Here is a 132,179-nt window from a genome sequence, read left to right as displayed (position 1 = left end):
AAATCCCTTTCAAATCTCTTTTCTCTGACAACTATTGATGAGGAATAAATGTCCCTTGCTCCCAAATGCAGATGGATTTGAAGCAACGATTTCAAGATGAAACAATCTGTCTCCTGTTTCCAGTAAGTTTGCCTCGATCCATTAAACAGCACTTTTCAGATGGCTTTATTGGTTTTTCTTTTATGGCTTTCAGTGTGACTCACACTGATTGTCCCTTTTAAAGCCTTCCAATCAAATGGTGCCTCGGGGGTGGGGGCAACGCCGTTCTCCGAGGGAAAAGGGGAAAACAGCGCTGCTGGATGGAGCAGATGGAAATCCAGGATGCACAGGGTGCCCCACGCTGGGCTCTGCTTTAATCAGTGCTCACCCGGCAGCCACAGATCAAATAACCCGGCAAACATTGCACAAATATTGCAGCCGGTTCATATAAACACCCCGAGAAGGACAGGGGCAGCGGGAATGGCTCAGCTGGGACATTTCCATGGGTTCCAAGAAGTTGGGAATGGTTCCCCTCGCTGGGCTCAGCAGGGATGAAGGATGAGCCCAGGGGCAACGGTGCTGCAGGGTCACAATCTGGGTTTTGCTGGGCTCTGAGAGGAGCAGAAGTGGCTGTTTTCCCGTTTCCCCCTGGTTTTCCCATTTCCCCCTGGTTTCCCTTTTTTCCCCATCACTGTCACAGCTTATAGTCATTGCCACTCTCACTTCCAGCTGTGTCTGGGATTGCTGGTGGGAGGAGGAAGAAGGAGCATCCCTGAGTTCTGGCGCTATCTAGGAGCTTAAATTATGGGGGTTTTTTTCCATCTCATTTCCAGATGTGAGCCACAGCACCCACCAGACTTTTTGCCCACATGGCAGAGCCCAGCTGGGCAGTGCAGGAGCCAGGCACAGCCTGGGCAGCTCAGAGTGTCCCAGCCCCAGCAGCAGGGACACATTTTGCTGCCTGGCACCACCCCAGGGCTCTCCTGGGGAGCAGCATCTCTGCTGCCACATCACCCCAGCTGCTGAGCCAGCAAAGGCCCAGCACTGCTGCCCTGACCTCTGCTAGCCGGAGTCTGGCACATTCACAACCCAAAATTTTTCCCTCCCTGGACTCCCAATCCAATGCTCTTCCTGCAACCAACTCCACTCCACAAGTATTCCTGAGTTCAAGTCCAGTGATATTTAACAGCTTGCTACTCCAGATAGCCTGGCCCTCATCCAGGAGCATTTCACCTTAATTCCACCTCCCAGACCCAAGAATGCAAAGAATTTCCCCCTGGCTCTGTCCAGCTCATTCCAGGAGCCCTGAGCAGGGTGAGCTGTTCTTACCAGAACTGTTAAATATCATTTTTTTCCCTCGAATCCCTCAGCAGCAATGGCACAACCCCATTCTGTGTCTCACATGAGAAGGATCTCTGATCTCTCCTTCATGGAGAAGCAGCTGGAGGAAGTTCAGTGCTTGTGGTTTTCATGTCTGAAGTCACTAAAGGGAGTTTGGAAAGGCAGGGAGGGGTGAGGGGCTCAAAAAAAATCTCTGTTAGCTCAGTTGTAGAAGTTTGGAGCCTTCACAGAAGGAACTGAAGGGAGGGATTTGCAGGATATGATAAAGCACACACAAAGGAGCAGGGTTGGATTTCAGCTTGTCCTCTGGAAATTCATTTGGCCTTTGGGTAACGTTCCAAATTCCCAAGCCCCATGTGCCCTGTGCCCTTCCCTGTCCCTGCAGCCCTCAGAGCTTCCTTGGCTCTGTGGCAGGGATGTGCTGAGTCCATCCTGGTATCTGGGCATTTATGGATGGGAACGAAACCACGGGAAAAATAATGGGATTGGCACCGTCCTGCCAAAGGGAACTGCAAATTATTCCATCAGCACAGCCCTGAAACCCTCAGTGGTGCCTTGCAGGATCCCAGGGCAGGATCCCTGTCCACATGCCAGCTCTGAGACACCCTTGGGGTGAGGGTGATCCCAGACACCTCAACAGGGACAGGGAATGGGAATAACCCACTGCTGGCTGCAGCTGGCACCCAGCACCACAGATAAACCCCAGCAGTGTCTGCGAGGGCAGGCTGAGCCAAAAAAAACCAACCTGGACATTCAGGGAAGACTTAAGAGGAGAAAATCCAAGAACTGTGTCCACAAGCCTTTAAGTTTAGGGAAAACAGGCGCCACAAGACATGAAGCTGATGACATTTTGCTGCATCCCAGGAGAATCAGATGTTCCTGCACCCAGATCCTGCCTTGAGCCTCACACAGATGATTTTAGGAGCAGAGCAAACCTGTCAGCCACACACCCAGCCAGGGCAGTGGTTAACTTGGAAGGATGTTCATGTCTGGCTCAGCTTTTCCCAGAGGAACACTCATTTTTATTGCATTTCCTTGCTACTGAGATTTTTCTGGCCTTTGTGCAGCAATGGCAGTGCCCGTGCAGAGCTTGTCCTTGGCAGGGCAAGGTTTGCTCAAAGCCACCCAAACCAAGCCATGGGAATCCCTGTGGGAGCAGAAATGCCATTCCCAGTGTTTGTCAGCACAGGGATCCCCCAAAACTGCAGGTTTGCATCACCCTCGTGCAAACCTGCCTGCATGTCCACCTCCAGCTTTCCCCTGGATTGCCTGGCAGGGATCCCTGGCTCCTGCAGGGTTTGGACTCATCCTGCTCCAGCACCAAGCAGGGTTTTCCTGCTGCAAGCACATTTCAGGAGGATTTGAACTGCAGTTATCCAAGTCAGAACACAAATTTCATTTTTACAACCTGACCTTCACCTGCTCATGGCTCAGAGAGGATCAAGGTGATTTTTGCTCCAACTCCAAAAAGCAGCATTTTCTGATAAACAGCTCCATATTCCCCATCTCTGCCTGATCCCTCTGGCTCCTAGATGGGACAGCCATGAACTGACCTTGCCACATATCTGGAGAAATAATTCTGGGGGCAGGGACATCTCCATGCTGCCCTCACCACAGGCATTTTAGGCATCACACGGATTTATTTCACAGGAAGACTTTTCCCCCCAGCTGCAGGAGCCCCTGGAGGTGCAGATCTTTGGGATTTTCCAGCTGCTAGGAAGTCCAATAAATACAGAAGGAGCTGTTTTTCCAGCCATAGGCATCTCCCCAGTCCTTGGCTTGCAGACAGCTGCTGATGTGGCACGAGGACGTGTGCGGGAGGAGAGCTCATCTCCGGCACGGGGACATCCCAGAATAACCCATTGCCTAATTCCTTCCCCTTCTTTAGGTTTTCCTGAAATAATAAAAAAAAAACCTAAAAAAACCCAAATCAATATAGAGACTGGCTAAGCTGGAATTTTTATAGTCTCTACTGAAGGCTTTGGGTGATGTATGATGCTGTCAGTTGACCCTTAAGAAAAGAGATTTCTTATTTCTTATTTTTTGTTTCTTATTTCTTGTCCCATGAGGTTTAAATGGCTGAAAATTCCCTGTTGTTGGCCAGATTAAAGCCTGAGTTTGTATAGCTTTAGCACACTGGCCTCCTAATGAGATAAATATCTACCAGCTCATTAATAAAGAGATCAAAAGAAATGATCTCATCTGCACCTGGAAAATGGCACAAGGCAGTGAAAGCAGCTCACAAACTCTGAAAAAATAAAATAAAAAACCCCATTGCCAATGACACAGGATCAAAACTCTGAAGGAATTTCATTAATGCTGCTGATGGGATGGTGCAGCCCTTCTCTGTGAGGTTCTTAGGAGGGGAGTTCAAATTCCCACAGTTAAAGACGAGACAAGGCAGAAATAAAATCCCATCCCCATCGTGGCTCTTCTTTATAAAAATAATAAAAAAAAATCTGCCCCAGCCTGTGGTGGTGCCCACCCAGCCCCCCTCACTCCCCTCCTCAACAGGACAGCAAGGAAAATGAAGATCAGGGGTCAAGAGAAACTCAGGAGCCACCCAGAGCCACCAAAACTGGCTGGAGGAGGAGCAGGCACAACCCCTCCACCACCTGCCCCACAATTAAAACTCAAAAATTTTCCCAAAACTCCAAAATTGTCCCAAAAGCATCTTTTGGAGCCTCATCCAGGACACAGCTCCTGCAGGGGCTGAGAAAATGTGACTGTGGGATCAACCCTCATGAATGCATTTGGGGAACCCTGCCAGTGCCTGCATCTCATTTTTTGCCTCAACTCCAGCCAGCTTTAATGCAACATCAGCTTGGAAGCTGTAAAACATCAGACAAACAATGTAAACCAATGCAAGCAGCAAGATTTAACAGGAAACAGGCTGTGCTCTTCCTTTGCTGGATGGGAGAGCAGCTGGCTGGGGCAGGGATGATCCCATCCAGAACTCCTCACACCCATTTGCTGATTTGAAAGGAGAAAAAAGGGGGCTGAAGGCTGATTTCATGAGGGGGTTGCTGTAAATCATCTATTGTGGCTTCAAATGGGACAAAAGGCAGAAAAGTCATAAAAAGAGACAGATAAAATGTTATTAAACTTAAAAAAAATAAGAGTAGCAGGAGGAATGGGATGCCTGGAGATGTTGGGATTTCCTGCTTTTGGCAGGATTGGCAGTGGCATCGGAAGGAATAAATGTCTGTGCCCTGGAGCTGGAAATAACTGCACTTAACACCTCTTTGGGGGATTTGAAGGCTGGCAGAAAGCTCCAGGAGGAATCTTCTCCTGCCAGCCGTGGCCAATGCTGAGTTCACCAATGGCACCCGGATCCCGTGAGGCTCCGAACAACATCAGGGATAGAGCCAAAACCTGCTGGGAAGGCTGGGAGCCAAGGGATGAGTGTGCAGGGCAGGCCCTGAGATGGCCATTGGGGTCAGCCCAGCTGATCTAATCCCTAAATGCACTAAAATCCATTCCCACCCCTTTCCTCACCTCCCTGCTCCTCCTGCAAGGCCCCACAGCGGCGCCTGCTCCAGGGTTACCCGTCAGGGTAACGCTGCTGAACCCTCACTGCTCCCAAAAATCAGCCCCACCTGGGCTTCCACTGCCATGGATCCCACCTCCTCCCATGCTCCTGGAAGAGCATCCCAATTCCCCCCCAAAATCTGACCCAAACCCACAGCACTGCTGGATTTCACTGCTGGAGGCTCCACCAGGTGATTTCAGGCAGATCCTGTCCTTCCCACCACATCCACTGACCCCACAGATGCTGGAGAAGGGCTCAGCCTGATTTTCAGCAGCTCAGGAGGATCTCTGCACACACCTTGGGATTTTGGGGATCTCTTCCCACCAGCTCCTTTTCTATGGAGCCCACTCAAATCCTGGAAGAGCATCCCAAAGTCCAACCCAACTCACAGCACTGGAGGATTTCATCTTTTGAGGCTCCACCAGGTGATTCCAGGCAGATCCTGCCCTTCTCACCACACCACAGCTGCTGGAGAAGGGCTCAGCCTGATTTCCAGCAGCTCAGGAGGATCTCTGCCCAAGCAAAGGCAGCTCAGGAGCTTTGGGATTTTGGGGATCTCTTCCCACCAGTTGCTTTTCCATGGATCCCACTCAACTCCTGGAAAAGCATCCCAATCTCCCCCCAAAATCCAACCCAACTCACAGCACTTGTCCTTCCCACCACATCCACTGACCCCACAGATGCTGGGAGAGGGTTCATCAGCCTCATTTCCAGCAGCTCAGAAGGATCTCTGCCCAAGCAAAGGCAGCTCAAGACATGCTTTGGGATTTTGGGGATCTCCTCCCACCAGCTGCTCCTTCCATGGATCCCACCCAACTCCTGGAAGAGCATCCAAATCTCCCCCAAAAGCTGACCTCAACTCACAGCACTGGAGGATTTCATCTTTTGAGGCTCCACCAGGTGATTCCAGGCAGATCCAGCCCTTCCCACTGACCCCACAGCTGCTGGGAGAGGGCTCAGCCTGATTTGCAGCAGCTCAGGAGGATCTTTGCCCAAGCAAAGGCAGCTCAGGACATGCTTTGGGATTTTGGGGATCTCTTCCCACCAGCTGCTTTTCCTTCCCCACCCGCTTTTATAGGAGCCTGCTGGCTCCCATTGGCTCGGGACACCCTTTTTATAGCAACCACTCTGCCCCATTTCAATTGCATTCAATAATTCCTCAGCTCATTGTCCTGCAGAGATTAGTTGCACATAAGCATATTTGAATGATTAACTCCTGGGCTCTGCTGAGGCCCCAGCAGAAAATGCTGAATCCAAAGACTCCCTCTGACTCTCTCTGCCTCACCACTGCTCCCAAAATATTGTGGTTTTCCTTGGAGCCTTTGCTCCTGGCCTGCTCCAACCAGCTCAGCTGGCATTGGAGAGAAGATTTTGGCTCCAGAGCAGCGGAAAAGCAGGGAGAAAAGGTCGGGAAAAACTCAAAACCCAAAGAGGAAGAGCAGCATTTGGAGAGTCAGTCACAGTTTAGGGTGAAAACCTGCACATCCCATCTCATCCCACTAAACCTGGAGGCTTCCAAGGGTGACAACCCCAGCTGAACAGGGATGGGAACCCATGGGAACCCTCCAGTAGCTTTTGGGAGCACGAGGAGGATTTAGGGCCATTTCCAGTGGTTTGAGCTGCTTTTCCCTGTGGCTTCAACTGCTGAGTCTCACCTGAGGTGGTGACACAGGACAGGGGGTCCTGTCCCTCTTGGAGCAGCCCATGGGAATGAGAAAGAGACAACTTCCTGCTGAGCCCATGCCTGGAGGCAGGATGCTGAAGAGGGAAAGGGACAATGTTTATATTGGCCTGGATTAGCCCACTTCCATCCCCCAGTCCCCTCACCCAGTGTGGTAGCAGCAGCTTTTGGGGGGTTTTCTGGGTGATGAACAGCAAACCTGCAGGAAGAGCTGCATCCCATCAGGATTTGTGTGGGTGTTTCCAGTCCTCCCTCCCTCCTGGCTGCTGCACCCCGGAGTCAGGGCTTTGTGTCAGGAAATCCAGGAACCACACAAAAGGGAAAATGCAGATGATTTTGGAGAGTATTAAAAAACCAGCAGATGATAGAGGGGATTGAGATTTAACACTGCAGCTGTTGAGGCTGGAAGAGCTCCAGAGCTGCTTGGGCTCAGCCAAGCCACAGGAAGGTGAGTCCTGTCCCACTTTCCCCACAGGTTAAGGGACACCAGTGCACCAAGACGGGGACTGGGATGATGCCTGCAGAGTCCAAGGTGCCTGCTGTGCACATTTCTCCAAATCTCACCTGCCTTTTGTCCACCCCAGACATTTCAGAGCTCAGCCTGTGTTGCTCATCCCTGTCCTGTCCTAGGGCAGTCAGAAAACTGAAAACATCAAATTAATAAAAAAAATCCAGCAATTTTTTAGAACCCTCTCAACCCTGTACAAGAGCAGATACTTGACCCACAGCTGCCAATAAAAGCCCTCAGCTTCCTCTCCCTCCTTCACAGGCAAAAGACTTGGGAGATCCTTTTACACCTGGCAAAAATCTCTCTAGTCCACATTTAGAGCCTTCAGCACATCCCCAGGGGTAAAATTCCACTCTGGTTATGGGTAGCAATAAAAGAAAAAAATAGGAAAAGCCTGATACTGGCCAGGCTGAAGTGCACGAAGCCTTTCCTGACTCCTCTCTGCCAAAACCCAAAGTGTGTCACAAGTTTAGGTCCCAGCTGAGGCTGCTGCTTCCCAAGCCTGTGGAGCACAGGGAAGTGGAGGGCAGGCAATTTCTGGGATGCAGAACGTGCTGTCTGCACATTGCCCTGGCACAGCTGCCACCCCAGGGCAGGCAGAAGCAATAAAAAATTTCATCAGAGAAAATGCAGCACAGAAAAATATCTCTGTGTGTGTGCATGTGTGTGTTTCAAAAGCAGGATCCAGAATAATCCCAGTTTGAACTGGAGGGGCCCAGCACAGCCAGGGTGCACCTGGGAAGGGAATGGTTCTGGACTGGGCCAAATTTAAGGCAGTGGAGAGGCACTGTGGAGTAATTTTGCCCAAATGAAGAAAAATTCAAGAGAAAACTGTGGTTAAGATCACCCTGAAAGTCCACTCATCCCTCACACCAGAGCAGCCTCTTCTGGAACAGCCTCAGCTGCCCACAAACCCCAATTCCAGCCCCAAGGAAGTGCTGACACCAAATCCTGCTGCAAGCACTGCCAGCCTGCTCCCTTCCCTCTGTCCACATCCCAGAAATGAAGGATTTGCACTGTGCCAGCCAGGCTCCCACCTGCCAAGGGACCAGGGGAAGGGAGACAGGGAGCAAATCCCAGATTTCTGCATGCCAGCCCTCAATGAGAGCAGCCTGAAGGAGCTGAAACCCTGAATCCATGGCTGGAGGAAGAGAAAGCACTGACAGAAAGGGGGGAGCTCAGGAGATCACAGAGTCCAATCCCCAGCTCCAGCAGGGTCAAGCAAATCCTCCCCCTCCAACCATCAACCGGGAAAAACACAAATTTCCAACGGGGTGGAGAGCAAAGTGTGAATTCATCAGGTGTGAGCCATTTCAGTGCTGTTTGAAGTCAATCTGCTTCCAAAAAAAAACCCCCAAAGCTCCAGATTCTGTGGGTTTGCTTTTCCTGCCTCAGGCTGCTCACCTTTAGCTAATGAACACTCACACAAACCAAATGGATTTTGCTCCCTGCTTGTCCCATTCTGCACTCAGTGGTGGGGACGTGTTGGAACCCTGGCTGCTGAGGATTTCAGACTTTGTGTGCTGACAGGCACTGACCCCCGAGAGAACACTGCCTTTCACCTGAGGCTGTGGAGAAAGCTTCCAAAATTGAATGACAGAACTGGGATTCTAAGTGTGTAGTCTGAATAGAAGTGACTATATCACATGGTAGAAAACTTAAAAGTTTTAGAATATAATAACATATTAAAAATATAAAAATATATAATAAAAGATACATTTTAAAGTAGTATGTAAAAAGCTTGATAAGACAGAAGTTTTAGGGCAGCCTGGTCCTTCTTCACCTTCTTGAGTTTAGGTTGTATTGTGTAATTAGATAAAAACGTCTGCATTGCAGGCCATGAGTAATTAGTTACTAAGTTAAAAGTAAAAATAATTTAAGTATCATTTCTTAATTAGGCAGTTTATCCTTAAAAAAACCTTGTAAACAGAAAGATACAGCTCTATTTTTAGTTTGTTAGAATGAAGTACTGTAGAATTCACAGTCTACAAGACTATAATATAGATAAGAACTAATAAACATCTAAGTCCAAACAAGAAATACAATCTCACACATTTAATCCTGACCTTAAAAAAAAAAAAAAAAACCTTAAAAAAAACTTAAAAAAAACCCAAAAACAAACAAAAAACACCCACAGGCACAGCCTCACACACAGCCCTGAGCTCCACCAAAGCTGCTCAGCTCAGCAGGAAGGATTTCCTGGATCTTCCTCAAAATTCCCTGTGCACATCTGGTTCCAGCAGATCCATTCCCCTTGCCCAGCACCAGGGCACAGCCAGGCAGGAGCAGCAGCTCCTTCTCCTTCCATAAAACGAAGCTTCTTCTAATGAAACTACTCCAGCAGGGACTGCCAAAGAATCCTCAAGAAATCTGAATTGATGAGAAGAGAAAGCCCAGGTGTTTTGAAGTATCAGATCAGGAATTCTGGCAGCTCATTCCCCTTTCTCAGCACAGGAGCAGCCCTGAGCAGAGCCAAAAACCCACACAACAGGGAAAAAAAGTGAGGGAGAGATAAGAAATGAGAAAAATAAAAGTAATATCCACTTCTTAAATATTCAGGAAATGCTCCGTTTCTTCTCAGAACACACATTTACCTTTCTTGCACACCCAGAGCCACTCAGTGCCACTTTCTCTGTTCCAAGAATTAGGAGGGTCCATCTCCTGTGGTGAGGAATGGTTAATTAAGAGGATAATTAAGGGAATAAAAAGAAATATGGGATACTGGCAGATCTTCTGTGTGATATTCAGGACACTGGGAAATGGTGTCACATCAGCAAGGTGGTATCTGCATAAATCATTTCTGATCTGGGGGTTCTGACACAGAAAAGATCAAACAACACAACTCAAACCTGTCCTCAGAGTAAATCCTCACCCGAATTTACAGGCAGCAGGTTTAACTCATTTCTTGATGTCATGCACATGCCACAAGCCCAGAGCCTTTCAAATGTTGCTCAGCATTGGATTTTTAGGGGAATTATTGTTTACAAGCCATTGATGGATTTACAGAGGGCTAACAGCTGTTAACATCTGGAACTGATACTGATAGAAAGGTTCACTCCAGCAGCAAGTGAGGAGTTCCTGCATCCTGTACAGCACCCCCAGAACCACACAGCTGCTGGCAAAAATCCAGCCCAGCAACAAATCAATTCCCAGGATGGAACACCCAACTTCAGGGATCTGGTGAGTTGTTCTTGTTGGCTGAAGATATTTTACAGTCTGCTTCCAGCTGCTTTTGATATGTTCAGAACAAATCTCAATAATTTCATTTTAGGAAAGGGCAGATCAAAATGTAAACACTTGCAGCCCAAGGCTGCAGGTTGTCAAACAACATCAGGGGCTGCTGTGAATAAAAATGTTGATTTTAATATTAATTGAGTGTCTTTCCATGCTATGATCCACTTATCTCTTGTTTTCTTTCCCTTTTGGAGAGAAAAATATACATTGATGCATCACAAACCCATCAAGGATTTTCCCCCTTCAACACTAAACAAATCCAGTCTAAATGTACCTTTAGTCTCCAGCCTTGGAAGGCATTTAATGCATGATAAATTAAGAGGCAACAAATACATTTTCCCAATAACTTTCTTTCCTCTCCAAACATCAAAGAAGCTTAAATACCATGGAAACAAATATGACAAATCCCCCAGACACTGGAATTTATCAGTCCCTTTCATACACTGCACAACTGAAGCTCAGAAAGCACAAATTCCCTGCATAAAAACACAGAATAAACCCATGACAGAGTTGAGGGGAAAAAAAAAAAGTCAGATATTGTGATTTGATCTCGTCTGTAAGTCACAAAACTCCCAGGATGTACTTAAAATTTTATTTCTATTTCCAGTACATCTTAATAATTATAAACGAATGGTCTGCAGCCACAACTTAAACCAGTGGCTGGCTTTGTGTGGATTTCATACACAAATGATTTATTATAATCACAAAGGCTTTCAACATTAAATACTTGATCCTGAAATCCTTCATCAGACAAAAAAGCTCAGGAAATTCTGCTTTATCCAGGCCTGACTCTCATTTTTCCAAGCCAGATCAAGAGCTCAGTGTTGCCTCATTTATTCCTCCATCACAGGAGTGCCTTGTCTGTGTAAATATTGCAATAAATGTTCAGAGGGCACAGAGACACCTCAGTATTCTGCTGTTTGGGCACTCACAGCTTTGATTTCACAGCTTCACCCCCTCCAGCTCCCTGGTTTCAGTGCAATTTGCTGAATCTGGATCTCTTTCATTTATTTCCATGATGCCAAGATTTGGGAGTGCCTGGCCAGACCCCAAGGAGCTCCTATACATCCCTGGCCATGTCTTGCTCTGCAAACAGCCCCAAAATTGGCTTTTCACTGCTCTGGAAGCCACTTGGGCAACTGCAAAGCTTCTGAAAGAATTCTCATTGCAGCACTGCTGTGCTGATTCCATGGGGAATGGAAAAATCCCAGAAGATGCTGAGCCCCAGCACTCCTCAGGCTGCTCCACTGCAAACCCTGGCACTGCCAGCCCCGTTTATGACAAAACACCCAAACAATAGTGTCCTTTTCCCTCCTTCCTTATGAACAATTGGTTCCCTCATCACCTCCAAATCATAAAAATGTGAATGTATTTTACAGTTATGTCCAGTACAGGATTGAACTGGTAGGAAACCCAGACTAACAGCAGCTGGTTCTCTTCTGGAAGTGCTGCCTGCTATGCCTGGTCACCTTTGTCTTCTGTTGCCATTGCTGAGTCCCTCTGCTGTTCCTCTGGATCCCCTGGCAGGATGTTGGTGACTGTCTGCAGGAGGGACTCGATCTGCTCTTCTGTCAGCCTCTCCTCGCTTTCTTCCACCATCTGCAGGTCAAAAAAAAACCCCATTGGCATCATCAAATCCACACTTCCTCCCTCAGGGAGAAGGACTCAGCTCAGCAGGGAAGACTTTGTCAAGACACAGCCTGAGCTCATCACAAAAGCATTTTACAAAGCAGAACTCTTGGAATATTTTGAGGGAAAAAAAAAAAAAGAACTCCATTGTTCACCACAACAATTGGCACTGTGTAATGAGATCCTGCTTTCCTTACAGCAAGGAAAACACCACCCTGGGAACAGCCAGGCTTATCCTAAAGCCTCTGTCAATCTCCACATCCTTGTCCTGAGCCAGGCTTTTCCTTTAGCCCAGATGCAGCCCCACCTTCCTGACCTTTTTCCCAAGTTTCTGTGTTTTCATGGAATATCCTGACAGGGATTCCCTGGACCTTGGCATCTCATCCAGTATCTGCAGGAAATAATCAGCCTATAAAAGAAACCACCTCATCCTACAGCAGCTGTACTCCACTGGAATTTGCTTGGACTGGGAGACTCCTGGATATAAAGACATTTAAAAGCTCTGAGCAACATCAAAAACACTGTCATGACTCAACTCCATGAGTCCATGAGATTAATTAGGGACCTACTCCCACTGTGGAGCTGTGGCAGCTTTTATATCACTGCTACCAGTAAAACAACTGCCCTAATTTATAGGCAGCTGTTAAAAGGAAAAAACAGCTTGTCAGAGGACTGGAAAAGCAAGTAAGAAGTCTTCAAACACAAATGAAACCCATTAGGATTGTGGGGTTTGAGTTTTCTTCTTTTTACAGCACGGCCTTGAAAATGGCCTTTGAAGAGGAGTGATTTATAGTAATGATGGTTGCAAGTCAATGCAGGTTTAATCAGCTCTAGCTGTAAACTGCCAGCTCTTCAGCTGCCTTCTGAAAAGCAGAGTGGGGCTTCAACTCATTTTTGTTTTTCTTCAGAGCCCTCTTTGCACAATCTGATCATCTTTCATCAGAATCATCCACAGATCTGCACACACACAGAGAATTCACTCCTCAGCAAAAGGCAGACACTGAGATTCCATTTGTTAATGACTTACTGGGGACTATCCCCATCAAAGGATGAAAATCCCTGTGGAGTGGCTTTCCAAGCTCAACAACTACTGTAGGACACTGGCTTGAACAGCAGCCCTGGCTCTGTTTCCCAGCAGCTGCTCCTCTGCACAGCCTGTGCTCACACACACTCAAATCCTCCTGCCCTGGCTGGGAGAGCTCCTGGCAGCTGATTCCTGCCAGCAATTCCCACAGGGAATCATCTCAGCACACCTTGGGGCATAGGCACCACACCTGGAAATGTGCAAGTGGAAGATGTCCTGGAACTAAATGCTCTTTCAGGTCTCTCCCAGCCCAAATTATTCTGGGATGGTGATTCCATGATCCAGTCTGCTCCACCCACTCCTTGGTGCCAGTGCTGCTGACAAATCACTCCTCTCAACATGACCTTTGTTGTTAAATCTCACAGAGGATTATCAGCCTGCCTTTCAGACTGGATTATGGGGTTTTTCATTAGTGTTACACTCAATTTTCAAGGTGGGGTGGATGCTGGAGGAGCAGGAGCTGCACAAAGAACCAGCCCTGGATCACTCCAGGTAGGATGACTGAACCAACGTCTCCCAGATTTGTTACCATCCCTTAGAAAAACAGCACTTGGCCTTGTTTAGATTTGATTTATTGCATGACATAAAGTCCAACCCTCTTCCCATTTTATCTATATCTGTATCTCCTCTCCCTTTTTTCCCCTCCACTTTCTCCTTTGGGTGCTTGCTCTGATGAAATCAAAACTTAAACAAAAACCAGGGATTTCTGCTCAGCTCTTACCAACTCCTGATTTTAAGGCAGAACATGTGAATTCTATTCCCTGTTTTCCTCCCTGCTCCCCAGTGACTCCAGATGAGTAATGGAGTCTGTGTATCCCATCTCCCAGTATGAACAACCCCACTGATGTCATTTTTACTGGCACAGCACGAGGCTGACAGACTGCAGGGACAGACACAGCAGCTCTGGGGGTTGCTCTGGCAGCCCCAGAAATCCCAGCTGAGCACGAAGCTGATGAAAGAAAATCATCTCTGGTGTTTCAGATGCTCTGGTGCTCTAAGTGATGTCTCACTAAAATGTTGTGCAAAGCAATTTTAGAGATGCCAGACCCTGCACTGAAGAGGGGGTGGAGCTCCCAAATTCCCTTCTGCTGACAGATCCAGAGGGAAGTGGGAATTCCTTCAACTGCTGCAGCAAAATTCACCTCTTGGTGCCTCTCCAGCAGCTCCCAGGAATCACCAACACACACAAATCAACATTTAGCAGGATGGACAGACAGCTTCTTAGTCAAGTTGATGCTTCAGCCTTATTTTGTTGTGATATTATTTGAGATTTCAAAGGATCAAAAGCACAAACTGTGAAAATCAATTTTTTTCACTCAGGAAGTGAAAAAAACCAGCCTGAGATGATTTATAGAAACATAAGCAGTGAGGAAGCAGCAAAGCAACAAGCCAAAAGGAAAAATTCAAAAATTAAGCACAGACAGCACGCAGATAAAGAGGCAAATGAAACTGCCCTAAAAGAAAACAGATCTCAGGGGGAACAGGAGGTCACTCATTCTACATTCAGCAGATGTTCTCACAGCCTTCTGATTTACAGCTGCAAGACAAAATACCTTTGATGCTGAGAGCACTAAAAAATATGGTGCTGAGAAGAGAAATGAGATGTAAGAAGCAGCCTAAGAGGCAAAAAACTCCAGCTAGATTCAGGGATCTCCTTTTCCAGCAGCAATTTTACCAATGCTGGGAGAAAATCTTCAGCCAAAAGCCCAGCACTGGCTGAAATGCTCAAGAGCCAGACTGAGCCCATAAGCAGCCAGGAATGTAAAGTTTATAGCAAAGAAAACAAAAATGCAAATGTTTGAAGGGAGGGGATGAGCTCAGATGTTGATGTTGGCAGTGCCACCCAGCCCTAATGGGAACAGTTTCCCCTCTCAGAGGATGCCATGTGAAAACTTTGGGGTATTTCTGACCAAAGTTGGGTATTTCTGGCCAGTGCTGCTGGCCTCAATATCTGGACATTTGGGTGAGGAGTAGAAGTGGGGAGTGTGACAGAAATGTTGTTTCTGTATTAAAAGCCCCCTGATATCATAAATATTTCTCACTGCTGCTTTTCAGCATTCAAGGCTGTGATGCCCCAAAATAACTCCAGGGGTTTAGGAAAATTTGCTGCAGCACATCCATGTCATTCATAACCACACCCAGTGTGTGTTACCTGTGAAATGTGATTATTCACTCAGCTCAGAACTCACTAATAATTTCTGTCTTACCCAAATTAGAGCAGTTTGTTACTCAATTTCCATTGCAATATATTCATAAAGTCAGCAGTGCTCCCATTTCGTTTCCACAATGCTCTACAGCTAATCAAAGAGGAAAACTTTATAAATTAATTGGCATCAAATTCTCCCAGCTCAAACTAAAAGTAGCACGTTCCTCCTGCAGCTCAAATTTAATTCTCAGAAATTCACAGCCAGCCCATGAAGATAATCCCAGGGATTAAAGTGTTTATTCATAAATTAAGGTGTAAATCTATGGTCACACAGCCACAGACAAATGGAAGCACAAAATCACTCAGGACTGTGTAAATTCCTTTTTTTTTAACTCAGTGAAACAAGGACAAACATCCTTAATTCAAACCATACCTATCTTTTGTGCTTACCCAAATAAAAGCAGAATTTAGGATGCTTCATCCTCCTCCCTGTGCTGCTTTCAGTGCTAATGTTTACTTGGTTTAGTCTCCTGAGACATAACAATAAATCAAGAATGAAGAATAAATAAAGCCACACTAATGGACTCCTAAAAATCCTGAAAGAATCGAGAAATTCTCTCAGCATTTGTTCAACAAACCTCAGCATCAAAGAACAACCTGTGGGTTAAAGGCTATTGTTTATTGGAATAATAAGCTAAGAATTAGATTTTAAAATAATCAGTAAAGTACAGTAATAAAGGAAATAGGAACTCTGATCATTTCCAAAGCAATCAAGCACATAATTTAACTCCAGTGGGGGAGGGAAATGTTTGATGAGAAAATCACAGTTATTTCCTCCTTTGAGCAGTGATTTGAAACCGCTCGGCACCACATCAATAGGAAAAAAACACATTAAAAAAAGAAATAAAGTAAAAGACTGAATGATTGAATTAATGTCCCTCAGAGATAATTAACTAAAGGCAAAATACACTGCTGAAGAAAACAAACTGTTTAAACCCCCTTAAGATCTTTCATTTTTCAAAATATTTGTCATTATTATTTTTCAGTATAAAAGACAATGCGCCAGCCTGGTTATGCACATAAACACGAAATTCTCCAAGGTAGAAATACATTTTTAAAAAGCACAAAAATTAAAATCTGCTTTTCTACTCAGAGAGAAAAACATGGAGCAATTTGTTCTTTAAAAAAGATGATTCTTCATCTCCACCACTCTCATGGTGAGCTGAACATCCCTGACTTTTTTATTTCCTCCTTTTGGGAATCACTGAGCCAGGACCAACATATGTTAAAGATTAAAACAGGAGGTCAAGATAGCTGCAATGTGTACAGTGTTTTACTCTGTGGGGTAAGAATTTGAATTTCATGCTCCTTTTGTTGCTGGAAAATAAATCCTGGCACAGAAGCTGGAAAAGGCAAAGATGGACAATGGCAGCAATTTATGCACTAAGGTTTACAAAAGATCACAACAGAAATTTGCTTTTAGCTGCAAAATAATTTTATCAAAATGGATTTATTGTTTGCATACAGCTAAAAATCAGGAATTTTGTAGAGGGAGAGTAAAATACTAAAAAGCTGGAAAGGCAAAAAGCAGCAATAATGATAATGATAAATATCCTGTCCCATGAGCCTGCCAGGTAAATCAGACCCCATTCCATGGTCAGGCTGCACTGACTAAAAGTCTGAGACATTAAAACTGAGCAAGTGAGAGCCAGCTTGGAGCAGGCTGGCATTTTGTTTAAAGCTTTCTGAAGAATAAGATTGATGTGCCCCCATTCCAGGAGCTGCTCAGAAGCTCTCCCCAGCATTTATTTCTGATTCAGGAGCAAGTTCAGTGAGGGGAGAATCAAGGCTCTTGATTCAGGATCAAGGCTCTCAATCTAAAATCAAATTTTAGGACCAGAATTCACCTCTCAGCAGGTTGTATCTCATCCAGCACTGCAGGGAATGGGTTTTCCTGCAGGAACCTGTGCATGGGTGACCTCTGTGTGATTTTATACCCAGAAAAGGCAGATTTTGTGTGTTCAGTGACTGCTGCAGCCTCTGTCCTCATCTAAACCAGGATCCAAGCCAGCAACTGAACAGCAACATCATCTCCTTGCTTCTCCCAGCTCTGGGTGTCAGGAACACCAAGCTGCAGCTCCCCAGCAGCCCCTGAGCTGCAAAGGCTTTGATGGAGACACTTGCAACGTGCTGCAGCTCTGGGGAGCACAGGGTTAACAAGGCAGGACACTCACACCCTGCAGGGCTGGTCTGGGGAAGGAAATGGGCCCTGGCAGGGCAGGGGAACCACAGTGGAACAGCAGCAACTGCTCCCCAAAACTTCCAGGGGGATGCAAACCCAGGCTAAGCCCCAGTGCACAGACATGAAACTCCTCACAAGCTGCTTCTGACCACTGGAGAAGGCTTTGGATCAATGAAGAACTGACAACTCAAATCCTCTGGCTGTGTTCTCTGCGTTTCAACACGTTTTATTTAACTTTGACATATCTAAATTAACTTGGAGTATCTAAAATATGGAATATCTAAAACAACTCTACAGAAAGCTGACTTCTAATAGAAAGGCCCAAAATTCTTATTTTCTTCAAACATGACACAGGAGAAGACTATTTTCAATATTTTACATATTATATGTTAATAATATATTTTTTGTATTATATATTATTTTATATGATATTTAGATATTATATATTATTTATTTAAATTTACTTTAGATATTTATTTATAAAATATAGTTATATATTTATTATATATATTTATATATTATACATTATTTATAATATTATATATTATACATACTATATTACATAATATACATATGTATTTATTTATACAATATTTAGTTTGTTGTTTATATAAAATAAACATAACTTAATATTTATATTTTGTATTATGTATAATTTATTAATTATAGTTATGTGTTTGTATATTTATTTATACATTTATTTTATATTTATAATTCTATCTAAATATATATTTATATTTTATTTTTAATATAATATTTTATGGGTAGGCAGGGTATCAATGAAGCAGGTGGGAGAGGAGAGAAGAGACAAACAAAGCCATGCAGTTACCTGAGAGCCCCAAAAGATGACTGCATTTAAAGAAAGGAAGAAAAGCCTGCAGATAGCAATAAAATAAATAAGGTGTGAGACAGGCCCCAAATTTTGGTTTCTGATGGACTTAAAGCTCCTGCTGGACACTGATCTCAGGCCCAGAACTCAGCATTAATTCCTCAGCTGGAATCATTCTTCTGAGAAGCCTTCAACATTTTCATCCTGGTGACAGAAGAAAAATGGTCCTACTGGTCCCTCTTTAATCCTTCCCCTTTTTCTGCAGCAAAATATGATCCTGCTCCCCCTCAGCTTGGTTCCAGGGGAAGATTGCAAACAGATGTTCTTAATGCAAGAGATCTTTATTGAAATAATATCCTGATTGTAACAATCTCTTTATTACCACAGGGGTTTGTACCCCTGAGGAGATGTTTGAGAGAACAGAAGCATCTATTTCTATTTAGTGACAATCCCTCTTTAACAGCTGAATTATTCTTAAGACTGACAATGGCTACTTTCCATCAGAAAGTTTATACCCATTTCTCATCCTGCATTACTGCTCATTTATTTTTAAAATTTTGGATTTTAGTGTGAAAAAAAAAAAAATTAAACATGCCATTAAAACAACCAGGGAAGATGTAAAAAAATAAAGTATTCCATCAGAGAGCTGCACAGCAAAAATATTCCTATTTGGAATACTTTCATAGATCACCTTTAATGACTGCATTGGGTATTTTAAATGTGCCACTAAAACAAACAGAGGTGGAGAATCTGTCTGAGAGGGCTCTGGCAGGAAGCTGAGTGGATTTGAAGCCGTGGATGTAAAATGTGCATAAAATAAAGGGATACATTCAATCAGTGGCCCATGAGAAAGCAATTATTCAATTGATCTCCAAGGTTAAAGCTGCTTCCAGTTAAACTTTGAACAGGCCCAGGCATTGTTACTCACCAGCTGGATCTCCACTGCACTCACAGGCCTGTGGTTCAGCAGCTGCAGCTTTTCTGCCCTGGTAAAAGCAGAGTGGAAAAAAATCCACATTACTGGGTGGTTTGAGGATCCCCTCAATGGCTGCAGTGATGCAAACACATTCCTGATAACCCAGAGAAGAAGTGTCACTGCCAGGAATCATCCTGGCTGGGTTTGCAGTGTGGCTGAAGGGTCACAATTTGGGTATTTTAATGATTTGGGGACTTTCCAGTGTTCAGCCATGCTGCTGTTGGCCCAAGGTGGCAAGCAGGGACCCTCAGATCATTACTGTGCAGGTATTAATTAACTGATGCTTTGTTAAAGCTCTGCAGAAATGTTAAACAACTCACCAGACATCCAAAACTTCTGCCAAGAACACACAACCACAAGAACAATTTTCATACCTAAGGAGTTACTCCCCCATCAAATGGCAGCAAATTTCTTTATTTAAACTTAAAGCAGTCTATTCTTTTAGCTCATTGCAAATACAAAGTTCCAGCAGGAAACTACAGTTTGGAAAACTAAATCTTGGCATTTATTACCTTCTCCAAGGTTTACATTTCTAAAAAGCACAAAACTAAAATCTGTTTTTCCATTCAGAGAGAAAAATGTGGAGCAATTTGTTCCTTAAAAAAGATGATGCTTCATATATTCAGCATTAAGTAAAGCTGAACCATTGTCATGGTGAGCTGAACATCCTGCATTTTTTATTATAGGGCATCTTTAAAGCACATTTAAATGGATCCTGGAGGGTTTAACGCATATTTAAACTATTTCTTGGAGGGTTAAAACATATTTAATCTGGTTCTTGACGGTTTTCCCCTGGGGGATTTTAGAAAGGAAACCTCACAGCTTTTAAGAGAACACAGATCACTCCACGTTTACAACCAACAATTTCTGTGTGTCTGGAGATACCTCAGAGATATAATTTCATTTCAAAAGGCCTCTGTCACTGGCTACTGGATGATCCAGCTAAAATGTCCATTTTCACCATCACTTTCAGCTTCAGAAGCTTGTAAATTTTAAATTTTCAATGCAGCATTTGTGAGATATTAACAATCCCTATCAGAAAGCTCCAGGAAAACCTTCTTTTTATTTATCATCAGTTTGCTTTGCTTTTGGAGAGCCAAAATATGTTTTCACTGGTGATGGGAAGCAGGGAATCCACCTCCTTTGTTTTCCATGTTATCACTCAAACATATTTGGTGTTTCTAACAGGAGGCTGTGGAGAGCATGGCTGGATTTTGCTCTGAACTCAGAGCACTTTACAGGCAGAAAGATGAGGTGTTTATAACTGCTGCCATCTACAACAGTCATAAAAACCAGGAATAAAACCCCAATAATGACAGGAGATGAGCACTCAAATCCTTTACATGGAAAGAAGGTGATTTAGGGAATCAATCAGAGATAACACTCACTTGTGTAAAAGCAAAGCTAAAGGCAGCACTGCCATGCAGAGCTGGGAAAAGTATATCAAATAATACCTTTATTCTATAAAAATGTGGCCAATTCAGCTGGATTTTTGAAAGATTTTTCCTCCAGAGCTGGGAATTCTCTGCTTTGGTGCCTGATGGAGGCAGAGCTGGTGCTTTCAGTGCTCTCTGCTTTGCTTCCTGGCTAAGCAAATATTGGTGCCTCAGTTTCCAGAGCTCTCTAAGAGCTCCTGTGAGGATCCTCCTTGTAAAAACCTCCCTCCTCCTCCTCCAGCCCTACTTACAGGGACAGACTGTGATGAATTCATATTTTACCCAAGTTTCTCTCACATGATACTTCAGAGCCTTCTCCAACAACTCTTTCTTCTCTTTTGCAGCAAGAAACATTCCAATCCTCCAGCTCCACCACACAAAGCACATTATCTGACTTTTATTCACTCATCTTCTTTTCAAAGTAATATCCTTGAAATATAAACTCCAGAGCCTAAGAAAGAGGATCAAATGGCAAAAGCCATTTTATGCCTGAGCTGAAGAATTCAAAACTGATTTACTCAGAGTTATTTTCAAGCAGGTAGAGCTGTGTTTATCACAGGAAAATTACTGGCACAGCAGCAAGCAGAAATAAATTAACACCAATTACACATCATGACTAAAACAATCAATTAGTGCTACTGCTGATGTTTTCTGAAGAAATAGAGGGCACAACAAAAAAAGGTCACCTCTTCAAGGGTTTTTGCTTATAAGCCATGAACAGCACTCCAACTCATTAGGGATAGACAGAAATTTTACAATCAGGCCAAACAGATCCTAAAAGCATCATTTCAGGGTATTTGCAGTTTTTATAAATGTGTACAGAAGAATGAGAGAGAACTTGCAGTGATTAACACATTCAGATGTGTAATCTGAAGGGTTTCATGGCTGGTTTTGATCAGCAAAGATCCCTACTGGAAAATTATGCAAAACAACACAAAGGAACAAGCAGCAGGGTGCAAAAAAAAAAAAAAAAAAAACCAAAAAAAAAAAAAAAAACCAAAAAAAAAAAACAAAAACCACAAACCCAAAAAAACCAAAAAAACAAAAACAAAAAAAAAACCAAACAAAAAACCAAAAAAACCCCAAAAGCTGTATAAATGCCATATTTCATCTAGAACTGCTTGTGCAGCATAAGCACTAATTAACACCCCGACATAACGATCTTTAGACATGGTAATATGTAATTATGAGGGAAGCAATGAAACAAACACTCCCAAAATGTCTCTAAATTGTATTTAGTAGGGAACTGGATTGCTCAGCCCTCAGCAGCAGCAGAAGGCAGAGGTTTGAGTTGGAGCTCAGTACCCACTGCACCTTTTCAACACTGATCCCAAAAATTGACTGCTGGGACCAGGCTCTGGGTCTGATCCCAAAAACTGACTGCTAGGGTCAGGCTCTCTGTGTACCTGGAATTTCCTGACAGCACACACACAAATTAAAACGTGAATAACCACAATTTCATCAGAGATTAGATTTAAGTAAGGCAACCACCATGTGTTAGGATCAGCCCTGACTGCAGCGTTTGGCTTGGGCACAGACCTAAGCCTGAATTTAGTTCATGCTCCATTAAATCTAAAAAGTAAAGTTAATTTTTCCATCTCCCATGAATTCATCTTTACACTTCCTACAGCACTCATGGCACGCTGGTGCTTGTTAAATAAAAAGAGCTGTCTCATTCATTCAAACAGAAGGTGAAGAACATTTTCAGCTTCACTGCCCCCAAAATTCAGCATCTGCATTTTCCCTGCTCTGCCTGGATTTTAGTACCAGTTTGGAACACGAAAGCTGCTCACTCAAGAGGAGAATCCATACAAAAGATGAGTGACAGAAAAAGCAATTTTCTAACATAAAAGCAAGATCCCACTAATCAGAGTTAATGGGCCGTGCTGCAGAGCTGTGCAGGACCTGCCTGCTGAGAAATCCCAACATGGCAATTCCTGCTGTGGGGCTGAGCCTCAGCCCACATCCTGCAGCCAGGAGCAGCTTTTCCAGGATGGAAAAATGCTCTGGAGTGGGTCTGGAGACACACACAAAGCTCAGGCTGCAGGGGACAAAAGCCTGTGCAGTTATGGGGAGGAAAAGGGGTCTGAGGTCTGTGTGAGGGGAGAGTGCTGGAGGAGGTGAAGATGCTGAGTTCCAACCTAAAAATCCTAAAAAACCATTTATACAGGACAAAAACCACCTCTGAGTCATGTTCAAGATCACAGACAGAACAGACAGCACATTCCTACATTGGTGCATCCATTCTAAAAAATAATACAAATACTTGCATGCTCTTGTGGAAATGATGACAAAATGCATCATTTTCTGTCAGCACTAAGCAAACTTTTGCAGTTTGTATTTTAACCAAAATCTCCCCCTTTTTTAATCTGCTGAACTCCCAGAGTGTTTTTCCAGCAAGAGGTCTGGGTAAGGAGAGAAGAGTGCCAAGATCCAGCACAGAGAGCTAAAAAAACACTTCAAACATCTGTGCCTCAGCAGAAGCAAATTTATCCTCGGAAATGGATGTTTGAGGGTTACTAAGAAAACCATGAAGTAACAGCTGGACACACAACCAGGGGTTTGATTCCTGCTGGAAATATAAATCCCATGGTCCTGAATCAGCCATGGCAACTTTTAATGCCCGAGTCCTGAGCACGGGGTCTGGCTAAGGGAGGATTTCCCCAAAATGGGAAATCACAACCCCAGTGGGTGCTGTGATTGTCCACGAGGATTCCCACTGGAAAAGCTGAGAATAATCTTCTTAAAGTCTCTTAAATGATGCTCTTGTTCAATGAGCATGATGCTGACTTGCTGTTGAATATTCATTTTGTAAGCTCTGGAGGAGACAAAAATTACAAAGCAAATCCCTCAACCTTTAATATTGCAGAGGTTTGTATCTGTTGTAGGTTTTGGCAGTCATGAAGGAAAATATTTTCTAAAAGTACTGAAGATTTTCAGCTCAACACTTCTTCGACTGTGTTGATTTAAAGACAAAAAGGGCAATGTTCCTGACCAGTTGTTTTTTTTAATTATAATAACATGCAATGATTGGAAATTTGGTTATCCCAGAATTAGATGCAAGATAGGCTATCAGTGGCAGGAAGAAGCACAAGTGAAGCCAGTTTTCATTGAACCATAATTACAGAGTTCCAGCTTAATAAATGTTCTTTTCATACAATGCAATTCACTATACCTTAAAAATATGAAGCCATTCCAGCACTAAGACTGGAAAACGAGCTGCTAGTGGCAAACTCTATTTCCAAGTACAACATGGCTCACTGAACTGGAGCTTCAGCCAAAGCCTGAGGCCTCAACAAGGTAATAATAAAATTCATTATGTGGGTTCAGTTTCAGTTTTTAAAAAAACTCAGTTCTACAGTTTGAATTTTACCAAAGTAATGATTAAAAACTATGGGAAAAACTGTTTTACCACACCTTAACTATATCAGTGAAATATCTGGCTTTGAATTTGCCCCATTCAGCAAGGCAGCTTTCTGAAATGACTCTGGAATATTTGTTTGCAGACATTGGTGTTTATTTTTAAAATCTGCCTTTTAGGAAGCGATTTTTTGTGTCTGTAACACTAATGAGATAAACCCATCACAAAATGGATGCTAGTCTCTTAACCTGGTCTTTTGAATAGCAAAAATCAGTGATAACAGAAGGATTTGAGGTGATTTTCCAGGAACTGCAGAATTTGCCAGAATTATGTTACCAGTTCTCTCACTGAAGCAGAGACATCACATGCAGCCTGACATCCTGCAGGGCTGTGGAAGGAAAAATAAGAATTCCCTTGATTCAAAGCTCTGCTGTGCCTCAGTTGCTGCTGTTTCCCTGGCTGCTCTCTCTTCCCAGCTGGGGATTCTCCATCCACGAGCACAGCCTAGTGCTGAGGGCAGCAATCACAGCCTGAGCAGGGAATGGCACAGCCCAAGGCAGGGCTGCAAATCCTGGTCTCCAAAGTCCTGGTATTAGCAAATAGGCTGAGCCTAATTAATAGCATGAACACGCTGCTTAATTGCTTCCCTCTGATTAGAGGTGGAGTCATGACAGGAATGTAAAGGGCAGGGAAGCAGTCTGGGGCGATGGGGTGTTGCTGACCCTTTAACCAGACTGAATTGTCTGAGGACAGACCCCAATTAACACAAATTAATCTCATCAGCCACTGCAGAGAGCTGTTAGCAGCACAGACAGTGTCTGAGCAGCTCAGAGAGCACATTTTGGGGTGCCTTACCCAGAAAGGAAGCAGCAAAGAGAGTCTGGAGCTCATTACTCTTGGTGGGAAGAAAGGTCGTTACAGGGATCACCCAAACAAGGTCCTGGAAGAGCAAACACTGCAGGTCTTTCCTCTCCAAGGGAAGGAAGCTCTCTGGCACACAGCTGGAATGAAATCCCTAAACACCACCTCCATCCCACAGAATGGAAACCATCAAAGCCTTTTTATTTAACAAGAGAAGCAGTGTTGAAATGACCTTGGTTAGGAACCAAAGGGTATTTCCAAATTGCCTTGGAGGTATCACTGCTTTAAGTGGTTTAACATAAAGTGCCCTAAAGAGTAATTGCACCCCTTGTGCTCTCTGTGGTTTGGGGTGAAGGGGCTGCCAGGTGGACCCTGACAATGGAAAAGATCAGAAAAAAAGAAGCGCCAGGATCACACAAAACAATTCTGGGTTTTATTCTGCAAAGGACGTGGCACAGTTGGGAAGTTCTTTACCAGATAAAAGTTGTACAGGATGCTCACAAAAAAAATCTGAATTCTCACAGAGTAAATCTGTCACCTACACCACTGTCTGGCTCTTCACTCTCATCTTGCTGCCACCATTCACAAGAAATTATTTAGGAATAATTCCCTTGCTTCAGGAAAAGGACACACAGGATGATACCCAACCCCAAAGGCACCTTGGAGCATCCATAAAAAATTGAACACTCCAAAAGCTCATTTAAAGTTTGTAACTATTCCAACCTTTCCAGCTCACTGACCAAGCAGCTGTGGGAAGGTGAATATTTCGGTAGATCTTCTACAAAAGTGCTCAGCACTGTGGGAGACAGAAAATCTGTAGCTGGAAGTTTCGCTTTTATAACTTAAATTGTTTAGTGTTTCACCCTTGGAGATCCTATCCAGGGGAGCAGTTGCAGTGAAGGTACCTAAAGTAGTAACACTAAGAGTTAACTCTCAGGTCCTGGTCAAATTCTACCTGAAAGAAGTTTAGAAATGAGCTTTAAATAAAAATAAACACTTTGATTTTTAATGGGAGTTTTACACCAACATCATTTTGTTTGTTTTACTCTGCTGGTTCTTCCTAAACTGCTGCCCTGCATTGACAACAAAGCTTATTTCTCTTTAAAAAGAGCTGGTTTGCATTACCAGAAGGGAATGATGCTCACTACTACTCAAGAAATATTTGCTGCCAATTTTAAGACCTCTCAGTGCCATATTACCACCTCTTTATACCTCTGGTATTTTTATTGCAGAGTATTTTCTCCATGCTTCAGTACCTCCAGAAAATAATTAGGATACATCAATGACTATCCTGCTGGATAAAATGAGCTACAGGAGGGTTAAACACTGATTTACTGACCTGGCAAAGAAAGCACTGCAAGCACAATTCCAAGCCAGAATTCCCAAGGAGCAGCATCCCTTTGTGCAGAGCTGCTGCAGTGCTGGATGTGCCTGTCTGTAGAGAGGGGGCAGTGAAACTCTAACAAAAAGCTGCCAATCTGCTTTCCCTGCTCTGGACAGCCTAAAAACCTGCCCTGCAGCACTCCAGGGCTCTCACTGTGCAGTCTGTGGCACAGCCAAATGAATGAAAAGCCTCTTTCCCAGAGGATGAACTCCTTGGGAGTCCTCCCAGCAGGGAATAAAAACACATTTAGAAGCAGCTAAATATTGATTTTTTTCTGCTTTAGAAGTCAGAAGTGATCAGAGCTATCCAAACAAGTGGCCAGCTGATTCCATTTCTATTTACATCAGGCTTCACTCCCACTCTGCAGAGCTCCAAGAGGATTATGTGGCTCAAGAACAGGCACTCACAGAGGGGAAAAAAGCCCTTGGAGTCTTGGAACTGCAAAGGAAATCTTTTCTTTTTCAAGCAGAACTTACCAAAATAACAACTGCATGTTCAGCTTCACAGGAAACTGCTGTGGGAGGAGGGAGGTTGGTTGATACAATATTTAAATGACTGAAATGTAGATCTCAGAGATCCTGGACAAAAAGTACATAAAGAGAAGATGGAAATACTCAGCCACGAGTGAAGGAAAAGATGTCTGGCTCAGCACTTAAATAATGGCAGAAAATACTTAAAATCCATTAATCAGATCATCACACTGTCCACAGGGATCAGTTTTTCAGCAGTAATTGAGTTTTTACTCCTGTTCAAATGCACAATTTCACTTACTTGGTTAATTTATGGTCTTTCATTGCTACCAGGAACTCCCTGACAGTCTCAGGACTCTGGTACCTGCAGGGTGTTTTTGAAATGTACTTCAGTGTCTGCAAGGGACAGAAAGAAAAGATGTATTATTTAATACATATTTAACACTTGTTTAATAACATATTTAATTACTTATTAGTTAATTAATATTTAATTACTTAATACTTGTCTTACTATTTGTGTATGGAACAAGTACTCTGAAAAGTCTTGAGAAAAACTGGAAAATCAATTCAGGTTTGGAAATCAACTTATCTGAGTTGTTCAAAGCACAAAATTGCAAATTGAAGAATACAGGAAAGGACTGAGTTTCAGCTCTGCTTGCTAAAAAAACACTCTTGCTGTTTGTGAGGTATTTGCTACCCTGTTTGTTTTTTGTCTTTCAAAAGCACAAAGGAAAGTTGAATTAATCCTTCAACCCAAGTTTTCATGTGCTTTGTGCCAGGAATATTCCCACTGCCAGCCCAGAAATCCCTGTTTAAGATCTCTAATCTATCCTTGTTTTTATCCTTCACCTGCATTTTTGGCAATTTAAAGTTTATAGAAGCAGATTATGTGGCTTGTTATGAAATCTACAAGGATATTTTGCTATTAAAAATTAATTGAGACAATTAAACTTTGATCAATTTTTTCCATGTAACACCTACTAACCTTAATTTTGACAGTACATGTTCCATTTATTTGCTTTATTTACAATAACAACATTGAGCAGGTGGATAATGGAATTACATTACACAAAGTAATCTTAACTGAGTAAATAACCTCACCAAAATTCCAGTTCACAGATGACTTTTCACTGGAAATGACTTAAAATCTTCCTAAATATTTATTGTTGCTTGAATCAAACCCCAAAATAAAGAGTTGGAAATAATTATAAGGTTTTTTTTCCTTTCTTTAAGTCCTGACATTTCCAGATAAAATGAAGCTGTTATTCACCAGTGATTGAAATGAAATTATTGTATTGTCATGTAATTATTTCACAAGGCTAATTTCTCTTCCAGGTTCATCTTTTTTTGACAATTTCAAATCAATGAAAAAGCCAAAAGTACAGAAAAACACAGCTCCTTTCTTGGAGTCTGTAGGGAGCTTGTGAAGAAATCCAAAGACAATCCTATAGAATCAAATTATGCTTTTCTTTCAGTCAAACATAGAAAACACATCCAGAATTGACACCAGCTACACCCCCAAGTACCCTATAGGTATTTAACATATAGAATAACAAAGCAATTCAAGATTTCAGGTGCATCCTGATAAAATTCACTTACAGGATCTTCCTCAGCTGTTTCCCAGAGGTGCAGGAAGAGACTGTCAGTCTCCATGAAGATTTAATTCCCATTTTTGGTAAGCCCCTACTTTGTTGAATGCAAGGCTTAGGAATTACAGCCTCTGTACCTTTTTCAAACAAAGCCAGAACTAAAACAAAACCAAAGCCTAGGCCAGATCTTATCCAGATGAGTCGTGTCAGGGCTCAACAGAATTACTCATGCAAGCAAAGGCAAAGTACTTTCAGCTGCCTGTCAGTCATGGTGCTGCTCATGCAATTCTCCAGCACACACACAATGGGTCTCACTGCAAGGCTCTGGGAAGTTGCTAATTTATTTTAAATGTTGGTATTTGTATTATAAGATTTTAGAATTCCTTCCCAGCAAGGGATGAAATGTTTATTCCCCAGCTGGCATCCAAGTGATGTTATCTGAATGTGGGGTTTAGCTGTTCTTTGGATCAAAAATCAATTTAGATTATCTGTTTTGACTGGGAATTATTGACTTAATTCTGTTAATAAAAAAATACATGTAATCTGTGCCTCAGCTTTGAAATCATAATCTTAATTATCACATTAGGTAATATCACAAATTCATCAGATGATAGCGAGCTCTGCTCTGTGTCTTAAAAGGATGGAATTTTTAGAATTTAAAAAATCCTAACAAACCTTAACAGTTGAAAACCAGGTTTGAAATGTTGAAGTTCTTTTATAGATTTTAAGAACAGCAGCTGCCTAACTTTGCCCTGACAACACCCTTACCACCACAGAAAAGTGGCAGATAAAACATTTTATTATGGTTTGAATTAGGGGAACTTTGATACCAAATTATTAATACACAACCCCAAAGGTGTGAATTTTTGCAGCTTGAGCTAAATGGTAAATGGATTTTCGCAGTGCTGCTCACCTCATACATGATTGTGTTCAGATTCTGCTGCCCAGAGCTTTGCTTGGTTTTGCCACTCTCTTTACGCTGCTGCTTAAGATCAGTAAGTAACTGGTACACCTAAAGATAAAAAATAAAGTCATTTAGAGCATCTGAGAGCATTTTACCTAAAAATATTACAGCAGGAAATCATAAATTAACAGGAAATTACTATCAGCCAAACAACAAAAAATGTGTGGTTGTTCTGGTGGATGGACCAACAACTGGAATGAGAAATGTTTTGGCCCCAGAGTGATGAATAAGGATGTAAATTGTTTTTTAAAAGCTATGACTATTTTTAACAAATTAATGGAACTTTTTCAGATGTTTTGCTTCAGGCTTTGCAGTACATCCAGAGTCCATACCCAGAGCAAAGCAACAGAGCACTTCTCACTGTTCATCCCCTCATTTTTACCTGGCTTCACTCAAGATCCAGCATGGAGAATTTATAAACTGACAAGTCCAGAGAAATAAGAAACCAAACATTTCCAGACAGTGAGAAATAGAATATCATCAGCTACAAACCCTCAATTTCTTCACACCTCTATGGAAAAGGAGCACCTGCAATGCTGAAATCAAACTCAGGCTGTGAACTTGGATAGCAAACACAAAAGGACAACAAAAGCTCACAGGAATGTGCAGGGATGGAACTTTGTGTGCAAAGCATCACCTGGATCTACGGGGAGAGGAGCAAATGGAAAGGGATCAGTAGTTGGAGGGAATCAGTACTTTTAAAAATCATATTTGCCTTGTTTTCCACATGATTTCAACAGCCAGGCACTGAACACGGGTTTGGGTGATAGGGTATCATCTGTTTCTCAGAGGAAATTTAGGAGAGTTCTTTCCAGATGCCTCATTAACACTCATCAGGTGCCTGCTCTGCTGTTTGCAGACAGATGCAGCTCAGGATAAAACACTTCAACACTCATTTCAGAACAGAATGAAATAGCTGCAATAGAAAGCAGCTTCAGCAATACAGCAACACAGATGACACCATTTGGGTTATTAAAACTGTTCCAAAAATTAAATTAATCAGCAAAGCAAAATATTTCCATTAGCTGGCTTAAATTAAACCAACAAGGACATGACATTTCTTTCTATCCCCCTAATATGAGAAAAATACCCACTTCAGAAAAATCTCAAGATCAAACAAACACTACAGTACCCATTACTAGCAAAACCATTCCCAAATCTTCTTTAAAAATAAGATTTCTTTTTCTTGAAAACAAACCATATTCCAAGGAAGAGTCAATTCCCTGCAGGTTTTGCTGATTGCTACTGCCAGATTTCAGCTTCCAAAGGACTGATGACAGCTTGAAATTACTGCTTTAAAAGCAGAATGAAGGCAAACTTACCTCAAAGTTACTCAACAATGCAGCATTTGCATCTTTTCTAAAAGGAAAAATAAAAAAAAATAATTATGTTCCAAATGAAATTGTTTGAAGCTTTTCTTTGCCCACAGACACTAAAAGAACTTAAAAAAAAAAAAAAAAGCTCCAAGACATCTTATTTTGGTGATTCTACAGTTGCCATCACTGGACAGTATTTACCATGCTGTCAGTAAAATTAGGTCATAAATATTGAGTATATTTTGCACAGTTTGCCCCAAAAATCATAACACACTTGTACAACACACTCCTTTCACTCAGTCACCCTATTTTACTCACTCACCCAATTTCACACACTCAAACCACATTGCTTTGCTTCTTCCTTAGAAAAAATGCCTTGGATTTTATTCAAATAAAGAATGATGGGGAAAAAGAATTCAGATTACAAGCACTATTTTCATTATCAGTCAAGAGCACCCTGAGTATTTTAGTACCAAGGACACGTGTGTGTGCATAGACACAAAGAGAGCTTTAATTTTTTGTGTTGTACTGAGTGAAAAAAACACCAGTTTATTATTGCATTTCCTCTTTATTTATTCTTCCCATCTTTATGTGCCTGTTCCCATATTAGAAGGGCAAGGCTGAATTTCCCATTTTCCACTTCCTCAGTCCCCATTAAGCAAGAATCCTTATCCAAGGCTGGCAAAGGCAAGCACATCGTGCCTTTATTCCTCCTGGATATTGTAAATTTCTATATTTAAAGTAAAAAGAGGGAGAAAAACTACCCCAGAACATCCTCTATTCTTTGAACAACACATTCTGCTGAGCAGTCAGTAGCCACAACAACAGAAAGTTTCCATACAAAAGGAAAAAAAGGCCTTTCTCAGGTCTGTGCAGGCAGCTTAGGAAAAAGCAAAATAAAACCAACAAAAAAGGTACAATGTGTTGTTAAGCACCGAGAATGGCCTGAATAGAACTGTCACGTTCATCACTTTCAAATGGTAAATGCATCCACAAACTTCCACAGGTTCTAGCATTGTTTTTAAATGAAAAGGACCTCCTGAAATACGCTGAGATGAACTTCAACTTCCATTTCGCTGACCCGAGTGAAACTTCAGCAAGTGAGCTCAGGCACGCATTAGGTTTTCATTCATGTTTTACAAACCATATATAGCTTTTGTTGGGAGGTAAATGCAAGTCTTCAGAATGTTTGCATTCAGCCGGGCCCTACAGAAATCCCCGCGGATCAAAGACATTCTATAGGGAGAATTACGTATGGAATTCCTCGGCTGAGAGAGGATGAAATAAATACATGGCCACGCAAATGAGGCTGTGGAATCAAAGATTAAGAATGAAATTATTTAAGACAACTGCTTTTCCTTTTTCATTCCAATCTGCTTTGCCACTCAGAAATTCATTTTTTCTTTTTTCACTTCAACGGCTCCGAAATGCCAAAATTATAAATTGATCAGCATTTGCAATAGAAATGAAATTTCCTTCTGTCCTGACTCGCAGCTCCCAATTTTACAGTCAGGAAACAAAGAAATCTGAGTAATGGATTCTAATGTCTATTTTTAAGCAGTCAGCTCAACACTTTGCTTAATTTTTATGTGATTAAGACTTAAGCAGAAAGGTGAAAATTTTCATGGTAACAGCAAAAATATAAACACTTTTTAGAGTCTTTAAAGAGCTCGTATTTGCCCAAATTTTAGCCTAAACCAAAATACTCTTGAGTAGGGCTGAATATATCAAAAAATACCTTGGTAAAGGGCATCACATCTTTACAAAAATCACTGACATCCATATTTTAAGTCTGCTGTTTCACATGTGTTGTATATTTAAACCACACTGTTTTCTGAGAGTTCTTTTCTCTAATAACAGATAATTCTGGTAAGAAATACAGAATAATTCTGGTAAGAAAAATCCACAGTAAGAACTTAGAGAATTGCAAAGCTTCCCTTCCAAATCAGGCAGGAGGCAAAAGAAGATTAATAAAAACTCAGTGGATGTGTAAGAAGCATCACAGATTTTTTTATAAATGGTAAAAGCATTTTTCTTAGTGTACAACAGCCAGAACAGATCATTTCTCTGCCGGCTGCTACTCACATTAAGACTGCACTTCACTGTACTTCAGCAGATGTTTCATATTTTTTATCAAATTTTGATTTTCATGTTCACAGTAGAGAAGATTTCATGATAATAAAGCATCCCTGGACTACAGGGCTGCAGAAGCTCAGTGATTTTGGGAGACACATCCCATTAATGCCCCCACCCATTAGAGAAATTAAAATTAAATGAAAACTAGAAATTTAACCAGCTCCACAGAACTCGTGAGATTTTAAGTGTCAAAACAGGTCAAATCCTATTGCTTTGTACCTGAAACACACAGTAAGAAGGCCTGAAAGAGCCACCAGCCAAAATTCTGACTCTCTTATTGTGCTTGCAGTGGCTGGCACAAACCCCGCAGGTTTTATCCTTCTCCAGCATTTCCAGCTCCTACACAAAGCTCATGGGAATAATGAAAAAATCTCATTTTGCCTCTTGCAGGGCAGAGGGAGGAGACAGGAGGCGAAAAGAGCGAGCCAGGCTGAGCCACACCACCTTTCACCCCAACAGCTTGTCCAGCAGGAGTTTTAATAAAATAAACCCCTCTGACATTGAGCAGAACACCTGAACTTATTGCTGGGAGCTGTACCCTCACATCCCTCACGTGTGAAAAATGCATATTTTATGATTGGCTTTCTGCAAATGAATATTATATGTGTAATGTTAGAAAGTTATGCTGTATTAATTCTCTTAAGTAGTGTGCTAAATGTAGTTTTAGCTTACAACATAATGTTAAAATAGAAACTCTGTGATATAGGATTTGTTACAATCTCAAGCAGGAAGATCAGATAATCAATAAACTCATCACACAGAGATGTCAGCGAAGGGGGCCCATAAAAAGTTACAGCCTCCTTATCAGAAAAGACAAAAATTCTTCCACCTTCTCTCCATCTTTGTGGAACCAACAGGATTAAGGAGAAGAAGTTGACAAAACCAAAAAGTTTTAATTTACGAAGAATTTATGTATCTCATGTATGAGATATATGAATATGCATCAGGCTGTTGCTTTTAAGGTTATTCCTTTCTTCACAAGGGATGCTTTTCATGACTTAGCGTCCAAGAGCATCTGGACGTCTGTAATTCTTTGCTTTTTATTGCCTTGTAATTGTCCTAACTCTAAATTTTATTACTCTAATTATATTACTATTTTTATAACCATTTTATTATTATTAAACTTTCAAAATTTTAAAAACCAAGTGATTGGTGTTTTTCACATCACAGATTCACAGTACCCTCACACCCCTCACGGATTTGAAATGTAAATTTTAAGGAATTTAGAGATTTTAGAGGAGCTAAGATTTTAGTTAGAGATAAGCCTTACTAGAGTTAATTAAATAGATTAGTAGAAGTTAAAGAGTTAGTAGTTAATAATTGATTGCTTGTCAGCACAATGTTTAGTTAGCTGGTTTATAATGAAGAATATAAATTGACAAATAGCTTTTAGGAACATAAGACAATTGCGGCCCACTCTGTTCTGAAACCAATTGAAGACAAGGAATGGGAGTTCCACCAAGAGTTAATTTGTCATATTTGCATTGAAAAGGTAGAAAGGTCAGAACGAGGAAGATGAAGACTTCATTTACTTCCTCGTTTTGGGACCCCTCCCCATGGAAGGGACACCGACCCATTTCAAGGAACAAACCAAGCATGCTGAATGGCTTTTGAAATTATTAGCATAGGAAGTGAGGAATGGGATGTACCAAAATGATTAATATGGATTTGTATTTTGGGTATTCAATACGGATAAAAGGGCGCTGTAATCACTTGGAAGCTGCGGTGTGTATCTGGGAGCAATCCCGCACACAATAAACACACACTGTCTAACTTTAAACTGTTAGAGAGTGTTTGTCCATCACAGCTGGACATCGGTACTAGATCAATATCCAGATTTTTTAATAAATCATACAGATGTGCCCACACACACCCCACTCCCATGGAGATGCAGCCGCACGGAGATTTTTCCCCACACAAACCCCACTGAGGTGCCCCGCAGCCCCGCTGTCCTCCCCTCACACCCTTCCTTACAGCTCCATTTGTCCTCCCCCGTGCCCCCCTCAGGCCGGTCCTTACACCTCCATTTGTCCTCCCCCGTGCCCCCCTCAGGCCGGTCCTTACACCTCCATTTGTCCTCCCCCGTGCCCCCCTCAGGCCGGTCCTTACACCTCCATTTGTCCTCCCCCGTGCCCCCCTCAGGCCGGTCCTTACACCTCCATCTCGTCCTCCCGGCGCGGCCTCCCCGAGGATCCTCCCGCTCCCCCGGGGCAGCCGCAGCCCGGCGGGGCACGGCGGGGGAGCAGCCGGCCGAGGCCCCGTGGAGCTGAAGGAGGATTTGGCGGCCGACACGGAAGCGGAAGGAGAAATAAGGAACTTAAAAGAAATAAATAAATAAAACAAGAAAAACCGGAAAATATCAGCTGCATTGGCCGGGAATCGAACCCGGGCCTCCCGCGTGGCAGGCGAGAATTCTACCACTGAACCACCAATGCCGGCGATGAGAGACGACTTTTTATCACGGCCTTTGTGCATACATCAGTCAGAAAATTGTCATTTGTCTCCGAAATTACTCAAATTGGCAATTAGCCGCTGTTAACTGTGACCAAGGCAAAACAGTAACGCGAAAATATTTTTAATCAAATCTTTAGCCATGTGCTGCAGGGCTGAAGTGTTTTTGCAATACTCCTGTTGTTTTTCGATGCATCCATCCAATTTATCAGCACCGTTCCTTCCCCAGCTGTCACCGTGACTCTTTCCCGTCTAAACCATGTGCTGTTAAATTTTCCAAGAGCTCTTTTCATCCTCAGTAAAACCATCTTCATTTCAATGAGTGCAAACAGCTAAAAATCCTGATGGAAACCGCAAGGAAAATTACCTGGCCAGGGAAATAGAATTCCTTAATTTTGATATTATCTCTCAGGGAAAATTTTATATCCAGATGCAGCACCTCTAACTCCCTAAGGAGTGTCATACAGATGTATTTGCTTGCTTGCAGCTGGGATTTAAGGGACTTTTAGGGATTTAGGGAACTGAATGAGTCAACCTTGTGCCTGCAACCTCTGCCTTGCAATTCCAGCACAAAACCCACCAGCCACTGTTTTCTCCACGACTAAACCAGACAAAATTAAGGCTTTTCCTCTCCTTGGGGTATTGCAAATCCTAAACTAATTCAGAGTAACACGAGCAAACTGTGGTGCTTTAGGAACAGTCTGCAGTGCCAGGACAGCTGGAAAGGAGCAGCTCCCAGTTTTCCAGGAATTTCCATCACCAAATATAAAAGTGCTGGACAAAATTTAAAAGCCAACTGCAAAGGCTTTTCAGCCCTTTTAATTTGAAAACGCCTAAAAAAAAGTTTTGGTGGGCATGTGCGCCCCACCACACACGGATAGAAATTTATTTATATTTCAAAATAACTTATTGTGGAGTCCTGTGGAATAAAAAAAGAGCCAGGAGAGAAGTCTGAGAGCTGCTGTGTGATTCAGAGCACAGGATGTGATGGATGATGCCCTTTTTCATGTCAGGATTAACTGGCCTTGTAAGTTGGCCAAAACTGGCACAGTAAAAATTCTGTGGCTGCTCTGCCATGTCCCAAACCCTCCACGTGCAGCTGCCTGAAAGAAGGGAAAAGATGGCAGGTTTCATGTGAAAATACTGTATTTCCAGACAATCAAATTTCAGGGTTTCATTCCAGAAATCTGTCAATCCTTGTCTGCCTCTCACCACCCTCTGCAGCTAAAGGTTCAGAACCTTCAGCACAATTATCTTAAGTGTCCTTTACATCTCTTTACATCTCTCCCCCAGCAGCAAATTATTGTATTTATTTCCACCTTTTCCTCAAAATTTCACTTTCCTGACATGTTTTTTTCTACATTTGCCTCAAAATTTCACTTTCCTGACATTTTTCCTACCTTTTTGTCAAAATTTCACTTCCCTGACTCATTTTTCCACCTTTTCCTCAAAATTTTGCTTTCCTCACATATTTTTTCCTCCCTTTTCCCAAAATTTCATTTTCCTAACATGTTTTTCCCACCCTTTCCACAAAATTTCCCTTTCCTGACACATTTTTCTGCATTTCCCCAAGAAATTCACTTTCCTGACATGTTTTTTCCTCCCTTTCCCCAAAATTTCACTTTTCTGACATGTTTTTTCCACGCTTTCACCAAAATTTCGCTTTCCTGACACATTTTTTCCACCTTTTCCTCAAAATTTTCCTTTCCTGACATGTTTTTCCACCCTTTTCCTCAAATTTTTGCTTTCCTGACATGTTTTTTCCTCCCTTTCCCCAAAATTTCACTTTCCTGACATGTTTTTCCCATCCATTCCACAAAATTTCACTTTCCTGACACGTTTTTTCCACCTTTTCCTCAAAATTTTGCTTTCCTGACATGTTTTTTCCACCCCTCCCCCAAAATTTTGATTTCCTGACACATTTCTTTCCACCCCTTCCCCAAAATTTCACTTTCCTGACACATTTTTCCAATCAGTGCTGCATTTTACAACCCACCTGGGGATGAGGGAGCACGACACCTCTTCCAACAGCATTTTTTTTTCCCTAATAGAGACTTCCTAAACATTTCCCAGCGGAGACAGGAAGCCTGGCAGGCTGTAAATACAAATATGGCTCAGCTCCATCATGAAAGGGAATATCAAGAGAGAACCAGCGGGGCAGGGGGTGAGGTGAGAAGGTCACTTTGGTTTTAATTGCTGCTCTTTAGGTGTTAGACAGTGATGCTACACCATCCATAGGGAATGCAGACATGGGTTTTTTTCCCAAATGTGCTTAGCATGTCAACATTTTAACATTGTGATTGTTACCAGCAAGGCTTGGGCAGAGAGGGGCCTCAGTATTAACTGTTGAAAGCAGGGGGCCCAGGACTTGCTATTGCCAGCAGATCTGCAGGGTATTTGTGTTCTTTGTCATGAAAGATGTTTACTGCGTTCAGCATTTTGCTCAGCACCCTACGGTTTCTATTTTTTTCTTTTTTTTTCCACCTTTTTTTTTTTTTTCCTTTTTTCATTGAAAAATGAGTTAAAAACAAAGGTAGGGTTTTTTTGAACAAAAATATGTCAGCAGGGCTCCGTGTCAGGTGAGCTGACAGTGCGTTTGCATGGCACGTTCAGCCCATGGAGCTGTTTTCTTTCTCCAAAGCAAAAGACAGCTGAAAAAAATAATGTTTTTAAAAGAAGGTGCACTGTAGCTGTTTCAGCTATCCTTTTCCTTCACAGTCCTGTTGTGAAAAGTGGATTTCCAGAGTCACCAAAGCTCCTTTGGAGCTGCACTCCTTCAGCATTGCACTCTTTCAGCAAAAAAAGTGAAATAGTAGAGAGAGACTGATGGACTATAGAAGTACAAATAAAGTTCAGATATTTGAGAACATCCAAATATATTTAATTAAACTTCTCTGTTCTGCAGAATTGGCAATTTACCCTCCAGTACTTATTTTCACCTTGAAAAGGGTGAAGCTGGGAATATTGAGGTAGGAATGATTTGCCATGCCCTGTGCCAGAAAGGAAAATAAGAGAGAGACTTTTCCTTCAGAACCTCCCCAGTATTAACTGTGGGATGGGGATTTTGAGGTTAATCTTTCTGTTTCAAATAAATCACTGAGAGGCAGTGATGGGAAGTGGAGAGACATCCAAAACAGAGCAAATGGAGAAGACAGTAATGAGAATACAATTCAGTTTGCATTAGAAAGTATATTTTGCATTGCTATTTTACTGTTTTCCCTTCAACAAAGTTCAACTCTCCAACTCTAAGCATCCTTAAGAAATCCTATTTCTTCAATGTTCATTTTTAAGTTGAGGAATTCTGCTTTTATTTTGTTTTAATTCCACACTCATTATGAATATATTAATCTACATCCTACATTGCTTGTTATACAGAAAACATAATTATTGCCTGTTTGATCTAACAATAAAGAGAGAATTCATCATTTCCTAGATACACACTGGGGCAGGAGCTGTGCAGAGCACTCCAAACCAACTAATCCCTGGGAAGTTTGCTAAATCCACAGTGGCATTGCTGACAGATCCCATGTGGATGGAATATCCCCTGTCACATGTAATATCAGACACAGGCTAGCAAAATCTTATTTACACCCACTCACTCTAGTTATAAACCCAGTGCTTAATGTTTTCACAGCATATTGGCGATCTCCTGTCAAAGCCCAGAGTAAGGAAAGGACATTTTGAAAAGGTGGAAAAGACAAGAAAGGTGGTAAAAGCGAGGGATTTCACAAGAGGAAGGAATAGGACTGCAAAAGAATCGAGAACTGTTTCAGTTTCCCAGTGGAAAAAGGAAAAGGGGATAAGTTGTAGAACTGAGAGAACAGTAGAAAACAAACAAGAGGGTCAGTTTAAGTGAGGAAAATACAACAAAAACCGTGGATGAGAAAGCTGGAATATGTTTCCTAAACTCTGTGAGGGGTTTGGACAATGTACATGGAAAAATATTGCACTGCAGGAGCTCACTTGGAGAAAGTAGCAAAATATTCAACTATCTGTGGAGGGGCTGCAGTAAATGCTCTGTCTGAGGAGTTAATGAGAAATTTATGCAGAGCCACAGCTTTGCTACTTGAAAAGGTCTCTCGTCCTTTCCATCAGTCACTTCATTCCACGATATTTAGGGTGTGATGAGTTTAGGATAGAGGTTATTGCCATAACTCCAAGCCCCACAGCCACTGCCCGAGGTTCTCAGGTGGCCCCACAACCTGGGGACAGCAGAGAAGCCCCAAATTTGGAGCTGCAGCATCTTTCCAGATGGGGTGAACACTTTCATCCGTGCAGAGATGGGAAAGAACAAGAGGCTCCCATCTGTTTTTTTCTGTTTGCTGGGTGGCAGTGGGCACAGAGCACTGGATCAGCTCTGTTTATATTGAAGATTGCTCGTTGGAGGGGTGTGACACAGAGAGATGCGATATCCCCAGCAAGGCATTCCAAGGATATTCCCGACCTGTCCGCAGCGCAGGAGCTACGCCGGGTGAGAAGCATCACTCGAGCATCCCTCCCAAGCCGCCCTGTCCAAAGCACCCCCTGCCCCCGAGCCGCAGCGCAGGGCTGGGAAGGGACACGGGGGACACGGGGGGGACCCGAGCGGGGCCGGCCCCGGGCACACCCCGCCCCGGCGGGGCGGGCCGAGCCGCCAGCCCCGGGCCGAGGGCTGTAAAAGCGGGGCAGCGGGGCCGGGCAGCAGCGAGCCACAGAGCGGCCGGGACTGCGTGCGGAGCGGGTGAGCCGTGCCCGGGACACCGGGAGCGCACCGGGAGCGGGGCAGGGAGCCGTGCCCCGGGGAACCGGGAGCGCACCGGGAGCGGGGCAGGGAGCCGTGCCCCGGGGAACCGGGAGCGCACCGGGAGCGATGCCCGGGGAACCGGGAGCGCACCGGGAGCGGGGCAGGGAGCCGTGCCCCGGGGAACCGGGAGCGCACCGGGAGCGGGGCAGGGAGCCGTGCCCCGGGGAACCGGGAGCGCACCGGGAGCGATGCCCGGGGAACCGGGAGCGCACCGGGAGCGGGTCAGGGAGCCGTGCCCCGGGACACCGGGAGCGCACCGGGAGCGGGGCAGGGAGCCGTGCCCCGGGGAACCGGGAGCGCACCGGGAGCGATGCCCGGGGAACCGGGAGCGCACCGGGAGCGGGGCAGGGAGCCGTGCCCCGGGGAACCGGGAGCGCACCGGGAGCGATGCCCGGGGAACCGGGAGCGCACCGGGAGCGGGGCAGGGAGCCGTGCCCCGGGGAACCGGGAGCGCACCGGGAGCGGGGCAGGGAGCCGTGCCCCGGGGAACCGGGAGCGCACCGGGAGCGATGCCCGGGGAACCGGGAGCGCACCGGGAGCGGGTCAGGGAGCCGTGCCCCGGGACACCGGGAGCGCACCGGGAGCGGGGCAGGGAGCCGTGCTCCGGGACACCGGGAGCGCACCGGGAGCGATGCCCGGGGAACCGGGAGCGCACCGGGAGCGGGGCAGGGAGCCGTGCCCCGGGGAACCCGGAGCGCACCGGGAGCGATGCCCGGGGAACCGGGAGTGCACCGGGAGCGGGGCAGGGAGCCGTGCCCCGGGGAACCCGGAGCGCACCGGGAGCGATGCCCGGGGAACCGGGAGTGCACCGGGAGCGGGGCAGGGAGCCGTGTCCCGGGGAACCGGGAGCGCACCGGGAGCGATGCCTGGAGAACCGGGAGAGGACCGGGAGCGGGGCAGGGAGCTGGGAGCTCACCTGGAGCGATACCTGGAGAACAGGGAGAGCACCGGGAGTGGCGTAGGGAGTGATGCCCGGGGAACCGGGAGCGCACCGGGAGCGCCCCGGGAGCGCGCACGGCGCACAGCTGAGCATCCCCGCGCTGTCCCGCAGGTTGCACCAAGTGCCAGGATCGCTGCACAAACGAGCAAAACGTCGTCCGAAATGGCAGCCGAGGTGAGGGGAGCTTGGCTTTGCTCCGGGTCCTTCTCTGCTCCGTTTGGAACGGGTGGGATCGGCATCCCTGGGAGGGTTCAGGAAAGCTGACCGTGTGGTCCTGAGGGACGTGGGTTAGGGGTGGTCCTGGCAGCGTTGAGCTCTCTCATCTTGGAGGTCTTTTCCAACCTTAATGATTCCGTGAGTGGTTTTCCTGCGTTTTCAATGAAAAAGGGCACAGCGAACGTCTTTGCTGCAATAAGCCACCGTCCCACCTCTGATCCCGGCAGCGAAGATGTACCTGGACACCTCTTCCCACCCCAGCCCTTCCTCCCAGCAGCACCATTCACTCCCTGTCCCCTCTACCCACCACGGGGTGTAAATATTTGGGGTTTTTTTCCCCATTTCCCCCCACCCCGCGGCAGTTCTTGCGGACAAGTCATAGCTCCCTCATTCCGAGCCTTCATCCTGCCCCCGCAGCTCCCTCCTGCCCTTCCCTGCGCCAATCCTTAGGGAGAAGCACCGCTGCTGCCGCGGTCTCTGCCCGCTGTCCATGGTTCCGCGCACCCGCCGAGCCCTTCTGGGGCTGCTTTGGGGTTTTCTCGTCCCTTTTCATCTCATTCGAGTATTTGTAACACTGAAAGGCACCCGGGCCTCCCTTTCTGCAACCTGCTCCTTTGCTGTTTTTATCCCAATTTTACGTGACAACGCCGTGGGCTCTAGAGCTGCTTCAAAGGGTGACTTCAGACACTTCACAGCGACAGGAGTGTTTTAGGGCATGTGGTTTGTGCTGGCCCACAGCTCCTTCTCAGCTGAATATTTTCTTCTAGTCTCCCTAAAAAAAGTGGGATTTTTTTTAGTATTTCAAGAATCAGAGAACAGTGAAAACTGTACCCCTGATTCCACTACTTTTTTTTTTTTTTTTTTGGGTTAGGAGTCCCTCAAAGGGTCAGAGATCAGCAGCTGCCTTCAAAGAGAGTTCCATGCTGGTCTTGCACCACATGCCCTGATGCTTATTTTCAGAGAGTCCTGCAGAAGTCAAATATCTTGGAGGATCCCCAAGCCAGATCTGTAACCTCAATTCTAGTGAAAGGGAAATGCTCTAAATCCAAGGTTTGGCTTGTACAGACTGAATAAAACCATTCCTGAGATGCTCCTCAGTTTTACTTTGATAAAGATTTTTTGAGATTTTTCTTTGATTGAGATGGCCATGAACTGATTTTTAGGGGATATATCCATAAATCTGTGTCTCTTCATTTCTTGCAGGGGGACAAAATGATGGCAGGAAGGTTTGTGGGGAGCACAGATCCCATCATGGAGATGCTCAGCGCTTCCATTACTGTTGATCAGAGACTGTCTGAGGTGGACATCCAGGGAAGCATGGCTTATGCCAAAGCCTTGGAGAAGGCTGGAATCCTGTCCAAAACTGAGCTGGAGAAGATCCTGAGTGGCCTGGAAAAGGTATTTCTTCCCTTCACACACCTCTGTGTGTGCTGGAATGAATCTTTCCTTACCTGACAGCATCTTGCTGTTTTAAAGAGTGCCTGTAAATGTCCTCGTGTCCTCTTCAGACTGAGCAGTCACTAGGAATCATTTCAGTGTGAAGTAAGAACATCCTTTTCCTGCTGCCATGTGGAATTTTGAGTCTGGCTGTCCAGCTTGGCAGGAAGCAATGCATAGCAGGTGTAGGGGGGGAAGAGGAGGCAGCAGAGAAGTGCTTTTATAAAATAACCATTGTTGTTGTTCACTCGCCCTGGAGTCTGTGCAATGTTTTATAGCAAAAGCTTTGTGGAAGACGCTAAAGAAATCACTAACATTTAAGCTCAATTTTTCCTTCTAATGCTTAAATCCTCCATAACACTGCAGGATTATCACGGATGGGAAGGTGAATCCCACCAATAGTATGGAACATCAGGATGTAGTGAGCAGCCTGAATGCCAGAGTTTGCACGAGACTCCTGGAATGCCAGGAGCTGGGATTTGCTGGGGACACTCACAGCCCCAGACACAGCAGGCTAACTGTGATGTTTCTGCTGTTTGCAGATCTCTGAGGAATGGTCCAAAGGAGTCTTTGGTGTGATCCAAACCGATGAGGATATCCACACTGCCAACGAGCGCAGGCTGAAGGTTTGGCTCCTCCAGCCTCTTCTTCCTGATCCTCTGCCTGACATTAAGGGCTTGTCCCTCTGTCCCTCTGTGAAATCCCTTTGGAGCTGCTGGCACTCAACCCCCTGGGGCACAGCCAAGGGTCTCCACACCCGTTTTTGGGCTGTACAAGCACAGAACCCAAAGCTGCCCTTCCCCAGAACACATCCCATGGTTACTCACAGGATCCTTCCAGGCAGGGAGATGTGCTGATGTGGATTGTCCTGTTTAGAGCACAGAGATCCTGACAGAAATCCTGCTCTTGTCCTCAGGAGCTGATTGGAGACGTGGCTGGGAAGTTGCACACTGGCAGAAGCAGGAATGATCAGGTATGGACAGAATCTTTTCTTCTCCTTCTGTATTCCTCCTCTACCTCACTTCAGGAGACCTCAGCCCAGAGTGGTCTTTGGATCTCTTCCTGGAGAGCAAGAAATGCTGACATTACCACAGAAATGTGACCAAATGATGAGAAGAAGAGGCACATTCCCATCACATAGCACCAGGAGGGGTTTGCCTTGCTGTGACTGTATCTGTGACATTATTTGTGGCCTGAATGTGGCCAATCTCCCACAGGTTGTGACTGACCTGAAGCTGTTCATGAAGAATTCCCTCTCCATCATCTCCACGCACCTCTTGCAGCTCATTAAGACCCTGGTGGAACGTGCTGCCATGTGAGTCCTTTCCCACAGTCCCAATTTTCTATAACTTTGGCCTTTTTGGGGCAGGACAATCTTTGGTTTGTCCTTTGTCTGACCCCACTGGGCAGCAGCAGGGTCTCCTGTGCAGGGAGTTACAGCCAGGCAGTTTGGGGTAGCCCAGGGGACACAACAGCCCTTTTTTTTCAGAGTTCACTTCACAGAATTTCTCAACCCTCAGAGAAATTTTCCTTCATGCCTAGCAAAGGAGTTGAGACGGGAGGTCCACAAAATATTTTGTAAGGCACCAAATCCATCTGAAGGAGTAGACAAGATGTTTCAGGTTTTTCTGTAGGAGAAAAAACTCAGCTGTTTTACCTCCCTGTCTAGCTCTGCTCCTCACACTCCAGACCTGAGGTGGGCTGGGGAATCCTTGCCTGCCACAGAGGGGTTGCTGCTCCAGGCAACTTTCTAGGGAGACCCAGGGCAGATTCACTACTCTGGGATAGCTAAAAGCAGTGCGCTTGGCTTGGAGGCTGACAGGAGATGGACCACTTTCAGCACAACACAGGCTAAAGATGCTCAGTTTGTGACCTTGCCAGGAGCTCTGGTGTGTCACTGTCCCTGTTCCTGCCCTCCCTGCTCTCTGCTGCTCACCTCTCTGCCCTTTCCCTCCCAGAGAAATCGATGTGATCCTGCCTGGCTACACCCACCTGCAGAAAGCTCAGCCCATCCGATGGAGCCAGTTCTTGCTCAGGTGAGCTCCTCCCACCCTCTCCACCCTCGGGGCCCTGCTCTGCTGAGGGGACAGCCAGGGGTGGTGACAAACCAGAGGGAGCCCCACAAACTGGATCAGGAATTCCCAGTGTGCTCTGACCAGCTGGGAATCCAAGCATGGATTGGGAAGTCCCTGTTCCCCATCCTTTGGCCATTCTCACCTCCTGGAGATTTTCCAGCTTCATCTCCCTATTTCATCTCTCCTGTCCTTCCCCAGCCACGCTGTTGCTCTGACCCGTGATTCTGAGCGCCTGGGAGAGGTGAAGAGGAGGATCAATGTCTTGCCTTTGGGAAGGTAACATCTACTGTATGTGTGATCACTGGGCCTTGCTTTGCTCTGCAAATATTACAGGGTTGCCTTCCCTGCTTCCCAAAGCTCAGCTTTGGATGGATAGGAAAGGAGGATTGCTTGATTTCTCTTTCTTTCTCCCCTGGCAGTGGAGCTCTGGCTGGAAACCCCCTGGAAATCGATAGAGAGATGCTGCGGAGTGGTAAATGTTGTCCTGGGCCTGAGGGGCATGGGAGTACCTGTCACATCTGGGAGGGAGGGAATGGCACCAGAGTGCCCCATCCTGGAGCCAGAGCCTTTCATTTTCCAGGATTTTTGCTGCAGAGAGACAGGCAGCGCCTGTGAGGTGGGAGGAATAGCAACCTCTGCTTCACTCTGCCTGTCTGGGATCATAACAAAAACCCCACTAAACATGTTTGTCTTCCTGGGACTGCTCAGGGGCTCACAGTTAACTCCTCTGGGTCAGCCTGGTGCATTCAGGCTCCTGTCAGGGCCAGTGTGAGCTCCTGTGTCCATCCCCTTCCTTGCAGAGCTGGACTTTGCTTCCATCAGCCTGAACAGCATGGATGCCGTCAGCGAGAGGGACTTTGTGGGTAAGCACAGCCAAAGCTTCCCAGCAGGGAGGGAAGCAGCTCCTGACACCTTTCCAGTCACTCTTCTTTAATATGGGGACTGAAATCCATCCCTAGGAAGTAAAACCTCACTCAGGGTTCCCTGGGCTGTCCAAGCACCTTTTCCTCTCCTGATTTCCTGCCTTCCCTGCAGTGGAATTCCTCTCTGCTGCCACCCTGCTGATGATCCACCTCAGCAAGATGGCTGAGGATCTCATCATCTACAGCACCAGCGAGTTTGGCTTCCTGACTCTCTCTGATACCTACTGGTAGGTTTTTGGTCTCTGGTGAGGAATTATCCTCAGCTCTCCTCGCTGGGTGAGGCAGTGGTTGGGGTCTGTCTGCACGAGGCAGCATCAGCATCAGGAGCCTGGCACAAAGGCAGCCTCAGGGTGAATATTCCTCAGCAATGGTCACTTATTTCTGATTCCCTTAAGCAAGCCTGTGTTTAGCCCAGCAACTCCTGTCCAGAACCTGCTGGCAGAGAGAACTTCCTCCTGTGCTGGGAATGCTGCCAGAGCCTTTGCATGGCTGGGTTTGTAATCCCAACAGGGTGGCACAGCCACAGCCTCCCTCACTTGGCCTGGCCTGCTGACACCAGCTCTGCAGTGGTTTGGAGGCTTTTCCTTTCTCTATGAGAGGTGGGACTGTGTGGGAGCTCCAGACAAGGTGCAAAACCAAAGGCTTTGCTGTGGGGAAAATGAGAAACTCGGCACCCTCATTCACTGATTTCCTACACCCTAAACAGGAGTACAAGTAAAGGGGATTTAGAGGTTCCTTTCAGAGGGCAGTAACAGGGATTACAGCCAGAGAGTTTTGCTCACTCCACACACCTTCCCTGCAGCTCTGGCAGCAGCCTGATGCCTCAGAAGAAGAATCCAGACAGTCTGGAGCTGATCCGCAGCAAAGCCGGGCGAGTGTTTGGACGGGTGAGCCCCAAAAGGAAGGAGGAGGGAGAGGAGACTGCTCCTATTTGGGCTGGAAAATCTGCTTTTTCTTTGCCTTTTTTTCATAAAGAGCTGTGGGTTCTGGCCCTGCCCTGGGGCTGTGCTTTGCTCTGTTCCTCACTCCCTGCCTCTCCTGTTTCTCTCTGCAGTTGGCTGCAATTCTCATGGTCCTCAAAGGACTCCCGAGCACCTACAACAAGGACCTGCAGGTAAAGCCCTTGTTCCCCTCCACACCATCTCTGAGCAGACACAGTCATGCCCTGCCCTTGTGCTATCCCTGAACTGCATTCCTGTGCACAGCCCCTGGCTGTGTGCTGGGAAAGGGGCTGAGGGAGGGGATGCTGCAGGTGACACCCTGAGTGCCATGGCAGGAGCCTCTGGGATCACATCCCTGCTCTGCTGCCTGGGCTGCTCAGCCTGGGGGGTTTTGGGGCTGCACCAGACTGGCTCAGAGTCATTTCCATCACTGTTCCAACACAGGAGGACAAGGAGGCTGTTTTTGATGTTGTAGACACCCTGAATGCTGTGCTCCAGGTTGCCACTGGAGTGATTTCCACCCTCCAGGTAAAGCTTCATCTTTTAAGTATTGAACATAGAGCACATTCTGTGAGTAACACAGGGGACAGGGCTCCAGACTGGTCCTAAAGTGAAAATTCTTCACTGCCTCACCCACTCTGTTCATTTTGGTCCCTCGTAGAGCTAATGTGTCCTGAAGAGGAGTTGATGATAGATAACATCTCCCTCTGCCTCTCCTTTCTGCAGATCAACAAGGAGAACATGGAGAAGGCACTGAGCCCTGAGATCCTGTCATCTGACCTGGCTCTCTACTTGGTTCATAAAGGAGTAAGTCCCAGAGGGAAAGCTGGAGCTGGGATTTCTTTGGATGCAGAACTACTCAGTGAGGAGGTGGGATGAGGCCCCAGGGTGATGAGCAGTCAACAACCATGAAAGCTGAAAACAAAACCTTTACATGCATATCAAGCAGTGCTACCTGGGGGACTTAATAGGAATTTACACCCAAATTAACATGATCATAATTTATTCCTAAATCCTTCCCTATTCCACCCCAGAACTGCCAGATTCAGCTTGCAATGCTTGACAGGGAAATATGCCAGCCAAAAAAGTAGCACATGCATTTTCCTCATGGAAAAGCAGCCCAGCTGCCTGGTCACTGACTGCCACCTCTGCTTCCCCCTGCAGATGCCCTTCAGACAAGCCCACATTGCTGCTGGCAAGGCCGTCCACCTCGCTGAGACCAAAGGCATCACCATCAACAATCTCAGCCTGGAGGACCTGAAGAGCATCAGGTTTGTGCCTCTGTTATTCCACTTCCCTGCACAGGCAGGGCTCAGCCTCCCTGACCTGCCTTCCCCAAAGCGCCTGGGCTGGGCTGCACCTCAACATCCTCCTGTCCTGAATATCACTGCTGCTCCTGCTGGGGCTGAAACACTGCAGGGGGACAACATCACCTCCTGGTGATGGAATGGGCATGGGTGTGGGCAGGAGCTCTTGGGAGGGGCTGGAAGACACCTCTGCCCTGGGTGAGGGGTTTGGCTCTGAAGTTCCTCGGTGTCCCCTTGGAGCCAGCAGAAGCTCAGGAGCGTTTCCCATCAGGAAAAGGCTCCGTCCTCAGTCCCTCAGGCTCTCCACAGGCACTGGGCCCGTGGAGCAGCCCAGAGCCCCCTGACACCCCCCTGTGCCCCCAGCCCCCTGTTTGGCAGCGACGTGGCGCAGGTGTTCAGCGTGGTGAGCAGCGTGGAGCAGTACACGGCCGCAGGCGGCACGGCCAAGGGCAGCGTGTCCGCCCAGATCGAGCAGCTGCGGGAGCTGCTCAAGAGGCTCAAGGAGCAGGCTTAGAGTGTGGGGAGAGATGCCGTGCCTGCAGCGGTGTGCCTGTGCCACTGGGCTGGAGTTAATAAACACTGGGGTGTCTGTAGTTCACTGAAATCCTGCTCTGGTGTCTTGGTTCTTTGGGGTGAGAATGGGTTGAACTCAGCCCAGGTTTGAAAGGATTTGGGTTTTCCTCCCTTCTCACAGAGGATGTGACTCTTGCAGGGAAGGCTGGTAGATGGGGATTGTCCCTTTTAACTCAGCAAAGTTCCTTTTCCACCCAGCCTTGCAAAGCTGGAGCTTTGCTCAGCCCCTTCTCCCCATGCTGAGGCAGCAGCACATTGTTGACTCAGAGCTGCAGGTCTGGAACACACACAGGGAACAGAAATAACAAAAGTGTTGCCTCACCAAGTTTGGGGCAAGGGCTGCAGCACGGGCAGGGCAAACTGCCAGCAGCTAAATCTCCATCCAAAGTACCCCAGGAGACACAGAGTGCTTGCACCTTTGGAGCATTTGTACTTCTAACACATGGAAGAAGGATCAGCAACAGCAAAATTCCCCTTTTCCAATTTCTCACCACTCTCAATCTCTCCTTATTCTGGCCTTAAAATAAATCTATTCTCTTGGCATTTAAACAGCACCTTTCAATTACCTTTCCACAAACCTCCTTTGTGTTTGCTCCCTTCCTTCTTGCTGTGTTCCTGTTCTGGCTCATGTCTCACTCTCCAGACTGGTCATCTGGCCAGGAAATCACTTTTGCACATTCAGCTACCAGGCTAAAGGAATAAGAAAGCCACAGGTAACACAAATACTCAACACCTGCAGTCAGAAAAGCAGAGATTTCCTCATTGCCCTCTCACAGTTCTTTTTCCTCCCATAAACTTTCTTGATCCATGCCACTCCCTTATTTTTCCTGTTTGTATTTTCTGGTTCCTTCTCTTCAGATCCTCAGCTGAACAGATTTTCTCTTCTCCCAGCAGCAAAAGTCTGGCTTTGTCCCTCATGGCCAGTGCTGGTGACACAGGGCCAAAATGAAAGGAAAAGGGAAGCAGCAGATTACCACATTTTAGTCTCTTACTTAAATAAGTAGTTTACAGTCACTGGTACTCCCCACCCATCCATCCTTTTCTTAAAATTGTGAAATATTTTAGATTGGAGGGGCCTGTGGATCTCCACAGGCATTACAGAGTGTAGTCCATGGTGACTTTTACCATCATCCTCTGACTCATTGGAATCTGGGTTTTGGTCTCAAATCCCTGCTCATTACAGGCCACAGGAAGGCATTTGAGCCAGGAATTCACTTGGGCTCATTATCAGCTGGGTCGTTCTGGATGTAAATCTTGTGCTCACCATTCTCCCAAACCCTTAGCAACCTCCCATCAAAGCTGGAGTATGGACATCCATAAAGGATGAACATGAAAAAACCAAACATTAAAAGTGAGGGACTCCAGAAGAAGAAGGAACCTGGCAACAAAACGGTTCAGAGTTTTTCTCAGTGCAGACAGTGTGATGGTCTGTGCATCCTCAAGCTTGCAAGTCTGAAAAAGAAATAATCATGAGTGGAAATGTTTGAGAAGCAGTGAACTAATTGCTGGCTACATACAGGGTCTGAGCCTTGTTCCGTATGGATACTGAAAGCACTACACGGGAAATCCAGCTGGGAAAGGACCTTGTGGGGCCGCCAGAGGCAGCTGGGTGTCCCTGGCAGTGTCCTGCTGCTCCAGACAAAGATCCAAGGACATGGATTATGTTCCTTCCCAGCTCTATGACACCAAGTCTGGTTAAAAGACAGCAAACCTCGAAAAGATACAAGAAAACTGGGATGCCGCTCCTGAGCGTGCTGTGAGGCACCGGGACAAGCCGTGCCCCCGCCCAGCAGCACCGGGAGCGGGGCTGGCCCGGGACAAGCCGTGCCCCCGCCCAGCAGCACCGGGAGCGGGGCTGGCACCGGGACAAGCCGTGCCCCCGCCCAGCAGCACCGGGAGCGGGGCTGGCACCGGGACAAGCCGTGCCCCCGCCCAGCAGCACCGGGAGCGGGGCTGGCGCCGGGACAAGCCGTGCCCCCGCCCAGCAGCACCGGGAGCGGGGCTGGCACCGGGGACTCCCCGCCCCGGCGGGCGGGACGAGCTGCGGGAGCGCCGGGAGCGGGGCAGGATTGGAGCTGGGACCGGGACCGGGACCTGGATCGGGACCAAGATTGCAGCTGGGACCGGTACAGAGGCTGGGATCAGACCAGGAATCCAGCTGGGATCGGGACCAGGATTGCAGCTGGGATCGGAGCCGAGATTGGAGCTGGGCCCGGGAGTGGAGCTGGGATAGAGATTGGAGCTGGGATCAGGATCGGGACGGAGCTGGGATCAGAACCGGAGCTGGGATTGCGATCCGGACCGGGACTGCAGCTGGGACAGAGACCGGGTTTGGAGCTGGGATAGGGACAGGATCTGGGATCGTGACTGTGACCAGGATTGGGAACGGGACCGGGACTGGGACTGTGACCGGGATCGGGATTGGAGCTGGCATCGGGACCGGAGCTGGGACTGTGACTGTGACCAGGATCGGGACCGGGACCGGGATTGGAGCTGGGATCGGAACCAGGAGTGCATCTGGGATCGGGATCGTGACTGTGACCGGGACCGGGACCGTGCCCGGAGCCGCCCCGCAGCGTCCCCGCCCCGCAGCGGCCCCGCGGCGCGCACGGATCCGGCGCGGCCGCGATGGCAGCAGCCGAGGTGAGCGAACTTTGCTTCCCCGGGGGTGCCGGGGGTGCTCAGCCCAGCGGAGCTGCCCCAGGGCCGCCGCGGTCTTGCCTCTGTCTCCTGGGAAAGGCCGATACTCGTGCCTGGGACTCGCGCTCCGCCACTTCCCAGCAGCTTGTGTAAACACTGCTCGGCACAAAAGCTGCATTTTCGGTTTCCTTCCCTGCCCCGACGTGACCGGGCACCCTGGCGAGTTCACGTTCTGCTCTCCAAATCGCTGCTCCACCTTCCAGGCAGTTTGTCATTGCCAGGCTGCACAGTCACAGCTCCAAAGAGTCCTGGAGATGCCTAAAATGAACATTTCAGCTTTGATTTCTGGACTGTAAATGTGTATGCTGCAATGTTTCTGCTGACATCCTTCTTGCTTTGATGGGAATATTTAAATACTGGGATACTCCTGGTCCCCAGTGCTGAGAATGGCCTTTAATTTAGCATTAATTTTGCTCCTGAGTGAACCAAATGAGTGTTGAGGAGCTCTAACACTTCTTTTTCAATTCTGATTCCCCTCTCTGCCTTCCCCCAGCTTTCTAACAACGCTGCCTTTTACACATGGCTACACCCTCTCTTCTGCAGGCTCTCTCCTGTTCTTTCAGGCACAGGGACATGGAAACAGTCACCAGGGAAAACATTTTTAAGGTTACTCAACAGTGTTTTGTCTGGCTGCTAAAGCCCTGGCACAGATTAGCTTCCAGCTGTCCTGCCAGCCCCTTGCTGTCCATGGTAGTTATAGTGACCAGCATGAGAAGAAACTTGCCAGTGGTGTTTAAAGAATCAAGTAGATTAGTAATTATCCACTCTACAATGCAGCTTTATTTAGTCCCTTCCTTCAGGTGGCCTCCAATTCCTTTTCGTGCCTGGTAGCACTGGAAAATTGCTTTTGAAATCTTGGATAAATTGTCTCTGCCCAAGTAAAATTCTTACCCACTTCAGTGCAAGCTTGGCAGAATGAAATCTTCTTGGGCTGTCTTACCTGGGCAAGAAAAAAGCTTCTGAGCTGACACAGCTCAGGTGAGGCCAGTCAGGCTCTGAATCACTGCTGGAGAAGCTCCCACACAACACACGCCCTGCTGTGGGCACAGCTGGAACCCTGCACAAACCTTCGGTCACCACTGAGGTGAGTGACACGTTCCAGGGGCTGAGGTCACCACAGGAATCCTGGCTTGGATGGGAAAACCCCATTTTTGTTTCTGTGTTGGCCCACAGCTCTTTGTCAATCAAAGAATTGTTAGTTAAACAGCACTAAAAGGATTTAGAGGATATTAATTTCACCTTAATCTTACTGACTGCTTAGTTTTTCCTCCCTTTACAAGGCCTCAAACAGAAATGTGTGCTGGTGTTTCATCCGTCCCTGGTATTAATTGCAAGGACTCCCAGCAGAGTCTTGCAGATGTAAAATATCTTGGAGGGTTCCTGGGCCAGACCTCGGAGCTCAGAGGTAAGTAACACTGACAGTGATGTGTTCTCCAGCTCTTCAACCACTTACCAAAGGTCCTGAAGTCCAGGGGACTTTCTGGTCAGTGCTGGCACACTGAAAGGAGCTGAGCATAGGCTCTGTATCAGATGAATGGAACACTGGATGTTATTTACCGCACAGGATTTATCTGAAGTCATTAGGCCTCTTTAATTAGCTATTTTCTCTCTCAGGGGAATAAACTTTGGGGTGGAAGATTCAGTGGAAGCACAGATCCCATCATGGAGATGCTCAATGCTTCCATCAGCTATGACCAGAGACTGTCTGAGGTGGACATCCAGGGGAGCAGGGCTTATGCCAAAGCCTTGGAGAAGTCTGGGATCCTGTCTAAAACTGAACTGGAGAAGATCCTGGGTGGCCTGGAAAAGGTATTGCATTCCTTCAAAAACTGTCAGGTGAAGGAATGGCTCCTGACCTGAGAGCAGCATCCCTGGATTTAATAACTCCTGTGGCTGACCGGTGTTTCTGCTGTTTGCAGATCTCTGAGGAATGGTCCAAAGGGGTCTTTGTGCTGAAACAAACCGATGAGGATATCCACACTGCCAACGAGCGCAGGCTGAAGGTTTGGCTCCTCCAGCCTCTTCTTCCTGATACCCTGACATTAAGGGCTTGTCCCTCTGTCCCTCTGTGAAATCCCTTTGGAGCTGCTGGCACTCAACCCCCTGGGGCACAGCCAAGGGTCTCCACACCCCTTTGTGGGCTGTACAAGCACAGAACCCAAAGCTGCCCTTCCCCAGAACACATCCCATGGTTACTCACAGGATCCTGGAGCTGAGTCCCTTCCAGGCAGGGAGATGTGCTGATGTGGATTGTCTTGTTTAGAGCACAGAGATCCTGACAGAAATCCTGCTCTTGTCCTCAGGAGTTGATTGGAGACGTGGCTGGGAAGTTGCACACTGGCAGAAGCAGGAATGATCAGGTATGGACAGAATCTTTTCTTCTCCTTCTGTATTCCTCCACCTCAGTTCTTTGATTGAATATTTTTATGCCATCTCTCTCATGCCTTGACACACTCCAGCCTGCATTCCCTTTAAATTAATGATGGCTTTAATGATGCTACAGTGATTCATCCACCCTGGGGAGTGGGATCTGCAGGGCTGCATCCTGCTGGTAAAACACCACAAAATTCCACTGACATCTCTGGAAACCTCCAGAACTCTGCTGTCTGGATGCACACATCTTTCAGGATCAGTCTTCCTCAGGATGATCAGCTTGTGTTGGTTGGGAATTTTCTGCTTCAAATTTGACAATATCTGACAAGTCCACTGAAAAGAAAAGATTTTGGTTCTGTCCATGGAAAGCAACAACAGTTTTCACAAATCAGGGACCAGGGAGGCATTCCACAGGAGGAAGATTTCCCTTCCCATCATACAGCACCAGGAGGGGATAACAGTGCCAGGGGGGGTTCTGCTGAGCAATATTTGTTCAATAAATCTGTCCTGTTGTGCTTGGCCTGGCGGTGGCCAATCTCCCACAGGTTGTGACTGACCTGAAGCTGTTCATGAAGAATTCCCTCTCCATCATCTCTGCGCACCTCCTGCACCTCATTGAGACCCTGGTGGAACGTGCTGCCATGTGAGTCCTTTCCCCCAATCTCTGTTTTCCATAACTTTGGCCTTTTTGGGGCAGGACACTCTCCTGTGGCCCTGCCCTCCCTGCTCTCTGCTGCTCACCTCTCTGCCCTTTCCCTCCCAGAGAAATCGATGTGATCCTGCCTGGCTACACCCACCTGCAGAAAGCTCAGCCCATCCGATGGAGCCAGTTCTTGCTCAGGTGAGCTCCTCCCACCCTCGGGGCCCTGCTCTGCTGAGGGGACAGCCAGGGGTGGTGACAAACCAGAGGGAGCCCCACAAACTGGATCAGGAATTCCCAGTGTGCTCTGACCAGCTGGGAATCCAAGCATGGATTGGGAAGTCCCTGTTCCCCATCCTTTGGCCATTCTCACCTCCTGGAGTGGGAGATTTTCCAGCTTCATCTCCCTGTTTCATCTCTCCTGTCCTTCCCCAGCCACGCTGTTGCTCTGACCCGCAATTCTGAGCGCCTGGGAGAGGTGAAGAGGAGGATCAATGTCTTGCCTTTGGGAAGGTAAAGTTTATTTTTTATTGTGATCCTTAGCCCTCACTTTGCTCTGAGATAAAGACAAGAGGCAGATCTGTCCATCCCCTGAGCCACTGGGGCTTCTATTCCATGGACACCACAGCCCAGCTTGCCTCTCCAAAGACTCTCACCATAGAAATATTTTTCTATCCCTCCTTGAAAAGCAAGGATTACAAGGCTTCCTGTTTGGGAGAGAAAACCTGGTTTAGTCCAGAGTTAAGGGTTTGATGAACCTCAGACAACACTGTGAAATCCAAGTGAACTGGGGGAGGGAAATCTTCTGAGAGATGTCATCACTAGAGCTCAGTTTTGGTTGGATATCAGTTTGGATATCATGGCTGACTTCTGGTTCTTTCTCCCCTGGCAGTGGAGCTCTGGCTGGAAACCCCCTGGGAATCGATAGAGAGATGCTGTGCAGTGGTAAACGTCTCCCTGGGACTACTCATAATATCTGGGATTTTGGGCAGCATCAGCACATTCCCCGAATGTTATTTTGGATGCGCTAAAGCACTTGAACAAGGGGGTGGAGGGTAATGAATAGATGACAAGTTACCTCCTCTGGGTCAGCCTGGTGCATTCAGGCTCCTGTCAGGGCCAGTGTGAGCTCCTGTGTCCATCCCCTTCCTTGCAGAGCTGGACTTTGCTTCCATCAGCCTGAACAGCATGGATGCCGTCAGCGAGAGGGACTTTGTGGGTAAGCACAGCCAAAGCTTCCCAGCAGGGAGGGAAGCAGCTCCTGACACCTTTCCAGTCACTCTTCTTTAATATGGGGACTGAAATCCATCCCTAGGAAGTAAAACCTCACTCAGGGTTCCCTGGGCTGTCCAAGCACCTTTTCCTCTCCTGATTTCCTGCCTTCCCTGCAGTGGAATTCCTCTCTGCTGCCACCCTGCTGATGATCCACCTCAGCAAGATGGCTGAGGATCTCATCATCTACAGCACCAGCGAGTTTGGCTTCCTGACTCTCTCTGATGCCTACAGGTAGGTCTCAGCTCTGGGCAGCGAGCTCCTTCCTCAGCCTCTCCTCCTCAGCTCTCCTCGCTGGGTGAGGCAGTGGTTGGGGTCTGTCTGCACGAGGCTGACCCAGCATCAGGAGCCTGGCACAAAGGCAGCCTCAGGGTGAATATTCCTCAGCAATGGTCACTTATTTCTGATCCCCTTAACTCAAGCAATCTGTGTTTAGCCCAGCAACTCCTGTCCAGGACCTGCTGGCAGAGAGAACTTCCTCCTGTGCTGGGAATGCTGCCAGAGCCTTTGCATGGCTGGGTTTGTAATCCCAACAGACTCCTTGTCTGCAGGGTGGCACAGCCACAGCCTCCCTCACTGAAGTCACACTAACACTTGGTCTGACCTGCTGATATGACCCTGGAGGGGCAGCCCCCTTTTAAGTTTCTCTGTGAGAGGTGGGACTGTGTGGGAGCTCCAGACAAGGTGCAAAATCAAAGAGCAACCGTCAGTTCACCAATTTCCTACACCCTAAACAGGAGAACAGGGAAGAGGGTCCTACACATTGCTTTTGGAGGGCTGGATCAGTGATGATGTGTGTGTATGGATGAGGGTTTTGCTCATCAGTGCACTCCACTCATGTCCCACCCAGCACTGGCAGCAGCCTGATGCCTCAGAAGAAGAATCCCGACAGTCTGGAGCTGATCCGCAGCAAAGCCGGGCGAGTGTTTGGACGGGTGAGCCCCAAAAGGAAGGAGGAGGGAGAGGAGACTGCTCCTATTTGGGCTGGAAAATCTGCTTTTTCTTTGCCTTTCCTTGTAGAGAGCTGTGGGTTCTGGCCCTGCCCTGGGGCTGTGCTTTGCTCTGTTCCTCACTCCCTGCCTCTCCTGTTTCTCTCTGCAGTTGGCTGCAATTCTCATGGTCCTCAAAGGACTTCCGAGCACCTACAACAAGGACCTGCAGGTAAAGCCCTTGTTCCCCTCCACACCATCTCTGAGTAGACACAGTCATGCCCTGCCCTTGTGCTATCCCTGAATTCCATTCCTGTGCACAGCCCCTGGCTGTGTGCTGGGAAAGGGGCTGAGGGAGGGGATGCTGCAGGTGACACCCTGAGTGCCATGGCAGGAGGCCCTGCGATCACATCCCTGCTCTGCTGCCTGGGCTGCTCAGCCTGGGGGGTTTTTGGGCTGCACCAGACTGGCTCAGAGCCATTTCCATCGCTGTTCCAACACAGGAGGACAAGGAGGCTGTTTTTGATGTTGTAGACACCCTGAATGCTGTGCTCCAGGTTGCCACTGGAGTGATTTCCACCCTCCAGGTAAGGATTCTTCTCGTTCTCTCACTATTCAACATTATCATGGTCCATATTCTGTGAGTATATACAGAGAGCAGAGCTCCAGATTGTTCCCAAATAAAAACTCCTCAGTGCCTCACCCATTCTGCTTATTTTGGTCCCCTCTGCCAGCTGCTCAGAGCATTCTTTTAGAGCTCCAGATGAATTCCCCTCACCCTGACCACTAACATGCCCCAAGGAGGAGCTGATTGTAACGTGTCCCTGGGATCCTCCTCCTGCAGATCAACAAGGAGAACATGGAGAGGGCGCTGAGCCCGGAGATGTTGGCTACTGACCTGGCTCTCTACCTGGTTCGGAAGGGAGTAAGTGCCAGAGGGAGAGCTGGAGCTGGGGTTTCTTTGGATGCAGAGGAACTGAGCTGAGTTCTGTCTGCTCTGTCCCCTTCCCACTGCAGATGCCTTTCAGACAAGCCCATATGGCCTCTGGCAAGGCTGTCCAGCTGGCAGAGACCAAAGGCATCACCATCAATCACCTCAGCCTGGAGGAGCTGCAAAACATTAGGTTTGTACCTCTGTTATTCCACTTCCCTGCACAGTGACTTCCCTAATCTGCCTTCCCCAAAGCGCCTGGGCTGGGCTGCGCCTCAACATCCTCCTGTCCTGAATATCACTGCTGCTCCTGCTGGGGCTGAAACACTGCAGGGGGACAACATCACCTCCATTCCACTCCAGCAGGCTGGAATGGGCATGGGCAGGAACTCTTGGGAGGGGCTGGAGATACCTCTGCCCTGAGCACGAAGCCCCCAGCGGGGTTTGGCTCTGAAGTTCCTCAGTGTCCCCTTGAAGCCAGCAGAAGCTCAGGAGCGTTTCCCATCAGGAAAAGGCTCCGTCCTCACTCCCTCAGGCTCTCCACAGGCACTGGGCCCGTGGAGCAGCCCAGAGCCCCCTGACACCCCCCTGTGCCCCCAGCCCCCTGTTTGGCAGCGACGTGGCGCAGGTGTTCAGCGTGGTGAGCAGCGTGGAGCAGTACACGGCCGCGGGCGGCACGGCCAAGGGCAGCGTGTCCGCCCAGATCGAGCAGCTGCGGGAGCTGCTCAAGAGGCTCAAGGAGCAGGCTTAGAGTGTGGGGAGAGATGCCGTGCCTGCAGCGGTGTGCCTGTGCCACTGGGCTGGAGTTAATAAACACTGGGGTGTCTGTAGTTCACTGAAATCCTGCTCTGGTGTCTTGGTTCTTCAAGAGCTTACCCTCCCTCTTCTCCCCAATAAGCCACCAGTGCTTCTTTTGCCATTTCCAATAACTTTTAACCTTCACACTTCAGCAAGTGACTGAAAATAAATAGAAGTGAGCAGGCAGGCAATAAATAAACAAAAGTAAGCAAGCAGTAATAATAAACCTAAGGTGTGCTTAAGGGAGGTTTAGGTTGGACATCAGGAGGAGGAATTCCTTCCCAGAAAGGGTGACCAAATGTCAGAACCGGTTGTGCAGGGAGGTCAAATCACCATCCCTGGAAATATTTAAGGGAAGAGTGGACGTGGCACTCAGTGCCCTGCTCTGGGTGACAGGGAGGTGTTGGGTCACAGGTTGGACTTGGTAACCTCAGAGGTCTTTTGTGACCTAAATGATTCTGTGATAAATAAATAAATAAATAAATAGTGTAAATAAGCAAGCAAATTAATAAGTAAGTAAAAGTAGGTGATAAATACATTTAAACCCCTGAGTAATAAATAAGGAGGAGAAAGGGGAGGGGAGGGGAGGGGAGGGGAGGGGAGGGGAGGGGAGGGGAGGGGAGGGGAGGGGAGGGGAGGGGAGGGGAGGGGAGGGGAGGGGAGGGGAGGGGAGGGGAGGGGAGGGGAGAGACCACTCGCCTCTCGATGGAATGCAGCGATCCAGGACAGAGCCTGAAAGGGACACTCGTGGCTTTGTCCGGAGGCGGCCGTGGAACAGGACCCGCTCCCTGTCGGGCTCTGCAGTCGCTCATCCCGGGGCGGGGACCCGATCGGGACCGGGAGCGTGACAGGGATCGGGATCGGGACTGTGACAGGGACCGGGACTGGGATCAGGATGGGGACCGGGACATGGATCGGGATCGGGACTGTGACAGGGATCGCGACAGGGATCGGGATCGGGACTGTGACAGGGATCGGGACTGGGATCAGGACTGGGAACATGACAGGGATCGGGACCGTGACAGGGATCGGGATCGGGACTGGGACAGGGATTGCGACAGGGATCGGGATCGGGATCGTGACAGGGATCGGGACCGGGACCGTGACAGGGGTCGGGACCGGGACCGTGACAGGGGTCGGTATCGGTATCGCGACAGGGGTCGGGACCGGGCTCCCCTCAGCCGGTCCCGCCCCGCCCTCAGCCGGTCCCGCCCCGCCCTCAGCCGGTCCCGCCCCGCCCTCAGCCGGTCCCGCCCCGCCCTCAGCCGGCCCCGCCCTCAGCCGGCCCCGCCCTCAGCCGGCCCCGCCCTCAGCCGGTCCCGCCCTCAGCCGGTCCCGCCCTCAGCCGGTCCCGCCCTCAGCCGGTCCCGCCCTCAGCCGGTCCCGCCCTCAGCCGGTCCCGCCCTCAGCCGGTCCCGCCCTCAGCCGGTCCCGCCCTCAGCCGGTCCCGCCCTCAGCCGGCCCCGCCCTCAGCCGGCCCCGCCCCGCCCTCAGCCGGTCCCGCCCTCAGCCGGTCCCGCCCTCAGCCGGTCCCGCCCTCAGCCGGTCCCGCCCTCAGCCGGTCCCGCCCCGCCCTCAGCCGGTCCCGCCCTCAGCCGGTCCCGCCCTCAGCCGGTCCCGCCCTCAGCCGGTCCCGCCCTCAGCCGGTCCCGCCCTCAGCCGGCCCCGCCCTCAGCCGGTCCCGCCCCGCCCTCAGCCGGTCCCGCCCTCAGCCGGTCCCGCCCTCAGCCGGTCCCGCCCTCAGCCGGGCCCGCCCTCAGCCGGTCCCGCCCTCAGCCAAGATGGCGCCGGCGGCCTCAGGCGGCGGTGCCGCTCCGCGCCCGCTGCCGGTGCTGCTGCTGCTGCTGCCGGGGCTGGCGGCCGGTCCCGCCGGGATGCTGCAGCCCCGGGACACCCCGTCCCGCGAGCGCAGGGAGCTCGGCGGCCTCTGGAGCTTCCGCGCCGATCTGTCTCCGGGCAGGGACGCCGGGTTCGCGCAGCGCTGGTACCGGCGGCCGCTCCGGCAGGTAGCGGGGCGGGCGCTGCCATCCCCGGGCACGAACCGGGCCCGCTGTGGGGCTCCGCTTCTTTCTTCTCTTCCTCTTTCCCTGCCTTATCCCCCACCGGGCTCGGGCCCGCTGTGGGGCTCCGCTTCTTTCTTCTCTTCCTCTTTCCCTGCCTTATCCCCCACCGGGCTGGCGGAGCCGCTGCCGTTCGCCCCACGGTGCTGGCCCTGCCCCGGTTGTTCTTGATGCAGTTCCTAATTAGCCCTGCCGCGGTTGTTCTTGATGCAGTTCCTAATTAGCCCTGCCGCAGTTGTTCTTGAGGCAGTTCCTAATTAGCTGATGCCCCTGGTGATGCTCCGAAGGCAGGCAGCGTTTGAATGAGCCCCATTCACCTCCAGGTGTCCCGTGCTGCCGGAGCCTGGCGCAGCGCTGAGCTTCCAGAAGCACAGAATCAGCAAAAGTGTGCCTGTAAGGGCACTGGGAATTGTTTATTCCAAAGCTTCAGAGTGTTGGTAGAAAAGTTTTGATGTGTGGTTGGGATCTGCGTGGAATTTAACGGCATTAGCTGGTAGAAAAGAGTTATGGATTTTATGTATTAAAATGGATAAGTTGTTCATTATTTCTGTTTTTAGCCTTTTGGCTGATTTTGTTGCTGGATTGTGGAATGATGCATGGCTGGGTTTGCAATCCACTGTGCTGCTGGAAGCTTTGCAGAGGAGAGGAATCCTGAAATATGCCCCTTCAGAGAGAGGATTAGATGAGTGCACTCCACCTGTTTTAGAGCTCAGAGAATCTCCCTGAAGGACACACAGATTCTGGCCAGCACAGGCAAGGGTTTTCCTGCATCAGATACCAGAAACTCCTCTTTTCTGTCCAAGGATCTTCCCACTAGGATTTTCTGATGAGGGCCAGTGCTGAGTCAGCCATGCACATGATGCCCACCCTGGGTGCCCGGACCTTCCTCATTCCATTTCCTGAGGCTTCCTCAGGAAAGGAGAAGCTGCAGAACTGCTTTGTGCAACATCCTGAGTGCAGAAAGTGCTGAAAATGAACGGCTCTGTTTGGCAACAGCCCCTGGATTCCTCAACATTCAGTGTACTGCGACACTGCCTCCCTCTCATCTTCACACTGGAATAAGCAACTGAATGGATTCTGTTGTAATCCCAAGGAATCTCTGTTGCTTTCACGAAGTGAGGAGTGCTGAGCTGATCCCAGATAGTTTCCACAGGGAGAAAAATGTCCCAAAACATCCATTACTGCCCAAAACATCCATTATTTTGTTACACTTTTACTACATCTCTTAGCTGACAAACAGCACCACATGTGCATTGTCTCTGGCACATTGTCCTGGAGTTGTGCAGGAGAAAATTCCCACTGAAACAACAACCTGGGCTTGGGTTTTTCCCTCCTCACTTCTCTGATTCCGTGACTCCAGAGCTATTAATAAAAACATTTCATTGTACAGCAGGAGTGGAAAAGAAAGGAGCAGCTTCTTCCCGTAGGATCTCGGCAGTTTTTAAACAGATTTTCCCAAGTATTTCCCCTTGGCAAAGGCATTGTAAGGCTGTTAGTGGAAGGGGGACACCTCCAGTCGTAAAATTCCTCTTTTTAAAATCTCTGTTCTTTCCTTTTGCACGCAATTCCTGCCAGACCGGCCCTGTGATTGACATGCCGGTGCCTGCCAGCTTCAACGACATCACTCAGGACCCCAGCCTGGAGAATTACATCGGCTGGGTGTGGTACGAGAAGGAGGTGCTGCTCCCCCTGCGCTGGCTGCGGGGCGAGCCCGCCCCCAGGGTGGTGCTGCGCTTTGGGAGTGCCCATTACTACTCCATCGTGGTACGTGCCTCGGGGGCTTGGCCCTGTGCTTCCTAAATTAGGCTGGACTAAAAGAAAACGCGTCCCTGCCTCGGTTTTGCATCCCCTTCCGAGCTCGTGCCTGTTTTCCCCCCAGCAAGGAGGAATTTCAGTTTCTCTTCTCCGATCCTGCAGTTTTAGGATTTTGGTAACTGTGAAAAACGCCAATCACTTGGTTTTTAAAATTTTTAAAACCTTAATAATGATAAAATGGTTATAAAAATAGTAATACAATTAGAGTAATAAAATTTAGAGTTAGGACAGTTATAAGAGAATAAAAAGCAAAGAATTATGGATATCTGGATGCTCTCGAACACTAAGTCACAAAAAGCATCCCTTGTGAAGAAAGGAATACCCTTAAAAGCAACAGCCTCTTGCATATTCATATATCTCATACATGATGCATAAATTCATTGCAAATTAAGAACTTTTTTTGGTTTTGTCAACTTCTTAATCTTGGTGGTTCCAAAAGGATAGAGAGAAGGTGGAAGAATTTTTGTCTTTTCTGATAAGGAGGTGGTAACTTTTTATGGGCCCCCTTTGCTGACATTTTTGTGTGAAGAGTTTATTGATTATCTCATCTTCCTGCTTGAGCTTGTAACAAATCCTATATCACAGAGTTTCTCTTTTAACATTATGTTGTAAGCTAAAACTACATTTAACACACTACTTAAGAGAATTAATACAGCATAACTTTCTAACATTACACATTATAATATTCATCGTAACATTTGTGAAAAGCCAATCATAAAATATGCATTTTTCACAGTAACTAAACATTTCCTGATGAATGGATCTGCCCCACACTGTGTCCCTCAGTGACACTTGATGTGACCCAGACCTAGCTCCCAGCAAAGGGATATCCCTCAAAGATCAAGGTTGATCCCTCAAAGATCCTTTGAGGATCAAGAGCCAGGTGTTGTTACTGGGCTTCCCTTCCCTGTGCTCTGCTGACCCCAAAATCCCAATGAGCCATTTTTTGTGTCTTTCCTTGCAGTGGGTGAACGGGGTGCAGGTGGTGGAACACGAAGGGGGGCACCTGCCCTTTGAGGCTGACATCAGCAGCGTGGTGCAGGGCAGCCCAGGCACCCTGTGCCGCATCACTGTGGCCCTCAACAACACCCTGACTCCCCACACGCTGCCCCCGGGCTCCATCCAGTACATGACTGACAAATCAAGGTGAGTTCTGGCGTGTTTTACTGCTGGGCTCATCCCAGGGCTGTGGGAGAGGGGGACTTTGTTCAGCTGCTGTTTCAGAAATCCCTGCACGGGGTTGTCTTTATGGTGGATTTGTCGGTGGAGCTGTGAGGAGTTTAAGCTGTGGTGTTGTGGGGAATCTGCAGTGAGATATTGCATCTGTTTTGTGCACAGGGGGCTCAGATTGGGTGATTTGTCAAGTTGAATCCAGGGCAGGTTTGAGAAGCTTGGATTCATCTAGGAGCTGCAAGTACCAGCTCTCCTGAAGGATCAAGATCTTTGTTAACTTCTTTGTTAACTGCAAAATCCTTCAGTGTAGCAGCTGACAGACAGATCCAGCCTGTTATAGAGATATTTTACATGATTATTTTGCACTGCCAGCATGCACATGCTGCCTTCAGCTTATATTGAAGTGTAATGCAACCAGTTCTCCTGTCTTGCTCACTCAGGTACCCCAAGAACTATTTTGTGCAGAACATCAGGTTTGATTTCTTTAATTATGCTGGGATCCACCGCCCAGTTGTGCTTTACACCACTCCTGCTGCCTACATCGACGACATCACTGTGACAACCACTTCGTCAGACAGTGTTGGTAGGTCCTGAGCTGCCTCAGGCTCCAAATGGAGGTGCCGAGGGCAGCAGGGAAAATACCCTGCACGAGTCTCGATTGAATTTGTTCCAGTGGCTTTTCCTGAGGCTGTCTCTTGCAGTCTCTGATTGTCTTTTGTTTCCTCTGAGCCAGGCACGGTGCAGTATCAGGTGTCAGTGGTTGGCAGCACGGCCAATTCCTTGTCCCTGAGTTTACGTGACCAAGAGGGGAAGGTGGTTGCTACAGGTGATGGCCCAGTGGGAGAGCTCAAAGTCCTCAACCCGAACCTCTGGTGGCCTTACCTGATGCACGAGAACCCTGGATACCTGTACTCCTTGGAGGTAAAGTGGCATTTCCTCCTCTGTGGGTGTGTTTAATAGGGTTAACCACTGCCATATGGCCCATCCTGTGTCCTCTCCTCTCATGGGCCCTGTGCGTGTAACCAGAGTGAATCAAATCAAATCAATCAAATCAAATCGAGCTTTGGCAGCTTCTGAAGGGTCTGGCAGGGAGAAAGGCATTCCTGGAGCGTGCTTTGAGGTGCTGGCCCTTCACACTGAGTCCATCCCCTCTGGGGAGATGATGAGTTCAACATCTGGAGCCTGGGAGGTTCTGTGGGAGGTAAGGATCAGTGGTGATGTTCAGGTGCAGAAATCAAGGGAGGATGAGCTGCTCTGAGTTTCCAGGGACTCGGGGTCACCCCTGGGAGCAGGTGATGTGTCAGTCATTGCTTGGCATCAAGGTGCAGGGCACAGAAATAGCCTGGGGGCATGCCATGGGGAAAAGACACTGAAGTTTTTTGGGGTGATCAAAAAGGATCACCCAGGGGCTCATTCTTCATCCTTCAGCTTCCACACCTTGGATTTGTATTTTTTGTTCATTAGACCCGGCTCCCCTCGAGCAGCAGCAGTGAGGAGCCGGCTGTGTGCCGAGGCAGGGCTGGGAAGGGATGTGGGGCCAGAATGTCCCTCCCAGACAGGGGAGGGAGCCCTGGGCATCCGTGTGAGGATCCCTCCTGTTCCTCCCTGGCCATGCAGGTGCAGATGCAGGCCCAGGTGGGTGGGGCTCTGCTGGAGGACGTGTACACGCTCCCGGTCGGCATCCGCACCGTGCACGTCACCAGCACCCAGTTCCTCATCAACGGCAGGCCCTTCTACTTCCACGGGGTCAACAAGCACGAGGATGCAGATGTAAGTGTGGCACCCAGGGCCACCTCAGCTCACACTGCCTCCCCTCCCCTCTCCTCTCCAAGGAGCTGTTTCCTCACAGCCTCCTCCCAGGCTAAGCACTAAGGGGACACCATGCCCGGTCCTGCCATCCCTCAGGACACATGGATGTGCTGGAGCATCTCCCAGCCACAGCTTTCAGCCAGACATGCTGACAGTCACTCAGTCTGCTGTGAGGGTGGGGAGGCCCTGGCACAGGTTGCCCAGAAAAGCTGTGGGCATCCCATCAAGAAGCTTGCCCATCCCTGCAAATGTTCCAGGCCAGTTGGACAGGAGCAACCTGGGGTAGTGGAAAGTGTCCCAGCCCGTGGCAGGGGGTGGAATGATACGAGCTTTAATGTCCCCTCCAACCCAAACCCCTGACTGTGACAGTGGCTGTCGGGCTCCCCACCCTGGGCAGGGCTGGGGCTGGACCAAGCAGGGAAGCTGTGTTCACAAGGGCTGGTTGCTTTCTCCCCACAGATCCGTGGCAAAGGCCTGGACTGGCCCCTAATTGTGAAGGACTTCAACCTGCTGCGGTGGCTGGGGGCCAACTCGTTCCGCACCAGCCACTACCCCTACGCCGAGGAGATCATGGACCTGTGTGACGCCTACGGCATCGTGGTCATCGACGAGAGCCCGGGGGTGGGCATCAAACTGCCGTAAGAGCTGCCCAGCACGCCCTGCCCTCGCTCCCCTGTTCCTCTCTCAGCTCTTCCCAAGTGTCCTGTTGCTATTTTTACACTTCTGTCCTCGGTGTCCCACCCGTTGTGCTGATAATGAGAGTACTTTGTTCTGTTTGGAAATCTCCTGTTGCGCCACCACCACCGGTGATGCCTCATGATGTTGGGCAACCAGAGGGCGTTTTGCCACATTTTGCCACATGGCTCCATTAACGAGCCCAAACCACGGCCCTGAACTGTGCAGCAAACTTTGGGGAAATCAGGCAGAAGCCATCCTCAGCATCAAGGCTCTGCTGTGCCCAGAGGCTGAGTTTTCACAGGGCAAGGCAGAGGGGATGGATTTTACACCCTTACCTCCTCCTGTCTTCCAGCGAGAGCTTTGGGAACAAATCCCTGCAGCATCACCTGGCTGTGATGGAGGAGCTGGTCCGCAGGGATAAGAACAGGCCCTCAGTGGTGATGTGGTCAGTGGCCAACGAGCCGGCGTCAGAGCTGCCCCCAGCTGCTCACTACTTCAAGTAAGTGCCTCTGCTCCTCATCTCCTGGCAGATGATGCCTCTTCTTCCTTTGGGATGGCACAGAGAGGTAGTAAAGGGAGGACAGGCATTTTTGGAAACCCCGGAACTGAACCTGTGGGTGCAAACTAAAATGGAACTGCTGCACATATGGAACTGATGCTCAGAACTGTCCTAATACCTTCGTTCTGTACCACCAAGACTCCAGAAAATTCCCAGGAGCCCACTTGGTTTGAGCATCTCTTCTTGAGCTAAGAGTTCAGTAAAACCAGACCTGGTGAGAATGGAATATTCTTCATTAACACAGAAAGATGAGTGCTGAATCCTTTGAGATTTACAGCAAAGCTGTAAAATAACTGGCCTTTCTGAACACAAGGTTCTGCAGTTAGTTCTGCTTATTTGTTCTGTGGCTTCCCACTTCAAAGCCACTGCTTTGAGTCCCTGCAGCCCCCTTGGTTTATTTCTAAAGAGATTTAAGCTTTGGATAGCCCAGGGGCAGCTCTGCTATGGGCAGCAGGCTGTCCCTGGGAGCTGAGGTGCATTAAGAGAGAAGTGTGAGTTTCATTCTTCAGGATGTTCCACCACCTCCTGCAATGCAGCAGAGCTTGACTCTCCCATTCTGTCCTATCTGCCTCACTCAGGGCTTCCTCAGAAGCATCCAGCCTCTGCCTGCTGTGGCACAGGGCCTCAGGAACACATCCCAGGAGTTGTTCAGAAACTTCCCATTGCCCTTTTGACAGTTTTGTCCTCAAACTCAACTGTCCCTTCAACTTCTGAGCTGCTGGCACCACCCATGTGCCTGTGCTTGGTGTGCTTCCACTCTGCTCTTTTTCAGGTGGCGTAGCATGCACTTGGTGACAGATATTCTCTTTATTTCTTTAAAACACTAGCTGCTAAATCAAAAGCAGCTTTGGGGGTGGAAGGACAGAGAGCCTGGGGAGAGGGGGCTGTGCTGTTGCTGAATTCTTGCTTTACTGTTTGCAAACAGGACAGTGATAGCTCACACTAAAGCTCTCGACCCCTCCAGACCAGTCACCTTTGTGACAGATGCTAATTACGCTCTTGATCATGGTGTAAGTTTGCTTTATTTTCTAGCTTTTTCTTTTTTTTTTTTAATTCATGCATTAAATTTCCTTCTCTTGTCACTTGTATTATCCTCCTTTCCCCCCACTCCTACCTAAATTTACTGGAGGTATTTAGCTGGGAAAGGCTAAGGCAAAATGACATTTTTGTTTCTAGTAGAAATCACCTTATCCTGTTGTTGTAGTCCAGCTGAAAGAAAAAGGGATCTGTAAGAGAGAACAATTCTTTGTGTGCAGGATTATGCCCCTGGATTCCATTAATATTGTCATGCTTTGCCATGCCATTGATTTGGCTTACTAATGCTGAGGATTTTCACTTGCAATTAAGCCAAAGCTTAAACCTCTTTAGAATACTCACAACCCTTGTGGAAGTCTAAAGGAAGCTTTGCTTTAATTCCTGCTTTCAACTGCTCTACATCTTCTTTGGCAGATGTGTGTTTGCGTTGAATAATCTAAAAGCTCCTCCAGCTCCACAATTAAAGCTCTAGAGCTGAATAAATAACCAAAATGCACTTTCCTTGGATTTTGGGACCTTTCATAGCATGGCCCAAGGATTTTTAACACCTGTATTTGTTTCCAGGGTAGATCCTTGTACAATAATCACTTCTAGCAGGTGAGTTGGTGCTGCCACACATCCCCGAATCCAGGTTACACTTTGGATTTCTTGTAAAATGTCCTCTAATTGGCAGGAATGGCTGCAACTCTTGGGTTTTTCCTCCCCCCCTGCCCCAAAAAGAAAACAAATCTCTGATGGCTTTAAATTTGAAGGAGCCCAGCAGGGATCTGCTTTTGGATATCCCATTCCCACTCTGCCCAACTGGAGGAGCTCAGGCAAACAAACCCAAAGAACAGATCTCTCATACACTGATGTGGTATTAGAACTTTTTTTTTTGTTTGTTTTATTACAAAACATGTTAAGAGAACATTGAACAAGTTACATACAACATCACTTTATTTTGAGGGGGCTTTGTGCCCTTTTATCACACTGTCCATGTGGTAGAAATGGCAAATAACTTGCAGAATGCTTTAGTCTTAGTATTGCACCATTGATGCACAAAATTTAGTTGCTAGTCAAAATATTTGACCACTCACTTGATAATCACATTCCAATACTCAAAAAGAAAAAGTACATCTAAATGTACCAGCAAGCCAGAGACATCTTGGAAACAAAAAAACTTCTAACAAACCTGAGAATGAAACGTGTTGATCTTGTCTAACTCTTTGCTGTGACTTTCTAATCTGTAAGAAAAATGCCAAATTAATGCTGTTAGCTTATTATATTTATCTTTTTTTTTTTTTTCCTGGGAAAGATATATTTGGAGGGCCTGAGTGTAGGGGGAAACAATTAATTCAATGTGTAATGAACCTGGATTCCATTAAATGAACCCAAAGGAGGATTTAGATTTACAAGAGAATGTTGAAGTCTGTGCCAAAACACTCTCACCTTGTTTTTTGCAGGCTCCCTATGTGGATGTGATTTGTGTGAACAGCTACTTCTCCTGGTACCATGACCCAGGCCACCTGGAAGTGATCCCACTGCAACTCACAGCCCAGTTTGAGAACTGGTATAAAACCTACCAAAAACCCATCATCCAGAGTGAATATGGAGCAGACTCAGTGCCTGGATTGCACAGTGTGAGTCTTGTGGTGTTTGCTCTTACAGGGCAGCAAATTGGAACTGGGAGAGGCTGGCACCACTGGGCCTGGCTTTGCTGGAATTGGATTGGGATCCTGCTCCACCAAAACCAGTGAGCTTTGCCACTCACTTTGTCTGCTAAAGAGGGCTCCAAAATCTGGCCTTGGCAGTGCTAGAAAAGGCTTAAACGAAAGCAAACCCTGGAGAATGGAGGTTCCTGGTGCTGGCCCATGCAGGGGGGTGGCACTCCTGTCCCTGCCATGACAAAGGCCACCAGGGGAATTGGCCCTGGGAATACCTGGAATTGTGTGTTTGCTAATCACAACAGCAGCACAACTCACAGAGCAGGCAGCCCCAGGGTTTCAGTTCAGGAAGAGTTCTCAGGCAGAGGGACTGGGACTGTTTGTGCCCTGAGCCTGTTCTCCTGCTGCAGGACCCCCCCATGATGTTCACTGAGGAGTACCAGCAGGCCATGCTCAGGGAGTACCACTCTGTCTTTGACAAGAAGAGGAAGGAGTACGTGATCGGGGAGCTCATCTGGAATTTTGCTGATTTCATGACCAATCAAGGTGAGCTTTTATTTATATTCTAAACACCTCTCCATCCTCCCTGGGACTTTAGTGGTTGATGCCACACAAACATTGTGCTGAAGGGTAGGACAAAAGGCCCTCTGTTCACCAGGACAGAGCACAGCTGCTTTTGTCACAAAATCCAGCACGACCAGAGCCAAGAGGGAAGGTCCTGCCAGTGCTTAATTCACCCTTTCTCCTGCACAGATGCTCCCAGGAACAGGAGCCAATGCACAAGGGAAGCTTGTAAGGGACCCAGATTGCTCCTGGTTTTTGGCCACCCTCAATTCAGAGCTTCAGGCAGCTGTCAGGGACATCTCACTTGCTTCCAGTGTCACCTACAGCTGCCCTGGGAACAGAGCACCTTAAATAACCATAATTTATTGGTCGAGGTTCAGAGGAGCAGTTGCCACACTGGCACACAGCTGTCTCACCATGACACACCATCCATCATTAACAGATAAGTGCAGTAGTCACAAAGGAAGGGAAATTCCTTAATTTACAGTGCAGTCCCACAGAAATTAAACAATCATAACCCAGATTTAATAATGAACCTGTTCTGCTTATGCCACCTGCAGTGGGTTGGGTGGTGAGCAGTCAGGGAGAGGGAGGAACAGCACTAAAATCCCCTGCAGAGCACCAGGACAGGCATTAGAAAGCTCAGTGATGGCCGTGGCCAGAAAAGCAGCATCAAAGAGGACTGAGAAAACGTAGACAAGGTCAGACACAGATGCAATTCCAGTCTCTCTACGTGTTGCAATCTTTTTCTCTAATTTCCTATGAAAATTAAAACAGGCAGAAAGGAGCCAGACACCACAGAGGACAGTAAACAGGCATCACCATTTCCTCCATCCAATCTGAAGGTGGAGCCAATCTACAGCAGATAAAACACTGATCAGTGGCACACCCCAGTTAAATGTCCCAGCTCAGCACTGGAAAAACAAGGACCTGCAGCTGGATTGCTCTGTCCCACCCATGGCTCCTGCCGAGCTTCCCTGCTCTACCTGACCGTGCACAACAGAGTGCAGAGGTCTCTTCCACCTGGCCTGCTTTAGTACCTACACTGGAACAGCTCACAGCAGGGCCTGGAAGAGCTTGGTTTGTACTTTTATTTTCTAACTTCTCTGCAGGGACCACACGAGTGCTGGGGAACAAGAAAGGAATCTTCACCCGCCAGCGCCAGCCCAAAGCCGCTGCCTTTGTTCTTAGGGACAGATACTGGAAGATTGCAAATGAATCAAGCTGTCTTCCTCCTGTAATAACATCACATTCCCTCTTCCTAAAATGAAAACAAAGGGTTTAGTGGCTGGGGATTATGTTGAACTTGTTATTAAATCTCTGTTTAAGTAAGTTTTATGCCTGATTCAAGTCTTGCAAGTCCCATGCGATTTCTAGTCCACCTGAAGTAGTTACTGTGATGCAAAGCAGATCAGAAACTTTCGTTTCCTCTGCTTATCCATGTCTGGAGTCTTCTTTTTTCCAGACAGGAAAACAAGTATTCACTTTCAAGGAGCTGAAGTTAAGAAATCCTGACTGAGGTATCTGTTTATGGCAAAAAAAGTTACAAATATTACATGATACAACTCAATGATGAACTTAAAAACAAAATCTAAGTTACTCTAAATGAACATCACATCCCTCTAAAGCAAATGAGGCTTTCCAGTTAAACTCCCCTAAGAGTTAACACTATTGAGATCACAGCAAACTGTCCACAGGATTGCAGAGGAGCACGGTTTGTGCAGCTGCTCTGGCCTGACAGGATGGATGTGTGAGAAATCCTGAGCATTCCCAGCAGCCAGGACGGGTGTGAACCACCCAACATACTCCAACAGAGAGTTTGGAATTCCTGTTCCAGCAGCAAGGTGGAATGTTACAGAGAGAGGGGCTACATCAACTCAACTTTAAATCTATTTATTTTACAGTACCAAAACTGCCACTGTCAGACACAAACTGTGTCTAACAATGCCACTTCCAGTGTGGAAGGGCTTCCTTCATATTAAATGTCACCACAGGAAGAGCAGCCCAGAGGGAAATTCTGTTCCAGACTTTTCTGAGAGTGGCCTGAAGCCCTCTGGGGCAGGGCCAGGTGTAAATCCCTGTGCTGCTTCAGTGGTGTCCCTTTAGGGCTGCACACCAGCATGGATCACACCAGCACTCAAAGCAAAACTCGGAATATTTAGTCTGTAAACTTCCCAGCACTGTCCCAAAAGCAGAGGCTGCCCAATGCATTTGGGGAGTTTCAGTTCTGGGGTTTGATTACTGGAATTCACAGATTCTGGGTGAAACTGGTGCCATGACTCCTGTTCTGCAGCTGCCTCTGGGTGAGTGGCTCAGGGAAGTGACCAAATCTGGCCGTATAAAGGAAATATTTGCTTTTCTGTTGTGTGCTGGCCAAATTCTGTTCCCTTCAGAGGTGGTACACGAAGAACCAACAGCACCTTCCACCCTGCCCCAGCAGAATAAGGACACAGATTTTCACTGCAGACTCCACAACAATTTTTCTTGTGTTTTTAAGGGAAAAAAACACTACAGCATTCCTCACACTGTGCTAGGCGTAGATTTTCTCTAGAGCTAAACCCCAGAATATAAAACTATGCACAATAAAAAGACATTGTTCAAACACACCATGGTACGAGCAATTCCCATATTTAAGCCCACTAGCAGTGTTTGAAAGTCATTTCAACTTCTCCATCATCTTTTAAAAACTCATTTTCTTCCCCAATTTCAACAGACCTGACCAAAACACAGACGAGGATTTGACACTGGTCACTCCTTACAAACCAGGGCTCACCTCAGGCCCCCCCCCCAAAATCTGAGCACACATTTGAGGGTTAATTCCTGCTTGTTCTCAACAAACCCAACCCTGCCCAGCAGCTCCCTCTCCAAATCCAGGGACACATCCAGCAGTTTCCAGGGATTCTGTGGTCGGTGGGACCAGCTTTGAGCAGCCCCAATAAAGCAGAAAGTGATAAAAATCACAAGCTTGGTTTTTGTTTTTTTTCCTTTTTTTTTTTTTTTTTTTTTTTTTTTTTTTTGCTTAAAGAACTGTAAACATTGAAAGCCTCAAGTCAACGCTGCTCAGCCTTTACACACAATGCTCAGCCAGACAAAAAGCTGCAGGAATTCTACTGGGAAAACTGGGATCTGGGGAGAATCAAGTGCTTTAACCCTTCTACTGCTAAAAACACACAAGGTCTTGGAAAATAAACCACACGACTTGGTACAATTTCTAGAAACAGAATTACAGTACTGACATTAAAAACAGTTTCTAAGGCTCAGACTGAGTCCAAAAAGGCCTCTGGTTGGGTTCATTCAAGCTCTTATGTTTGGACTGCATGAATGCAGCATTAAGAATGATTGCAGCAAGACATCCACAGGTAATTTCTACATTTATTTTTGTTGGTTTTTTTTTTCTTTTATACCAAAAAAGTTATGTGCAACAAATAGAATTCGTACATATTTACATGGGTTTTTTTACCTGTTAGCAAAATTGTATCCTAAACCTCCAGTAGAGAATCTCTCAGCCTATATTGAGAAAAGGAACAATGACTCCATTTTAAATGGGTGTTGGATTTGGAGTTGAAAGCACTGGGAATAAATAGTTGATGGAACATACTATACAGAACAAACACCTAATATTTAGGCCATGCTTAACACAGTTTTGTGGTAACAGAATACTCCATTTCTTTTCTGGACCAGTTTAAACAACATTGGCAGAACCAAATCCAAGCTCTGATCTCAGCCCACATAAATTAGGAGCAGAACTGCCTGAAGCACCTCACCAACCTCCTGCAACAACTGAGACTACAGCAGCACAAAAATGCAAAATCCAGCATTCAGAAACCTCCTCAGCAGACATCTGCTGCCACCTCAGATCTCAAAGGTGCTCGGGAATGTTTCACTGGCCCCAGTGTCACAAATGTTTCACAGGAAGAAACTCCCAAGAATATTCATTTCCTCCACGAGACTGGAGTGCTTTGTTGGCCTTAAAGAGTACCAAGTACCTTACAGTAAGAGGATTTCAGGAATGTTTAATTCCTAAGCAGGGTTTGGGATGAGGTTTGTTTTTTCTTTTTTTTTTTTGCCTTTCCAGTCTGCCCCTCATTGTAAAATTTCCAACTCAGGATATTCCATAATCCTAAAGGAGTTCTGGGATTCTGAGAGCCAGAGGGGGGCAGGAAGAGCCCAGATTCAGAACTTCTGTTTGGATACTGTGAATTTTATCCCTTCCATTCTCCTGAGTGTTGAAAGCACAGCAAGGATCTCTGTAACACCCCCCTGTCCCTTGCCAGCCCAAATATCATTTACCTGCCTTTACCCAGACTCCTGCATCCTTGAGAATTTTTAGGATTTGCCTTTGGATTTGTAAGGGTAAAACCAGTATCAAGCACACATTTCCCACCACATTTTGGCTGGGGCAGGCAGGGGGGCACAGCTGCACTCCTGATTTCCATCACAACCCATTTTACTGGAAGGAAGATGCTGTTTTCTATCAATGGGAGCAGCAAGGAAAGAGTCAAAAGAACTGGAAGCAGAAAGGTCCAAATTTCCCCTGATAAGATTATTCTGCTCTTTTATTCAGGCCAACTGCATTTCTGAAGCACAAGAGAGAAACAGAAGAAATCAGGGCCATTTCTAGCAAATCACTTCCAGTAAAAAGTAACTGCAAGGGAAGCACACAAGACAAGAGAGTTCACAATTAAGGATCAGATTTGCAAGGTCGTGCACAAAGTATGGCTGCAAATTCTCCCAGAGCCCAAACTCCAGCTCCATTTGCTCCCTATGTGCACACTAACAAAATCTGGCCCTAAACATTTTTACTAAACAAACTGAATCAACAGACTATGCCCACACAAACAAGCACAAGACACAGTGAAGTCAACACCAATACTTTCAGCTGATGGGGCTTTTTTTCCCTCTTTTTTTCCCAGAAATTGGACCAAGTACTCATGGATTAGACTTGCCTCCATGGCTGCTTGCTCTGAGACAGGAGCAACTTTCAGGCAGCACATGTTCACCTCTTCCTTGGATGAAAAAAAGATGCCTTTAGTGTAGATCACAGGAATGCATTAAAAAAAAAATCTATACAACACATTAAACACTGCTACTGCCTCAAGGCTTGGGAGAGAACAAAGCCAAGCCTTGAGGGACCAATTCAACATCATTCATTCCCCTTAATATCAAAGTGGAAGGCATTTGAGAGACAGAACTAAACATCAAGACAAGCTTTAACTATACTCTGGTCAATACAAAACTCATTTAATGGATTGTTGGCTAAGACTGTCAGATGAGGGACAAGTCATTTAGTGTTACATGCAACAGATGTTACTCACACCACACAACTCTGTACAGAAAAGCAGTTTCCACCTCCACCCTTGGTACAAACCAGAATTACTTCAGTAGTAATTTAAGTATTAATTTTGTGAATTCAATCTCCAACCTTGTTTTGCTCTATGGAAATACTGCTCATTTCACAGTCAAGTTTATCCTTAGTGTTTAAAATCTACTTACAATGGAAGTGTCTCTCTGACATTCATGTTTGAGAATCAAAACGCTAAAAGGATTTAAATTAGTTCTTTAAATAAATGGGTATGTAGTTGGAATTCTTCATATTTCGAACTGACAAGGGCAAAAAGCAGCACAGCACCAATTACAGAAAGTAGCTGAACCCACACAGTTTGGTGTTACACAGTCAGAAACACGAGTATTTCACTTTTCCAAATCACATCAAACTTTTAAATTAAACTGAAAACAATACTGCTACCACTTCTCAGTCTAAAAACTAAAACCAGATCTCTTAATACTCTTCTATCCCCAGCAAGTTTGCTGGGAATTTTGTTTGTTCATTTTTTAAAGCAAGGACACTTCTGCCTGCCAAGTTCAACACAAAGTATTTGGTTTAAGATTTGAAGACAGAAGGCACTTTTAACATTCAGCCTTAGAATACTGAGTGCACAAACAATGTGTACAATTTTGTTCCTTTGTTTAAATCTGCAGTTTAATATTTTTTTTCCCCAATTAGTTCTTAGAAAGAGCAATGATAGCACTATATCACATTTCATTTTCAGGAGCACACTGAATTACTTATCCCATTAAACAGGTTGCCCTTCCAAGAGATCTTCTGTGTGTGTGTGTGTGTGAGGCCTAAAGTTCATTTCCCAATATAGCACAAACCAAAGATCCTGACCAAGATCAATTAAGGAACTGCTTTTTCAGTGTACTGCTTGGTTATCCTGCTCACTCAGTGGTTTCCACTGCAAATTGCAATTCTATACTGCAGCATTCACAGAACATCAAACATTAGTAACACTGGCTGGCTGAGCACAGCTTCAAATGGAACAGCTCTGCTTGGAAATGGAGTCCTTTCAAAGAACACTTCATCCAACCCCCAGTCTGCAAATCAGCTTTTCATTGACCACATGAAGCTATTTTTGTTCTGTACAGAAATTAATGAGGTTGTCGTTTAATCAACATACTTCAGGTTTCAGCTTTAATTCCATTTTTGTTACTGGAGACAAAAAAAAAAAAAAAAAAAAAAAAAAAAAAAAAAAAAAAAAAAAAAAAAAATTAGAAATGGAACCAACCCCAAGCATCATTCTTGTGAAAGCACAACAGTGAGAGCAGCAACTCCATGTTCTTTAGAGGTCACTTCTTCCAACGTGTCAGTCGACTCTGAGCTGAACCCTTTGACAGCTCCTAACCAAACCCATGGGACAGTGAGTTCTCCAGGGATGAAACCAAGAGTTCTAATTTTATTTACAGTATAAGTCCTAGTCAAATCTAAGTCCATCAGCTAAAAAAAAAAAAAAAAAGGAAAAAAAAAAAGAGAAAAAATACACATACTGTAAACATGGCAACATTAAATATGGTGATGCTAGTCTAGAATATTTCATGTCATGATCACATCTTGTTATACCTGAATTTATATACAGGATATTTTATAGCAAGTGTTACCCACTTCACAAGTGGAGAGGGAAGAGAGAGAGTCTAGGTTCTGCTGTGGATAAAACTCCTTCAAAGTAAAGTTAAAGCTTGTCTTTGATTGTTATAGAGCTTTCTTTCATAACCGTATTGAAACTGAAGATTAGCACAGAGAAATTATCTGGGGCCCCTTGAAATTTATAATTCAAAATTTCCATTATGATTCTTGTGGGGGGGAAAGGGGGGAGAAAAAAAGTGTCTGATATGGAGAATAAAAAAATTACTGCAAAATAAACTTAATGGAAGTTGGGTCTTCAGACTGTCAGTCAAAAGTTCCACCAGGGGTTATTCCTGTTTGGGTTGGAGTTGCCTCTTCCAGGCCTCGTTCAAATAAACTAGTCGTTTGTAGTTGATGATAAAGAGAATGAAGTTCAGCAAATATGTGAGCACGCAGACAATGCAAAACTCCTTCAGCACGAAGTACAGAATGTATGCCAAGTACAGGGACCCTACTACAGACACTATGGAGGATGTCATGAGGATTAGAGCTGCTACTGCACTTGCTGTCATACCTGCAACAAGAGAGACAAAGTTACTCACCCCTCTCCACACAGAGCAAACCTGAATTCAACCTCAGCCACTCAGCAACAGTTACACAAAATTCTGGTTAAAACACCACCTGGGTATTTAGAGAGGAGTAGCTAAGGCTCTGTCTGACAGCCCTGTGGTAAGGAATGTGTGTAGGATTAAGCATCCTATTCCTGAGTTATAGGAAAAATTGTAGTCAAGTTATTTCTGTCAGGATTAACAGCTTTATAGCAAACCATAGAGTTACCAAGAAATATATGATTGTATTTCATGCACTTTTTTGCTTGCTCTCTCCATTACTCCTCCAAAACTTGCCCATTCCATTTTTATTCCCTCTCTTTTCCACCATGCAATTCAATGCCAAATATACAGAAGTGAAAATACCAGCACAGAAACTGTCTTCACACTTGGATTATTAATAGCATATCAGGAGAAAATGCAATTACTCTTGTTATCAGTTGGGTTTTTAAGCCCTTTGGACAGATGTATCATTAGAGTGCTGCTAAAATAACCCCAAGATATAAAAATCAGAAGCATTTATCTGGTTTCCTGCAGATTTTGCAATGGATATTGCTCTCCACCTTCATCCCCACAGCCCTGTTTGTACTTGAGGCTCTGAAGTGAATGAATACTTACCAAGTAGCATTTGTAGTATATAAAACACCAGGCCAAAAACACTGTTTGACTGATTTATTGCACTGTCCTTTCCAAAGATGGAACCCAGGAGACCGAATCCTCGACCCCATCTGTAAAAAAGGGAAACTAATTAACTCTTATTTGGCCACCTCCTGCTTTCCAGCAGCATTTTCACTTTAGGGCTGTTGGGGAAAGAAAAGGACACATATTCTGACATGATTTATGTGGTGTTCTCCTGGAAAACCAAGCAGCAACAGGGGGAGCACTGGGCACAGCTTCATCCCACACCTTGCTGATTAAAGTTGTTTGACACACCAGGAGCTGCTGAGTTCACCCAGCTGGAACTTCACTGAACACCAGCTCTGCTTCCCAGGGCTGGAGTTTGGAGCTGTTTTGTCACATAAACACTTCCTTCCCCCAGTGACAGCTTTAGCAGCTCTCTGCACCACAGTTAATTGGACACAAGGTCACTACGAAGCTGAGGCAAGGATTTGTTCCACTCACTTGTCTGCATCAGAGCAGGAGAATCAGGGCACAAATCTGTACCTCAGCTGCTCCTCGAGCAGCTCAGGAGGAACCCAAATCTGTCAAGCACACGAGCTGAGGATGGCACCATCACAAGATCCCCAGCCCTCGTTTGCTGGAGCTCTTGCACAGTGTGACACTTCGAGCCAACACCTGAAATCCCTACAAAGTGACTTTCAACCTTCCAGTGATAAGGCAGAAAGCAGCACAAGCCCTACAAAACTGCTGCTGCAGAAGGAGGAGGAAAGATTAAATTAGCAAATGTGTTTGTGCCAGAAACCATTAATTCCATGCCCTAAAGCAGATCATGCTATTATTTGTAAAAGCAGTGTGAGAACCCTATTTATTAGTGTCACTTGAAAATATGAAGTTATTTTGTTACTCCAAGGTAATTTAACTCACAAGAACACACTGGGATATCTGCCAGCAAATTTTTGGAGCATCAAGCCAAGCATCACACAAATGTAAGGTTTGCTTCACATTAGCAGCTTAACTGAGCAAGGCAAAAAAGTGCCATTCCTCATCCTGCTGCAGCAGGAAACTCCAAGGAAAGTGCAATTTTCAGGAAGTTTCCTGTCCCAGAGGCAATGGCCCTGCTGAGCCAATACACAGCTCAGGTGTGTCCCTCCACGTGGCAGGAATGATGCTGATGTCACTCACCTGGGACCTGCCATCACCACAACACAAGCAGTTTTCTCACAGAAAGAGGCACCACAATGAGGATAATTTAATACCATCTCTAAAAACACTTTCTAGTCTCACAGCCATCTGTGCAAAACTCATCATTTTAATTGCAGACTTAGTTTGAAGTCACTATTAATACTCTCGTCCTCTTCTCCCCAAGAAACCCAGCAGGACCCAATTCTTAGAGAGCAGATTTACTGTATAAACAGTCAAAAATTAAACATACTTTCAGCTAGTTTGGTCTGAAATCTTTTAAAAGTGAAACTTTTGTGCCAATATTAAGCTTCAAGGCAGCACAAACAATGCTCTTCCAGGGGACAGAGCCTCAGCATCCCAGAGCTGCAAGGAAAGGCAGTGCAGAACTGCCTGGCTCTCTGCTCTCATCCCAGAGCAACTCTGGGGCGATGGAAATTACAAGGAATTACAAAGAATCTCAGTTATGGTGAGATTTCCTCCCACTCCTTCAATGTTATCTGGATTTTAAGTGAGAACTGTTAGTTTTTTAGCCTTCTTTGAGAAGATGGTCACAGCACATGTAACAATTGCCTTGTGCTGTCCAAATTCCAAAGGCTGAATTAAAAAGCCATACAAATACATTAAAGAAATTATAATTTCTCCATTTAATAGTTTATACCTATTTTTCTGTATTCCTACATTTATAGATGCTTATTGTTGTGGCCTCCAAGTGAGAATTCTTTGCAGGGTGACATTAAATGATTTGAACACACTCAGGTTTTCCTGCACAACCCAAAGTGGGCAAAGGTTCAGCATCAGCCAAACTCCAAACGACTTCAGGGTGCTGAATCCACCCCTAGCTGAGTGCTCTCACTCCTGATGCTCAGCAGATCCCGTGGTGTCTGAGAGCAAACTGGAGCTGAAAGCGTCAGAAATGGCATTTTACAGAACCTGACCCTGTTCTGCAAGAGAATAATAAAATGTTGCCAGAGGAGGGATAATGAGTTCCAGCCCTTCCCAGGAGTGAGAGTCCTGGAGTGATCTGTGCAGAGCTGCAAGGTCAGAGCACAGGGAAAGCTTTTTCCACGTGCAGGGGTTCATTAAGTGTCTTGTTGGCCTTGTAGCAGCTTTGAGGACATCAAGTATTAAATATCAGCCCATGGAGTCCAGGTCTAATCTCACATCTTATTGCACACACGTGGAGACAGCTAAGCAGCCTGGGGTTTAGCACACAACACTTTACCAGCCTTATAAGGTTTGGAGTGGAGCAAGTGTTCTGTATCAAACTGAAAAGCAAAGTATTTAGACTTTATATATTTACTTTGTATACTCCCTTTCCATGTCATTTCCCTGCTGAAAAGTCTAAATCCTCTCCTAATTTTATTAAGGTCATAAAACTCACAATGAACCAGGAACTTCTGCCAGCAAGTGGAGGAAGGATAAAAACTCAGTGCAAAATGTTCATTTTCACACCAGACTCAGGTGTGAATTGCCTGATTGATGATAACTTTCAAAGCCTAAAAAAACATGGCAAACAAATAGCAAGAAGAAAATCGTAATAACAAGATAAGCTGCAAAAAAATAAACTCAGAATATTTCATGTAACGGAATTTAGAGGTGTTATCATTTGCTTTTTTTTTTTTTTTTTTTTTTTTTTTTTTTTTTTTTAATACAGAATGCTAAACAAAATGACCTGCAGGGAGCACAGAGCTGCTTGCACAGCAAGATAAAAGCAGAGCCTGATTTCAGCAGGCTTTCCCTGGTTCTCCCATCCCTGGAGCAGGAGTCCGTGCTGAGATCCAGGTCACTGTCACCCGAGGTGACTCAGAGCACCCTGACAATCACAGGTACCAAACCCATTTTCACCACACCCGAGTTTCATTGCTATTAAAAAATCCAAAGCAATCTGATCTAATTACAAGGAACAAACTTTTAAGACATCTTTGTAACTCGGTTTCCCTCCATATCTGCATGTACCACTCTGAATGTTCTTCAAAACGTTAAATAGTGATTCAAGAAATCAAAAATGAAGTGATTCATCTCCTTTCCCAACATCTACAATTGAACACTGCAGAGATTTTCAGTCCAATGTTCATTGTCTTTTATCAAAAGGAGGTTTTGGAAGTTATTATCCACCCTCTAAACAATGCCCCTTTTGGTCTGAGGTACTTCATCAAGCTCAGCAATGTTGCATTTTCAGAAGTTTAAAGCAGTATTTGTTTGCAATTGTTACTTCTTAATGGGAAGACAAAAAGAACTGAGGTCACTGTGCTCCACAAGTGATGTATCTCCAATAAATCTTACACTTTTACATCACTAAAATAATTTCAATCTCTTTTGCACAATTATGAACATCCTCTATGTTCCAGAACAGCATATTAGAGGACACACTTGAAACATTTTAGTGTATAAAAGAGAACACAAGAGCCTCATCCCCCAGCATCTCAAGTATTTCAGAGGAGAAGCAAACAACCTTCCAGTTTAACAAGTTTACAAGCTCTGAGCTGTCAGCACTGGCTCCAAAAGCAGCAGAATTCCAAGCCTGCCAAACACACCAAGATAAACAAAGCAACCAAGAAGTGTTTCTTTAGCCAGGAGTTGGATCAGGGTCCCCTGCAGCCCTTGTAAGAAATGCTGGAGTGTTTCTGTAGCCAAGCCCCAGCTCTGACAGCTGCCTGCAGATGTTTTGAAGGGTTTTGTCAAAGATCACTGCCCAAGATGCTTTCCTTGGCCTCCACTGTCCTTAAGGATCAGCTGAAACTCCTGAACTGGGGTTTCACCTGCACCAACACTTGGCAGCCTTCCCTGGATGTCCCAGATGTTTCCTGAGCACTTTTGACCTCAACAACAACCCCTGGTGATGAGCAAGATCACATCCCCTGGATTTCACCTGCTAACCCCCCTGGTTTTTATGGCCAGAACTGAACTAAGCCCCACATTTCCATTTTAACATGGAAAGAAGCTCACTGGCTCAGGGCAGGTCCAGCAGCAGGAGCCTTGAAAAAAGGACAATTCCCAGGTTTCATTCCAGTGTCCTCGAGGACTGCTTGGAAATGCAATCAAATCCCTCAGGGGACCAGATTATTCAAAGGTTTGTCTGATCCCAAATCTCTGCATTTGTGCAGCAGCAGGCACCAACACAATTCTCTCTCACTTGTTGGGTTTGGTGCAATGAAAAGGGCAAACAATAACAAAGATTCTGTACTCAGAAAGGAAGGAACTCAAGTTTGGGTGGTTTTTGGGTAGTAGTAGTAGTTTCTTAAGCAGTAGTTGCTTCCTCTCATGTCAGGATTATTTCTCATCCCATGAGCATTATTTTGTTATCAACAGCAAGCACCCCTTACCACTTCGTAACCTCGAGGGAACAATAAATCCAATTTTCTAAAAAAACAAACCAAACAAAAAAAAAAATCTACACTTGACAAGTGATGTGCACATTTCCTTAAGCACCATTGAACTTGTAAGATAATTTCGGGTCCAGAATGAAAGTTCTCAGAGGGGAGCAGAGCTCACCCCCTGCCTTCAGTGAAAAGCTCAGATAAAGGTTAAAGGATCTGAAGCACATTAAGAAACTTTGGTTGCAACTTCTTTCCAACTTCACCAGAGGATTTTGGATTAAATCTAATTAATGGTTTCAATGCCACTCCTAATAGTTTCAATAAATGAAGTAAAAGCCTTCAGTTAGAAGCCACAAAAAAGGAGATTAAAAATATCCATTTGTAAACTTGCCAGGAGAGCTCAAAAATGTTGATACACTTAATTTCATGTTTAAATCTATTAGCAGCATTTAGCATAACCAAATGAGGTTTTCTTCTAAATATCCTCCAGCTCTACTTCAGAAAGAGTCTGTAAAAACTCTCAGTGTCTAGATCAGCAAAATATTAAGCAGACAGTGGATAATTATTTTATAGCAGCCTTTACAGAAGTACTGGCTATTCAAGATATAAGCCAACAGCACTGATTCCTTCTATTCCTTCCTTAATAATCTTTTCTATTAAGCTACCATAAATGAAGCCCAAGTCTGAATTATAAGCACTTTGTTAAATTTACTCTGCATCAGGCAAAGTAATTCTTAGCCCTATTACAAATTCCAGTCAAGCTGGAAATGATATATTTATGAAAAGCAAAAATTAATGTGTTTGTGTGAACACTGTAAGGATGGAAAAGAAAAGATTCCCACAGCAGGGGCACGGCTGTGTTTTATAAAAGATGTGTCTCAATCAGTAAGTGTTGTATCAGTATTAAATCATCAATTTTCTACTAGAAAGATGGGGAAAAAAAAACCCCAAAACATTTGAGGTCTCAGCTTCTGCAGCCTTAAGAGTGACTTTAAAACTCCAAGCTGGTTCCTAGCAGCATTCCTGGACCATCTCCCCTCTGCAGCACGTGGAATCAGCTCTGGATCCTCCCAGCCTCTGCTCCCCCTGTGCCAGTCCTGAGCCTGTCTGCACAGTGCCAGCCCAGCTGGGGACAAGGGACAGGGAACGCTGGCTCCCAGCACAGGCTTTCCCTCCAGCAGAGGAGTGACTCCGGGCTTCCCTCCCTTCTCTGGCACTGACTTGGGCTCCTCCAATTTCTCCCTGCCCAATTCCAAAGCAGAGATCTTCCACCTTCCCTCAGACAGCAAACCCAGGGAATCCAGAATCCCTTTTTCATCTCCTAACGCCTTCCACCAGTCACTAACACTTGCAGCTGAAACCCTCAGACATATCTGGATATGTGCTTGCAGATACAGCAATGAAAAAACTCCTGGGATATCAGGAATTTATTGCTTTAAATATGAATGATAAGTGCCACATAATGTTCTTGACTTGGAATTAAGCAAACTTGACAGACAAGAAGTTTAGAGGAACTGCCCCACAACAGAACCTGTTTAAACATGAGCTTAGGGAGGTCTGGGGAGTTTTCTCCATGTCCCATTTCTTTGGACAATGAGGTTGTTCTTGTCACTTTGATCCCTGTAAAGACGAACCAGAACAGCTCTAGCAAGGTGTGCCCTGCTCACAAACCAGCACGGAGCAGTTTTACCTGCAGTTCTGAGAGCAATTCACACCCACTCTGCAGAGCAAGAGCTCTACAACAGCACAATGGGTGTAAATTCAGTCTTTAAAGTGATTTATGAATGTGAGCAGAACCATACAATAATACCACACCTGTCACAGGCCACCCTTTCAGACCTGCCCCCAAATTTAACAGGCATTTTCAGGAACTACCGGGTGAATATTTTGGTGCATCCAGCAGAAAACACAAGGTGGATGTGCAACTTTTATAGAGGAAAGTCCCCACCCAGGGCAGGGGCTGGGACAAGATGACCTTGAAGGCCCCTTCCAACCCAAACCATCCTGTCACAGACTCTTACACAACTTTTCAAAGTGCCTCAAACACAAGATACCAATCCAAAACTTTGCCCATGAACAGAATAGAGAATTCCTAAAGTACCAATGACATCCAGATTCTCCAACTGCTGTTTTGACTCTAGAACTCCTTCAGCAATCAGGCAAAAATCAATATTGACTATTGCCAAACCTCTTCACTGACGCAGCTGCAAATATTGCTAAAGATACACAAGTGCCCTTTGCTCGTTTGTGCTGTCTTGAGGTTCTCTTACAGCAGTCATTAATGCATGGCAGGCTATTAAAGTCATTCAAAACCACTAATTTATCCTCCAGCAATCTCCAATTCATCAAGACACAAAGCAGAAATGTATTAGAAGATCCCAAAATCTCTCAGGGCATGGAAAAGACCAAAGCCAAAGGCTCTGGGTCTCTACATTACCACTTAAAGGTCACATTTTATTTCAAGCTGTAGCATGACCTGTTATGACTTGAAATGTGTTTTATTACTTTAATCCCCACTGTGAAACTACAGCAAGAAAAAATATTTTTTAGTCAAAAACTATTATTCAGTTTATAAAACAGCCAGTTTATAAATAAAGCCATTCTTGGCACTTAATTATTCTCAACTATCATAAAGCAATTAATTTAAAATAAATACAGCAATTGCCATAGATGTGAGGTATTGCACTAATACCTGTCCTTATCAGCCACTCCTTAGCAAATTTTATTTTTAAACTATTTCATGAACTTTCCCCTTGATAAAAATTTGAAATATGCTGACTATTCATGTTTTGGGTAAGGGATACTGGGAAGGGATCACTCCAACATAACCCTGTGCATGAGTCAGGCTCTGATAGGAGATTTTCTGTGCTCCTCCCTCTGCATGTTGGCAGTCTTTACATTTCTGTTCTTGCTGTTGTGCCAATGCCAGATCTGGCTTAAAAGCAAGACTTGGAAATACCAACAGCTGGTGAAAAAAAAACTCCACCCAAAATACCAAAAAGTCAGCTCAGGAAGGAATAAACGAATTTATTCTAATTATTCTATGCATTTAAAATGAATCCTAACAGCATTAAGTGCTTTTTAAAGTTCAGTCCACTCTTGGAGTCAAAAGTCAAGAAGTGAAGATTGCAATATTTCAAGTTCCATCAGCAAATCCAGCTTAAATAAAAAGTCACATAACCCAATGAACCACCTAAAAGCCAAAGTAGAAACAGAAGTTTCTCAGCCAGTTGACTCTGCAGAGTTAATTCTAATCATTAGCTAATCAATTAATTCCTGACTGTCAGTGTAACAGCTCAATGAGAAAAGAAATGTGGCAGTTAAATCTAAATTACCTGTGAAAAAGGTGGAACACAAAACTGAAACTTTACAACCCCGGTGCAATCTAAAGTCTGGTTAAAAGTTCCTTTTAGAAATTAAGCTTCTGAGAAGCTTTGGTGATGTGGGAACAAGGAACACTCAGCTGCAGAAAGTGACAGAGAACAGTGGATGGGAACATGGAAAATAAAATTAATTTCTTTCCAACTTTAACGCCTTGCCCTCCTGCCTTACTTTTAAAGCAGAACTCCCCCTCTGTCCTGCACAGCCTGGAAAGCAAATTCTTCTCCAAATATGGTTGGAGTGAACAGAACTTGCACGTTCCTTTTCCTTTCACCACCTGCTCCAACAATCACGAGCTCTCCTGGCATTTGCAGCGCTTCACTCCAGGCATGGTTCTCCTAGCAACTGCTGGGAGATCTGAGTGCATTTTATCCCTAACTCCTCACATTATCATCTAGAATTCCTCCAGCAAAGGATTCCCAGGTCTTGCTCAACGTGTCAGCTGCAGCATTGCTGATGAACACTGTAATTACTGAGCTTGGTTCCATAATTAGAAATAATTCAAATTATATCTTTAGGTAATTTCCTTCTCCCAAGTGTTCAGTAAACATGCATCAGAACTGTGACATCCAATTCCCTGACTCAACAGCAGCACTTGCTGCAACAACAAAAAGCTGGTGCAGGACCAGTTCTAGACAAGAACAGGCTTAAATCTGTTATTCTCTTTTTACCCCTGTATCTGTTACTTAATGCTTGAATCTCTGTTATTCTCTTTTTACCCTGTATCTGTGATCAAAGTTAAATCGCTGATGAGACTCACATGGCTTAATCTCAGTAGCCTAAGCATAATTTAATATCATTTGCATTCATCTGGTGAGTTTATTGAAGTTTCCTCCCTAGTTAGATCCAAACTTCTCATTTCAAACTTCACTTTCCAAGCAGAGACATGAACAAGCACCTTCACAAACTAAAGATGACCTGAGCCAGACAGAAAAGCAGAGTTAAAGCCTTCACTCAACCACAATTTCAGGTGGCCAGAGATACAGATCTCTGTCACACAATCTCACTTCTGTCACCACAGAGGAGGATTTAGGAAAAAAGAGCTCCCTGGATGTTTTGCCTAAAAAATTTCACAGCTCTCAGCTTGACAGAAGTTGGGAATATTCCCCCAAACTGCTGTGTTATGATGATACAGCAAATACCTCTATAAAAATTGTGTCAGTTTGCACAGGTTACACTGAGAGGTGAAAAAGGAAATCTCGATTACTCATTCAGCTGAAGGCACTAACACAGTAACAACACAATTCTCATTAAAATACAGAGGAAGGACTTAATACACAGATTTGCTCAAGAACCAGATTTATACAATTACTCTCCTAACAGAAATAAGAGTCCTTGGCCTTTGGAAAACAACTGCTAAACTGGCTGGACATCTGCAAAATAAATCAGGATTTGGACTGGGCTTGTGCTGCAGAGGCATCCAAGTCTCCCGTGAATGAAGCACTTCCTCTGGATCACCAAAGCCTCTCCGGTGCTGCCAGGATTTGTCCCAATGAAAACGCAATACAGATACTGCAATTGAAGCTAACAGAGCAACCCACCCGCAGCTGCACTTGTTTATGTTGTCCTTAACCACTACTCACAGCTCCAGCATGCCACTCTCCCCAGCTTTTACCACTAAAACGCCTGTCACTCCACCTAATTGCCGCTGATTACAACACAGCAACTGCGGGTGCCTCACCCTCCGGCCCGCAGCGATCCCGAAAATCCCCGTTCCCCCAGCAGCCGTCCGGCCATGGGGCTGCCCCACACCGGCAGCGCTGCCCCCGCCCCGCCCGCAGCCCCTCCGAGCACCGGCCCGGCCCCCAGCACACCCCGAGGCAGCACTCCGGGACCCGTCCCCACCTCTCCCGCATCCCTCAGCCCCTTCCCCGGGCGGGGGCGGCGGCGGGTCCCACCCGCGCCTCACCTGGAGGTGATGGCGGCGGAGCAGCGCACCCGCTCGCTGAGGTCGCACAGGGCCTGGTAGTGGCTGTCGCGGCCCTTCTCGCGCTCCAGGTGGCAGGCGTACAGGGACAGCAGGATGCCGGCGGCGCACACGGCGGACCGCGCCACCCGCTCCCAGCGCGGCACCGACACCCGCAGCAGGACGGGCGCCGCCATCTTGGCCCCGTCCCTCCGCCTCAGCCCGCGACGCGCGCCCGGCGCCGCCCCGCCCCGCGCACGCGCGCGCTCCCCATTGGCCGGCCGCGCACGCGCGCGCGCCCCTCATTGGCTGGCCGGGCGGGCGCGCCACAACCGCCCCCCCCCTCCCCAACGCCTTCTCCCCCCCCCAACCTCCCAACCCCGCGCCGGCCCCGCCCCGCGCCGCTCGCGCCGGACGTGGCGCCTCGCGACTACGTCACGTCAGGCGGGGGCGGGGGGGGGGAGGGGGGGGGGGGGCGTGGCATAGCGCCCCCTGGCGGCCGCCGCGAGCCCCGGCTGAGTCCCCTCACAACGCCGCCCCGCCTGAATCCAGCGGGAAAAACGGCCTTTTCCAAAGGGAAAACGGCCTTTTCCAAAAGGAAAATGAGTTTTTACAGAGAGAAAACGGGCTTTTCCAAAAGGAAAATGGGCTTTTGCAAAGGGAAAATGGGCTTTTCCAAAAGGAAAATGGGCTTTTCCAAAGGGAAAAATGGGCTTTTCCAAAAGGAAAATGGGCATTTCCAAAAGGAAAATAGGCTTTCCTGAAGGAAAATGGGCTTTTCCAGCAGGAAAATGGGCTTTTCCAGAGGGAAAATGGGCTTTTCCAGCAGGAAAATGGGCTTTCCTGAAGGAAAATAGGCTTTTCAAGCAGGAAAATGTGTTTTTCCAGACGGAAAATTGGCTTTTCAAAAAGAAAAATGGGCTTTTCCAGTGGGAAAATGGGTTTTTCCTAAGGGAAAATGGGTTTTTCCAGAGGGAAAATGGGCATTTCCAAAAGGAAAATTGGCTTTCCTGAAGGAAAATGGGCTTTTCAAAAAGGAAAATGGGCTTTTCCAGCAGGAAAATGAGTTTTTACAGAGAGAAAATGGGCTTTTCCAGCAGGAAAATGGGCTTTTCCAGAGGGAAAATGGGCTTTTCCAAAAGGAAAATGAGTTTTTACAGAGAGAAAATGGGCTTTTCCAGCAGGAAAATGGGCTTTTCCAGAGGGAAAATGGGCTTTTCCAAAAGGAAAATGAGTTTTTACAGAGAGAAAATGGGCTTTTCCAGCAGGAAAATGGGCTTTTCCAGTGGGAAGATGGGCTTTTCCAAAAGGAAAATGGGCTTTTCCAGTGGGAAGATGGGCTTTTCCCAGAGGGAAAACAAGCTTTTCCAGAGAGGAAAAAAAAAAAAAAAAGAAAAGGAAGGGCTTTTCTAGAGGGCAAACGGGCTTTTCCAGAGGAAAATGGGCATTTCCAAAATGCAAATGGGCATTTCCATAAGGAAAATGGGATTTTCCTCGCGTTTTTCCTCTCCAGTGTGGGACGCGGGGGAAACCGGGCAGTTCCGAAAAACGCGAGCAAAGCCTTCCCGGCTGGCGTGACCTCAGGGATGATGTGTCACTTCACCAGAGCTAGGGTGAGGTGAGCCTCAGCCCCGTTCTCCTGGTGATTTTCCCTCCTTTTGGGCAGGATGTCCCAAATTCCTGCATCCTGCACAGAGCCCATCTGGTGTGCACAGGGCCTGTTACACTCCCGAACTCATCACGAGCTTGTAATTTGGACAGACAATAGAAGAAATCTATTAAATCTGTTAAATCAATTTGATTTTCACACCGCAGCCTTGTGCTCCACTTGGCTCAGGAGCAGCTGCTGCTGGATTCCCCCAGGGCTCGCTCAGCCTTGCACTTGAGCAATGGGATTTCATCACCTTTTTTTCCCAGATCTGCGATCCCATCCTGCCACACAGGGTCACGATCAGACAGACACCCCAAAATCAGGGCTGGATCTTCTTTATTTCACAATCAAAAGAAGCAGCAACACCTGGCTGGCGGTTAAAGAAACACTTAATCCCTGTGGTGTACCCACATAAAAGTCATGGCAGGTGAAAATAAACCGTCTTTGCTCGCTGTGGGCACCACCACAAGCACAATTATTGCTGATTTTTTTTTTTGGGTTGGCCACCAGCTACTGGTTCTCATGCCCTTCTCCAGATCCTTGTGCACTGTGGCATCAGCAGATGTGAGGATGAGCCGGTGCAAAAGGGAGCTCTGGAGTTTTCCCAAGGAAAGCAGGAGGACAAAGCACAACGGCAGCATTCATCCCGCCTGCAGTGCCATCCTGCCCTCATTGTTCTGCAAAACAAAACAAATCCAAGAGGGACGCGGTCGCAAAATGACTTCGAGCGTCAAGAATCGCTCTGCCAGCAAAAAACAAAACAAAAACAAAAAAAAGAGGGAAAATTGAAAACTATTAATTAAAAAGCAATGAAATGAGAAAACTACTCATTAAGAAAGGAGCAGCTTGAACTCTAGAAAAGCAAAATTATAACTCGTGCTTTCTGAGCTGTGATTTGCTCTCAGAGATGGAGAGAGGCCAAGAGCCAGGGAGAAGCTCTCCTGCAGCAACACCAGAGGTCTGAGCTTCTGCAGATGTCCCTGTTCTGAACATGGTTTATAATTTATATTTATCTTCTCTCATCAGCAACTGCTTTTCTGAGCTGTACTTATGCTCTGCAACTCACAACGTTAGCACTTCTTTCATCAGGCAACAGTTACATCCCCTGATGTAAAAGATGTTGAAATTCCCGGTCTTTCACCTCTTTTTAAGTGAAGAAACTGCCAACAAGCAATTTTTTGGTCGTGAATTATCATAACTGTTGACTGTGGTATCCCTTATCATTGCTGCTGTGTGTAGAAAGAACTTCATTAACACAATAGTTAATAAATCAATTTAAAAATTAATTTCTCCAAGTAGACAGTGTCTCTAAAGCAAGAAGACAGCCTCTGGGTGGGGATGAGGGGGCAGAAGTGATCCTCGCTTCTTTTTTGGGGTGAAAATCACAGAATCACAGAATGGTTTGGGTTGGAAGGGACTTCTGGACATCATCCAGGGAACACATCCAGGTGGGGTTGGAATGTCACCAGAGAGGGACGCTGCAGGTTCAGAGCTCTGCCACCCTCAACATAAAGAAATTCTTTCCTGTGTTGAGGGGGAAATTTGTTGTGTTTTAGTTTATGGCCATTACTCCTGTCCTGTTGCTGGGCATCACCGAAAATAATCCAGGATCATCCTCTGGCACCCCTTGGAGATATTTCTATGGATCGACGGGATCCCCTCTCTGCTCCAGAGAGGATCCCACGAATCCATAGAAATAAAATAAAATCTGTAACTCTACTGAAGGGCTGAATTCAGAGAGGCTTTTGGAGGCTCGTTTTCCACAGAGAACGATTCCATGAAGGCTGGAACACTTTCCATGGCGATTTGGGTGTTTATTGGGACTGAAGGTGCCACAGGTGCAGGTTTATTGTGCTTTAGGTGTTTATTTAGAGACTGATGGTCCCTCACAGATTTAGGTGTTTATTTAGAGACCAATGCTCCTTCACAGATTTAGGTGTTTACTGAAACAAATGGTCCCTCACAGATGTAGGTGTTTATTTATTAGAGACCCATGGTCCCTCACAGATTTAGGTGTTTACGGAAACTGATGGTCCCTCACAGATTTAGGTGTTTATTGAGACCAATGGTCCCTCACAGGTCTTTATTTCGAGACCAATGGTCCCTCACATATTTAGGTGTTTATTTATTAAAGACTGATGGTCCCTCACAGATTCAGGTATTTATTTATTAAAGACCAATGGTCTCTCACAGATTTAGGTGTTTGTTGTGGTTCAGGATCCTACAAGAGCGGCTTTATCACTATGTAGATGCGTATTATGGCAAAAAGTCCCACAGAGACGTGGGTTTAACACTATTTCGGTGTTTATTGTGACTGAGGATCCTACAAAAGCAGGTTTATCACCATATAACTGTTTATTGTGACCGAGGATCCTACAAAAGCAGGTTTATCACGGTAAAGCTGTTTATTGTGACCGAGGATCCTACAAAGGCAGGTTTATCACGATATAACTGTTTATTGTGACCGAGGATCCTACAAAGGCAGGTTTATCACGGTAAAAGTGTTTATTGTGACCGAGGATCCTACAAAGGCAGGTTTATCACCATATAACTGTTTATTGAGACGGAGGATCCTATAAAGACAGGTTTATCACGGTAAAACTGTTTACTGTGACTGAGGATCCTGCGCGCGGCTATTTATCACAACTTAGGCGCTTATTGTGGCCGAAAATCCGGCACATGCAGGTCTATCGGTATTTAAACCTTTATGATGACCAAGAGCCCCTCAGGCAGGGCTGTAACCGCACTTTAGGCGTTTATTTATTCACCGCCGCCGCGCGGCGCCTCAGGCGGGCGGAGGGGGCGTGGCCCCGCCCGGCCCCGCCCCCGCGCGGCGTTCCGGAAGTGACGCACGCGCGGTGACCTTCAGAGGCGGCGTGCGGGTGTCGGGCCGGGCCGCGCCGCTCGGGCTTCCTCCGCTCCTCTCCGCTTCCCTCCGCTCCGCTCCTCTCCGCTCCCCGCCGCCATGCCCAGGGGCAACCGCAGCCGCGCGTCCCGCGTGCCGCCCCCCGCTAGGTGAGGGCCCCCTTCTCCTCCTCTCCTGTGCCCCGCGCAGGCCGCGGTGGCCTGGCCGCCATTGTGCGGGCGGGTGACGCGCCGGGGTGGTGGCAGCGCCCGGCTGGGCTGGGCTGGATGTGGGTTCGCGGAGCGTTGTTGGGCGATTTGGGGCATGGAAGTGGGTCTGCTCGGCAGCAGGGCCTGGGCGCCAGCACCAGGGTAATCAACCGTTGTTGGGTTAAATTGTATTTTTCCTCAAAACACTTATGTGAGCTGGGGAGTAACCAGGCAGAAAGAAGCCTGTAATCCGGACCCTGTCTTGCATAAGACGCTTAGCAGAACACCGAGTTCGCTCCTTCAGCGTGTAACAGGGGCGTGTGTAATCCCAGCGTGATCCTGGGCCTCCTGTGCCGCGCACTCTGTGACACTGCCTGTCCCTTCCAGCTCAGGACATTCCGTGCCGCAGGAGGAACGGTGAACTCCTGGCCCTGCGGCCACATGGCCTCTGCCCGGCAAGGTTTGGGATGATGATGATGAAATGATGATGAAGTGATGTTTTTCTTCGTGTCCCTGCAGCCGGGCACCTCCGAGGAGAGCCGCGTCTCCGTCACCGGCTCCTCAGGCCTCTGTCCCCGCAGCGGCTCCGCCTTCTGCCGTGGCGACCCCGGCCCCGAAGCAGCCGGGGCTGATGGCCCAGATGGCCACAACTGCTGCCGGGGTGGCCGTGGGCTCGGCTGTGGGACACACCATCGGCCACGCCATCACCGGAGGGTTCAGTGGAGGCGGCAGCTCCGAAGCTGCCAGGCCTGATATCACTTACCAGGTGAGGGGGAGCACAGCTGGACACCGACTGATGGCAGCTCGGCTCTGTGTGGGCTGAGGGAGTTGCTGGAGCCTTAAACACCACATGAGTCACAGCTGAGATGCTTAAAGTTTTTATATAGACTGTATATATAAAAAAAAAATATAAAGTGTGTAGCTACAGACTGAATCTCCAAGGTAACTCACCATGAGTCATCTTATAAAGAGTTCAGAGGGATGTGTGGCAAGGTGTTGGTGTTATTTTCTACTGTATTCTTCTGATTCAGGCAGGACTTCCATGTTCCAGGTCTGATGTTGGGGAGACCTTTGCTCAGGTGCCAGCCAGAATTACCTGAGCATATCAAAATCACTCAAGTGTTTGTAATTTAAAAAACTGCTCTGAATGTGGCATTTTTTTGCTGGAAATTTGTTTTGTATTTTAGCTTTCGTTTTTTCTCCATTAAAAAAATGAAGATTTTGACTGAAATGCAGGGAAGAACCATCAGCAAGCAGTGTGGGGGTGGTTTGGCTGTGTTGGAAGGGTCCTTACAGGTCCATTTGGTGTTTCAGGAGCCCCAGGCCGCTCAGGCTGCCCAGCAGCAGCAGGGTCCTTGCCAGTATGAAATTAAACAGTTCCTGGAGTGTGCCCAGAACCAGACTGACCTCAAGCTGTGTGAGGGCTTCAGTGAGGTGCTCAAGCAGTGCAGGGTTGCCAATGGTAAGTACACAGTGCTGGCAGGCAGCTGTTAAATTTGGGGATAATCTGTAAAAATATCATGGGGATGATGCCCTGGGGGTTTGATCCAGCTGGGGGCTGATGAAGATGCTCTGAAGTCAGGTAAAGCAGCTGCTGTTCTGTTGGGCTTTGTGCTTGGGGTGCTGTGGGGTGGAGGGAGGGAGAATTCCTGATTTTTTTGTGCTGGTGCATGGATTGAAGATTACTGGAAAAGTGGCAACAGCACATATGGGGCATTAGCAGAGCTCTAAGGACTATGAAACCATCCTGTCCTGGGAGGAAGGAGGCAGCTGTGCAATGTCTGCAGCTCAGCATATCCCAGCAAATGCATGAGGGAAGGGGGAACACCGTGACAAATCTGGCCTGTGGCAGGGAAAACACCTTCCATTCAGGGATCCAGAATTTACTGAGATACCTCCTTACCCTTCCATTCAGGGATCCAAAACTCACTGAGAAAACTCATTCCCTTTCAGGTTTGGCTTAAGCTGGCACAATGAGGCTGCTGAAGATCATCTTGCAAGAACTGACCCATGAATGAAAAACAAAAAGCTTCAGTAATAAACTTTAAAGCTATCTGGTATTTTGTTAGTTCATCTATTCACACTCATCCCTGTGGCTTGATTCCTGCCATAGCTGCCTCTGATGTGATCTAACTTCACAGCCGCAATTTAATTTAGCACAAAATGGAAGAGTGAATAATAAAGCAGAATGAGCTAATGTGGATTTAACTGGTTTTGCTGATTGTTGTGTTGAATGTATGTAATGTCTATAAATAAACTCTCTCTAGAACTACCTTGCTTTAGTTGAGTTTGAGTGCTGGAGTAGAAGGGTGAGGATGTGAGAATTGATTTTGGCAGGGTGTTCTTTTCATGCTGTAATAGGGCTGAACCATAAGAGAGGATGAGCCTGTGGCCTTCCCTCCTGCCTGGCTCAGGCAAGTGACAAAGCCACTGCTGCTACATGAAAATAGTAATTATTTTTAAAGTATTTACTGATGCAAAGTGCAAACCCTGCTTTTCCCATTGGAGGGAGCAGCCACTGAAATCCTTGGGGCTGCTAAAGTAAACACCCTCCTGGATGCCAATGGAAAAGCCTGGATAAGCTGTGCTCCCACCAGGAACTGGTGGGGAATAACCCTGCTGTGAAAAGTGCAGTTCCCGTTGAAAATACTTTCCCTAACACGACCTGTTTTCCCTGAAGTGCTGTTATGCTGTTGGCTGTTCCTAAAGCACTTCACCTCTCAGCTGCAGTTCCTGGAAATGAAAAGTAAATCGGTGTTCAGGAGGGAGAGGAGATGCCTCCCGCAGGGGGGATGAGGATGGAACTGTGTCCTGGTGACAGGAGCAGCTTTGCCTCTGCTGACCAAGCTCTCATCTCATTTCTGGGGTAAAAAAACTGCAATAAAACCAGTGGGTGCTTTGGGCCACTCTGTGACAGGAAGAAATGGCCTTAAGCTGATACAGGGGAGATTCGGTTAGATATTAGGGGGAGAAAATAAACCAGTGGGTGGTCAGGTACTGGAATAATTTCCCAGAGAAGTTGTGGAGTCACCATCCCTGGAGGTGCCCAAGAGGCACCAGGACGGGATGAGGATGGAACTGTCTGTCCTGGTGACAGGAGCAGCTTTGCCTCTGCTGACCAAGCTCTCATCTCATTTCTGGGATAAAAAAACTGAAATAAAACCAGTGGGTGCTTTGTACCACTTGAGAAGTTGCGGAGTCACCATCCCTGGAGGTGCCCAAGAGGCACCGGGACGGGATGAGGATGGAACTGTCTGTCCTGGTGACAGGAGCAGCTTTGCCTCTGCTGATCCAGCTCTCATTTCTGGGGTAGAAAAACTGAAATAAATCCAGTGGGTGCTTTGGGCCACTCTGTGACACGAAGAAACGGCCTTAAGCTGATACACGGGAGGTTCGGTTAGATATTAGGGGGAGAAAATAAACCAGTGGGTGGTCAGGTACTGGAATAATTTCCCAGAGAAGCTGCGGAGTCACTATCCCTGGAGGTGCCCAAGAGGCACCGGGACGGGATGAGGATGGAACTGTCTGTCCTGGTGACAGGAGCAGCTTTGCCTCTGCTGATCCAGCTCTCATTTCTGGGGTAGAAAAACTGAAATAAATCCAGTGGGTGCTTTGGGCCACTCTGTGACACAAAGAAACGGCCTTAAGCTGATACAGGGGAGGTTCGGTTAGATATTAGGGGGAGAAAATAAACCAGTGGGTGGTCAGGCACTGGAATAATTTCCCCGAGAAGCTGCGGAGTCACCATCCCTGGCGGTGCCCCAGAGGCGCCCGGACCCGGCGCTGGGTGAGGACCGGGGCGGCAGCGCTGTCACCGGGAGCTCCCTCCCACCTCTCCCGCCTGCCCGGCCCTCCCGGCCGAGCCGCGCCGGGGGCGGCCCCGAGCACCGCCCGCGGGGAGGAGCGGAAGGGTTAAACCGGGGAAGGGCCGCGGCTCCGGGGCGGCCCCGGCCCCCCCTTGCCGGCGGCCCGGCCATGCCCGCTCCGCTGCCAGCTCGCACCGCGCTCTCGGCGGGCCCGGGCGGCGGCGGCCGGCCCTGAGCGCTCGGCTCCGAGGGCTCCGAGGGCTCCGGCGGCGCTGAGGGCTCCGGCGGCTCCGGCGGCTCCGGCAGCTCCCGCGGCTCCGGCAGCTCCGGCGGCTCCCGCGGCTCCGTGTCAGGCCCGGGCCCAGCCCGGCGCTGCCCTCAGCGAGGTGAGGAGCCGGCGGCGCTGAGGGAGGGTTGTGAGGGAGGGTCCCGGCCGGGAAATCTCCCGTGCTCAGCGTTCTTTGTCTGCGGCTCAGCGGCTGAGGGAGAAGGGCCGCATTCCCCCGCTGGCCTAAAAGCTTGCTTTTTTTTCTTGAGCTGTGCGGGTTTATCCCGATGGGTATTTAAATGTCTTTGTCCTCCTCAGAGATCCCCCCTCGTCTGGCAGCTGCGCCTCACCCTCAGTGTTCCTCCCGGCAGAAAATCTCCTCCCGGCAGAAAATCCCCTCTCGATCCCCCTCACGCTCTGCCGGTGAACCCAGAGTGTCCCGTCAGAGCCCTGCACCTGCTGCTTTTATACTTTTATAATTCCAGGGTGTTCTAAACAAACTCCCGGTTCTTCCCTCCCAGGAGAAGGCAGCACGCAGATTCCAGGCTTCTCCCGGCAGTGCTCCCCAGCCTCCAGCTCTTCCCCACAACACCAACCCCCAGCACCTGGATTTTCAAAAATAAGCAGATTTTGGTTACCACCCCCTCGCCCTCCACACCTCAAAGATATTTTATTTTCCCTACTTCCTGGTCCTGCCTCTCCTTTGTGATTTCAGTTTGGTTTGGCATCGCTCTCAGTATTTCCAACAACTAAAATGTTGCAAGTTAAGCTCATGGCTGTTTAGAAATGCCCCAGCCTGTGTTAGACATCTCTGGCAGCAGCAGCCAGACACCCAAAACAGCACTTTGGTCCTTAAAATCAGGTCAGGACAGATAACACATTGCTAATGAGATTTAAATGTACTTAGAGCTGCCAGTGCCCTGGCAAAGTTATTGAGAGGAGGGCAAAGGGAAGCTCACAGAACTGGGGATCTCCTGCCCACCTCTGTCCCCTCCCCAGCAACAAACTGTCATCCCAAAGGGACAGTCTTGCTGCCCAGAATTGTAAGAACTGCTTTCCATCCTGTCTGCTTGGACTCCATGAAGGGGCACACAAACAAACTGTATAAAACCCCCAAAGCCTGAAATAGGAAGAAGAAATGGGACAAGAGCCCTTCAGGAGTAGTGGAGGCTGCTGGCAGCCGCACCAGAGTGGCTGAGGGAGCTCTTTGAGCTGCTGAGCTCACACTGGCTCAGCTCCCACTGTCCCCAGTCCCCCTGTCCCCACCTGCACCCTGACCTACCCAGCCCTTCTTGCTGCTTCACTGACCCTCACCATCTCTTTTTCTTCCTCAGTGCATTTCTATTCCCTTTAAACGCTGTTTTCCCTCCTTCTTAGCCAAAGACAATTTTATCATCTTAAAAATAATAAGGAAAAGAAAAACAACAGGGGCTGATTCCAGCTTCCACTTGGGGTGGTGTTTCTGGAGGCTGCTGCTGTGATCTGGGCACAGGGAAGGGATGACATTTTGGGGTGCTGCAGCATTTCCCAAAGCCTTGGCCCCAGCCAGGCTTTGAGGGAATCCAGTGGGGTTTCTCCTGTTCCCAGTGGGATCTCTGCAGCATCCCAAGGGCAGAGCTTGGCTTTTCCAAGCAGCAAAATACCCCTTTTGGTTGGTCCAGGATCTTCCTTCTCTTCTTTCCTCCTCAATGTTTTTTTCTTGCACAAGGGATTGATTGATGATCCTGGCTCTGGGGGCAGTGAGTGCCCATCCTGGCTCTTTTTTCCTTGCAGCTCCTTTCTGCCCTTAGACAAGCCCAGAGTGCTGCCTGACAGGAGCCAGAGATGACCAAGGAAGAAGATCTACCAGACTGGAACTCATCCAAGGAGTTTTATGAAAAATATGAGCCGAAGGAGGTTTTGGGCAGGTAAAGCTTTATTTTTGGCAAGCAGCTTGTTTTGGTTTCACGTCCTTCAGTGCCAAATAGGAACAGTGTTCCCTGGGAATCTGATACAAACAGGGCCCACAGCAGCATGGGGCTAAAAATAGCATGGAACAGCACTTTCCATCAGCTCAAAACCTTCTGTCCCACCGAGACAGGACGACAGAGAGCGAGACCCGCTGGTGCATGAAAATCCCAGCCAGCCCAGGTGCTGGTGGCTGGGCAGGCAGGGATGGAACCAACCCCCCTTTTGTCCCTGTTGTCCCTGGCAGGGGGGTGAGCAGCGTGGTCCGGCGGTGCATTCACAAAACCACCAGGCAGGAATATGCCGTGAAGATCATCGACATCACGGCGGGGAACATCTCCCCCAAGGAGGTGCAGGAGCTGCGGGAAGCCACCACCAAGGAGATCGACATCCTCCGCAAGGTCTCGGGCCACCCCAACGTCAGTAAGTCAGGCCTTGAGCATCCACTCAAGGGCAATTTCTGCCCTGTCTGTTCCTCAGGGTGTCCCCAGGAAGGGTTTTTGGGGTGAAATCCCTGGATGATGCCAAGCTCAGAGCATTTTTTGCTCTCCCTCCACGCACACACCCCAGCAATGCCCCCCTGTTGTCTCCCAAGCACAACACTTGTGAAGATCAGCTCCTCATTAACTCAGTTAGCAGTTAAATCAGATTTTTAGTCCATTTATGGAGAGGAACACTGTGCTCACAGCCCCTGTTCTTATTACAGTCCAGCTGAAGGACAGCTATGAATCCAGCACCTTCTTCTTCTTGGTGTTTGACCTGTAAGTACCAGCTGGCTCAGCACCCTGGGTCTACTCCCTCTCTGCAGATTGTTCCCAACTTTTTACAGCCCAAAAATGGCAAAGTGGAGGGACAAGCAGCTCTTAAGGTAGAATCAGGCCCCAATTACTGCAAGCTCATTGCAGCTCTGCTGCCAGCACTGTTTTCCCTCTGTCAGCGGCTCAGCACTGCTCGGGTTTCCCTGTAACCTTTGGTGGGAGCTGTCATGCATCCCTGAGGGATATTTATATGCTCAGTGGGACCAGGGTGTCTGCAAAGCCACAATTCCCAATGCCAGGAGAGTGCAATGGATGTCAGAGGAGTGGGATGGCACTGGGAGATCCTCATCCCTGCCCCATCTTTGATGGTTGGACTTGGTGATCTTAAAGATCTTTTCCAACCTTAACAATTGTGTTTCTATCCAAAACCTGCCCTCTCCAGACACAGCTTCTTCTCCTCCTGCCTGATATTTTACTGAAATATATAAAGGCATTTTTACCCTTTTTCATGAAAGTTATTTTGGGCTGTTAAGAGGCACTGACCCCTGATTAATCCTCCCCAGGGACTCAGGGCTGGTTTGCTTTTGCAGCTCAGCCTCTGCCTGACTCTGTTTCCCCTCCCTCATGCAGGATGAAGAGAGGGGAGCTCTTTGACTACCTCACTGAGAAAGTCACCTTGAGCGAGAAAGAAACCAGGTAAGGCCAGGTGCAGAGGGATCAAAATCATCTTGCAAGAGCAGAGCGTGGGTTTGAGGGGAGAGCACAGCACCCTGGGCTGTGTCCCTGTGCACTGTCCCTGTCCCCTTCCCTGGGATCGTGGTGCCAGCAGGTATTTGGGACAGGGAATGAGCTGTCCCCATCCTCAGGAAGATCATGCGAGCGCTGCTGGAAGTGATCCAGTACCTGCACTCCATCAACATCGTCCACCGGGACCTGAAGCCGGAGAACATCCTGCTGGATGATGACATGAACATCAAGCTGACAGATTTTGGCTTCTCCTGCCAGCTGAACGAGAATGAGAAGCTAAAAGGTAGGGGGCTGGAGAGGTGGGGGGATGCTGGGCTGGTGAGTTCCTCCAGCCCCACTCTCTCCTTGCCACCAGTCTCACCTGCGGGGGCAAATTGGTGCTGTTTGGCTGCTTTTGCTGTCCTGACACACAAGTTCTGCCTGCACACATCTTCCACACCTCTCTCCTTGCCATGTAAAAAGTTGCTGCTCTTTAGGAGAACCGTTCTAAATCCATGCCACTTCTTTTTTCCTCCAGTTGATCCCCATTACTTCATCCACTTACTGCCCCAACTTGTTTCCCCCAACTCCTACATGCAAAGAGCCACATATCCAGCAACAGGCGTCCCCTCTCACAAGCATCCATATAATTTTTTTGCTCACATCTTAGCCACAATAATTCATCAAAAAAGTCACTAGTGAGATGCACACAGGTTGTAATTCCTCCCTGTGAGCACCATTCCCACAAAGATCCCACCATGGGCTGCCTGGAGGTGGGTGGGAATGGCACCTGGGTTGATGCTCTGCTCTGTGTCCCTGTCCCCACAGAGATCTGTGGCACTCCTGGCTACCTGGCCCCTGAGATCCTGCAGTGCTCCATGGATGATGAGCACCAAGGCTATGGGAAGGAGGTGGATATGTGAGTGAGAAGCTCTTCCATAAACTCACACATGGGGTTTGAGGCACAGCCAGAACTGTGCCCATGGGGACCTGTTTTAGTGTGTGGAAAGAATGAAATGATGCACCAAAAGCCAATATTGGTGGCTGTGAGGGCATGTTTGGGTCACCAGGGGGTTCTACACAGAGCAGGGGGTGAAGCAGCCTGGGGACATACCCATCTCCCCACTTTGCCCCATTGTGGGAGGGAAAACAAAACTTGCTGTTCATGGAAGTCAGCTTAGGCTGAGCTCCATGACATGGGGGTTTTAAACACACCTTGTGCAGCCCCTGAGAGAGCAGCCAGCTCAGGGCAGCCCACCAGAGCTCTGCAGGGACTTTGCCACTTCTGGTGGCTTCAGGTTTCAGTGGTCAGACTTGTGACACACACCAGGGCATTTCATCCCTTTTCCAATCTGAGCCAGGACACCTGGCACTGTGCCCAAGGGCATCCAGCCTGGCTGGCATCACCAAGCCCCACTCTCTTCCCTAAAAACCCTGCAAGGGTCAAACACTCCCATCTCAAGGCATCCTCCTGCAGCATCCAGGCAGCAGCTCCCCATCAGCTCAGCTCAAACCCCCTCAAGCAGCGAGCTCAGCCCCCCTCTTCAGGCACAGGCAGGGTAGCTCCCTGCTGGTTTTCCAGGCGTGGCCACCCTGGGGTGCAGAGCCAGCTGGGTGCCCCGGGGGTGGCCCAGGGCTGCTGGAGGTTCCGTGTGGGCTGCCCGCAGGTGGAGCACCGGGGTGATCATGTACACCCTGCTGGCCGGCTCGCCGCCCTTCTGGCACCGCAAGCAGATGCTGATGCTGCGCATGATCATGAACGGCGATTACCAGTTCGGCTCCCCGGAGTGGGACGACCGCTCTGACACCGTCAAGGACCTGGTGGGTGCTTGGGCTGGGAAAAGCTGGAGTGGAGGGAGTGCTGCAGAGCCCTGGGGTACCCCAAACTGAGCGGGTGGCCCGGCAGATCTCGCGGTTCCTGGTGGTGGACCCGCAGCAGCGGTACACGGCGGGCGAGGCGCTGGCACACCCCTTCTTCCAGCAGTACGACGTGGAGGAGGTCCGGCACTTCAGCCCTTTCCGCAAGTTCAAGGTGGGGATGAGGCTGGGAGCTGCAGGAGCCAGCAGTGGGATGGGTTTGGGAGAAACTGGGGCATTGGGCAAGGCTGATGGGGCTGGGTTTTGGGAGGATGTGGCAGCCTAGGTATAGAACAGGCACTCCCTGACAGGAGGGAGTTAAGGGAGAAGGGAGAAACTGCCTCTCACCTCAGAAAATAATCATTGAAAGAGCTGGAGCATTCAACCTGGAGAAGGCTCCATGGAGACCTTAGAGCTCCTTCCATTGCCTAAAGAGGTTCCAAGAGAGCTGGAGAGGGACTTTGGACAAGGGATGGAGTGACAGGACAAGGGCGAATGGCTTCTCACTGCCAGAGGGCAGTGTCACATGGGATACTGGGAAGAAATTCTTGGCTGTGAGGGTGGTGAGGCCCTGGCAGAGGTTTCCCAGAGAAGCTGTGGCTGCCCCATCCCTGGAAATGTCCAAGGCCAGGTCAAACAGGGCTTGGAGCAACCTGGGATAGGTGAAGAGATTTCTGCTCATGGCAGGGAGTATAATGGGCTTTAAGTTCCCTTTTAGCTCAAACCATGCTGTGGTTCTGTGATGCCCTGGCATGAACCCCTGCCCTTTGCTAGCCCCCCAGGAACTAAACTGTGCCAGGCACTGAGCCCCCTCCTGACTCCCCCACATGAGGTGATGCACTGGGACCACTCCATTGTGGGAACTCCACTGAATCCCAGGCTGTTGGGAGGATTCCCCTGAATGCCAGGCTATTGTGGGAGAATTCCTCTGAATGCCAGGCTGTTGTGGGATAATTCCCCTGACTGCCAGGCTGTTGTGGGAGAATTCCTCTGACTGCCAGGCTGTTGTGGGAATTCCTCTGACTGTCAGGCTGTTGTGGGAATTCCTCTGAATGCCAGACTGTTGTGGGGATTCCCCTGCCAGGCTGTTGTGGGTGGATTCCCCTGACTGCCACGCTGTTGTGGGAATTCCTCTGAATGCCAGGCTGTTGTGGGAGAATTCCCCTGACTGCCAGGCTGTTGTGGGAGAATTCCTCTGACTGCCAGGCTGTTGGGAGGATTCCCCTGAATGTCAGGCTGTTATGGGAGAACTCCCCTGAATGCCAGGCTGTTGTGGGAATTCCCCTGACTGCTGTTGTGGGAGAACTCCCCTGACTGCCAGGCTGTTCCCTGTGCCCAGGTGATCTGCCTGACCGTGCTGGCCTCGGTGAGGATCTACTACCAGTACCGGCTGGTGAAGTCGGTGACCAGGGAGCTGGTGGTCAGGGACCCCTACGCCCTCAAGCCCGTCCGCAAGCTCATCGACGCCTGCGCCTTCCGCACCTACCGCCACTGGGTGAAGAAGGGGGAGGCCCAGAACAGAGCTGCCCTCTTTGAGAACACCTGCAAGGCCATCCTGCTCACCCTGGCAACTGAGGAGGGGCTGTTCTGATCGCTGCCCCGGCCCCTGGTTTGGCTCACCGTGAGGCGAGTAAAATCTTGGAAAACAAAACGGTGGTTTCTGGGGTTTTTAAGTTTTCTTCTACTTGGCTCAGGACTGGTGCAAATACAAACCCAGCAAATAATTTGCTCCTGGGGTGTGTCTCACTGGAGGAATGGACTTGGAGAAGCACCCTTTTAACAGAGCCAGAGCCAGCTGCAGCTCCCCATGGGGAAGGCTCAGCCCTCAGGCACCTGCAGTGCTAGTTTTGGGACAGTTAGAGGTGGATGAGGATCCCTGAGCAGTGTTCTGTGTTCTTGCCCACCTTTGTGGTGAAGGCTCCTGGTCAGGTTTGGTGCAGAGCTTGTGCACAGAGAGTTTGTGCTCGTTGTAACTCCTGGGAGAGGTGGGGCACTGGTTTGTCACACACATCATTTTGTCACTGCTCAAATGTCAATGAAGGTGCCTTGTTTTGCTTCTGGGGAGGCTCAGCACTGCTCCAAAGCTGGGACTTCCCAAGGGAATGGGGATTGATCCTGACTCCCCCTTCCACCCCCATCACTTCACCCCTAGCAGCCCCACACTGATGGTCACAGGGGGCTGTGGGTGTCCCCTCACTGGGGCTGGAGGTCAGAGCAGCTCTGGCCCAGTCCCACACATGCATCCCTCTGCTTTCCATGGACAACAAGAGGAGAGCTGGAGCATCTCCCACACCAAAAGAACACTAAAGACAAACCCCCCTTCCTGTCTTGCCAAGCACTGCTCCCACCCAGCCAACCCAGCGCTGAAAAGGTTGAAATTATTTTTAATTTTAGAAACAATTGGGGTTTAATGGAAGTTACAGCTGGGGGTTACTGTTCATCTCCACAGGAGAAAAAGCCTCAGGTGTTCCCAGTGAGCTCTCAGAGCTCGGCTTTGCTCTGGCTTTTCCAGGCTGGCACGGGTGGGATGTCAGCAGCGCAGCGGAAGCTGAGGTTGTCAGAGGCAGAGTCTGGTGTGTTCCCCATCCTCACAGGGAAAAAGAGTCCCAAAATTAGGGATCCTTCCTAGTTAACACATATCCCTAATATGTTACAACACTCACAACTCTAGTGTGACCTGCTAGAACAGCCTAGAACATCTTCCAATTCCTCTAAATAACTTAGAGAAAAGCATTTCATTATTAATACCTACTGGAAAACACATGATTTGAGAAGCATTTAGGAATGGATTTATAGCAGGGGTGGTTTTACCCATATTTGTAGTGTGCCCTGCCAAATGCTTCTTAAAAAAATAGTGTAGGAACTAACAAACATCTTTTAAAATAAAACCAACCCAGAGAAAATCCATGTGCAGCAGCACCTGGACTTTGGCTAGACCTACCTGGTGGTGACACAAGCTCTGTGGTTTGCAGAGCCATCTGCAGTGTCAATCCACGAGGCTCCTCTCAGCACCTGCATCTTCTGAGCCCTGGATGCTCTTCCTGGAGCTGGGAATTCCGATGCTGTCCATTCCCAGGTGTTTCCCAGCAGGTCGTAGAACCCTGAGATGGTTTTGTATCAGATGAGGAGAGCAGTTGTGCAAGAAATGTAAATTTGGTGTATGGGAGGGGGAACAACATTCAAAGGATCGTTCAAGAGCGTGGTTTAATGGTGAGGCTGAAGAAAGTCCTCACTGTATTTGAAACTTCAATGTCTCATCATTTCCCATGTGCACAAGGACATGGCAGCCAGAAAATGTCCTTGGAATTTTTTTTACATCCCACTGAGTTGCAGAACAACGCAGTTTTAATTAAAAGGTGGTGGTTTGGTGCCTGAAGTGCAGCAGGTTCACCTCAGCCAACTCCAGTACCAACCATCAATGCTTTTCCTGGGCTCACTTACTCTACTCCAGACCCCACACATCTGAAACTGCCCAGCTCCAGGATTTGATAATTAACATGAATTTAAGGAGCAGATGCCATCCCCAAAGCAGGGTGAGCGTGCTCTGTACCGTAGCTGTTCTGGGCAGGGAAGGCTGTCACCGGGGAGACGCCGTGGTAGCCGTCCTCAGCCGTGTCCCCCCGAGGGAAGTCACCCTGGGGGAACAGAGATCACTCCCAGCAAAGAACCACCCCAGAAACAACCCCAGATCCTGCTCCTCACAGAGCTGTGCCACACTCCAAATAGGCAAATAACTCTCTGGTGGCAATTTATGCTGGTCAAGAGAGATCAACCACCTGAAGTTGTTCCAAGTTCCCTCTTCAAACAAATTTAGGTGTGAATTTTTAGAAGTAGTAAAATCCTGGTTTCCCAGGGAAGATGGGCTGAGCCTGCTCCCTCTGAGGGTATTTTTACAACCCTCCCAGAAGCTCAGTTTCAGTACCCCCAGTGTTTCCCAGTATACCATCACTCAGTGGCTGAGTGAAACCCCACCCTGAGGACAGCCCAGCATGGGTGGGATAATTTTTATGATCTTACCTGCCACAGGTTTGTACGGTTTGGCTGGAACTTGTTTCCCCAGGGATACATCCTTTCTGCCAGTGAGGAAAAGGCACTTGTTAGCCCTGGCTCACTCCAGCCAGGCTTTTAGGATTGTCCTTTTCTGCTCAGCTTGAGCTACTGAGGTTTTATTAATTTATTTTATTATTCATTAATATTATCACACTCTCAGGACAAAAGAGGTGGTTCAAACCCCCCTCAGATCAATATCTGAAAACATCCCTGGAGGGAGGTTTGGATCTGATGGAACTAACACCACTCCATGCCTGGTTTGGGAAAAGCTCAGAGTTTGTGCTACTTACGCTCCAGTCCTCCCCTGGCAGCAAATTCCCACTCCTCCTCCGACGGGAGCCGCTTCCCTTTCCAGGCACAGAAAGCCTGAGCATCGTTCCAGCTCACGTGCAGCACTGGGTAATCCAGCCTCTCCTTTATGCTGGAGCCAGGGCCTGAGGGCTGTGAGGGATTTAAGCAGATTTGAATTCATTTTACACAGCTTTCATTACAAAGGGAATAAGGAATGGAAGAGATGAAAGTATGGAAAATGTTTTTTCGCCTATTTTTGATCTGGTTCAGCACACACAACACACAAGCTCCCAGCATGGAGAGGAGTCACCACACCAGGATTGTATTATATCAGATTTTATCACACCAAGATTTTACCACACCAAGATTTTATCACACCAGGATTTTACCAGACCAGGATTTTTACTCACCTGTCTCCAAAAAGCCTTTTCGATGGGCAGCCACCACGGGGCTGACTGGGGAAAGAAATGACACCAAGATTAAAGGTGAACTGGTGACACCTGGACTGGTGACACAGTCCCACAGCAGGGTGTGTTAGTGTGGGAAATGCTGCAGTTTGAGCTGGGTTATCACAGATATCTGGATGCTGCTTTCTCACAGAGCAGAGGTATCTACTTTTAAAAGTGAAAACAGATCAAGAGGCTCATGCTGTCCAGTTTTTCTATATTAAATTTGGATTATTGAAGTACTTTGAAAGAAATTTTACTTCCTCCCAGCTCCTGGAGCCCAGACTGACAGCTGACAGAGCATGAAAACAGAGGAGCACACAAATCAACCCCAGCTCGATCCTGCTGAGGTTCAAAAGCAAAACAAGCTCAGACTAAAGAAAAACCTCTGAGAACAGCAGGCTCTGCAAAGAGGCAGCTGCTCCTCGGTGGAAAAGCAACACCAAACTCATCATAGGATTCAGATTTACCTCCAGTTTTTGGGTGACTTTTTTTTTCAGCTCTTCAGATATGAAATCCTCAAAGACAAAGCTCCAGCCAAATGCTTCTGCTTCTGTTTTGTATTTCTTTTCTCTAACAAACTCCCTGGCATAAACACAACATGCTCTGGGTAAGAATTGTTCAAGTTCTGCCTCACAAATCTGCTTGTGCAAAGGCAAAAGGTACAAAACTTACAGACCCCCCAGCTCCAGATGGTTTGATTTAGATTTAACAGATAAAACAGTTCAGTGTGCATCTTTGCACAGATTTTATAGTTATAATGTCACCTGTGCAGGTAAATTCAGCCTGCACTCAGGTTTCCATAACTGCAGAGAGAAAAAGTCCCTTAAAAGTCAATAAAACCTGTGGCTGCTGTTAGTGGAAGAGGAGAAGAGAAGAGGAACATCGGAAGAAGAAAGGAGGAGAAGAAAGAGAAAAAAAGGAGATGAAAAAGAGAAGGAAAAAACGAGGAAAGAGAGGGGGAAATGACAAAAAAGGAAATAAAAGTATGTTTGCAAACCACGCTGCCACGATGGTACAGCTTGCACCTGTGAGAGCGACTTCCTATTGACAGGCACATTTTTTTCCAGTGAGCACCCAAGCACTGGCTTTCGGAGCCCAGGAACAAGGTGCAGAACAGCTGGCAGCCCACCAGCCCCCCGAGGCACGGCGGGCTCACCTGAAGTCCCGGTTTGTCACCGGGTGTTTGTCGAGAGCAAACGGCTTCACCGTCACCTCCCTGGCGGGCCCCTCCTCGCCCCTCCTCTGCAGGGAGCCGGATCCCATCTGGAAGGTGCCTCCGGGCAGCTGCACCATGCTGCCATCCTCTCCGAGCGCTGAAAAGGGAGAAAGTCAGCACAAGTTTCATTTTTAAACATGAGCGAGACGCAGCCAGTGATGTCGCTGCGTGTGGCGAAGGGGTGACAGCGCTGGGTGTCCGTACAGCTCAAAGCATTGAAAATCCCATTTTGGGGAAGGGAGCGATCCCCGGCTGGGGGATCAGCAGGAGGCTCCGGGAGGGGGATGCAGGGGGGGTTTGGGGGCTCTCACCGCGCTGAGCCCCCAGCACCCCGCAGCACAGCAGGAGCAGCCGCGCCGCCGCTCCCATCCCGGAGCCGCGGGGGAACGGCGGGGGAACGGCGGGGGAACGGCGGGGAACCGCGGGGGAACCGCGGGGAACGGCGGGGGAACCGCGGGGAACGGCGGGGGAACAGCCGGGGAACCGCGGGGGAACGGCGGGGAACGGCGGGGGAACGGCGGGGGAACAGCCGGGGAACCGCGGGGAACGGCGGGGGAACAGCCGGGGAACCGCGGGGGAACGGCGGGGAACGGCGGGGAACGGCGGGGGAACGGCGGGAGAACGGCGGGGAACGGCGGGGGAACCGCCGGGGGAACCGCCGGGGGAACGGCGGGGGAACGGCGGGGGAACCGCGGGGGAACGGCGGGGGAACCGCGGGGAACCGCCGGGGGAACGGCGGGGGAACCGCGGGGAACCGCGGGGGAACGGCGGGGGAACCGCGGGGAACGGCGGGGGAACCGCGGGGGAACGGCGGGGAACGGCGGGGGAACGGCGGGGAACGGCGGGGGAACCGCGGGGGAACCGCGGGGGAACGGCGGGGAACCGCCGGGGAACCGCCCCGGAGGTGCCGCGGGCTCGGGAAGCGCTTCCGGGCCATCGGCTCTGCAGGGAAAGGGGATTTCTGTCACTGCCCGGCACCGGGGCAAGGGAGGCTTCTTTGGGTGTTCGAGGGGTTTTGCTTCGTGTGTGACAGAGAAAGGAGATTGCTCTTTACACACAGGACCGCTGGGTTTAGGGAAAATCATCCCCGAGGGCAGGAGGCTGTGCCCCTGCCACAAACCCACTGAAAGCTCTGCCCAGACCTGCTCTGGCAGTTATCCATGAATGCTTTAATGTAGAGGCATCACTATTAAAAATCCATCCCTTAAAACAGGTCCTTCACCCCCCACAAGCCACGCTGCAGTTTTATTCATAAGCAAGTACAAAACAATTAAGTTACTGCCTTAATTCAGTCTTTTTTTTTTTATTTACTCAACAAATTCCAGGCCTGATCCCACCCTCTTCCCAGAGCAGTAGTAGTAGTAATTTCACAGAAGTCTTGAGTAGCAGTTTCACAAAATTGCCAAGATTAGGACTCAGGAATGAAGCCCCCCCGCTGCAGAATGTTCTGGAGGGGGTGGAGGTTAAAGAACAGACACCCAAAGCACAGAACAGAACAGTTTATTGGGTAAAAATGGAAAGCAACTGCAGCCACACAGTTCAGTGAAATCAAAAATAAATAACTCCTTTTTTAGAGCCAAATATTTGATTAAGTTGCTGAGATTTTGGGTGGCCGTGTTACCAAAGGGGCTGCCCCTCATGGCAGAGTGACTTCTGGTGTTGGGACACCCACCAGAGCCAAGGACAGGGCCCTGGGGTGGATTCCTTGGAGAAATTCCACAGGGAGCAAGCTCCAGCTCAGCCCTTCAGGGAGGACATCCCAGCTCTCATGATTTCATCCACCAGGAGAATGTTGCTAGCAATGACCGTGCTGGAAACAGGAAAGAAATAATTACAACTGCCAAACTCAGCTTCATTTTTCTGTTTCAAAACATCTTCCTTTACATGGGATCCCCAGTTTTACATCACTTAAACACACAGAGTAATGCTACGAAGTGAGATACTGCCAGCCTTACCATGAATGAAGCAGCTGCTTTTTGACATTGTAATTATCCCAGATTCCAGCTGCTGCAGCCACCATTGGCTCCCCTGCAACAGAAGTGAGGCAGCCTTTAAAAAACCAGCTCACACAGAGACATCTGATATCACTCACTGTATCCAACAGTGTGCTTCATCCTCTAAAAACCTCAAATCAGAACACACTGAACTACAGCAGCCTGACTGCCAAAGCTTTTGTGCAGCTTTTTATCAATGAAGATAAATTTTCTGCACTCAGAGCTGAGCCAGGCTCTTAGTGGAGCATCACCTATGGCTGAGGGAGTCCTTACCAGTGTTGAGATCAACCCCAGTGAGCTGCCCCGACTCCATGTGCTCTGCCTGGACCTTCACCAGCGTCTCCTGGGGATCGTATCCCGAGTTCTGAGCAAGCACCTGGCACAGAGCAGAGGGATTGGCTTCATTTTGCTGATCAGAGCCCTCCAGCAGAAAAAGCACCGAGTCTGTGTGTGCTTTAAAGCCACTTTATTACCCAGGAACTCCTTTTACCTTAGGAATGATGAGCAGAGCATCAGCAAAAGCCTGAACTCCGAGCTGGGCTCTTCCTTTCACGCTGGGTTTGTGTTTGACAAGAGCATTGGCTACTGCCACCTCCAGTGCCCCTGCTCCTGGCACCACACATCCTGCAAGGGAAAAGCACCTGTTTCAGTTTAAACAGCTCATTTTTAGTGCAGTTTCGTCTCTTCCCTCCATATCCAGCACCTGAACAGGTGAGTAATCAACCACAGAACTCGCACTGAGCTCAGGTTTGGACTAGAGCAGGAACCAAGGGAGCTGATAGATAATTCCCTAATTTTGGGATGAGTTTCCACAGGTCCTTATGATGATTAACAGGGAGGGGACTCACCATCCTCAATGGCATTTTTCACAGCCCGCAGCCCATCCCTGACTGCATCCTTGATCTGGGTCAGCGTGTGCTTGTTGGGGCCCCGGATGAGCAGGGTCACCGAGCGGGGGTTCTCACACTTCTCAATGAAGGTGTACTTCTCCTCTCCCTGTGGGAAACAGGGCCAGGTTTGCCTCTCAGCCACTTGCTTCAGCAATGTCTACACAAATTAATAAACTGGATGCTTTTAGGCTGGGTTCTGCACTGACAGCACTTAAGAAGTGATGAGAACCAGCAGAATTTTATTTCTGTTTTCTCAGTCTGTGACAGGAGCAAACATCCAGGCAGATGTTCACAGCCAAGTGGATTTGTAGTATTTTATTTCAATACTCCAGCTTTACTCTTCAAACACTTGGTCACTCACCAGTGTGTACTCATAGACAAGCCCTGCGTGTCCCAGGCAGTCAGGAGTGAGATCCTCCACAGAATTCATGGCAGTGCCACCACAGGCCAGGGTCAGTCTGACAGAGAACAGGCAGAACTCAGCTTTGTGTTCAATAAAACCCAAAATCACTGCAGTATTTCAGCCTGCAGATCCTAGGCTTGCAACAGTTTGGTTTTGTTCATGGAAGAACTGTTTAAAAAACTAACGTGTAGAATTAATGCTCCTCTGTAGGTGTCTGCATTTAAAGCATCCTGAGAGCTCAAACTGCCCTTTCTGCAGTTTGTCCAAACTGCCCCGAGTTACACCACAAGAGCTGCACAGATTGAAGTGGAATTTTTAGTCAAGTCTTTAAAGATGGATTTAAGCCAGACTTGACTGACTGTCTCAGTTTGGAAGAGCAGATTATTGTAACCTCTTTCCTCCCCGAAACTGACCTTTCCATGTTCCTCCTTTTAGCTCTCCTCAAAGCAACTATTCCTTCTTTGGCAAGGGCATCCAAGGAAAATGGATCAATTCCCTGCAAGCAGAAAGTGACCATCAGCATAAGGACAAAGCTAAAAACACCTCCTCTCACTCTGACACTTTGAAGTTCTTCCTTGAGGCTCAAAGATCTCAAGCAGAAGCTTATATTATATTCAAAAGTATCAGCCTAAATTTAGATAACTGGCATTTCAAATAATTTTTAGTTATTCCTTTCATCTCACCTTCTGGTTGATCACAACAAATCCTTTGTCTGAGTCGCCACAGACTTTTCTTTTCAACTCTACGATTTTGTTGACTCGGTCTTCAATGAACTTTCTTTCTGCTTTCACCAACTTCTCCCTCTCCTCAGCACTTTTGTAAAAGAATCCAGAGCTCACCTCTCTGAAGGGGAAAAAACCCACAAAAAGCAGTGAGAAAACTTCCTCTCTGTTGTAGAAATAAACCTGAGCATAAGGAATGAGCCTTTCAGTAACATTCTGAAGACATCCACCCAAAACAAACCAGGCCCTCCAACCCACACTCCTGTTCCTGCTCTCTGGTTCAGAGCTGTTCCACTTCAAAAGATAAGGCAGACACTTGAAGCTGAGAGAACTCTGAAGTGTATTAATGTTTTTGCTCTAGAATATCAAACTGTGCCCAGGAAAGAAAGGACCTTCAACCTTTCTGTGATCACACAACAAAATAAAAACCACTGTGAAGCTCTGCCTCTCACAGAGATTTTTTCACCCACTACCTTTCCCAAAAAGGCTGCAGAAGGGGCATCACCTTTCCCCTTCAGACTCTTGGTTGGTATTTAAGCATATTTTAGATAAAAGTCCTTAGGATAATGAGCATTTGCTGTGTACTCACGTTTTCTCATACTCCAGAGACACATTGCAGGTAAGAATAAAAGCATCTTCCACTCTTTTCTTCATGTCAGGGTGGCGAGCTCCATGATCCAGAACCAGCCCCCTGATCAGCCTGCAAGATTAAAAACCGTTCTGGGTGTCCACGGACACAAACACAGGATTTCACAGAGTGCAGAGAGTGGAACTGTTCCAACCCAAACTGCCTGGGCACTCGTGTTGGCAGTGAACAAGGATGATGTGTTCCCCCTCCAAGGGCATGCTCATTCTCATAAAAAAAGCACACCAGGCAGAGTGGAAAAAAGGAATTTGCTCTGGCATGGTGTCTGACTGCATCAGCTACTGAGGAAAGCTAGTGCAGAATTCATCCATGCACCGAGGGAAATGGAAATCCTATGGAATATCCAATCCACAACCCAGTTTCCAGTTATCAAATGCTGCTTTATATTTAACAGATACCAACCTAAAGCAGCATTGAGCTACAGACCCTAAGAAAAAAGTATTTATCCAACACTGTTAAACCAGTGCTGTTCTTCTAATTTGATCAAGGAATCAATTCAGTGTGTGAGAAACTTCTGCCACGATATTTATGGCTGAAATCTGTATTTTAACTCTTCCACTGGTAGCTTTAGGGCACCCTAAAGAGAAACCAAAGCCCCCCAGGCTCCTCAAAGCTCATGGCCACATTATCTGAAGCCCAAGGATGCTCCTGACTTACGTTGTGTCTGTTTCTGATTTGTGCTTCATTTCCATGATTTCCACCATGTACAGGTCAATGGGCTCGCCTGGTTTTCTGACTGTCAGGACAGAATCGACCACAGCCTGCAACACAGGGGAGGGAAACATCCCAAAATGACCATCAGTCTTCCAAAGTGCAAGTTCACATCTTTCACACTTCAAATTCGAGTCCCAGCACTTCCAAAGCTGGCTCTCTTCACACACAGAGGCAGAGGTGACAGGGACACTCACCTCTGTCAGGATGTCAGCAAGCTCAGCGTGGACTTTAGTCCTGAGGGAAGTCCTGGCAACATCGATGAGGGTGTCCCTGTCCATCTCCTTGGACACTTTGACTTGTTCCAAAACCTCAAGTGCTTTTTCCTTGGCAATCTCAAATCCTTCAGCTACTATTCTAGGGTGCAAACCCTAAGGCAAGGGAAGAGAAATCATTGCACAATGGAAGGCAAAATGGTTCTTTTTCCACAACCAGAACCTGTGGTTTCAACATTTCATGGAATGGCAAAGCACAGGGAATATGCTGCTCAGGCCATGTGTTCTGTCCTTCTGAATACATATAAAAGGAATGCAAATCCTTCCAATGCAGAGGAAAAGTACAGATTAATTTAGCACAGAACTCAAACCAAGGGAACTACAAAGCACACTTGGGTGTTCGCTGTGCAATACCCACGCTTACCTGCCCTCAGGGAGGAGCTCATTTAAACTCTCCAAAAGTGTTTTGAGTCACACAAAACAAAGTAACAGCAGGTATCACACAAAACCTTAAAAGCTACAGTATCCACAATGAGCCGCTTTGATTTTCAACAGGGTTAAGTCCTCTCCTCTAGCTCTTCCCCCTTTTTACAACTTCTCATTTTAAACAGAACAATGTATTTATTTTCCACTCCTGTTAAACATTGAACAAAAAAAATCCACTGAGGGATCTTGGTGAAAGTTTTACCTCGCCCACCTACAAATGAAACACTGCATACACACCTCAGAAATATAAAGATCTGCCTGCTTTAGGAGCTCTCCAATGATGAGGACATTCGAGGTGGTGCCATCTCCAGTGATGTCATCTTGTGCTGTTGCTACTTTTGCTATCAAGGAGGCCGTGGGGTGTTGGATTTGCTAGACAAAAACAAGAAGCTGAGCAGTTGAATTTCACTGCAGCGGTACAGCAAACAAAAATCTGAGATCAGCTAACAAAGAACTGAAGGTGCTGTTCTAATGGTTTACCCTAATTGGTTTGCTACTCCTCTGTCTGGTTATTTTACTAATTCTTGTGGTGCCGTTTATATTTTTAACATTATTTTATTTATAGCATTACCTCAACCTGCATTTACTTCTTTACCCTCCTCCCAAGGACCATTTCGCTTCAATGCATAAGGGCGGGTGGGGCAGGGGGGACGCGATTCCCCCTCACCCAAAGGCTCGTCCCTCCCTAAACCCCCTGCGAGTACCAGCCCCAGCTCACCATTTCCTGCAGCAGCACGTTGCCATCTTTGGTCAGCTTGATGTCTCCGGACCCCGAGACGAGCCTGCGGGCGGCACGGGCGGGTGAGCAGCGCCCCGGCCCCAACACACGCGTGTGAGGCCGCGGGCCCGCCCCGCTCCTTCCCCATCCATTCATCCAGCCGGCCCCGAACACGTGCGGGGCCGCGGGCCCGCGCCGCTCCCTCCCATCTCCCCATCCCTCAGCCACCCCGCCTCCGCCTTTGTTCCCCTCCGCGCATCCCGGCCCTCACCGCTTCCCCTCACGCCTCCCCTCAGGCCGTGCACCATCCCCCCCCAACCCCACCCGCGGCGAGACGCGCGGGGGCTCCCTCACATCTTCATGGTGCCCTTGGGGCCCAGGTTGGTCCTCAGCACGTCCTGCAGCCCGCGGGCCGCGCTGATGTTGACGGCCAGCGCGGCCTGGGCACGGGCCACCTCGGCCTTGGGGTTGAGCGCCTTCACCGCCATGACTGCGCTCCTCTGTGGGCAGCGCCGGGCGGGGCGGGGCGCCGCCTCCCGCCCGCCCCTTCTAGAACACTCCGGGCTCGCCCATTGGCCAGCGGGCGCGACGCCGCGTTTCTATTGGTTATAGTGCCTGTCACTCATCTCGGCGGCTCCCGCCGCCAAGGCATCCCGGTTTTCATTGGCTCGTTGGCGCAGCAGCCGCTCTCCCATTGGCTGCGGCGCCTGTCGCTCCGCCCAGTCGCGGCTCCGCCCTCAGAACGGGCCGTGAGGGGAGCGCGGGGAGGGTGAGGGCGGTCAGTGAACGGGCGGGGATGGTCGCTGCTTAATCCGCCCCAGCAACTCCGCAGAAGCGTGAAAATAAATAATTAAACTCAGTGATTTCACATTAGACCGATAGAACTAATAGTTAAGTGGACTGGTTTAATAATCAATGGATCTTGGTTAAATTCGGGATTGAGGTTAATGAAAACTCGTCTTATAGCACACAAGCTGATGTGTGGGGCACCGGGGCCTCCATAGCCCCCAGTGCACACCCTCTGCCCAGGGCTTTCCTGAACTGAATCCCTCCCAGGGCTCCAAGGATGGGGATGGTCCCTCCCAAGGCTGCACAGAGATTTCTGTGTAGAATAAACCCAGAAATATTATTGTCAAGACAACCTTGGTGGGTGCTGAAGGGTTTTCCCTAAGCGGCCTGTCAGGGCTCACTCCTGCAGACACTGAAATATTTGTGTTTTCGGACTCTGAAACGCAGGGACAAGTGAGTTTCGCTGGAGAGGAACTGCAGAAGAAGCTCCTGCCATGGTCCCTCACAGCCCTGCGGGTGCTGGTTGCTCCGGCTTTGAATCCCAAACTGCTCCAGACAGGCTCGGACCCGCCAGCGCTCACTGCAGTGACACCAGCTGTGACACAGCTCCTGATCTCCAGTGCTGCATGAGGCAGGGGCCCGGCCCCGCAGCCAGTTCCCAGTGCTCTGCAACCTAGCTGCTCCTGAGGGGGCTGACCACAGGGACAAGAGGCCCTGAGGCCAGGATTTTGTCATATTTGGTGCAGGGAAGGCAGAGACCCTTCCCCAGCACTTGCCCTCCAGGCATGAAGATGCCCGGAGAAGCTGGAAGTATCCAAGGCCAGGTTGGACAGGGCTCGGAGCAGCCTGGGATAGTGGAAAATGTTCCTGCCCACGGCATGGGGCTGAAACAAGATGCTCTTTAAGTTCCCTTCCAACCAAACCTATGAATTCTATGAAATGTGTCCCTCTCCATCCCACTTTTTGCAGCAGGGAGCTCTGGACGCAGCCCTGGGTTACTCCAGCAATGCAAGGAGCTGGATGTATTTCCACACCACCTCCAGGAGTAAAGTCTGAGCCTGCTGTTGGGTCCAGCTTTGCTGCACAGGAGTTTTGGGCGAGCTTGATGGGAAGAGTCAGTGTCAAGTGTCAGGGCAGCCTGGCTGGGTTTGGCTGCAGGCTGTGGCACCTGCTTTGGGTGAGGATCTCAGGTTTCTGGGCAAAATGCCACACTGTGCACAAGAGGAGGACTCCCACACGTGGCCTGTCCCTGCAAGGGACAGCTGCTGCTATCCTTGGGATTCTGTTTTTTTAATGTTTTAGGTGTGTGGACATTCTACAAGTTTGAAGCCCTGTTGTTGAGCAGTGTCATGTGAAATATTTTAATGCCGACTCCAGTGGAGTGGCTGGGCTTTCTCCTCTGTGATTGCAGTCATTAGAAATAAACATTGAACACTGCAAAATGCAGGGAATCACACTTGCCTTCTCATCATTTGCTCTGTTAACTCTGTTAAAATGCTGTCTGCACTTTGTTGGGATGCTGAAACCATAACAAAACCTGGCCCAAGAGGCTGCTGTGCAAATATCTGAGATGCAATGTCCAGTTAAAACACCCCAGCTCTGCCCCGCATTCTGGAACTCCCAGGTCAAATATTTTGTTGCCTTTTGCTTCTCTGCTTTGATTTTTTTTTGCCTGTTCCTCTCAGGACTGTTCTCAGCAGAGGGCAGCCTTGTCAAACCCATCCCAGCAGGTTTGTTATATTTTATGTTTCCCTTGCTGATGCCTACGGAAAGGCAGGAATTGCCCATCCTAAAACACCTGTGGGGCTGGCAGTGATGTGGGCCAGGATCAGGTTCGAGAGAGGAATTATTTCTGCTGGAAAATAAAGGGAAAATTTAGTTTTGAGATGGTTCTTTTTAGGAGAAGTGGGGAGGAAAGGAAAAGCTGTTTTCAGAGACATCCTAATCCCCCATGCAGGTGGTTTCTGCTGGTTTTTGTACAAATTCAGAGGTTCTGTAGTGACATACAAGAGCTGGGTGCTGTGTTTGTATCAAGTTTGTATTTTCACTCCTGAGCATCCTCCTACTGCTCCCAGGCAGAGCTCTCTGTTTCTTTGCTGGCTCACATTCCTCAGGATAGTTATTTTGTGTTATAGTAACATTTCTCACTAGCATCTTCACATTAAAATCCCATTTTGCAGCATTTTTCAGCCATCAAGACAAGCTTTTCTTCCTTTTTAAAAAATCTTATCTGTAGAATTGTTCTATTTGTTTTTAATTTGTAATAAAAATAAAGGGCAAATGCTTGCCAGACTTAAATTGCCCTATGAATTCAATGAATTACACCAGGTTAAAATCAAAATATTTAACTAAGTTAAAGCCAACATGTCCATTAAAGTAAGCCAAATAAAGGCAATATCCTTCATGAAATATTCAGCAGCAATTCTCTCAGTCAAGCCAGGCACTGCTTATCTTGGCAAAAACCCCTCTGAGATTCTCAGTAAAAGCCATTTTCTTTCATCTTTATCAAGATGGGTTTTCCTTTAACCTTATTCACAGAAATGATTTCTAAATCTGCTTTAAACAACATCCTACCCTGCCATGATAAAGCTGACAAACAGCACCGGGCTGCTGATCCCTGGCACCAGTTTGGCAGCACAGGGCCTTGGTCCCATCTTCTCCTGACTCAAGAAGCTCCTGTGAGATGATCCTGTCATGCACTGGGAAATTCTGAAAAAACATAAAGGGAGGAGGGGCACAAAAGGGGATTGGATTGAATTAATAAATGGAATTTTGAGGGGTGGCGCTGCCAGGATGGCAGAGGAGGTCATGCACAGAGCGTGACTGGAGCACCCAGCGGTGCAGAACACACGGGCAGCAGTCACAGGACTCCTGGCACAAGTGGACAAAAGCAGCTAAATCAGCTAAATCAGCTTTTCTTGACCTTGAACCAGGCAACTCCTGGGCTGCCACTCTCCCATTTCCAACCCACGCAGTGTGTGAGGGAGAATCTTCTGTGGGATGCTGGGCAGCTTTGGCAATTTTTCCACAGCTTTTGGGGAAACAACACAGAGCCTTTTCCCACGCCTTTTCCCTTTGCTGCCGAGCTTTTGTCAGCTTTGGCTGGGATTTGTGTGTGTGAAACTTCGCTCAGGGGTGCACGAACAGCTTAAGCCAAGAGGAGATATTGCAATCTTAAATACCTGAAAGGTGGTTGTAGTCCCCTAGGGGTTGGTCTCTTTCTCCAGGCAGCACTGACAGAATCAGAGGACACAGTCTTGAGCTGTGCCAAGGAAAATCTGGGCTGGATGTTAGGAAAAAGTTTTTCACAGAAAGGTGATAAAGTTCTGGAATGGCCTGCCTGGGGAGGTGGTGGAGTCACCTGTGGCAAGCACATTTCTTTCTCTCTCGGGATTTTTTCAAAGAGCAGTGCAGAGGAAAGAAAGAGAAAACAAGTTCTATTTCTGCTCCTTGTTTTCCTGTGTGGAATGTGTTTGGAGAATTGTTTAGCTGGGGTGATTGCTTGAATGGATTCTGGTGAGGATTGTTTGAGCCTGATGGTCAATCCAATCCACCTGTGGCTGGACTCTCGAGAGAGGGTCACTAGTTAGGAGTTAGATATGGTAGTTAGAACAAGTAGGTTTGTAGTTTTAGTATCCTCCTTGATATAGTATATTAATGTACTATAGCATAGTTATAATAAAGAAATCATTCAGCCTTTTGAACTGGAGTTGGACATCATAATTTCTTCCCACCGGCTTCGCCTGCATTTTACAATAGTCCCCATCCCTGGGTGTGTTTAACAAAGCCTGGATGTGGCACCGGGTGCCAGGGTTTAATTGAGGTGTTGGGGCTGGGTTGGACTCCGTGATCTTGAAGGTCTCTTCCAAGCCGGTGATTGTGTGATCTCAGCTCCCAAATCCTCCCTTCTCTCCCGAAAACAGCGTCCCTGCCCGGCTGATTTCATCCAGGAGAAGCTCCCGAGCGCTGCCGAGCGGAGCTGCCCGCGTCTCACCGAGCGAACCCCCCGCGCCCGGCCCGGAGCGGCTCCTCCCCTGCCCCGGGGCGGTCACACCTCTGCCGCCTTCTCTGCCAGCGAACAGCTGCCCTGCTCGGCTCCCATGTGTGCGAGCACCTCAAACAAACCCCCCGGCCTGCCTGACTCAGCTCTTTACCGGAGCTGCGAGATGCGGCTGCCGTGGCTCGCCGCCCGTGCGCGGGGCTGGTGCCGCTGACGGGCGCAGCCGATCCCTCCCGCGCGGCGCAGCGGAGCTTCCCAGCGGCGGCAGCGCCCGCGGCCGTTCCCTCTGTAAGTCAGCGGCACCGTGCTTTGCTCCCAAGGGGTTGGAGTTTGGCTCGCAGATCCCTAACGCAACGGGTTGTTTTTTTTCCAGCAGGGAAAATGAGGAGGATTTTGCGCCTGTGCTGCCCGGCACCGGCGTGGTGGCTGTTTTATAACAGCAGCGTGAATGAATGATGCAATCGGGCACGGGGGGAGCAGCAGCGTTTTGGCAGGACAGGCAAAGAGGAGATTGGAGAGTTGGGAGGTGGATGTCAACATCCAACAGGTTCCTTCTGCCCTTTTTTCACCTGCTTTTCGCGAGGTGCTTAAATGAGTTCGCTGTGAGGCACTGCTGTGCAGATAATCGTGTGGAGCTGCGAGCAGCTCATCTCCTTGACTTGCAGACAGCTTTGTGCCACTGCATTGACAAACTGAGCAGGAGGTTAAAGAAAAGCCTAAACCTAAATAGAAAACCCAGGTGATTTAACAAAAACCTTATAAAATGAAGAAAACCCAGGAAATCAAAGACTGACTCTCCTTATTCTCACCCTGTAAACCACAGAAAGTTATGTGTGGATGGGTTGAACTTCTAAAACTTATATAAAACATAAACACAATTTGCTTAAATATAACTAATCTGCTTAAATGTATCAGCTTTCCTCTAAAGCTTTCAAAACGTTGCTAATTCTGAGGATGAAAGCTCAGCACAGAAAAGCTGTGCCACTGTGTTATTCCCATTTTACAGACACAGGACTAGGAACAATGAGGATTAAATGGTTTGTTTAAACTCATACCATGGAAACACTCCTGGGAATGTTCTTAGAAGCTGTAGGAGGAAAAGGCCCTGAAAAAAGTTTCAAGAACTATTTTCTCCAAATCCTTTGCTCTGAGCAGCAGTTTCCCTTCAAGGCAAAAGAAACAGTTTAATGTGGTTGAACTTCTGTTAATGTTCGGTACAATGTTAAATGGGGAAGTGAATCAGAAATTGTTTGCAAACAAGGATATTCCTGAGTGCTGGATAACATTTCATTAAGATTCACTTAATCTTCATTTTTAACAGCAATTAAATGTGATCATCATGCAAAGTAGCAGCGTGGCAGCACTTCTGAAAGCTGAAATATGACAACAAGGGAGGTCTAGTCACAATGAGGGGTTTGAAATCTCATCAAAACCTTGCAGCCCCAGAACACCTGCAGTTCTGAGCACCACTTAGTGCTTCCACTTGCATTACATGTGGATACAGAGGATGGGGCAGTTTTTTCCCTGTGAGGCAAGTGCCCTTCTTTGAAGGGACAGCAAACAGAGAAGATTTCAGTTGTTTTCCTTTCCCATGTGCTCTTACATAATTCCCCTGTTTGTGACTCCACCCTGTCTATTATGAAAGAGAATTATTTCTTGTGAAAATGTTTGGTTTTTTTTTTTTTTTTTTTTTTTTGAAACAGCCTAATGAAACACTTCATAGTCTGGAGGCAAGGAGATCTCACAGGAATTCCACTCTTCCCTTGTAATTTCCTTTTTTCTCCATCTTTAACTCAAGTTTCACCCTACCTCTCTCACTCTTTTGTCTTCTTTAGCCACTTCTTTGCCCATTGTTCTTATCTTCCCCATATTCTTCTTTCCAGCTTTTTCCTGTGTTATTTTATATCAGACCTGTGGAAATGTTTGCTGCTTGGATGCTTTTCTGGCTAGGAATTAATTACCTACCTGAAATTCAGTGGTAGGAAGATCAGAGATTCCCTATCAGTGTTTTTCATATGGAAACAGAACCCATTATTTGTGAGAATTTTCTTTTTTCTTCCCATCTCATTAGAACATTTACACTTTTAAGCAATCAGATGCTCTGTATTATGGAATAATTAATCTCTGCCACTTACACAGGCCTGGACCACTCTGGAATACAAAATTGCTTTTCCCTAACTGCAGCTGAGTGTTGTCCTTGGAAGGGTTTTACACAACTTTAATTCTTTTTGCTTTGATGTCCTACTGATGATTTTTGCAATTCTTCCCTTCCAGTTTGTCATTTTTAGATAACATAAACCACAGTTTGAAACCAGTTTCAAAGAGGAATAAAGCGAGGACAGGGTTAATTCCAACTATGACTCCACAATAATTCTTTCTTTGTCCATCAGAGTGCAAACTCCACCACAGCTTTCATGCTGTCATTGTCTGGACCATCCAGCAGGGAAAGGAGCATGGGAAATGTGGATGTCAGAGAGAAGCAAACGAGAACATTTCATCACTCCCAGCACACGTTTGCAGAGATAACATTTTTCTGGGGTGGATTAAAGCCGTGCTTCAGGCCCAAATTCCAGCTTGTCACTGAGCAGGGCAGCCCCAGCTGAGGCAATGGTGGCTTTGCATCAGCAGGGTGACGCCAGTGTCACTGCTGCCCTGGGATGTTTCCCTGCAAGCACAAGCCCAGCTCTGCAGCCCAGAGAAAGTCAAGGCTAAAGCAAAATAAACGTGCAATTCATGTGTCACCTGCCCAGCCAGTGCCAAGCCTGACCTCAGAGCTGGCCTCTGGCCACCAAGCCTTACCTCAGAGCTGGGCGCTGGCAGAGGTATTGATGTCCATGGTCACTTCTCTTTTATATGCTGTGCTGATGGCTTATAACTATTTATCTTACATGTCTGCTGGAGTCTTTGTAGAAAAAGATAAAACCCCACATGGCCTGCGGCAAATAATCCTTTAGTCATGATTCTAAGGCTAGACTGGAGCTTCATGCACCAAAGGCAGAATTGTGCCAAGCTGCAGTTCAGAGGGGCTCTGTAAAAGCCCTTTTTTGGGATAGCTCCTCTAGTGCCACCACTCCCCTCAAAGGCAGCAGAATAAACCCCAAAAATGTTTATTCTGAGGCCCTGTCTGAGGGCTGCCTGTGCCTCTCATGTCACTCCTTGTCTCTGTCCCTTGCCAGTTGCCATCTCCTGTTTGTCAGGCAGGATCTCTTGTGCAGACCCAGCTCCTGGCTGTTCACAACAGGTTTCACCACTCAGGCTGGGTGGTTCCTTCAGACACATTTCCACCTCCCAACCACCTCAAATAGATTGGAGAATTCTCTTTTACTCCATGCACAAGAGCAGATAAAAGAGGTGTGTGCTCTACATTTGTAGCGATGATGGGAATTTTTCATAAAGCCTTTTGTATCCCGATATTCATCAAGTCCTGGGAATAAACCCAAAGGTTCTGTTCCTGCTTTGACCATTAGTGAGAGGAAAACAAAAGATGAGAGGTTATAAATACATCTATAATTCCTAAGAATGTGCTGTTTGATGGAAAAGAACCTGCAACCCAGATCAATCATACAAGACAGGTCCTGAGAGATGCCTGAGAGATTAGAAGAAACAAAAACTTCTGAAAACAAAAAATTCTGATAAGTGAGATAAATAGGAAGGTGTTGTTTGTGTCTAAATTATAGATTAGTAAACATTAAAATCCACACTGAATTAATTCCCCTATGAAAGGATGAAGCACAAGCTGAACAGGGATGACTAAGAAGATACTTAACTCTTTAAGCTACTGATAGGCAGCAGTGCTCAACATATTGAAGTGGACAGATTGAACAGGGTAGAAAATAAACTTTTGTCAGGGACTGTTATAGAAAATGTGATGTCTTGATGGGTTGAATGAAGTTTCTCAAAGGCCAAAGGGTTAGATGGATTTATAAAAGGCTAATTCCCAATGTTAATGGTCCAATCTTTCATTAATGAGGATCTAAACCTTCCTGATTTAGGAACAACCACTCATTGACAGGTTTAGGATAGTTTGCAATCAATCCTGAGGGATTGCAGCAACTCCTGTGACACCCCAAGCTGGGGTAGAGATGAGAAACCAAGACGCCCGAGATGAAAGAGAGCCCTGCAACCCCACACAGCTCTTGGCAGCCTGGTGCCTCAGCCAACGCCAAGGATTACAACCTTGAACCCACAAATGGGCTGAGGCAGCAGGGAACAAATCAGCAGCAGCCCAGGGCTCCACGGCCCACCTGGAGCACGAGGTGACCATCAGTAGGCAGCAACAGCCGAGAGCAAATCAGCAGCTGAGCCAGACCTCCACCACCATTGCCCCCGGGATAAAAGCCCTGAGCCGCCTGCGCTCGGCCCTTCTCGCCCGAGCAGCAGCACCAATGGCTCAGGAAACAGTGCACCACTCCCACTCAGAGAAAGATTTCATCTTGTCCCCTCACAGTAAGAAAGCTCCCAAAAGGATGGCGTCCCTGATGGAGCTGAAGGAGATCTTCCGCAGCGCCGACGCCGTGTGCTTCGACGTGGACAGCACCGTCATCAGGGAGGAGGGCATCGATGAGCTGGCCAAGTTCTGTGGGGTTGGGGACGCCGTGGCAGAGATGTAAGTGTGGCTGGGGGAGCTCCCACAGGGCAGGCAAAGTGAGCTGAGATCCTGGATTTGTCCTACACTGTCCTTTGGTTCTGCTGTAGATGATGGCAGTTTGTAAAGGGGTCGGGGTAGTAAGTGGGATTAATGCAGGATGAAGTGACTTGGTCTGGGAATTGTGAGGCCACCCAACAAAACTATCCTGGAATAAATTCTCTAGTGGTAATTCTGTGGGATTAATGCAGGATGAAGTGATTTGTTCTGGTAATTGTGATGCCACCCAACAAAACTATCCTGGAATAAATTCTCTAGTGGTAATTCTGTGGGATTAATGCAGGATGAAGTGACTTGGTTTGGGAATTGTGAGGCCACCCAACAAAACTATCCTGGAATAAATTCTCTAGTGGTAATTCTGTGGGATTAATGCAGGATGAAGTGACTTGGTTTGGGAATTGTGTGGCCACCCAACAAAACCATTCTGGAATAAATTCTCTAGTGGTAATTGTGACAGACTAAGAGCAGCCCTCATCATTAAACCTGGCTGAACATTACCAAACCCTGTTCTGAACGAGGAAGCCTTACCATGAGATGGAGGAGAGGGGACAGCACTCCCAACCCATTGCTGAGGCTGAGACTGGGAAGCAGCACCAGCTGAAGCTTTTAGCAAAAGCTCTGTTAGATTCAGCTCAGGAATATGGTCCCAGCAGGGCATCACAGAGGGAATTGAGCCATTTTCCTTTGCTCCACTGGTTCTCCCATCCATGGAGATATCCTAGCCACCAATCTTTGGGCTCAACATAACCTCTCTTACCTGGTTCCTTGTCGTTCCTCCTTAATGCTCTGTTGTTGGGAGAAGCCCCAGCTGGTGAAATGTCCCTGATTTGATTTTTTTGGCTGTCCCTCAGGACCCGCAGAGCCATGGGTGGCACTGTGACATTCAAGGCAGCTCTCACAGCACGGTTAGGTCTCATCAGGCCCTCCTATGAACAAGTGCAGAAATTAATATCTGACAACCCACCTCAGCTAACTCCAGGAATAAGGTAAGAAGAATTGAATTTTTTTTTTTTTTGAGTATTCAGGAAGCAGATGGAATAAATAACCAAATTCTGTGCCACTAGTGGTGCTGTGAGGCCACAGAGCTGGTTTGTGCTGCCTTCCTGCTCCGTCTCCATGCTGGGTGTGCACAGAGCTTGGATCAGGAGCCTGACTCCATGGCTAATGGTTAAACATCCATGGAAAAAGAAAAGATTCTTAGATATTAACTGGCACCTTGGCTGCCAAGCTCAAACCCTGCCTTGAGGATTAAATGGGAATGGAAAAGAATCTGTTCAACCACTGTTTTTTCAGGGGTGATGGGACTGGGAGGAGATTTAATACCTCCTTAAATTTGGTCTATTCTGCAACTCTGTTACCTCTCTCTGACTCTGCTCAGTGCAGTCACACCCCTGGCTCAGTTTATTGGATCCATTGCTCAGAGCTACCCATTCTGAAGTCCCTAAAACCATTAAAATAAAAGCAAACACACATAAATATGTGTATTCATTCATCCTGAGGTTTGGAATGAACATGAACTATTTAAATGAAAAGCTCTGGGGACTTTTTTTTCCCTATTCAAATTGTTTCTATCAATTGAAAATAATTTCTTTAGCACAAAATCTGACCAAAACTTCAAGTCTAAAATATTTTTAACATATAAAAGGAGTTTTAGATGATCCTGTGCTTGCATTATATCTTTTTTTCTGTAGAAGACAGCTAGAGGTAACCACAAAGAGAACATTGTTTCCTTGTTCAGGATCACATGATTTTCCTTTTCATTCCTTCCTTTTCTTCCTCCTTTTCAGTCCTCTTCTTTTTTCCTCCTTTTCATTCCTTCCCTTTCTTCCTCCTTTTCTGGGTCCTGCTTTAAGCCTCTGCTTTGCTTTTTTTTTCAGTTTTCAGTGTTTCTGCTGTTCCTCCACCCCTTCCCCTGCTCCCCTTGCTCCAGGCTGATCTTCTGCCTCCAGAGCCAAATCCTCAAAACTCTGCACTGCCCTCAAGTCCTGCTGGCATGAACTGGGGTCACAAACTTTTTTTTTTGATTCCTTTCTCTAGCTGGTGCCCTCTTCTAAAGATGGCATTGATGTCCAGCATCTGCTGAACCAACTCTGAGCTAGAAAACTTTGCACTTTTCAGCCCATTTAGCATTTTGGAGCAGCGGTTTTATCTCATTCCCTGCATTTTGCTGCATTCCAGATTCATTTTCTTGCTGTTGTTTCACTTCAGAAAAGAAATTTTGAACTGGATCTGCTCTCACTTGTTCAAGGGAACTAATGTGAAAGTGAAAACAGTTTTAGGGAGTGCTTGGTTTTGAGGAATGAAATGATGGTTTTGTCAGGTGTGTGCACAGAGAGAGGGAAAAGCTTTGGGCAGCAGAGGTGGATGGAGCTGGGAAGCAGCACACACCCAAACTAAGCTGGACTAGCACAAAGCCTGGCTTAGCAAGGATTTATTTGCCCTTTGTGCTGTCTCTCCTCAGGGAGCTGGTGAGCAGACTCCACCAACGAGGGGTTCAGGTGTTCTTGGTCTCGGGGGGCTTCCAGAGCATTGTGGAACACGTGGCCCTGCAGCTGAACATCCCCACAGCAAACGTCTTTGCCAACAGGCTCAAATTTTACTTCAACGGTGAGAGCCCCTCCAACCTCCCCTCTCTGCTCATTAATGGCACCTTTCTGCTTCCACCTCTCAGATATTGGGCTGCAGGCACTGTCCTGTTACCAATCCAGCTGATTCCATGGAGGAAAATTAACAAAACCTTACCAAAAACCAGCTCAGGGCATGCTCAGTGTAAGAAATAGAGCTGCAGTTACTTTTTAATTGCAAGCTGTGCCAAAGGTAAAACTTATTACAGCTGCTGAGAGCAGAGTTTCATTTTCTCCTCTCAAGTTAGAGTCCATGGCCTGAGCTGCCCTCACAACCCTCCCTTTCAGGGGCTTTGGGGCACTGGAGCAGAGCTGCTCTGGATTTGAAGCTGGAGTGCCCCCAGAGCTGTAGGTACAGAGGTTGTTCTTACTCAGGCTTTCCTACTCAGTCTCTGCATCATCCTGGGGTGTTCACACCAGAGCACCTGGGATTGGCAGCACTGCCCACACAGGTTTCTGATTTTCTCTGAAAATGTCTCTATTTTCCTTTGAAAATCCGCCCCCCCCCCCCCCCCGAAGACTTGGGTGAAATCCAGTCTAAATTTACCTTGGAATTATTGATTTGGGATGCTGTGCTGTGAGTTTTACAGGACTGCATGCAATGAAGTCAAGACCACAGGCAGAGATCTTAATTTCCAAGAAAATATCTGTATTTCCAACTTGTCCTTCCATTGTTTTCTAGGAGAATATGCAGGATTTGATGAAACACAACCAACAGCTGAATCAGGGGGGAAGGGGAAGGTTATCACTCATCTGAAAGAACAGTTCCACTTCAAGAAAGTGGTCATGATTGGAGATGGAGCTACAGACATGGAAGCCTGCCCTCCTGGAGTGAGTATTACAGAAATCCTGAAGTCCTTCTCAGCAAATCCTTGGGGCAAAAACAAGAGTGAGGTTTGGATTCTTTAATAAAAAAATTACCAGCAAGACAAATTTTATAAATGCTCATGTACCAGCCTTTCCCCACACAAAAGTCCCCCAGTACCCCAAAACTGCTCAGGATTTGTTTGATGCTTCCCACCTCAAGGCAAAAAAAAAAAAAAAAAAAAAAAAGAAAAAAAAAAAAAAAAAAAAAAGAAAAACTGCAGTGGAAATTTTAAACTTTCACTGCAGGGGGTTTTGTGAGATGTAGAAATGATGATTGCCCTGGTTAATGATTGAGGATAGGGTTAAAGTTTGCTTTTGGTATCTCTCAGCTGAGGCAAGCAGAGGTAAGATAAACAGGAGAGGGGTAATTGTGGGATGCTGGTGTATGAGCCAATGTTTGCTTGCTCTTGAATGGAATTGCATCACATTTACATCAGATTCTCAGGAAAATCTCACATCTGAACAATCTGGAAGCTACAAGGCACTGAGAAAAACCCCAATAACCAAAATGCTGCAGAATTAATTGTTCATAAATCTGAAAAATGAACATGCAAAGGAAAACAGGATTTTAAAACACAATCTTAAAAGCAAACTTAATTACTGAGAACTCTGTTCCTTCCATGCAATAATCCATGTGCCCATTCCTTGTGTTTTTCCAGGATTGCTTCATTGGATTTGGAGGCAATGTAGTCAGAAAACAAGTAAAGGAGAAAGCAAAGTGGTACATCACCCACTTTGATGAATTGCTAAAAGAGCTGGAAGAGCGATAAATCCTCATGTAAAATAATCTATTTAACACCTGTAAATCCATTATACAATGCCATTAAACATTTATTTGTTTGCAAACTTGTGGGCTGGAGTTTTTAATGATTCTGGGGGTCGGGGACCTTCCACTTTGGCACCGTGCTACTCAAATAGGTTGGAATGAAAATGGTTAAAGTTTTTTATAAAGCTTTCCTATGGTGGAATAAATAAATTATTTACTTCCAAGGGAAGACCAAACATAGAAAATAAAAAGTTAAAAATACCTTAAGGGGTTATCTCCTGGTCTATATTGCACATCTGTTTCATCAGTAATGCCTCTACTTATTTTGGGTAACAAAAAAAAAGGACAAGGCCAAAAAACAAGAACTTTGCCTAATCAATATAATAACAGTAATAATTATAATAATAATAATTATTATAATAATAATGTAATTCAGGCTGCAGTTTGGCAAGAACCTTTCACTGTGCAGAATCTCAGCAGCAGCTCATCAGTGAACAGGTGGAAAACATCACTAAATATCTTTGATTTCATTAAAATTATGAGTACAGAGAACTTGTGGTGTCATCTATTACTCAACATCAGTTACTCAACAGGAGCTGCATGGAAATCTGAGATCCAATGTTCATCCCTGGCCAAGAAACACTTTCAGGTGAAGGACAGAGTGGTTCCCATCCTTCATCAAAATATTCCAATCAAATTCCAAACTGCTGATTTTGGAAAGTGGTCCCAGTGTTTGTGGAATGTTTTATTCATTTGCCAACCCACCCCCAGCAGCTGTAATGAGATGGGAGTGAATTCATCAACCTTGAAAGGAAATTCTGGGAAATTTCAGTCCCTTCCTCTGCCTCCAGTGTGGATAAACCACCCCTAAACTCTGCCAGAGTTAAGCCTGACCTGTTCTAAGAACTCCTCTGAGCTGCAGCTGATGGATCCTGGTTTTTTAAGGAGTTTCTTTAGTGTCTGATCCAAGAGAACACTCCTGGTAAATGCTGACAACTCTCCCGAGTGTTTTTCACATTGTGGGACTTTTATGTCCCTGACTTGTAAGAATCTCACCTGTGAGGATGTAAAAAGCTTTATCAATGTTAAAATACAACACACCTGCCCCTTCCTTCAATCCCCACAACACACAGCAGAAAGATGGGTAAATATGACATGATTTAATATAAAAAGATTTAATATCTGCTGAGGTTTTTATCTTCTAAGTGCCTACAAAGAGCCCCAATATTTTTCCAGAAATTGAAGTGTGGCAATTCTCCTTCACCCACCACAATTTCTGGCTGGAACAGAAACAAGTGATGTCCCTACCATCCAAAATTTCACATTGTCTCATAATAATCACTTCTTTTCACAATTAGCACTGAATTTCCTTGATTTATGATGATTAAACCAAGGTGCCACATGACAGCTGCTGTTCAATTGTTAAAGCATCACCAACAAATAAATCCTGGTTCTGTTCATTCTGTGAGGAGGAGATGAGGGACAGAGGAGTTACCCCAGCCCAGAGTGAGGGCTGCAGCTCTCAGTGATGCTGTCAAATGTTTTTGCCTTGAGGTTACAACAGCATTTAAATAGTAGAGAAGAGTTAAAAGAAAACAAATTCAGAACCAAACTTGTGATGGTTTTTGGAGCAAGGCAGACACGTGAGAGCCCCAGAGGATCTGCAGAGGCTTCAGCAAACCCCACAAAAGCCAAGCAGACAATGGCTGGCAGTGCTCCCCACAACTTCTGGGAGTAAAATTCTTTGAAATTGTTCCTGAGGAAAGTCCCAGCCAGCTCCCAGGGCAGCTCCTGGACAATCCTGCTTCTGTTCAGGCAAGGCTGCACGAGCAGGGCACCTCTGACGAGTTTCTGCTCCCACTTTGCCCCTGTGCAATCCCACAGTTAGGAGTTCAGGAGTTTGTTTGCTGTTTTTTATGGAATGAAAAGGCCACAAAGGAAATAAATCTGCCACGGAGCTGGAGCTGCAGGCCCTGGGACATGGCTCAGGGCTCTGCAGTTCCCCCAGTGCCCCAGGCAGGAGCCCTGCAGGGATGTTAACATTCACAGCAGGAGCTGCTGCCAGTCGGGGCACTATGGAAACGTGGGGCTGTGCCAGGGATTTCACAACAGCTCTTTAGGTCACTCTGGCTTGGGGAAAAAAAAATAAAATGCCTCCCTCCCCTTCCACTGGGCAAATATCGAGGCTGACCTCTAGCCCAGGAGGCAGCAGGAGCATTGCTGAGCTCAGGGAGAGCTCAGCTGTTTTGCCTGTGAAATAGTGGAAAATTCCCAGCAGGGAATGGAGCAGGGGGAGGAAAGTTTCAGTGACACAGATTTGCCCAGACACATCCCAGCACAGAGGGGCAAAGTCTGGGGGAGCAGCACAGGTCACACAGGGAGGAGCTGGGCTCCAGGTGGGTGTTTTGACCACCAGCCTTCATAAAAAGGCTTTAAATGTGATTATTCAGTGAGGCAGAGTTGTTTTAAATTATGTATTTGCATGAGGGGCAGTTTGCAGCCTTCTCCAGGACAATTAAACCTGAGTTTTAATGGTGTCATTGCAGTGGAACGAGCTGAGATTTGCCAGAGGCCCTTCCAGGAACTGCTCCCCCACTTCTCAACCTTTGGGAAGTGACTTCAGTTCTGAACTGCAGCAGTTGTGCTGTAAGAAATGCTGAGGGATTGCTCACCTAAGGAAAACTTGAACTCAGCCATAGAATCAAGAGGGAAAATCCCAAGAGTGTTCACAGAACACAGCTCAGGCAAAGGGAGGCCAAGGGAAGATTTGGAATACTCATTTCCATTGGAGTTTACACTGTTATCTGTAAGGAAAATAACAGGAACTGCTTTAGCTGCAGGTAAAATATCAGGTTTTATCTGTTTTATCTGTCCCTGAGGGCAGCCAGAACAAGCAGGAAGCTCAGAATGAGGGGAGGCTCATCCGTAACACATCAGGGCAGGGGGAATTCAGAAATCCAGGGGGAATTCAGATGCTGGGAGTGGGTGAGGGACTCCACAGTGATGTCACCCCACAGGACACCCAGTTACTCCTCTGATCCCTTATCCAGGCAAAACTTTGTGGTCTTTGGACAACAAGAGCTGTGCCAGGCAGAATTTAATTCCTGGTGAAGGTAAAAAACATGGATTGCATCGAACACAAAAATCCTGTAGCTCCAAAAATGTTTTTTGCTGTTTGTCTCTGGCTGAGATTGCTGGGTAGGAGTTACAAGGACAATTTTCCAAGGAAAAGAAATCTGGGAAGATGCTGGGAGAGACAAAAAGGACTGGAAGGTGATATTGGCATCCCTTTTTTCTTTCTGCAGCTGAAGAGTAGCCCCAAAGTCTGGGGAAATGGCAGCCCCAGGTGATATCACTGCTCAGGGCTGATTTCCAAGGAGGATCAGCTCAAATGATTTCCTTGGCCCACTGAGCAACTTCAAGCTGATACAGCACAGAATGTGACTCAGTAAAATCCCACCATCACTTGGCAACAGGAGGAAAATATAAAACCAGACAAGAACCAGATCAAATATTGACTTTGTTCAAGGGGAAATTCAAGGGGGGGCATGAGAGCAGTGTATTTCATATAAGTAGGAAAGAGAGCACACCTGAAAAATGAAGCATAATTTGTGGAAAAAATTCAACAGGAAAAGTGTTTTGTACTTATCACCACAGCATTCAGAGCCTCTAGAACACTCGGCAGAATGGGATGTGATGGAGAGATTGTAAATTCACTTTGGAAAAGGACAGCAGAAAATAGGAAATGCTGTCCCCTACCCAGAGAAGTGATATGGGTAAATTAAGCTGAAATATTCTGAATTTTCCATACTAAACACTGCAAGAGGAGAGAAAACACAAGTGGTGTAATACATAGGAGATATGCCAGCAAAAAGTGAAAATTAAAAGGTTTTTATTGACTGATATGTTCTTCCTGAAAACTTCTTGAAATGTACAAACTGGACATTCAGAACTGATTTGTACATTCAGTATGTTACACTGATTCTTGGAGCCACTTGAGAGAGAGAGAGAGAATATTAATGTCACTTACAGGATGTTCACATCGTTGCAGACACCAAAAAGTGTGGATACATTCTAGCCTAAAAGTGAAACCAAAACACAACTGGACACCATGGTACACAGAAATGCCAACCCCAGCTTCACACACCAACCCAGCCACGGGAACTGCAGCCCCTCTCTGAGTCTGAACCAGCACTGCTTATTAAATTCAACCCCTTTTCCCAGATTTTGGAGCTGTTTGGGGAGGGAAATGCTTTGGAGTGGATTGATTCCCTGCAGGGTGTTCAGGCAGTGTCTGTGGGGGAAACGTGGCTCACCCTGCGTGGGATTCATTCCTGGGGGAGGTTCCACACAAAAGTGTGCTCAGAGACCCTGCAATGCCCCTTGCTATC

At 47.3% G+C, this 132,179-nt stretch overlaps 11 protein-coding genes and 3 non-coding genes across 16 annotated transcripts in view; 6 read left to right on the top strand and 8 right to left on the bottom strand.

The window, feature by feature from the left end:
• Window positions 1-10,546: 10,546 nt before the first annotated feature.
• On the bottom strand, window positions 10,547-34,998 carry CRCP (CGRP receptor component). Its single transcript, XM_021550906.2, has 6 exons — window positions 34,853-34,998; window positions 30,569-30,605; window positions 29,196-29,294; window positions 26,995-27,089; window positions 19,134-19,191; window positions 10,547-11,874 (listed from the first exon to the last, which is right to left on the bottom strand). The coding sequence occupies exons 1-6, from the start codon at window positions 34,858-34,860 to the stop codon at window positions 11,731-11,733; spliced, it is 441 nt and encodes a 146-aa protein (XP_021406581.1). The 5' UTR covers window positions 34,861-34,998; the 3' UTR covers window positions 10,547-11,730.
• Window positions 34,999-35,062: 64 nt separating this feature from the next.
• Window positions 35,063-35,133, bottom strand: TRNAG-GCC (transfer RNA glycine (anticodon GCC)). Its single transcript has one exon. It is a non-coding gene; the product is annotated as a tRNA-Gly (tRNA).
• A 4,654-nt stretch (window positions 35,134-39,787) lies between these two features.
• LOC110482095 (argininosuccinate lyase) lies at window positions 39,788-48,375 on the top strand. Its single transcript, XM_077787623.1, has 17 exons — window positions 39,788-39,869; window positions 40,984-41,046; window positions 42,292-42,486; window positions 43,068-43,151; window positions 43,442-43,498; window positions 43,743-43,840; window positions 44,484-44,561; window positions 44,799-44,876; window positions 45,020-45,072; window positions 45,401-45,463; window positions 45,636-45,750; window positions 46,326-46,410; window positions 46,578-46,637; window positions 46,909-46,992; window positions 47,191-47,271; window positions 47,629-47,735; window positions 48,135-48,375. Exons 2-17 carry the CDS (start codon window positions 41,035-41,037, stop codon window positions 48,283-48,285), a joined length of 1,401 nt encoding a protein of 466 aa, XP_077643749.1. The 5' UTR covers window positions 39,788-39,869; window positions 40,984-41,034; the 3' UTR covers window positions 48,286-48,375.
• Window positions 48,376-50,367: 1,992 nt separating this feature from the next.
• Window positions 50,368-58,030, top strand: LOC144247248 (argininosuccinate lyase-like). Its single transcript, XM_077787499.1, has 16 exons — window positions 50,368-50,987; window positions 52,659-52,853; window positions 52,964-53,047; window positions 53,348-53,404; window positions 53,963-54,060; window positions 54,181-54,258; window positions 54,493-54,570; window positions 54,950-55,002; window positions 55,214-55,276; window positions 55,449-55,563; window positions 56,180-56,264; window positions 56,431-56,490; window positions 56,762-56,845; window positions 57,103-57,183; window positions 57,276-57,382; window positions 57,790-58,030. The coding sequence occupies exons 1-16, from the start codon at window positions 50,973-50,975 to the stop codon at window positions 57,938-57,940; spliced, it is 1,404 nt and encodes a 467-aa protein (XP_077643625.1). The 5' UTR covers window positions 50,368-50,972; the 3' UTR covers window positions 57,941-58,030.
• A 1,737-nt stretch (window positions 58,031-59,767) lies between these two features.
• Window positions 59,768-70,655, top strand: GUSB (glucuronidase beta). Its single transcript, XM_021550904.2, has 12 exons — window positions 59,768-59,993; window positions 61,623-61,811; window positions 62,827-63,008; window positions 63,476-63,618; window positions 63,769-63,956; window positions 64,653-64,805; window positions 65,304-65,482; window positions 65,875-66,021; window positions 67,007-67,091; window positions 68,559-68,735; window positions 69,170-69,305; window positions 70,436-70,655. Exons 1-12 carry the CDS (start codon window positions 59,769-59,771, stop codon window positions 70,591-70,593), a joined length of 1,962 nt encoding a protein of 653 aa, XP_021406579.2. The 5' UTR covers window position 59,768; the 3' UTR covers window positions 70,594-70,655.
• Window positions 70,656-76,491: 5,836 nt separating this feature from the next.
• Window positions 76,492-87,474, bottom strand: VKORC1L1 (vitamin K epoxide reductase complex subunit 1L1). Its single transcript, XM_021550890.3, has 3 exons — window positions 87,243-87,474; window positions 77,451-77,560; window positions 76,492-76,798 (listed from the first exon to the last, which is right to left on the bottom strand). The coding sequence occupies exons 1-3, from the start codon at window positions 87,434-87,436 to the stop codon at window positions 76,572-76,574; spliced, it is 531 nt and encodes a 176-aa protein (XP_021406565.1). The 5' UTR covers window positions 87,437-87,474; the 3' UTR covers window positions 76,492-76,571.
• A 4,257-nt stretch (window positions 87,475-91,731) lies between these two features.
• On the top strand, window positions 91,732-94,217 carry CHCHD2 (coiled-coil-helix-coiled-coil-helix domain containing 2). The gene is made up of 4 exons (XM_021550868.2): window positions 91,732-91,905; window positions 92,464-92,710; window positions 93,259-93,406; window positions 93,898-94,217. Exons 1-4 carry the CDS (start codon window positions 91,856-91,858, stop codon window positions 93,906-93,908), a joined length of 456 nt encoding a protein of 151 aa, XP_021406543.1. The 5' UTR covers window positions 91,732-91,855; the 3' UTR covers window positions 93,909-94,217.
• Window positions 94,218-95,712: 1,495 nt separating this feature from the next.
• PHKG1 (phosphorylase kinase catalytic subunit gamma 1) lies at window positions 95,713-102,957 on the top strand. Of its 3 annotated transcripts, none has more exons than XM_021550927.3 (10): window positions 95,713-95,731; window positions 97,809-97,925; window positions 98,213-98,388; window positions 98,672-98,726; window positions 99,354-99,419; window positions 99,590-99,753; window positions 100,278-100,368; window positions 101,117-101,270; window positions 101,356-101,481; window positions 102,646-102,957. In XM_021550927.3, the coding sequence occupies exons 2-10, from the start codon at window positions 97,843-97,845 to the stop codon at window positions 102,895-102,897; spliced, it is 1,167 nt and encodes a 388-aa protein (XP_021406602.1). In that variant the 5' UTR covers window positions 95,713-95,731; window positions 97,809-97,842; the 3' UTR covers window positions 102,898-102,957. The 3 variants fall into 3 exon arrangements, with proteins under 3 accessions (XP_021406602.1, XP_021406601.1, XP_021406600.1); XM_021550926.3 differs by lacking the exon at window positions 95,713-95,731 and adding an exon at window positions 95,986-96,136; XM_021550925.3 differs by lacking the exon at window positions 95,713-95,731 and adding an exon at window positions 95,990-96,136 and having other exon boundaries at window positions 97,792-97,925.
• Window positions 102,958-103,670: 713 nt separating this feature from the next.
• Window positions 103,671-107,723, bottom strand: SUMF2 (sulfatase modifying factor 2). Its single transcript, XM_021550929.3, has 9 exons — window positions 107,624-107,723; window positions 107,253-107,409; window positions 106,564-106,678; window positions 106,058-106,102; window positions 105,647-105,797; window positions 105,324-105,379; window positions 104,857-104,941; window positions 104,248-104,407; window positions 103,671-103,893 (listed from the first exon to the last, which is right to left on the bottom strand). The coding sequence occupies exons 1-9, from the start codon at window positions 107,679-107,681 to the stop codon at window positions 103,788-103,790; spliced, it is 933 nt and encodes a 310-aa protein (XP_021406604.2). The 5' UTR covers window positions 107,682-107,723; the 3' UTR covers window positions 103,671-103,787.
• A 1,072-nt stretch (window positions 107,724-108,795) lies between these two features.
• LOC110482036 (T-complex protein 1 subunit zeta) lies at window positions 108,796-114,625 on the bottom strand. Its single transcript, XM_021550952.1, has 14 exons — window positions 114,452-114,625; window positions 114,098-114,161; window positions 113,617-113,751; window positions 112,876-113,049; window positions 112,625-112,728; window positions 111,911-112,021; window positions 111,283-111,442; window positions 111,013-111,095; window positions 110,558-110,654; window positions 110,155-110,302; window positions 109,797-109,930; window positions 109,580-109,682; window positions 109,268-109,340; window positions 108,796-109,122 (listed from the first exon to the last, which is right to left on the bottom strand). The coding sequence occupies exons 1-14, from the start codon at window positions 114,583-114,585 to the stop codon at window positions 109,050-109,052; spliced, it is 1,593 nt and encodes a 530-aa protein (XP_021406627.1). The 5' UTR covers window positions 114,586-114,625; the 3' UTR covers window positions 108,796-109,049.
• On the bottom strand, window positions 112,145-112,280 carry LOC116184319 (small nucleolar RNA SNORA15). Its single transcript, XR_004149080.1, has one exon. It is a non-coding gene; the product is annotated as a small nucleolar RNA SNORA15 (small nucleolar RNA).
• On the bottom strand, window positions 113,173-113,304 carry LOC116184320 (small nucleolar RNA SNORA22). The gene has a single exon (XR_004149081.1). It is a non-coding gene; the product is annotated as a small nucleolar RNA SNORA22 (small nucleolar RNA).
• Window positions 114,626-123,169: 8,544 nt separating the features above from the next.
• PSPH (phosphoserine phosphatase) lies at window positions 123,170-127,868 on the top strand. Its single transcript, XM_021550954.3, has 5 exons — window positions 123,170-123,492; window positions 124,383-124,517; window positions 125,993-126,138; window positions 126,838-126,986; window positions 127,682-127,868. The coding sequence occupies exons 1-5, from the start codon at window positions 123,272-123,274 to the stop codon at window positions 127,790-127,792; spliced, it is 762 nt and encodes a 253-aa protein (XP_021406629.1). The 5' UTR covers window positions 123,170-123,271; the 3' UTR covers window positions 127,793-127,868.
• Window positions 127,869-131,663: 3,795 nt separating this feature from the next.
• Window positions 131,664-132,179, bottom strand: part of NIPSNAP2 (nipsnap homolog 2) — a 14,355-nt gene continuing 13,839 nt past the window's right edge. The window contains exon 10 of the mRNA XM_021550953.2: window positions 131,664-132,179. This exon is cut by the window's right edge and continues 598 nt beyond it. The gene's annotated coding sequence lies outside the window, so the exon portion shown is untranslated.

The sequence above is a fragment of the Lonchura striata genome, chromosome 20, assembly GCF_046129695.1.
Source record: "Lonchura striata isolate bLonStr1 chromosome 20, bLonStr1.mat, whole genome shotgun sequence".
NCBI classification, from domain to species: Eukaryota; Metazoa; Chordata; class Aves; order Passeriformes; family Estrildidae; genus Lonchura; species Lonchura striata.
This window is presented reverse-complemented; position numbering and strand designations above follow the sequence as displayed.

Coding starts and splice junctions, on each gene's coding strand:
- CRCP (XM_021550906.2), bottom strand. Junction 27,090..29,195: donor TGAACACAATCATGTATGAG/GTGAGCAGCACT, acceptor TGTCCCTTGCAG/ACACTGAAGTACATTTCAAA. Junction 11,875..19,133: donor GTGCAGTGGAGATCCAGCTG/GTGAGTAACAAT, acceptor TTTGACCTGCAG/ATGGTGGAAGAAAGCGAGGA.
- LOC110482095 (XM_077787623.1), top strand. Junction 42,487..43,067: donor TCCTGAGTGGCCTGGAAAAG/GTATTTCTTCCC, acceptor TGCTGTTTGCAG/ATCTCTGAGGAATGGTCCAA. Junction 43,152..43,441: donor CCAACGAGCGCAGGCTGAAG/GTTTGGCTCCTC, acceptor TCTTGTCCTCAG/GAGCTGATTGGAGACGTGGC.
- LOC144247248 (XM_077787499.1), top strand. Junction 55,277..55,448: donor CAGCGAGAGGGACTTTGTGG/GTAAGCACAGCC, acceptor CCTTCCCTGCAG/TGGAATTCCTCTCTGCTGCC. Junction 56,491..56,761: donor CCTACAACAAGGACCTGCAG/GTAAAGCCCTTG, acceptor GTTCCAACACAG/GAGGACAAGGAGGCTGTTTT.
- GUSB (XM_021550904.2), top strand. CDS start 59,769: ATGGCGCCGGCGGCCTCAGGCGGCGGTGCCGCTCCGCGCCCGCTGCCG. Junction 64,806..65,303: donor ACAAGCACGAGGATGCAGAT/GTAAGTGTGGCA, acceptor TTCTCCCCACAG/ATCCGTGGCAAAGGCCTGGA. Junction 67,092..68,558: donor ATTACGCTCTTGATCATGGT/GTAAGTTTGCTT, acceptor TGTTTTTTGCAG/GCTCCCTATGTGGATGTGAT.
- VKORC1L1 (XM_021550890.3), bottom strand. CDS start 87,436: ATGGCGGCGCCCGTCCTGCTGCGGGTGTCGGTGCCGCGCTGGGAGCGG. Junction 77,561..87,242: donor TCCGCCGCCATCACCTCCAG/GTGAGGCGCGGG, acceptor CCTTTTTTACAG/ATGGGGTCGAGGATTCGGTC. Junction 76,799..77,450: donor TATACTACAAATGCTACTTG/GTAAGTATTCAT, acceptor CTCTTGTTGCAG/GTATGACAGCAAGTGCAGTA.
- CHCHD2 (XM_021550868.2), top strand. CDS start 91,856: ATGCCCAGGGGCAACCGCAGCCGCGCGTCCCGCGTGCCGCCCCCCGCT. Junction 91,906..92,463: donor CGCGTGCCGCCCCCCGCTAG/GTGAGGGCCCCC, acceptor GTGTCCCTGCAG/CCGGGCACCTCCGAGGAGAG. Junction 92,711..93,258: donor GGCCTGATATCACTTACCAG/GTGAGGGGGAGC, acceptor TTGGTGTTTCAG/GAGCCCCAGGCCGCTCAGGC.
- PHKG1 (XM_021550927.3), top strand. CDS start 97,843: ATGACCAAGGAAGAAGATCTACCAGACTGGAACTCATCCAAGGAGTTT. Junction 100,369..101,116: donor TATGGGAAGGAGGTGGATAT/GTGAGTGAGAAG, acceptor GGCTGCCCGCAG/GTGGAGCACCGGGGTGATCA. Junction 101,482..102,645: donor GCCCTTTCCGCAAGTTCAAG/GTGGGGATGAGG, acceptor CCCTGTGCCCAG/GTGATCTGCCTGACCGTGCT.
- SUMF2 (XM_021550929.3), bottom strand. CDS start 107,681: ATGGGAGCGGCGGCGCGGCTGCTCCTGCTGTGCTGCGGGGTGCTGGGG. Junction 105,380..105,646: donor TGCCAGGGGAGGACTGGAGC/GTAAGTAGCACA, acceptor CCTCACTGGCAG/AAAGGATGTATCCCTGGGGA. Junction 104,942..105,323: donor ACCGTACAAACCTGTGGCAG/GTAAGATCATAA, acceptor CTGTTCCCCCAG/GGTGACTTCCCTCGGGGGGA.
- LOC110482036 (XM_021550952.1), bottom strand. CDS start 114,585: ATGGCGGTGAAGGCGCTCAACCCCAAGGCCGAGGTGGCCCGTGCCCAG. Junction 113,752..114,097: donor ACGTGCTGCTGCAGGAAATG/GTGAGCTGGGGC, acceptor GTTTTTGTCTAG/CAAATCCAACACCCCACGGC. Junction 112,022..112,624: donor AAATCAGAAACAGACACAAC/GTAAGTCAGGAG, acceptor TTAATCTTGCAG/GCTGATCAGGGGGCTGGTTC.
- PSPH (XM_021550954.3), top strand. CDS start 123,272: ATGGCTCAGGAAACAGTGCACCACTCCCACTCAGAGAAAGATTTCATC. Junction 124,518..125,992: donor CAGCTAACTCCAGGAATAAG/GTAAGAAGAATT, acceptor GTCTCTCCTCAG/GGAGCTGGTGAGCAGACTCC. Junction 126,139..126,837: donor GCTCAAATTTTACTTCAACG/GTGAGAGCCCCT, acceptor ATTGTTTTCTAG/GAGAATATGCAGGATTTGAT.